General features: G+C 43.1%; 1 protein-coding gene across 1 annotated transcript; it reads right to left on the bottom strand.

The window, feature by feature from the left end:
* Positions 1-1,673: 1,673 nt before the first annotated feature.
* Positions 1,674-86,103, bottom strand: Tpd52 (tumor protein D52). The gene is made up of 6 exons (XM_035439993.1): positions 85,797-86,103; positions 20,836-20,957; positions 19,258-19,406; positions 16,616-16,717; positions 7,025-7,073; positions 1,674-3,249 (listed from the first exon to the last, which is right to left on the bottom strand). Exons 1-6 carry the CDS (start codon positions 85,813-85,815, stop codon positions 3,127-3,129), a joined length of 564 nt encoding a protein of 187 aa, XP_035295884.1. The 5' UTR covers positions 85,816-86,103; the 3' UTR covers positions 1,674-3,126.
* Positions 86,104-121,896: the final 35,793 nt, after the last annotated feature.

Below are 121,896 nucleotides of genomic sequence, written 5' to 3'. Positions count from 1 at the left end.
CTCAGGAGGTAGAGGCCAGAGGCAGAGGCAGGAGGATCTCTGTGAGTTCAAGGCCAGCCTAGTCTACAGAGGGAGTTTCAGGACAGCCTCCAAAGCAATACAGAGAAACCCTTTCTTGGGGAAAAAAAAAAAAAAAAAGGAAGGAAGGAAGGAAGGAAGGAAGGAAGGAAGGAAGAAAATCCAAGAGGATCTGTCTGGAGCTATGGCTGGTCAGTTCATAGTCCATCCTGCTCCTGTAAGAATGTCCAAGTTCAATTCCCAACACTGTCAAGCTGCCTCTAACTCCAGCTCCAGGACCACCTGATGCCTCTGGCCTCCACAGCCACCTGTGCTTGCACACATACCACACAGACATATGCACAAACACATAATGAAATAAATCTTACCAAAAAAACTACTAAAGAATCCAGGATCCTGACGTCACTTCATGCTGTGTCTCCTCCAGGCATACTTGCAGCAATAATCATTTAATGTCTACTAAGTAGCCAGTATGAAGCTTTTCCACTTATGCTGATCGATGGTTCAATACAGCTGCTGGTTTTTTGTTTATTTGGTTTCTTGTTTTGTTTTGCTGTTTTCCATGACAGACTCTGAAGAGTTTGAGAGAAGTTACATAGATGACTCACCCCTTTACTGAAGGTGGGGAAATTTATAAAAAAAGAATCCATACCCAAATTATAGTTTTTATTGCTTTCAAATCCTTCACAGAAAATAGTGTATACTTTAATTAAAAGATCCAGAAATAGTTCAAATTAAACCTTTTCCTGTATTCCAATAATTATTTCAAGTTATTAATATCATAACCCAGTTAATGAGTTCTCTCTTCCATTAATTTCTTGGGGTTCTAAACCATAAGAATTCTTTAAAAAAAAATCTTGCTAAATTTCCCACAGACCCAGTGAGTTAGGAAAACTGCTTTTGTTAGGCCTCAGAGATATTTTCTTCCATTACATTTATGACCTTAAATATCTGAGATTTCACAAATATTTGAGGTTTCTCTTTTTGCTTTTTTCTTAACCTAAAACACCATTCCCAGTAAAGTGGCCCCAACCTTTTTGGAATATTTCTGCTAATTGCTGTGTTTCAAATTTCTTCGTATCTGTGAATTCATTATGAATCTCACACAAATATTTTGAATATTTCTGAATATTCTAAAATCCAAGTTTAACTTTCTGAGTTAGTCCTTAACCACCATTTTCATGGCCTCTTTGATGAGGCAGGGTTCCTACAGTAGATTAACTTTTTAGGTTAAGTGTAGGAAGATGTCCAGAAACATGATTCTCTAATTTTTTTCTTTGCTACTCATCCCCCAAATTTACCTATAAACATTCTCCTCCTTACCAACACTACTATCGTTTTCCTCATGTGAGAAATCTCTTTATGAAATTCGAAGATGTCTTAGAAAGAAGCTAGCATCTTACTCTATTTTTGGCTGGTTACAAAAACAGAGTGGGACACCCAGAAACAATCTGTTGAAAGACGTTGGAATGAAAAAAAAAAAAAAAGACCAATTGGTAGGAAAGTAGTTATATTGAATAATCACAGTATTTCTCTAAAGAGACAAATTTCCACAGGTCCAGTCCTCCAAGAAAATGCTTCTAGGATACCAGTTGATTTTAGAATACAAGCTTTATCCAGACCACTGTCCTGTTAATAAACATCGAAACCTTGACTACTGATACACAGACTTTATTAAGATTTGTCACATATAATAGAGCATAGTTTCCATTGCATCCAAGTAGCAATCAAGAACGACAGCATGTCACTTTGTAACAACTGACACTTGTGGCTTTTTGAATTTGGTTTGCAGAAACTTTAACCTCAATTAAATCTAGTCATGCTTTTAAAAAATGCTTTAGGTCACTCCAAGCTTGGCAATTAACATTTGGCATGGACAATAATAAACAACCACAACAGATAAATAACAGACACAACCTCCTGGGCCATAAACACATACAGCAAAAGGAAATAAAATGGTAGTGAGTCAGTAGTTACCACAGTTAATAGAGAAGCTCAGTGGAGACATCTGGAAGCTTTGATTCACAAGCCCTGAGAGTTCTCAAAGCAAGGGCAATGCCTACAGTACAGCTTACATCACTAACACACAGAAAACAACTACAGCATGATCAGCTCATTTATATGAATGCCTTACATCCTTCCGAGCTAGCAACGATACCTTAGTATAAAAAAATATTCAAGTTGTATTTCCCATAGAACTTTCTGTGCTTCCTAACGAGTGCTAAATGGATTTAGTGGTGGAGGCAGCAATTCCCCTAAGTGATCTATTTTAGCATTTTTTTTACAGCTATCTAGACCTAAAGACTTTTAGACTTTTGGAATTATCAGTGACAAGTGTGGCCACATTTCAACTTACAGTAATATCATATGCTTGACTCATAATGTTATTTTGTCAATTTACCTGAAATTTTAATCTTATAAAAATGTGCAGGGGTAGCATAATAAATAACCAATATGTTAAAATGATAGTTGCTAATTACCAGGAATATGGAGGGGAGCCTATGCTAATGCCACTGGTAGTTTGGGTTTCTGTATGCTTTTAACTTACAGAACTACTGACACACATACACACCTGTCTACTTTAGTCTGGTGTGTTCAGAAACCCGAGATATGGTCCTCATACAAAAACTGTTTATCCAAGAAAAAAAAAGTAGCTGGTGGTTTCTCCTTTTTAAACAAAATGATTCCAAAACTTTTAATAACCAGAATTTAGAAGAGAACAATTTTAGTTAGAAATCAAGTATACAGACAGTCAAAACCGAAAAGATGACTCCTAAAAAAAGATCAAACTAGAATCCCAGATGTAGAGTGATTTTGTAAAGTAGAAACACAGTGGTCACCTGCAACTTCCTGTCACTCCGGTGAGTGCCTTGGGACTACCAGAGGCTCTGTGATGCATTCGATGAACACTAAAGGGTGTTTCCCTGGAGTGAAGGTGAAGGTGCTTTCACAAACTTAATTTTTATTCACAAACTATTTGGTCAAAGAAATAAGTAAAGCTAAGTAAAAGCACATCTGGTAGAAATCTGCGGCCATGAGCGTTGACAAGATGTGCTTGGATCTCACTTGCAGCACCTGGCAGTGGGCAGCAGAACGTAGGTCAGCAACTCAGGGACTCTGCTCCATCTGTTCTGGAGGTGGCTCCAAGGTTGTGGCACAGGTAGCATTTGCTGTGGAATTCAGGACTTCTCCAAAATCACCACCAGTAGGCTTGGTTCCCCCTACTTTAGACTTTTTAAAAAGTGGGGGGGGGAGAGAAAGACATCATGAAATAAAATTAACTGCCTCTGCAGAAAGGAACTCTACATTTACATTGAAGAACAAATTGGGCCTCTCAGGACTCAGCAATCACTATGGATGTTAAGTGCTGCTGTGGTGCTCAGGGTGGCTTAACAGTGAAACACATGTTCTCTTCCTTGCAGAAATGCTCTCCTTCCTCCCCTTCCTCTGCCTCCCCCATCAGCTAATTGCTCTTCACTAGAAAATTTACTTAGAGAACTTGGTGCTCTATTATCCCAAAGTATCTACTGACCTCTGTAGATACTTGAGAAACATTTTGTAGCCATCTATTTCATTCAGCAACATTCTTTCAGAGATATTACTGAGTACAACAAACGGAAGAAATAAAAGTCCTTTTCCAGGTGCACTTTAAGCTTCTCAGTCCTTTCCTACATAAAAGTCTGGTTTACAGACTCAGCAGGTTGTCAGAATTCAAATGGTAATGCCAGAGGGACCCTGAGTGACCTTGTGTCCACCGGAAACTTGTACCACTCTACTCCAACCTCCCAGGCCTGAAACTGTCAATCAGTATTGGTTTGAATGTTTCATATGCCTGACATTTATATTTCATGATTTTTTTTTCAAAATTCCTAGATGGATGTGGTGGCTCACGTCTATAATGTCAACACTTGGAAGACTAAGGCAGGAGGATTGCCATGAGTTTCTTCTCTGGCCTGGGCTATATTGTATATTCCTGTGAACACAAGACCAAAACCACATTTCTATTAGTATGTCACTTCATGCTTCTCAGTGCTCGCTGTCTGTTCCATGTAATGACTGAACAACATGACAGCTAACACTAGGACACCAGCCAGTGACCAAGAATGCATGCTCAGTGGATTCAAACTTGACTTTCCTGTTGCCCCAGTCTTAACTCACTGGGCAGAGTCTTAATAACTGGAATCTAATTGAAATTTTCCCTTTTCTTTTTTATCTCCCATCCAAACTTTGAATTGTTGGATAAATATGCATAACTTGTATCCATTATCAAATCCACTGAAATATGTCTTTAACTATAAGAAACTGGGACAACTCCTTGCAGTTCAGCATCTGTAAAGGAGAACTCCCCACAAGTGGAGCCCTCTTCATCTTTCTCCTTCAGGAGAGCCAATGTCAAGCAAGAAAATAATCTTTACATTATTTCATTTCACTGTTTGTTCCATAAAATTCTAAGTAAAGGGGATTAAAATGTTATGTATCTGAATATTAAATATAAAGATGTAAAAAGAAAATGTTGTAAGCAACAGAACCTCCACAGTTGACTGTCCCATCACACAGAGCTGTGAGTGTGCTATCCCTTTAGTTCCACAGCATATTGCTTTAATCCTAGCCTAATTCCTACATTATTCCCATTATCCTACCTGAATTCTTCACTATCCTTTTTATCTAGATCACACTCCTACCTCTCAACAGCTCTTCCTCTTCGAGATCTGCACCCTCCCTCATTTGTGAGAGGCTGCCAATGATGCTTCTTCGTAAAATGAACAAAAGGAGGTGTTCTTTAAGTTGACTAATACCCTTCAATGGCTTCCCATTTCCAGAACACCCGATGATCATGCCTCAAAAAAGGCCCTAAGGCCTTATGCATGTCTCCAATTAAATTACTGAGAGGCTTTGCTGACTTTCCCTTCTTGTCAAGCTAGGTGAGGTCTTCCTCCAGGTTGGCATGGTACCCTCAGCTTTCCCTGCCATAGCCACATACTCAAAAACTATAGAAAACTGAATCCATCCAAAATCTCAGTGCACAGACATGTTGATCCAAAGCTTAAATGAATGTAAGCATAATTTGGCAAAATTATCCCAAGCATGTAACTACAAATTTCTGTAGCAATAGCTGTTCAATATGCTTTGTAAATTTACCTTTTTTAAAAGATTTATTACATAAATGGTGTTCTGCCTGCATGCCTGCACACCAGAAGGGGGCACCAGATCATTATAGATGGTTGTGAGCCACCATGTGGTTGTGGGAATTGAACTCAGGACCTTTGGAAGAGCACCTGGTGCTCTTAACCTCTAAGTCATCTCTCCAGCCCATAAATTTACCTTTTACATTTTCATCTGTGCTGGATAATTTTATGTCAACTTGACACAAGCTATAGTCATACAAGAGGAAGGAATCTCGATTGAGAAAATGTTTCCATAAGACCAGATTGTAGGCAGGTTGTAGGCAAGTCCATAGAGCATCTTCTTAATTAGTGATTGATGAGAGAGGGCCCAGCCCATTGTGGGTGTGGCCACCCCTGGGCTGGTGGTCCTGTTCTTTAAGAAAGCAGGCTGAGCAAGTCATGGGGAGCAAGCTATGTTTAAGCTCCTTTAATGATGGACAATGATGTGGAATTGTAAACCCTTTCCTTCCCAACTCAATTTTGGTCATGGTGTTTCATCACAGCAATATTAACCCTAACTAAAACATCATCTGAATGACACTAAGTTGGATTTGACAAATGGACTATACTAGACTCTATAATAGATTGTTAATATAGCACGTGAATCATCTCTGGGATCAAATGAACATGAGTTGCTGATTTCTGACTAGCTATTTCAAGATGTGAGAGAGGCAAGCAGAGTTCAAACAATCTTGAAAACCAAGTTGCAGCCTGTCCTGGAACTCCCTCTGTAGACCAAGCTAACCTCAAAACTCAGAGATCCACCTGCTTCTGCCTCCTGAGTGCTGTGATTAAAGGCCTGCATCACCACCGCCTGGCTATGTAAGATACTTTTCAGAATAAGTGACCCTTCTGATGTTCTGAAAGAATAAACTTTTATTTTTTATTAAAATAAAAGTGTTTTTAACTTATTTTCTTGAATAAGACCAGCCAAGGCTCGTCTTGAACTCACAATCCTCTTTTTCTACCTCTCAAGTGATAAAATTACAGTTGTGTATCAGCTCCAAACTATATCCAGTACAATGAACAGGATTGAATAAAGAAACCACCAAACAGGCTACACACAAACACAGTAGAACAGAGCATCAGGAGTTTGACTAGGCACAAATGGGTGACATTTGTGATTCTGAGAGTTCACAGGTTTGTCTTTGCTTGTTTTCAGCTTTGGTGTTTTTGTGACAGGGTATCACTCTATAGCCTGAGCCAGTATCAAACTCTAGGCAATGCTCGTGCTTTGGCCTTCAATTGCTGGGATTACATGTGTAAGCCACTATGCCCACTTCTCAGAGTTGAGGATTTTGTAATAATTTTGTAATAATTTTGGAAATAATGCAATTTATAAAGCTAATCATTGTGGAAGAATGTGCACCTCCAACAGGGGGATCAAAGGAGGTAGATACGATCAAGATATAATTTATAAATGTGTGAAATTGCTAAGCAAAAAGAAAATAGCCTTTAAAATAATATAAAAGACAGTGACTACTTTTTAATATTTTAACATTAATCATCAATATTAAAATAGGAATACTAATATTTATATTAACTCTTTAATATTATGTGCTTTCCAGGTTAAAAAACTTAGAGCAAATTTTGCTCAATTATAAGAATATCTGAAATAAAGCAAATGTCTGAAGAACAGCAGTTTTATGTTATCCATTCCCTGTGTAGCATACGATAGCACATTCATAAAAGCACCACACACACACAAAAAAAAGACTACAAAACCATGCAGTGTCCATTAGTGACACAAAGGGTACAAGTCTTAAAGTTCTCTATAGCTGTATGTGAATGACATAAGGCAGCAAGCGTGTGACATGAAGATAGCTCACCTCTTTGCTTACCTTTAAGTTTTCAACCTTTTCTTCAAATGACTTGAAAGTTGTAGAGTTTCTAAGAAGATAGAAAAAAAGTAAAATTACAACCACTGTGAAAAAAAAGTCAGAAGTCTCTGAAACATCAGAAATGAGTGCATTTCTCTTTGCTGCTATTCACAATTAGCAAAGGAACAGGTATTTATCTGCTTGTATGTGCACAGGTATCCACATGTATGTACACTTACTATGTAAGGCCAGCTTCTGAGCTAGTATTTCTACAAGTTTGCTTTTAAGTTGATGAGGACTGTCACTCTGAGATATAAGTGATATTGTCATATGAACATGTACAGAAAAAGAAGAAGGCAGATGACATCGGCTCTGTTGCCTCCCCAACAGAATGCAAGACAACGCCACCGTGAGATCCCCTGAACTCAGGCACTATGCTTTAGAACTCTGGTTTAGTGTCTCATCTTGCAGGGTAGGATTCCCATATGAGTACACAACACACTACACCATTGAGACAAACTGTGAGGGTCCCTTACAGGGACCCTAATTCCAAAAGAATGGTGTCAGATAGAGAAGGAAGAGACCAAAAGAAATTGAGAGCTCAGAAGCTTATCTTTCCTCTACTTTGGGCTTTTGTCTCTCACACATGGGTTCCTATCCATAGGACCTTAAATATCCACCCTGTTATACAGTTAAAAGGGCACAGAGGGGAACAAAGCCAATGGGTTTTGGCCTGTGACACCTCCCCCACACCAGGCTAGCTGGATCAGCAGCTCTCAAGAACAAGGTAGGAAAATGAACTCTTTAGGGGTGGGTCCAGCATGCAGCATAGTAACTACCCTTCTAGGTGATTCCTACTCAGACTGAAGTTTAAGCCAGGGCTTTCTCCTGTTAAGCTTCTGCCTCCCTAGACAGATGTTGATTACAAGTGCCCACTGAAGAAAGCTGGCTCCAAAGGCCACTCTTCAATGGAGTAGGAAGGTGGAAGCAAGGGGGCTATAACCAAAGCTAACAGAGAAGGAACAAAATAACCCTGAACTACTAGGAAAGCTTCTTTCTACACTGGCACGTGTTTTCTAATTCAACTGGTCTCCGATAAGGATTTTATAAAGCGAAATTGAAATAATATAAAAAACAAAAAAAATCAAAATTTTACATAAATCCATCCCAACATTGTAAGAAAAGTAACTGTAAACTGTAACAGTGTTAAATACACCTTGTTTAGAGATGGAATTCTAGTTTTCTACTCAGTGGTTTGGGTTTAACATCCAAACAAAGGGCAGGAAGCATCTTGTGAAGATATACTTTACCTCATTGCGGGCATGCTAATCGAGTGCTGAATGGAGCGTATACTGAGGCAGCATTAAGAGAGACAGAAACAAGTTAGTATGTAGTGACCCAACATAAGAAGCTGACCACACTATCTGATATGCAAGGCTTTCTGACAGGTCATTCTTTTCCCACTGTGAACAATGATCTCCTTTTTGAGGTGGGAGGGAGATGTCAAAGCTATTCCAACAGAATTTCCTTCCATTCGTAAGCCAATTTCAACTGAATCATTATTGGCGCTAGTAAGACAAGCATGTCCTCCCCTTGAGCCATGAAAGCTGTCACCTGCTTCTACCTGGATCTGGAAGGCTCAAGGCTCAGAAAGGAAAAGGTAACCCAAGGTGACAGCAGAAAACTGAGAATGGAACTTGGATCTTTAGGAGTTCTCATTCAGTGTTCACGACCTCCCCTCAAAAGTGAAGCATGCGTCACACACACACACACAGGAGCAAACACACACAGGAGCACACACAAGCCTCTGATGGGCCACAGTGGACATCTTTCTCTTAAGTATTTGTTTCTAGGCTGGAACAGGGCAATTTCTAAATCTATCACCTGTTTGATAACTAAGTTATTACAAATCCCACAGCACTCCTTAGCAGTAACAGCCTCTGACCCTCACTTAGAGACGCTCAAACTTTATCTCAAGACTCCCTAGATTGTTCATGTACCATTCAGCTCCCTACATTCTGGGGTTCAGCTTCTACCCCATAACAGTACAGCCCACTGGTTGGCAAAGCTTTTGAGCCTGCTCTGAGCTACCTTCCCTAGACACCAGCTCACCCGCTGACAATGTCTTCATTCTTAGGCTCCTAAAAAAACAAAAACCAAAAAACACACCTATGTGTTTTGCTCTGGCTCACACTGCTATTTTGCCCATAATATTTTGGCCACTACCACAAGTTTTTGGTAAGTAATCTTTCTTTTCGGTAAAGCAAACCATTCCAATATTAATCCTTAATGACATTTAAAAGTGTTTGTGTGCTTATGACTAAGTTTCTTCAAAGACTGTTGTTATAGAGGGCAACGTGTTATTGGATATCAAGTCTAGCTTGGTATTACTATGTAATTATATATATGATCTGGATGTACAGCTGAAAATGAAAACTCTGTAATAGAGAATTGGGACACCACTGTGTTGTTCTATTTGTCACACAGCAAGGTCTCCACCCTATAGAGGAGGCCTGTGCTGTGGCTGCATCTTGGGCATGAATTACACTGGAGGGGGAAGGTACAGTTCTTCTATTTGATCCTTTCAAGTGTACTGTTCCCATCGTTGTAGGGCACAGATTAATGAAAACAATCCTTCTGAATTCTTAACAGCAGAACCTGAATCATCACATGAACTTCTAAAGAAAGAGTCTGGAAGAGCCACACACCCACAAACACATTTGACCCTAACTCTGTGATACATCAGGGGAGCACCCCCCAATACTGCTAAACTCCTGTCAGTCTGCAGACTGTCAGCACTGAATGGGGTGTGGGAGCTCTGACAACAGCCTGGCCCTGAAATCAGACAGGAAGCTGCTGTCTCAGGCAGGTGGTGATTTCTTAGCAGGAATGCCACACCAACGAAAAGGCTGTGGAGGAACCTTCAGGCAATGGAAGAGCCACAAGAACTCAGAGAAAGCCTGTTTCTCAAGAAAAGAGAAATGGAAGCACAGTCAGGGGTTACAAGGAGGGAAAGACAGCCATGCAGGTACAAGGGCAGGAGAGGGGTGGACTTTCAGATGTCCTAGGATTCCAGACGCATCCTCAATTCCCAGCGCTATTCAAGTAGTCAGGCTGGTTTGAGTGGGGCTGGGCTTCTCTTTCCCCACTCCTTGGTATACAAAACAGTTTTGCGTTTGTGCAAAGCACTCCCTTTTGCACTGAAAATACACATGCCATTTTCTGTTCCTCAACGAAAAACTCTTCATTAGATCATTCACTTTAGGAGAAGCTAATAAATTATGTCCACAGAAGATGAGTAGTAGCCAAATATGATAAATTGATTGTTCACAGAATTCACACACATTTTGACAATATTAACAAAAGGAGGAAATATGTGCATAAAGTTTAAGTTTTTAAAAGGCACATACAAATCTAGGACCTGTTTCCACTGTTATGTAAAAAGCTTTTAAACTGGATTTTCTTGCCACTACACAAGCTAATACATATTAAATATGCCTCAGAAACAATATGTAAGAAAAGACAAGGACCTGTTTATAATAAGGCTTATTTTGTGAAAAATCATTGGGCTGAATTTGATATTTTTCTGTAGCTCGATTTCACAATAAAAAACAACAACAACAACAACAAACCCTCCTAAAACAGAGAAAGAAGTCGATTGCTAGAGAAGGCTTTGGAGGCAGAGTCTCTGCTTCTGAGAGCCATCTTAGTGGGAAGAATGAGGTGTAGACATTAATCCATCCCATTAGCTAATCCCCTCGACAGCCACATCCAGATGGCATTTCACTTGGTGGGCAGCTAGGCCGCACTGAGTATAGTGGGCAGCTGGTCTTTCATTCCTGCCTCCTCCTACACAAAGTTAAACAAAGCTTCCTCAACTGACATATCATTTCCAATTTCATCCAAAGTTGAACACAATATGGAACCTTCTAGAGCAAAAGCCAGAGTCATGGCTTGACAAGCTATGGGGACCCATCACATTTAGGAAGCAAAATCTGTTAAAACAAAACAAAACAAAACAAACAAAAACTCCCACCTTGATTTGTGAACCTCAAAGCGGCACACAGAAATAGGCATCTCCAAACATGATGAGACACACAGCACAGGGAGGGCTGCTTCTCAGTACGACCTTCTCCATCTCAGATTCACTCTTACTCATTCTTTTAAAAAGCTGAACTAGTTATTTATTTTTTTCTAGTTTATGACACTGTTATTTAATCCTTCCATCTCTAATAATGAGGGTGGACAGAGCAAGGAAGAGAAAGAAGGACCATGCAGAGAAAAGCAAAAGCTAATGCCTGCCTGCCATGTGGCAGGCAGGCTTCTAAATGCAGTGCTACATTGTTCTCACATAAGCAATACAAGAGCAAGAGTGCTGGCCAATGCCCAGGGCTCAGGACTCACTCTCAAACTCACTGCTCTGGGGAGAGAGTCAGCTCTGCGACCAGGGCGCTGGGTTCAAATCCTAACCATCAGCCACTCACACTGGCTTTGTAACCTTGAGGTCATTTAGTCTCCCTCTAGCTCAGTGTTCTCCCAAATATAATATCAAAATAATAACCACGCCTACTTTGGAAGTGCTCACATCATCTTACCCAGCATATAACCATTAGCCATTATTATGACATCATTTTCATGGTAGATTACCTCTCTTAAAAGTTTCTAGTATCCACAGTTCTTAGAACAGAGTCTGACACATAATTAACATTTAACAACTACATCAGAATGAATGAACATTTTTGCTAACTAAAATTGGGAAATGTGAATGTGAAAGGTGGAGAAAGTTATTACAGTGGTTCAGCTCCCAATCAAAAGATACTGTTTCATAGAGAAGAGATATTTCTTTTCCCACAAACAGCAGATGTTTCTAGCAAAAAAGAACTGTCTAGAATGACCTTGATAAACCCCAAAACAAATTATATATATAAGAAATATATATATTAAAGAAATACTCATTTGAAATGAAAACTCCTGGTGAAATAAACACAAAATGAATTGGCATTTCTTCCTAAATATATAAGAAGTCAAACAATGCAGCCACTGAATTATTCCAGGATGCTGTAAGACCATCACTTGTGTTTAAAGGCAGCAGTGGTTAAAGTGAGAAGGGACTTTTAAAGGAATTCTCCACATTATAAAAGCATGACTCAGTATGTTGCCTGTATTATAGAAAACAAAAAAAAAGTGGAAGTGGAAACGTATGCACTACTTTCAGGGGTGGTCAGTGATTGTCCCCAGGGGCCTCAGGGGTCAGTTTTCATTACCTTGTCCCACCAGGAACCCAGCCAGGCTGAGCTCTCATTTTCAAAACATCAGAGTGCCTATTCTCATACATTCTCTCCCTGACCTCACCTCTCCCCTCTTTACCTCTCTCCTGTCCTTTCTCTCCTTCATCCCTCCCCTAACAGAGCCAACATCATTACAGATATCTAAATCTCAAATGTTAACTGATCGTGTTTTTAAAAAAGAAAACACAAATGCTGAAGTCTTTGAATTAGCAAAAACAGTACATTTCTCTTTCTACATCCAAAACAACATCAGCATGAAGTCACTAGTCTGGGGTTGGCCACACGAGGGGGCCTCAGGACAAACAGTTAATGGGATTCACCATCTGTTTCAGAGCAGTTGGCAAACCGATCTCAGGTGTCCATCCTCTTAGCTCCCACCAGAACCCCCAGATGGGGTTATGCTGGGAAACAGCCTATCTCCTTGGATGGTTCCTGGAGGAATGTGGCCAGAATTTGCCTCTCCAACCCTCATGATTGGAAAGATGTTATATGTTTTCCTTATATGTCTGAAAACATGAAACAGATTAAGTGACATAAACTAATCTCTGATCTATAAGACCTTCAGAGTTTAGAAACTTTCCTCTGTTTTCAAGTTTTCATCAAAAGACTTGATTTCTACATGGCAATACACACTAGTTATTTGTCAGTAAAAACAAGACAAACATTTACACCACTCCCTTAAAGTTCAAGGAACATTGTGGAAGAGAGGGCAAAAAGAATACAAGGGCTGCCCCGGCAGTGGTGGTGCACACCTTTAATCTCAGCACTTGGGAGGCAGAAGCAGGCAGATCTCTGAGTTTGAGGTTAGCCTGGTCTACAGAGGGAGTTCCAGGGCAGGCTCCAAAGCTACACAGAGAAACCCTGCTAAGGAAAGGAAGGGAGAGGAGATGGGAGGGGAGAGGAAAAGGAACAGAAAGGGCAAGGGAAAGGGAAAGGGAAAAGGAAAGAATACAAGGGCTGGAAGGTAAGGAGAAGGCTATGAAATGTCACCTTGTAAGCCTGATAGAGTGGTGGCAACCATTTAATTCAAAGGAACTATGCCTAGAAGAAAGGACCCATGGGTCTCACTGCTGAACTGCTAATAGATTCTCGGAGATGGGGAGGCATAATATTCAGTTGTATGCACACTGGTGAGCCTACAATGCCATAATGGTTAATTCCAAACCCAGGGTAACACAGACGGCCCTAGATAAACTCAGTAGGGCACTAAAGTAAACAAAACTAAAGAATATGGGAAGGACATCTATAAAGAAGAAGGGGGAGCTGGCAGTGGTGGGAATGAAGTAAGAGTGGGTTGGGGAATGTATTTTATACATGCATGAAATTCTCAAGAATAAAATTTATTAATTTAAAAATAGTGCAGTATAATCGATATTTCTAAGTGAAATAAGGTAACCTAAAAATACTTACAAGAGTAAAACTCTGTTTCTGATGTAATAAGATGGTACACATTGAACTCTACTTATACACACCAGCTTTAATCTTGCTAACAGTGTGGGAAAAGAATGGTCTGTAAATGAAGCATGTCATTCTCCACAGGCCTTACACAGTACTGTATTTGTATTTGTGTTAGTGCCACACATGACAGTTTGAAGACCAAATACTTGCAAGCTCCTCTATTCTTAAGGCATCCCAAGGCCCTGGCTCCTTCTCCCATACCACTCAAGGACACCTACTCTAACAAAAGCTGTGTCGGTTCTGTGGTTATGGCCTTTGCATCTGGCCACACCAAGCACTCTTGTGCTAGGATGGCTTACATGACTAAATTCTTAGTCATTTGCCTCCAACACTTAAGCTACTTTTCCACAGGTGCTTATCATTAGTTACTTGATTTTTAAAAAAATCATAATCTGGGGCTGGAGAGATAGCTCAGAGGTTAAGAATGCTGACCGCTCTTCCAGAGGTCCTGAGTTCAATTCTCAGCAACCACATGGTGGCTCATAACCATCCATTATGAGTTCTGGTGCCCTCTTCTGGTGTGCAGATATGCATGGAAGCAGAATGTTGTATACATAATAAATAAATAAAATCTTTAAAAAAAATCATAATCTTAACCTTAAATAGTTCAACAATGAGAGTTTATGCATCTCTATGATTTACCCTGATTTCCAGAACTAGGTGTCACCAAAACTGGAGCTTCATGTATCCATTGGCTTATCCAAAAGAAGGGGAGGGAGTAGAAAGGAGAGCATGAGAAAGAGGAGATCTTAAGAGAGGGAGGAAAGAAAGAAACACCAGGGGATAACAGAATTCGTGTAACACAAAAGAACAGAGGACCGCTGGTGAGGAGAAAGAGACCAGTGAGAGGAGAAGATGGCGGCAGTGGGGGAGGGGGGCCATAATGAATAACATGAATATATAATGACATATATATTCAAATGTTATAATGAAACTCATCACTTTGTAATCAGACTTTAAAAATTAATAACCAGAAAAGGGAGACAGGATGGGAGAAAAAAACAGTAGCAGCTAAGTCATATCAAGGGTCCCTTAAGGCAAGGATGTACACCAGTCAGAAGAGAGATGGAGACCGAGGTACCCTTTCTGCTTACTGTCTAAGGATCTCCCACTTAGCTCCTCCAAAACCTACATACATAATCATATAATCAGGGTCATCACAGGGACTCCTACAGGGCACAACGTGTACTTTCTAACACCCCCTTTCCACTGAACTACCCTGTATGCTTAAAGAACAGCTAGTGGAGAAATAATGAAACAGTAAAGTCTATAGGCTAATAAGACAAATACTGAAAAGTGCATTGTGGGTAAGATCTGATGTCTGCATACTGAAACCTTTGTAAGATGGAAGAGTTACTACCACGAGACAGTACATATGCAGTCCATTATAATTACATAATAGGACCCACATGAAGAAGAATTCCAACATCCTTACAAAAGCACCAAAGAAACAAAAGCATAAAAAAACAAAGTCAGACATTAATAGGGAGGAATTCTGTATGCCATGGTAAAAATAATAATAATTGAAACTTCAAAAATCATTTCCATATCCCTTGTGCCACAGTGTCAAATTCTTCTTTCAATTGGCCCATTACACATGGTATACGAGGAAACCTCCATTGGAATTAGAAATGCACTCAAGCAGAAGCTACTGTGACTGCAGGAGAACCACACGGTGGACACACACACATCTGCAAGGCATCAACATCTCATCTCAAACACACATCTCACACAGCTGCTAGCCAGCAGCAGGCGTTCAGCTCTCCTTACCTAAAGGAATGTGAAAAGGCTTGCAGTCTGTAAGAAGCCAGAGGAAGCATTAAAACAGACAGGAAGTTCTGACCAATCCATCACAGTCACATAACCCACTTGTATAAAGTCGAGTGTGTTCCATAGCCCCTAAAACACTAAAGAGTCAGTCAGCATCCAAAGGAGTGAGAGCATCTGGCAAGTGCTCCAGACACGGTTGTCGGAGGGTTCAGAAATCTATCCTTAAGATATTATGCTTAGAACAACAGTGCTCTCAAATATGATGGATGAGGAAATGGATTCTAATACACAGCATAAAATATTGATTGACCAGATCAATCCAACTAACAAAATTCTGGTTGTAAAACCTATCGTTCCCACACATAAAACACACAAAGTCATGCAATCTAGGCTTAGAAAAAGACCAACAGAAAGTGTGCACACCAACAGAAGTACAGCCCATGTAAGCCATGTTGTCCATGTTCAGCACTATTCTAATCGTGGTGGTAGATGGAAGCACAAATGCACCATGAAGTGATCTTTGCAAAATGACAAGAAAAAAATCTGAAAACTAAATCTCAAATACAAATGCACAGTTTTAAAAAAGAAAGTCAGAAGTCAAGACCTGGGCCTGATTGTGAATATATGTAAAGCTCTTGGGTTAGTACAAACCAGTGCACACATAAGTACCTTGGAACCACATTATGACATACAAATGTCACACACAAACAGGGAAGCCCTCAGGCCAAGCAAGCGTGCAATTCACTTGTACTCATCCCTAGAAAGACACCAGGCTCTGCCCACCATCACACATTTGTAAATACCAGAGACATGCTTACACTGCAGGACTGAGAAAGGCTGAGATGTAAAAGTTTGCAACCAGAATTTTTCAACAGCCCTTAAAGGGACTCAACAAGATGCTCATTTGGAGGTTAGAATACTAGGCCTAGAAGAATTCAGGCAACAACTCCAAGCTTTGGTGTGAAGGAGAACACTTCCTTACTCTAACAGAAGGGAACATGACAGCACCCTGACCCACAGGCAGGAACCAACAATGATCACAGCACCAGTTCAGTTTGCCAACTGCTGGGTGAGCAAGGGAAAAATGTATACATACTTTACATCTTCCAGCTTTTTGGTGATGACTGAACCAACGGATAAAAATGCAGCTGAAGCCTTCTGTCCAGCCTGAGATAAGGTTTCAGACGTCTTCTTATATCTACAGATAAACAAGGGGGGAAATGTCAGCTAGGCTTTTCTATAAATTCTAGTGCAGTGTCATCACCTGTTGAAAAACTCAAGTTTAGAACAGTTTTAAGAACTTCTAATGTTTTCCATCAGGGCAGCAATAATCCCTCCACCATGATCTTCTACAGTGCCCTGGACAGGGGCTTAGAAAGAAATGAACCAAGTAGTTAGGGTGGGGCTCACAAAGTCGTGTCCCCTCCCAAAAGAAAGATGCACATGTATTCAAAGTCTACAAGGCCAGGCCCTGGGCAGGTAACTCAGTCAACAAAGTGCTTGCCTTCTAAGGATCTGAGTCTGGGCCACAAACCCATGTAAGAAAAGTAGTATGGTAGTTCTGGTGTGTAGTCCAAGTGCTGAAGAAGTAGACAAAAGGGTCTGGCCAGCTGACCTAGCCTTCTTAATGAGTTCCAGAATAGTGAGAGACCCTGCCTCAAAAAAATAAAAAATAATAAAATTTAAATTTTTTAAAAAAATGGCTGGCACCTGAGAAACAACAGTGAAGTTGCTTTAACCCCCACACTTAGACACACATACACACCAAGATTCTACAAGGCAAAAAATACTGAACTTTGTGATTATAGACAAAAAATATTGCAGGATAGAGCCAAATTATCTTGAGATATTTTCATCTATTTGAAAGAAGTTCCCCTGTATAGTTCATGTAAATTGTAGAATCCAAATAAATTTAATAGGCATACAAAAAAGGTTTTTTTAGTTTGCTGGAGCTACCACATAAGAACTTGTCTGACTTTCATATAAAAGATACCAATACACAAAATTATTATAGTGTGTGTGGTGGTTTGAATGAAAATAGCCCCCCAAAGGGGGGCACCACTAGGAGGTGTGGCTTTGTTGGAGTAGTTGTGGTCTTGTTGGAGGAAGTGTGTCACTGTGGAGGCAGGCTTTGAGGTCTTATATACTCAAGCCACACCCCGTGTCTCAGTTCACTTCTTGTTGCCTGCCAGATGTAGAACTCTCAGCTCCTTCTCCAGCACCATGTCTGCCTGCAGAGGGCCATGAAATAATGGACTGAACCTCTGAAACTGTAAGACATCCAATTAAATGTTTTCCTTTGCAAGAGTTGCCATGGTCACGGTGTCTCTTCCCTGCAATAGAAGCCCTAACTAAGACATTACATTTGCTGTAACATAAAAATAGAAATGATACTCCTCTTTGTAACTATCAACCAAATGAAAACATGGAATCTACCAAAAGGGTCAAGCTTCCGCACTGCAGAAATTAATGGTGGGTATTTTTTTTTCTTACAACATCAAGATCAAATACTAGTAACAAACATGGTTTATGGTTAGTATAGTCAAAGATTAGTTCCTTACATGTTTTCCTCTGGCAACTAATATGGGAAAAAAAAATCAAACAAAAGAGTTGTGTATTGGTCTAGTGATGTAGATCAGTGGTAGAGCATTGCCCAGATGAGCAAGGCCACAGGTTCAATTCCAAGCACAGGGAGGGAGAGGGAGGAAGACACAGTCAGGGTCCGCTCAGACACTGTCAAGTGAGGAATGGATGGCCTCACGGCAACTGTTGTCAGTGGCTCCTAATCTTGGTAACTCACAAGCTAAAATCAAACACAAAAGGTAGATCTACTGCTAGAAGCCTATTCCTCCCACACCAGGAATAAAAGCTGCACCTGCATGGTAATAATGCTGTATCATAATCTGTGTGATCACAAAACCAGAATTCTAAGGAATTGGCCTCTGATATTAGCATCCATGAGAGACTATGATGGGAAAAATCTTAGGCTATTAGAGCAAAGTAAAAAATGACCAGCTATACAGATGGACAAACCTGAGTTCAAATCCTGATTCCACCACTTTGAGTGATTTGTAACCTCCAAATGTCACTTGTCTGAGCCTATTCCTTATTGGGGGTTATCTTATCACCTAATCTACTCGGTTATTCTGAGAACTAAATATCACTGTGTGCATACTGGAAAATCCAATATCCAGTAGTCCCCTCCCTAAACTGATGGCAGTATGTTCTAAGGTCACTAGAGGATGCCAATAATTGTAGCTTACAATGAACCCTATCTATAACTCATCTTCTCTTAAATAGCCACTAAATAAATAAGGATTGGGTGATATATACAAGGGATACAATGGAAAAGAGGATGAGTCAGGTTCAAAGCTATACAAAAGTTAGTCATGTTACACAGAATGCCATGCAATTTAAAAAGTCATGAGTCTTATGTCTAGCATTTTCCATTTAATATTAAATATTATCTGATTGTGAGGAATTAAAACCTTGGGAAGACAAAAAAAAAAAAAACAGGAAGGGAGGAATACCACCCAACAGTTTTGAAACTTGAATATGATTCCCTTAACCTGTACATGAGTGTTTTGCTCTCTATTCTTTAGACTGTTCAGAAAAGGCTGTGTGGTTCAAAGAAAAGTGGTGGAAACATCCTCACCCCCTCCTCTCCTTCTCCCCAAAGAAAAGGTGCAAAAGCATCCTTCACATTGTCATGAAATGTGTACAATCAAGGGAACATACGCAGAGGTTGCTGTCACATCTTGCCACCCCTTGGCGATGTTCTGCTTGAATTCCTGAAGTGAATTGATCCCAAGTTTCCGCTTAATCTCTGCGAGATGTTTCTCTTTTGCTGCCAACACTTGAGACAGAGTCTGGATTTCTTCTTCCACCTATGAAGAACAGGGTTGAGGAGAAAATACAGCAAAAGCTGCACTGTAGTTATTGAACATCAACGCAAGCCATGCTCAGATGCTATCATTACTTTCAGGAAGGTGGTATGTTTGTTTGATCGTTCAAGACAAGAATCTCACTATGCATTGTCGGCTGGCTGGCACTCTCTAAATAGACCAGGTTGGCCTCAAATTCACAGAGATCTTGCCAGGTGGTGGTGGCACATGTCTTTAATCCTAGCACTTGGGAGGCAAAGGCAGGTGGATCTCTGAGTTCCAGGCTAGCCTGGTCTACATAAGGAGTTCCGGGACAGCCAGGGCTACATGGAGAAATCCTGTCTCAAAACAAACAAACAAACAAACAAAGAAAAAAATTCTGCAGAGATCCACCTGCTTCTATCTCTCAAGTGCTAGTAGTATTAAAGGTGTGCACGATCATGCATGGCTACACTTAATTTTTTTTATTAACTTTTATCTGTGTATTAAAAACAACATTGTTTAGTAAGCAGGGTACACCGTGCTTTCTCTGGCAGAGCCATTCTCTATGTTGTCAGTTATCCTGCTCAGTTATCTCAGAAGCTTTGGGGCTTCAACCTTTTACAGGAGTAATACTCAAGTCATTCTAACATCCACTGTACTGAAGTCACATGTTATATGTGAAATATCCAGAAAACAGTTAAATCCACAGAGGGGGGAAAAAAAAACAGCTGAGAGGTGGAGGCTAAGTGGCTCCTCAGAGAATACAAGGGGCGGGGCTCCTTGGAACAGGGGAAAATAACTTCAGAACTTGAAAGTGTTGACAGTTACAAGTCACAAAATGTGCTAAATGTCGAGAACTGTACACTGAAACAGACCATTTTAAGAACTTTATAGGCCAGGCAGTGGTGGCACACACCTTAAATCCCAGGACTCAGGAGGCAGGAGGCAGGAGGCAGGGGGCAGGAGGCAGAGGCAGGCAGATCTCTGAGTCTGAGGTCAGCCTAGTCTACAGAGCAAGTTCCAGTACAGCCAGAGCTGCACAGAGAAACCCTGTCATAACGAAACAAAACAAAACAAAAAACAGCAACAACAGAATTTTATAAAAGGAAGCTATAGAAAGAGGGAGCTGGGACTCTGTCTGGAAGTTGGGCTGAAGTCTGAAGCAAAGAAAAAGGAGAGGGAGGAAGCTGGCCTATATCCACAATGCAACAGCAAGGATGAGTGGTATGCACTTGCTTCTAGGGTCTGACGTTGTACCTCTCCCCCACTTCCCACTGCATCTGACTCCCAGATCCACCTGAAGAACAACTAGAGTCACTCTCTCCTCTGCCCTGTGGAGACTCTAGGCTGCACAAGCTCCTTGAGCCTTTTACCGTACACCATTACCAGTGGCTTTGGAAACCACAAGGCTGAACACTGAAGGCAAAGGTCAAGGAAGAATGGCCCTCACCTTGGCAAGTTCCTGTCTCAGCTCATTTTGCTCCTCCTCTGACAGGTTTCCCGGGGTGCTGAGCATGGCGGCAGCATCCTCTCCTTCCTCGGCCACTGGCTCTGTCTTCAGCAGACCTGGGGCTTAAGGAAAAAAAAAAAAAAACAAAAAAACATCATGTCAAATGTGAAAGCTAAGCTAAATCCTCCTAGAGCTGCTCCACTGTCCCAACTAGAACAAAGTCTTTGAGGTTACAGCCATATACTTTCTTTCTGTATGTTGACGTGATATGGCTATCTTGGGAAAAAACGAAAGAGAACTCTGGGATTGCCAATAAAAACCACCGAATTAGAATGCCAAAACATGTACTGAGAAATGTGCCCATCTCTCAGCTTCCATCTCCTACTCTCCATCTCCGTCTCCAAACAATTAAGACAGAGCAGAAGAATGGGGTCCCACCATCATCTACCTTTATACTAAACACAAGCATGCCTACAATCCCAGCACTTAGGAGGAAACAGGACAGTCGCTAGTCAAGGCCATCTTCAGCTAAGACCAAGTTTAAGCCCAGCCTGGGCAACAGGAGATCTTGTCTCAACAAAACAAAAACCTATCTTTAAAATGCAGCACAGATAAGTCAGCAGAAGGTAGATGAAGGATTTTAAGCGCTGCACACCAGCCCACAGGAGAGACTGTGTGTTCCTTAGCTCCCTTTGCAGATAATCCATACAGGAGCAAATCAAATGCCCTAATGAAAGTCGATTCTTCCTCCTTCCAGGTGGTAGCCAAGGCAGGAAACTCGGTGCAGCTTTTTCTAACCCTGTACTCACTGACATGAGCTTTAAGCACCCAGTGTCATGGGGTAGGGCAGTATACTGCCTTCGATCCCAGACCTCAGGAGGCTGAGACAAGGGGGCTGGGAGTTCCAAGCCAGCCTGGGTTCTACAGTCTCCAGGACAAACAGCTCTGTTTCTATGTGGAGACCTAACCAACAACAACACAGAGACTTCCAAACCCACTATGTTCCTTCCCTGAAACAGAGCCCCCTGTTAAGAAGACCAAATTCCTAGAGAGAGGCAACCATCTTCAGTGCTCACCTTTCCCTGCCCATGCCCCATCTAAAGGCCAGCTCAGAGAAAACATAAGAGGAGAAAATCAAAGAAGCCACTCAAAACTGCCGTTGTATTTGATTAAGGTTTGAATGTCAAATAGCTCACATAAGCCTGCTTTTACATTCCAGCCATAGGCCCTACCTGGTGGCTCTGTCTTTGAAAGGTTGTGGAACCCTTAGGAGATGGGGCCTCAAGAGAGGAGGTGTGTCAGCAGGGCAGGCCCTGGGGTCCTAGAGCCCTGTCCTGCTTCCTGACTTCCCGACTATGGATACAGTATGACCCGTCACCTCAAGCTCCTAACACCAAGTCCAAGGTGCATCCTCTCCACTAGTGAGCTAAAATAAGCCCTTCTCTTCTCAAGCTGCTTTTCTCAGGCATTTTCTCACAAGAAGACAAACTAATACATAATTCAATCTAATTTGTAAAATCAAAGGGAATTAAAAAAAAATTTTTTTTGAGGCAAGGTCTCAATATATAGCTCTGGCTGTCCTGGAGCTCACTATGCAAACCAGATTGGTCTCAAACTCACAAAGACCCACTTGCCTCTGCCTCCAGAGTGCTGGGATTAAGGTGTACACCACCACGACACCCAGCCCAAAACAGTAAACTTGAGACTAGAAAGGTTCCAGAGTTGCTCTGCATGGGTAATTCAGCCACTGAACTTGCCTTGTTTAACTTTTGGTACTGTTATCATAGGTTGTATTTGCATTGATTCTGACCTTTTCAAAACGTTGTATTGACAGATGATTTGATTAGTGAGTTTTCTGGTGCCCTCTCTCTTAAACTGTACACCTGACTCACCCCAGCCACAGTATACCCACCCATTCCCAGTGTCACAGATTCTGATGCACTGAGGACTGGGGAAGGCTTCCTCCTCTTCCTGTAAGTAAATGCCATTCCCCTCATCCTGTCCCGGTGCCCCTCCTAGCATGACGCCAGCCAGCAGATGAAGGGCACATGGACAGGCAGGAAGAAAAAATGCACACTGCTGAACACGTAGTCAGTACCACAATACATGTAAGAAAAGCTCATGCAGCAATGAGATCCATGTGTAGCTACATGCACATTACAGAGGCACTTGACACGGGGTTTGCTGTATACTAACTTTTAAAGGTAATTAACAATTATAAGCCGGTTATAAGCCGGGCATTGGTGGAGCTTGCCTTTAATCCCAGCCTTCGGGAGGCAGAGGCGGTCAAATCTCTGTGAGTTCGAGACCAGCCTGGTCTTGAAGAGCTAGTTCCAGGACAGCCTCCAAAGCCACAGAGAAACCCTGTCTTGGGGGGGGGGTGGACAATTATAATAATCATTAGCATGGCAGTACCAAAACAGTGGCCCACACAAAGAACTATTAAAGGAGCAAAAGTAATACAAATAAGCCTGTTCAGAAACTACACTTTGGACCGACAAGCAGAATTCAAGTAGGTTTCTGGAAGCAGAGATTGCCCTTGATACACTCAAGGGGTGGAAAAGCTCACTGAGCAATAGCTTTGGTACCTTAAGAAAAGCCAAAGAGCAAGGTATGTGGCAGGGGAGTCCCAGCATGAGGTCCGAAAAGACCACTGGGTAAAGCTTGCAGGTGAAGCCTGGATTGCCTTGGATACGCCAAGATATTGGCGATATCAGAAATGCGGGATACTTGCCAAGGAGAGCTGTGTACAGGGTGTGGAGCCAGCCCGAAATCAAGAAGTGTGCTGTAGTCAACAAAGCTGGAAGGGGAGAGCCATCTAATAACCTTCCAACATCAGGCATAGCGTTGTGTGACTTAGATCGTCCTGCTGGGTTTGGATCTTGCTTTGGTCCAGTGTTTCCTCACTACGGTCCCCTTTCCCTCTTTTGGAACGGTAATGTATATTCAGTCCCATTGTATGTTCAAAGTATTTGATCTGCTTTTTGATTTTGATTTTATGGGGGTTAGAGTTGAGAGTTTGCCTTCAGTCCTTAGAAGAGACTGAACTTTGAACTTTTAAACAGTGTTGAGACTGTGATAGACTACGGGGACTTTTGAAGTTGGACTAAATGCATTTTACATTGTGTTATGGCTTCCATGGGGGCAGGAAGTGGAATGTGGTAGTTTGAATAAAGATGCCCACCCCCCATAGGCTCATAGGCCTGAATGTTTGGTCCCCCATTGGTTGGAACTGTTTGGAAAAGATTAGGAAGTGTGGCCTTGTTGAAGGAAGTTGAAGTGTGTCACTGGGGTGAGCTTTCAGGTTTCAAAAGCCCACACCAGGCCCAGTATCTGTGTTTTTCTGCCTGCTGCCTGTGGATCAGGATGTAAAGCTCTCAGATACTGCTCTAGCAACATGCCTGTCTGCTTCTGGACACAGTGGTTATGGACTAAGCCTCTGAAACTGTAAGGAAACCCCCAATTAAACATTTTCTTTTATGAGTTGCCTTGGTCATGATGTCTCTTCGCAGCAACAGGATAGTATCCGAGATGAGTCCTCTCTAAGACATCTTGGAAGGATTGTCCAAGTACTATTTCTATAGTAGACATCTGATCTCCAGTTTTAAATCTTTCCATACTTCAAGTCAGCATCCCACCATGGGGGCAGCTCCTGTATTTTGTAATGGCACCCACACTCCAACACCAGCCCAATCACTGTGAAGCAGGCCGCTACGATGCCATGTATTGTTGGGAACAGAACCTGTGTGTGCTCCTGTATGACAAAAGGAGCAAGGGACTGAGGATAGAGACCAAGCATGTGAGCCACGATCAGCCAGTGCAACATAAAACTAAAATAGTAGTCTATAGTCTATAACGTTTCGCTCAGGACAGTTATTGATAACACAGGACTCAAAGAGTATGTGCAGAATTCAAGTACTAAACTTTGTCTCCTGGAGAAAAAGCTCTTCCATGCTTTTAAATAAACATTATTTTGCAAGTCTAAATAGGCAAGGAGATAAACACAGTATCAAACTGCTAATGTATGGGGCAATCTTCAATTCCAAAAAAGAACCTAAGAGGATGCTGGCACAGGGTGGGAATATTTAATATGAAAAACATTACAATTTTTCAGTTTTGGATTTTCAAAACAGGCATTTTCAATCAGTAAAGTCTACACACATATTCCCTAATCCAAACAATGACAAAAATAAAAAATATTAAGTACATGTAGCCCAAAAATTTCAGATAAGGTATCTTAGGGTTTTTATTGCTGTGAAGAGACAACACGACCATGGCAACTTTCATAAAGAAAACATTTGATTGAGGAGGCTTGCTTACAGTTTCAGAGGTTCAGTCCATTATCATCAGATAATGTGGTACTGGCTACATCTTGACCACAAGGCAACAGGAAGTTGACTGATTATATCACATGGAAGGATGCTTGAGCAAAAGAGACCTCAAAGCCCACCCCCACAGTGACATACTTCCTCCAACAAGGTTACGCCTCCTAATAGTACTACTCTCTTTGGGGGCTATTTTCTTTCAAACCACCACATAAAGGATATTCAAATATTTTAACTTTATTTATTTATGTATGAGTGCTCATTTACATGTATGCCTCCATGCCAGAAGAGGACATCAGATCCCATTATAGAGGGTTGTGAACTGCCATGTGGTTGCTGGGAAATGAACTAAGGATCCCTGGAAGCGCAGCCGGTGCTCTTAACCGCTGAGCCATCTCTCCAGCTCTGATATTCAAATATTTTATTAGGTTATCTACAAAAATAAACATATCAGAAAAAAAAGACTTTGGCAATGCCCATACTTGGCTTCAGGAACATTGAGATGACCTGGTTATCAATTAAGTATCTAGCAAAGTCAGCCAGCAATAATTCAGTCTGCTTTTCTCACATTAACCTGCAGGGGGCAGAAAATCATGGGCATTAAAATTTAAAGGTGCAGGTTTTTAAAATACTCATCTGGGAATAAAAACATAAAGTTACTGAGTCTACCACAAGATCCAGCAATTCTACTCCTAGGCATATACCCAAAAGAAGCACATTCATATAACAAGGACATATGTTCAACCATGTTCATAGCAGCATTATTTGTAATAGTCAGAAACTGGAAGCAGCCTAGATGCCCCTCAACCGAAGAATGGATACAGAAAATGTGGTACATTTACACAATGGAGTACTACTCAGCAGAAAAAAACAATGGAATCTTGAAATTTGCAGGAAAATGGATGGAACACAAAGAAACCATTCTGAGCGAGGTAACCCAATCACAAAAAGACAAAAATGGTATGTACTCACTCATATGTAGACCTGCTTTATGATACACGGTAGTGACCATGCTTTATCAGAGCTGTTTTTAATGATGTTGCTCAGAATGGTTTCCTTCCAGATGATGACTGAGAAACTAATTTAAAAAAAAAAAATGGTGCCAAGTACCACAAGAGTAACAAAACTGTGCTGTCTTCTGGGATTTTGTTTTTTACTTTTTTGTTGTTGTTTGTTTGTTTGTTTGTTTGTTTGTTTTTGTTTGCTTTTTGTTTTTTATAAAAATGGAGTGTGCTGGATGTCTCTACAATTTTGTTCAAAGGACTACAGAACCTGGAAAAGCTGTTGCTGCTATTGATGCATAACATATTGCCATTATTGCTCTTTTTATGTAAATATAAATATATACATATATATATAAGCTAAAAAATAAAAAAAAACCTTAAGTACACACAATAAGGAAATATATGGGAACTTAATAGAACAGGTGTTTATACGAAGTAAGAATATTTTAATGTGATTTTGTGTAACTAATGATTTACATTAATGTCACAGAGGCACTGACTGACTGCTTTTATATCTAATTATTATGTTGCACACTGAACACATTTGTTTTTTTTTCATTTACTAACCTCATTATAAAATCAACCAGCTTATTTTCATGATGCAGATGCAGTAATGCAGTAATTCAACAGTCAGTTGTTTATTACATATTTGGTTGATGGCTTAAGCTTATTTTCATTATTAGATCAAATCTTAATGCTGGTATGTTTTAGAAATAAATCTTTTCTATATGTTTTTAATAAAAAAAAGTAAAAAAAAAGCCATAAAGTTATGACAGAAGAACCAAGTGGGAGATGCTCGAATCACAGGCAAACTACGAAGTCATCGCACATCTCTTGGAAAATTACTAACCACAGACACTCCACATGGGCTTCAATTTACATCCAAATCTGAGCTAAGAGGTCCAGAAACAGTCATTTACACACAGACATCTGTAACATGGAGATTGCTATCACCACTTACAGATGATGAGAGAGGCTTACAGAAGCTGAGCAGCCACCAGAATCACACATCGTTCAGGTGACACAGTTGAGGTTTTTGAAAACAGACAAAGGAGGTGCTCCAAGTCACAGACCTGGAAACAGAGGCAAGACCTGGACCACGTGCCGTGGCAATACATAAGACTATGAAACTGGAACAACCCAGAGACCAGAGACAAGGTCAAAAGCAATGCCACCTTATTTCTCCATCCCTGAACATTCATTTTGCTTTAATTAAATTTCTAGGTATTATCTTGTTTCCTATATGTTTGTAAATAGTATTTACTATGGAGAGAAAGTATAGCTTAGGGGCGAAAATATATCATTTTCACATTCAAATCATAAAAGATGAGAAAAGAGACTACTACAAACAATCCAATAAACACTTGTTCTTCAATTTTAATGCTCTTTCCTAGAATCCAATGGAAAGCTATTTTAAACAACAAAGGTGCAGAATATGACTAATGCCTACTGAAGTCTTTTATGCCAGCCACCATGAGGGGAAATTTGTCTTGACAGAAATTCTCTGCTTGACCAAATGTTAGTCAGGCCTCTAAATGTTCTCTCAGATCACCTATGTTCTTGTTTGTAGAAATCCAGTTTAAGCAAACAAACCTCCTAAGTCAGTTTAACCAGAGTCCCCATTCCTAATATCTGATGTCCCCATACCTAATCAGGCCCCTCAATGCCCCACCCCAGGTAATGTCTCATCTTCCTGGACTAAAGCCTTCATCAAGGCTCCCATGCTTGGTCCCATCAATGCACCTGATTGCTCCACTCTTCCTTGACACTTGCCAATGCCTTATTAGGGGTTGACCCCGGTCTCTACAACAATCCAAAACAGCAGTCACCATACCTACCCCAAAAGTACTTAGTAAAGTTCCCTCACCATGCTTTAACAAGAAATCTGATTTTTTAACCAGAATGTTTCTTCCCATTAGGAACATGTTCCATAGAAGCAAACAAACAAACAAAATTATCAACATCCAATGAGAAGAGTGATTTCTACCAGAAAACTGAGGTCCTCCGAGATTACATAATTCACCCAGAGTCAGAGACAAGACTAACCCTTGAGGGTCTTTCTGATTTGACACTCTGGTCTGCTCACATACAGCTTTCCTTAGAGAAATACCAACGAACAGGGCAGGACAGAGAACCAGGCTAATTCTTTCTTCACAGCCTTTCAAGTCTCTAGCTGGAAAAGTCAGCATCAGCAGGATTGAATAGAGGTGACCAGACATTGGGGATCACTTCCCCCTCAGTTACTGATAGTTAATTTTCTAACAAAGCAGATCATCCTTCCATCTTAAATACCAACCAGGGGATCCCTGGTATGCCTTATTAAGTGAGGGCATAGTGTGTGTGTGTGTGTGTGTGTGTGTGTGTGTGTGTGTGTGTGTGTGTGTGTGTGTGTGTGTGTGTGATCTAGAAGGTCTCTCCAGCAGAATGCTCAAGTAGCACCCCTGGTGTGCCTTATTAAGTGAGGGCATAGCAGTGTGTGTGTGTGTGTGTGTGTGTGTGTGTGTGTGTGTGTGTGTGATCTAGAAGGTCTCTCCAGCAGAATGCTCAAGTAGCACAGGCAGGAGAGAACCTGGAAGCTACATAGTGGGCCACAGCCACCTCAAGGCACAGATGACAGCTGAGCCATCACGAGAGAGAGGATAAAGCCGAGAGACCACATGGTGTCATTGTACACAGATTTGTGTGCATTGTCGTTAAGCTGGAGACCATGCAATTGCAAGGCTAGGTAATCTGGACACTGGACATCAGTGGCTTAGACCATGTCAGATCTTTTTACAGATCCCTCATTTAAACAAGGCACAACACAGACATTGTGTGGGAGAATACACAGAGCAGGTTTACAGTGTTCCTCAATGAAAGTGGTTCAGGCCAGACAAGACATGAGCGAGTGCTTTAGGAACACATCAACTTTCTTTAAAAAATATGTCCAAGAGAATTACAGTCATCAAACACAACTGAATAAATCTTCAATAAGCACAAAATCAAAGATCTAAGTGGCAAGAAAGCACTGATTTTTTATTTAAGTCAAAACATTTTACAGCCCTATAAAATACTTTTTAAAAAACATATTATGATCTGAAGTGTCTCAGACTCACTGGAATGCCTTGATGGTGAACTTGTGAGGGAGACAGGATTGGTTGGTTCTGGCATGGTAGGAAAGTGTGGAAGCAAGCATTAAGGTGTTGGGAGGAAGGGAAGGCAGGCTGCTTGCCGACAGGAGAAGAACAGAGAAGTCAGCCCTGACCACGGCTCCACTTCCGGGCTATAAGCCCTGGTATCACTTCCTTATCACTCAGACCTCAGGGTGCCTACATCAGAACAAATGTTAATATTTTATTTAACCTCATGTATTAGGCTAAAGGTTTAGTTAAAGCAGGTTTCTCTCTTTTCCCACTTACCCACCACACACTCCATTAATTTCAGTCAAGAACACTGTCTTACTTGATATAACCCATGCTGGCCTCAGACTCCTACGTCTCCTGCCTTAGCTTCCTGAGTGCTATCACTACAAGCTTGCACCACTAAGCCTGACTCTAGTCTTTCAATTTATAAGATTCTAGACTCTACAATCCAGTCACAAGTGAGTGTGGTATGGGTCATGAAGAGTATGGATAGGTTCAGCCTTGTGACCCAACCTGGATCTCCACCTGAACAGACCTCTACCCTTTAATTCTGACTAAGACTGCTTCCCATCAAGATTTCCTATGGTGAGTGACTATGACTAAAGCTTTAGCCATTTTCATACAATCCTACATCTGGAAAAGAATTCCAAAGTCAGGCATGGTGGTACACTCCTTTAGTCCCAGCACTTGGGAGGCAGAAGTCACTGCTGGAAAAACACAAGTTCCAGGCCACCTATGGATATACAGGAAGTCCCTGTCTCAACAAATAAATGAGTAAATAAATATAAAATAAATTTAGCCAGGTATGATGATACACTCTGTTAATCCCAGCAGTTAGGCAAGTGGATGTCTGTGAGCTCAAGGCCAACCTGGGCTACCTAGTGAGTTCTAGGCCGGTCAGGGCTACATAGTGATGCCCTGTCTAAAACAATAGATTTGGAAACATTTCATTTTAGCATTTCACTATACACAGATAAAAGTGGAGGAGGGATGACTTAATAAAGAAAAAAGCAATGAGACATGAAATAAGATGCTGTGGCAACATGTGACAAAGCCTGTACCTTTGGGCCAGCAGTCTCTGAGACACGGGACCTAGTACACTGTAGCTGTTCAGTAATTCCAGTTCACTGTGAGTTCTACCTAAAGACTGCTACTATTTCCAAAAGTGTGTGCATCATATAGGCGTGTAACTATCCTGGCAAGCACAAAGGTATCCTACAGAGAGACGCTTCTGCCCCTCCCTCTAGCTATCAGACTACCAAAATAATGCACACCAAGGAATTGGATTTGCTGCAGGAATCTCGTGTTGGGAAAAGGGAAAGTGCAGTGGAGTCTTGGGTCCTCAAAGGCTGTCATTTCCCTGTGATTAGCTCATATGAGAAGAATACAACCTTGGGGCAAAATGAACTGGGTGACTGTGGTTGAGGTGGCCAGAAACAAAGGAAAACTAAAGAAATGACCCATTTCATCTGGCAGAAGCAGGAACCTCAAAAGCGTAATTGAATGATGTCAGGTTTACTGAGGAGGAAAGGAGACAAAGCAGGAAGCAAAATGATGACAAGGCACAGAAAGTGAGAGGAGTGGGTGCCACACAGCAGTGAAGAGTATTCTCAGGGCTCAAGGCAAGGACAGAAGTGAATGTCTCAATCAGGAATGAGGTGACTTTGAAAAACTTCCCAGACTGGAAGACATAGCAAGATTCCCCCAGGGAGAACACAGTCGTGTTTTCTTCTGGCAAACTGACCTCATTAAATCTTTCATCTTTAAAAGGGAAAGGGTGAAGAAAGTCTCCAGTTACATCAGAGCATGTCCACTCTTTCCCATCCTCACTCAAAACTCCAAACACAAAACTGCTAGCCAAGACCATGTACTGAAGAGGCACAGGTCAGCCATGGAAAAACTTGAGGACGCTATCATGAAATTTCCTCTCTGTGGACAGAGTTCTCCTCTGGTTTTAAGCAAGTTTGCCCTTTAAGACCTCTGGAAAAAAAAAAAAAACCCTAAAAGATGCAGTTACCACATCCCTAAAGGAGAAGCAGGGTGACACCAGGAAATCAGACAGAGTAAGTGGGGTGGGGTGACACAGGAGAAATCAGACAGTAAGTGGGGGTGACATGGAAGAAATCAGAGTAAGGGAGAATTAAAAATAAACTCTGAGCTAAGGAATTTCAGCTTGACTTTTCACAATTTTCATCCTTGACAGCACGAAGAACAAGATCGTTACTGTTTCCCTTCCAGTCCCGGATTGAACCTAGGCCTTTAAGCATGCTAGGCAAGACTCTACCACGAAGGCACAACCCCAGTCCAGATGGTAGATTATTTTCTCTACACATCATTTCTCAAGTCCCTAGAAGAGCCAAAGAAGTTAAAGACCTGTGTCTTCTGACTTTCTTGGATAATTCCTAAGAGGAAGAAACTCTGCGTAAATGGTGTCTATCCCCACAAGCACTTCTAGCACGAAAGAGAACAAGTTAGATGGTGTTGACAGGCACCCACAAAAAAAAAAAAAATAGAATGCAATGTTCATGACCCAGTGGCACAGGAAAAGAAAGCAACAAGCCCCTCACAGCAAAATCCTTGACCAGAAAAGATGCTTGAATGATCAGCCTGGTCTGTAAGATCCATCACCAGAGGTGTGAAGGTGTGATCCCCTAAACAACTGAGGCTGGGGGTCCAGCTTTGTAGTAGAGCAAATAGGTCACGTATACGAGGTCCCGTGTGATCCCAGCACAGCAAAGAGCAAACCACTGGCTTCAGAAGTGAAAGATGAATGCTTAATACCAGCTAGGCTAACTAGACTTGGGAACACCAAATATCATTCTTACATCAATACTCACATCTGTAATATGAACCAGGATGTGTCCTAGTCTGTGACAATTCCACTCATTCATTTATTCAACAAACATTTGCTTTGTTTTATTTGTATTTATTGTTGTTGTTGCCTATTGTTTTTCATTATTTTTTTCTTTTATTGTTTGTTATAAAGTCTATGTAGACAATGTTAGTATTCATGCACTTGTACTGGCCTGCCCTTGGGGTTCTGACAAGATATGCCCTCAACTGTAGCCACTAAGAGCACCACCTGTGCATATTCACTATGCACCCTTTAAAAAGGGCCTTGCCCACCTCCCACCCTTCTCTTTTTCTTTTGCTCCCTCTCTCTGTTCCCCCACCTTCCTCTCTTCTGCTGCTCCCATCTCCAGAGGCCAGTCTCCCCCTTCCCTTTTTATGATCCCTTTTCCTAATAAAAACCCCTCTGCTTGAACCCTGTCACATGGTGTCTTTCTCTCAAGAACCACTTTTCTTAAATTACAACAGCCAAGGCTGGTCTCAAAATCACAACCTTTCTACCTCAGCATCCCAAGTGCTAGGCTTGTATTTCAGACTCTAACATGTATCTCAAATTCTTGTTTTCAAACTATAGGCTGTGAAAGCCACTTAGCAGGAGTATTGCTGAGCACTATAGGAAAATGGAATAGAGCAGTACACCAAATGGTATACAAGCACACTGCAAGGTGCTTTATCCCTGATAAAAATCCCCTTTTCTTTCTAGCCACTGGCTCTCCTCCCACTCTTCACTCAAACTGATTGAGAGCCTCTGGCCACTGACTGAGCCTCATCACTTTCAACTTTGCCTCATGATGGCGTATGGATACAAATCTAAGGATGCATTCTTGTTTAGATAACTGCTCCCAACCTTTCTTACATCTGTCCTTTCTGTCTGCACAACCTACCTGCTTTTTAAGAAAGTACATACTGGCCAAAGCCACACAAACTTTAAAGTCCCTCCCTCTTTTCAATCAATGTAAACTCAACTTATTTGGTTTTGTTTTTATATACGTCATTATTCCCACCACCTGAAACGTTTCAGACTGCTTCTAGGAACTTCAGAGATGGTGTTTAGAAATTGGCAGGGGCACACCCATTCACACCTGCTGCTGCTTTGACAGAATATTGAAAGGTGGCCACACCTATAACCAGGAAAGCAAGTGGAGGTAAAGAGCAGCAGGCAAGAAGGCAAAGATTCAGGGCAAGTTCCTGCAGGGAACTGAGAAACCCTGAAGTTGCTCACCTGCCACTCTGGCCTAGGCAGGTTCTCACAGCTTCATTGACAGCTCTGACTTCCCCACTGTGGGCCCTGCTCTGATCCATAGAAGTCCACAAGTTAGAACAAGAGCTGTGTAACAGGGAACCCCAGTGGTCCCACGTGGGGTCACAGACAAGGGAAATGAGAAAATGAAGGGAAAAAAAAGCTTCCGATGACCTATCTTCCTACAAAAAATACTAACAGCTGCTAACTACTAGTGGCCAGTGTTAGCCTGTAACCTTTTAATCCAAACTGTATCTCAGGTGGCTAGCAACTGTGGCCAGGAGTTAAAGCATGTTGTATTAGCACACACCTGGACCTGCAAATATTCAAAATCCTAGTCAAGCTTGCATAAGAGGTTCCACACTGTATCCTTTACTATCTGTTTTCAAGTTTGCCGAGTTCCACTGCTTAAAAAGAACAGAATGTAACCAACTCTTCACAGTAAGGAAATGATTAACTTCTTCTGGGAAGACCTAGCTGCTTCCTTGACCATTACAGAGGACCTCCTTTCCCTAGCCGACAGGCTCCTTCCTGTAAGGTGGTAATGGCTGAGGCTGCCCCCTATTTAAGCCCCTATTTACAGCTGTGACCAGGTTCTGGCCTTGTGAACGGTTCCATGCCACCATGTGTGAAGGGACAACTGCTTCCAAAGGTATGGTGATTCTTAATTTTTCCTTTCTGGAAACTCTGTTGTCTAGGTACTGCTCCTGGTCTTCCAAAACAAAATCCAGGACAACTACCACCAACTCCTGGATGTGGCTGAGCATTTTGGATGCCTATGCATCCTTTACCAAGACAAATGAGACAGGTTTTAAAACTGATCAGACTATTGGAACGAAAGGTCTTCAGACACCTCCATGTGTCACTTGCCATCACTACATGCATCCACAGACCCCTAAAGAACACAGAAATGGTGCCAACTTTAAAATTCAATACCCCGCTCTAAATAGTTAACAACCAATTCCTCTCCGTGTTGAACTAAAACAGTGTGGCTAGTCAGAGCACCGCAGCACCTTGGCACACCTTCCCACTATTTAGCACCTTGGCACACCTTCACATTAATCTGAAAGCCAGATGAACCCCAAGTTTCATGTGGGCTTGATTACAGTAAACAGAACCATACAGAGTCAATAGTTACCAAAGTTCTGCATAGGTGAACCAGGCGGCGACATGTTCCCACTAGGAGACAAGTAGAGGTAGTTTTTGTTCACTCCGGAATCAAAATCAAACGGGGACTGGTAATCCTCATACAACTCCATATCACTAGAATCCATTCCAGATGAAGACAGAGAGCATGGTGCTTCGGCTGCCTGGAATTACTCCTCAGGCTTCGGACTCCGCTGCTACCAGTCCCTCTGCACAGTGTAGTCCCAATGAGGGAAAAGAACTGGTGTTTGGAGTCCTGCCCAACTCTGGGGCCCAGGTGTGGCTTCACACCAGCAGATCTTTTAATGGCTCCTCCCAGCACCATTAGGAGGGCCCTAGTCACCACCTGTTGCTAATTTCAGTGGACAAACAACGCCCTGGGGGAGAGAGTGGCGCTCTCCTCTGTACACAAAGGAGGGCCCCTGCTCTGCAACCCCACTCAGATATACAAACACTAGATACTGGCAGGATTATTTTTTAAAAATACATTTTTTAGACTGGTCAGCTGACCACATCCTTACCGTACAGACTTAATCTTCTAGGACAAGGGAGGATTATCTGTCAGTAATCTCCCACAAATGCCAGCTGGGTGATACTTTTCTTGCACCCTATATTACCACAGGATTCTGAATGCCTGGCATCCTGGGTTAGCAACCAGCTTTCTAAGCATAACATGATACAAATAAAGCTAAATTCCCATCACCACTTTTTCTAAAGCAGAATCTGAATAATAGCCAGACAAAATTTTAATCTGACTTTTTTTGGAAGAATGGAGTTTTCAAGACATGAGGCAGCTCTGAAGGTGTGCTCCCCCTGCATTCCACTGTGCTCCCCTGCATTCCCACTGTGGTCTCCCGTGTCCCCCACCCCCATCTTCCTCCTTCATTCCCACTGTGCTTCCCCTACCCTCCCCCTGCAGTCCCATTGTGCTCCCACTATGCTCCCCCTGCATTCCCACTGTGCTCTGCTATACTCCCACTGTGCTCCTCCTGCATTCCCAACCTTCTCTGCTGTGATTCCCCTGCTCTTGCCCTGTGCTCCAGCACCTTCTTTGTTTATACAAGGTCATGCCCTGTGGGTTCAATCAAAAAAAAAAAAAAAATCTGTTTCCTTTGGCACACCCAGTGGGCAGAGAAGGAGCCATTGTGAACTTGTAAAACTTTTCAAACACCAAACTCATTTCCTCCATCATAGGCCTCTAGGTAGAACTTTCCCATGCTCACAATGGCCTTTGCTGTGGCCCCAACAGCATTTTGCAAGCCTTTGCTGGAACTAATGTCAAAAAACGGGAAATATACTGGGTGGTGGTGGTGCATGCCTTTAATCCTAGCACTTGGGAGACAGAGGCAGGTGTACCTCCAAGTTCAAGGTCAGCCTGGTCTACAGAGTGAGTTCCAGGGCTACAGAGTGAGTTCCTGGACAACCAGGATACACTGAGAAACCCTGTCTGGTGGGGGGGGGGGAGGGAGAGAAGGGAGAGAGAGAGGGAGGGAGAGAAGGACGGAAGGAAGGAAGGAAGGAAGGAAGGAAGGAAGGAAGGAAGGAAGGAAGGAAAGAGGGAAGGAAGTGAAGGAACCGGCTTCCCTTTTGGCAGCCATAACAGCCGAACACGTGCTTGCCATAAACCTGCCTTGGTCACTTAGAGGTCAGATGCCTGTCTTGTGACAAGGAACCTTAGTCACTTAGAGGTCAGATGCCTGTCTTGTGACAAGGAACCAATCAGAAGTTAGCTGGTGGCGCTATGCTTTACGACCCTGGGTGTGCTTTACGGACAAGCGCACGACAATGACGTAGAGAGCATAGCAACCACCCTGGGAGGGCCTATGGGCCATAACAACCAGTTGACCAATCAACACAGGGCAAGCCCTCCAAGCCTGGAAGCACACCAATCGTGAGCCTGTGTGTAAGCCTGTGCATACCCCTAGACACTCCCCTTACGCTGCCCTATAAGATCTTTTGGGAGACCCAAGGAGCCGTCTTTTCTAGCTGTCCGCCATGGCGGGTGGGTGAAAGACCCGAGCTAACATAGGGTTAGCTCGTTAAATTACAATAAAGCCTCGTGCAGTTTGCAGCAAGCTCTCGAATCCGCCTGGTGATTGGGGTGACCTCGAACCTGGCCTGAGACCCTGGATACTTGAGTTTTTGGGGGTCTAACAGAAGGAAGGAAGGAAGGAAGGAAGGAAGGAAGGAAGGAAGGAAGGAAGGAAGGAAGGAAGGAAGGAAGGAAAGAAAGAAAGAAAAAATAAGAAAACAAGAAGGAGGCTATGTCAAGCCAGGCACAGTAGCTCATGCCATGATCACAATACTCAGGAACTGGAGACAAGAGGATTGCCATGAAGCTAGCTTGAACTATAGTAGAGACCCTGCCTCAAAAAAACAAAATAACTAAACATTAACAAACAAACAAACAATAGTGTCCCACCTTTTCAAATTTCAATACATAATCTCTGAAATATATTTATAGTCACTGAAATATAACCAGAGAACCTAAAGTTTGCATTGTATTGTATGTGTGTGGGCTTGAGTGCAAATATCAGTACCACATGCATGCCGGAATGCTTGGGAGTCAGAACAGGTTGACAGAATCCCCTAGAACTGGAGTAACAGGCAGTATGAATCACCATGTGCATTCTGGGAACTGAACCTGGGTCTCTGAAACAGCAGTACACAATCTTAACCCCTGGGCCATCCCTCCAACCCCCAACCCAAAATGCTTTAACTATTAGCAAAAAATTTAGTGTATGCCTAGTGTACAAAATCTCTAAGTCTGTCTATATTCATCTCAATTTATGATTTATTTTCTTTTCTGTTCTTTTTGGTTAGTCTCATGTACTCTATGAAACAACTTTGTCTTGTTTAAAGTTTTTAAGAGTTTATTTTTATGTTATGTTTGTTTGTTTGTTTGTAGACAGGGTTTCTCTGTATTGTTCTGGAGCCTGTCCTGGAACTTGCTTGGTAGATCAAGCTGGCCTTGAATTCACAGAGATCCACCTGCCTCTGCCTCTGGAGTGCTGAGATTAAAGGCATGCGCCACCAACACCCAGCTAAGAGTTTATTTTTAACAAAAAATATCTGCAGTTTCTTTCTTAAAGATACCAAAATTTTGGCACCTACAAATGCTGTTTGTTTTATATTTGAAACTAGATTAAATTTTTTAACATTAATTGAAATAATGAACTCTCACAAACAGGCACAATAGCTCATACTTGTAATCCTTGAATCCAAGAGGCTGATGCAGGAGGATTCCCACAAATTAAAGACTAGCATTGAACTAAATAATGAGTTCCAGGCGAGGTTAGGCTATGTGGTGAGATACTGTACAAAAATAATAATTCTTTTTCTCTTTAAAAATTCAAGTTACCTGGGGCTGGAGAGATGGTTCAGAGGTTAAGAGCACTGACTGCTCTTCCAGAGATCCTGAGTTCAATTCCTAGCACCCACATGGTGGCTCACAATCATTTATAGTGATATCTGGTGCCTTCTTCTGGTCTGCAGGGATACAGACAGGCAGAACACTGTACATATAATAAATAAGTCTTAAAAAAGAAAAAAAACTTTTAAAAATTCATATTTCCTGCAGTCCATGATGCCATTCACTCTGACAGGACACGGTCAGAGTTGTGTCCCTAGAATAGACACTGGCGGGAAAGTGTCTGCCATTGCCTCTCTGGCTGGCCCTCTAGGAGCCACAGCTGTTAAAAAGTTAACTCACACTGCCACCTCTGCAATACAAACCTCTGCCTCACCTCTCACCATCCCATTGAGGGCCATGCCCCACCATCTCTGGTGACAGCCAAGCTGAATCCAGTACCGAAAGTGCTGCACTTTAGCTGCAGGCTGACATCATGAAACTATCAAGACTCAGCCACCTCTTCTCAGAAGTTCTTCCAGTGCCTCCCATCCTTTGCCAGTAACAGCACACATGTGTGAAGCAATCATCCGCCAGCCAGACCTCATCTCTACAGCCACCCTGCTGTAGAGAGTAGATCACTCTCTGCTGGCCCTGCCCTAGATATGGGGCTTCTCATCAGTGAGAAAAAAAAAAACAAACTTATTTTCAAATGTGAGGGCTGAGAACTTAAGTAACTGTCTGAAAGGCTGACTTCTCTACCTGCTAGGTCCATTTTTTTTAGGTCTGGGCTGTGAATCCCAGCTCAGGGAAACAGCTCTCCTTCCTATTACTCTGGAGACTTAGTCCAGACATTTCAGCCTTGAGAATGGTGAAAACAGTCAAGCAGCCCCAGAAGCAGGGGTGGGTTCCTCCAATGGCCATCTCAGGGTCTACATAACAGAGTGGCGGATGTTAAAAAAAAATAACAGAAATGTGGCTTGGGAATCAACCAATAAAAGAGCTGAATGATAAACCTTTACATTTACTATATACTTCCCCCCCCCAAACTCAAGGGTTTTTAAGTAGCAAAAGCAAGTAATAGGAAAAGGGGTGTGGCTGAGTAGAAAGCATTTGCCTGGGCTTAATCATTGAATGGGTGGATGGAAATACAGACAGATTAATAAAAGACAGTTTAATGTTCTAAAGGTCACTCTGGAAATGATATGCACAATGCAATAGATATAGACAGTAATGACAGGAAGGGACACTCAGAAAGGACTCTAAGACCATCCAGGCAAGGAACAGGGATGCCTAAGGAAACAGACACAGCAGGCCTTTCCTTTTCCTGTGTGGCTAACTGGCCCAAGGAAGAACTGGCCCTGTACAATGGATATTTCCACAGGGATATCCCAAAACTACTTCAAAATCATCATTTGTAAGGTTATTTTCCCGGTTTCCCACATCTGACCTCACATGGATTATATATAGTCAACATCAAGAGCTGCCTAGGATGAGCCCTGCATTTTCTGCTTCTCTCCCTCTGCCATGCCCTTCTCAGACCTGCCTGAAGTGTTCTTGTGGCCCAGGGTGCCCATCTGCCTTGTTGGTGCCACAATCTCTTTCCCTTGAATAATTCCAGACCAAGTATCGCATGAGAACAGACCACCATAGTTCCTGCCCATTCTCTGCCCTGTTTCACAGATGGCCCAGACATACAGCATTGTTCAAGGTATCCCTAAGAGCAGACACCTGACCCAAGGAGATCGATGGTTGTCCCCGATACTTATTGAGCAGCAGAAGACAGTGACATTCTCCAGAACCTGATCCGCTTGATGCAGTTTTGGGTGGGAGGTGGCCAGAGTTCCTTCCCTCCACATGCCAAGAGAAGAGAAAAGCTGTGATCGGACTGGGAAAGGACAGAGGAAGAAACTGAATTAGGTAGGGGATGGCACCACATTGCGTGAGCCCCTGCGCGGAGCTGCAGTGGGCTTTACAGTGATCCACAAAGCATCTGCTCTTCTCCTGGGGTTGGAACTGATAGGAAGGGCCCTGGAGAACCCACTTTCCAACTCTTCTCTCCACTGTTATGCAACTATGCTTCTACCAACAAGATTTCCCCAGTTTTTGTGTCATTTTGGTTTTGGGGATGATAGGGATCAAACCCCAAGGCTTGCACATACTCGGAACACACCAGTCACTGAGCTACATCCTGCTTTTTTCTTTTCATTTTTTAATTTTTTTATTTCATTTTACATTCTAACCACAGTTCTCCCTCCCACCCCTCCTACTACCTCACCAACTGGAGTTACGGAGGTTTGTGACTTGGGTCCTCTGGAAAAGCAGTCAGTGATTTTACCCACTGACTGAGCCATCTCTTCAGCCCCATCAAAACAGTTCTGAGAGCATGAACCACATCTCCATTGCTAAGGAGAACGTGAGGGGAACCAACCAAAACATGGTGTTTAACCACCTCAGAAAGATGTTCCTACAGAGCAGAACCTGCAGAGGGCGCCCAAGGACAGTGGCAGAGGTCAACTGGGAGCAAGCAAGCAGTGTGTGCTACAGGACCTAACCCATTAGGAGGTCCCATGCAGGAAGGAGAGGGGATACAAAGGACTAGAAAGAACATTACGTTTCTGTCTACCTATTAGTGCATAACTATATTGGATCAGAATACTCTCTAAATTCTGGACACATAAAAGAGAGAGACTTGAAAACTATGTCCAAAATTAGGGATTTTTGTGGCTGGCCCCTGAAAAGGACCTCAAGGACAAGCCCTGTACACTTTCAGGGCTTCCCAAAAGGAAAACAATACCACAGGTATTCATTTAATTCATCCCTTAGAGGGGCACAGAGAGGCATTCTTCAAGGAAAACACCAACCCTATTAAAGATAAACAGAGGCTGTGAAAACAATCTGTATTTAAGACTTAAAAAAAATGCTACTAAATACTAAATACTAAATTTATTTAGTATTTAAGACTAAATACTACACTTATTCATAGAATTTATCCTATAATCAAGGGGGAAAGTTATAAAGGCCACTATGGACACACTTGAAAATAATGCAACTTTGCCCAGGTGTGGTAGCACAGGCCTGTGATCCCTTCACCATGGAGGGAGAGGTAGAAGAAGGACAATAAGTCACAGAGCCTGGGATACAGAGGTCAACGCCAAACTGAAGAACAGCCTCCTTTCTGGGAAATATAAGTCGAAGTCTTAAGAGGCCTGGGGCCATATATATGCAACTTCCTTTCGCATAACTTCAGAAAATAAGAATACTGTGTGTGCAGATACCCGTACACAATGATAAAGCATACAGGACCAGCTTCAGCTAGTAACTGTGAAGTCACCTGAAAGGAACACTTGACCCAACTTCCCCAGTCCTATGCCACTTAAATAGGAGGGCACACTCTGAGAAATGTGCCCTAGGTAATTTCATGTATGTGCACTCACACAAAGTAAGAAAATGATCTCAGTAGGTAAGGGCCTCTTACAAATGCGCTGTCTGTGTGTGGTTCCATTGTTATATTAGGGAACTGTGGCTATGACAAAGTGCCTGAGATATTCAATTCTAGAGGAAAGGGTTTTGGCTCATAGACTTAGAGGGCTCTGGGCCTGTGTCAACACAGAACATCCTGCAGTGAGACAGTGATTAAGCAAGGCTGTTCAACTTATGGCCGAAAGCCAGAAAACAGAGAGAAAGCGCTGAGGTCCTCATATCCCCATGAAGGGCACACTCCCAGTGACCTACACTGTCCCAACGCAGTGTTCAATACATGAAGTCTCAGGGGGGTATTCCAGAGCTGAACCACTGCTATTGTTAACTGACATGTTATTTGGCCTAGGCCAGTGTGTACTCTACACGCTCAGCATCTTTTAAACAGACATGATTGGAAATAAGGGGCTCTGTTGCCAAAGGAGTTTTGTTTGGGGGTGTGTTTGTTTTCCTCCTACAATAATGACTCACAAATTGTTGTGTGAACACCTATCTGCCTACCTTCCACTAACTAAAAATTGGGAGTCTAGAATTATAAAAAATAAAGAGCCTGGAACAACAGCTCAGTGCAAACAAGGGATGAAAGCTAGTCTAAGGATATTAATGATGTATTTGAGAGCATGGTGTCCATGGTGAGATTATCAGCAGATAAAAAGGGTTTGTCTGAGCTGAATGTTTCCAATATGATGACTGAATTTAAAGAGAGTTCAGCAGGGATACAAAAACTCCAGCTGTCAGGCTTGAGAAGAACAAATGAACCCCTGGACTTAACTGTCATTGAGAAAACTCTCATGGCACTTATACAGCTATTCCCACCAGCTGGACCTCAGATGATCTGTCCCTCCTTGAGAGAGTAAGAGTTCCTCAGAACAGTGAGAACTTACTTAAAATTAATGTTGACCACAAACTTCAGTCACCAGCAAGCTGAAACATAACAAAATGCTCCAAATACCAGCAAGTCCTACAGATAGGCCAACCTGACCAGTTGTATCCAGAGGCTCAACCAGTAAGAAGATCCACCAAACAGCCTGGTGAAGCCGCATATACCTGGAATCCCAGTACTCAGTAAGTAAAGGCAGAAGGGTCAGGAATTCAAGGCTAGCCTGGGCTACACCATGAGCTTGAGGCCCACCTGAGTCACATCAGCAGACCATCTCAAATAAAGAAATGAATGAAAACTACACAAGACAAGCTGCCACTTTATTCCTGAATTTTATTTTTAAGACGGTTCACCCTTGAATTTTATAGCATCGCTCTCTGAACTTGTTACTCTGGTGAAGAAATGCCCACATTTCACATCCTTTCCTTCTTAAAAGGAAAGATGAGTAGACTATCAAAGCCACAAGCGACGATTACCTTCAAACCAACAACTAGGAAGCATGAGGGCCTGACATAATAAAAATATATGACTACCATAACTGTGTTAATTATTGTTAAGACATTTGATGGCCTCCTCTCAGTTTAACAGAGTGTCTTTATTGAGTGAATATTTATCCAACAATAAAAATGAAAGAAAGAACTATGTGGTATTTTGAATGTAACTAGCTCCCATAAGCTCATAGGGAGTTGCACTATTAGGAGGAGTGGTCTTGTTGGAGGAAGTGTGTCACTGTAGACGTGGGCTGTCAGGTTTCATATATGCTCAAACCATGCCCAGTATCTCAGACCAATTACTATTGCCTATTGGTCAAGATGTAGGACTCCCAGGTCCTTCTCCAGCACCATGTCTGCCTCCATGATGTCATGTCCCACCATGACAATAACTGACTAAACCTTTGAAAATGTAAGCCACCCCCATTAAATGTTTTCCTTTATAAGAGTTCCCATGGTCATGGTGTCTCTTCACAGCAATAGAAACACACACACACAAAAAAAAAAACTGGTAGACCTAATTTATTATAGAAATATCTCTCAGCATTAAAGAGTAAGTTTGGGTAAGGAGGCAGCATGATAAAAATGTTTCCATGGGCCTAGCAAGATGGCTCAACAGGGAAAGTGCTTGCCTTGAAAGCTTCATGACCTGTATTTGAACCCCAGAACACACATAAAGGTGGAAAGAGAGAGCAATTTCTGAAAGTTGTTCTCTGACCTACACACACACAAACACACACACACACACACACACACACACGCACGCACGCACGCACGCACGCACGCACGCACGCACGGTAATAGGAATTTTTTTTTTTTAGGAAAAAAAAAATCACTTTCCCCAAAAGCATCAAGAACTAAGAACCTGATAATGGCAGTCATGTCGTGTGGTTAATTTGGGGCTCAAGGGTGGGAGGACCTGCGGGGCCCAAGAATCTTCCGTTACAATGTTACCCATCAAAGACAACCCTTTGTATGGCAATAATCTTAGTTACTAAGACTAAGAACACTACTCAAGAACCAAGCCAATATCCTTTCATTCCTATGCACACAGTCAGACTACACTCACTGTTCTTTCCCTTGCAGCTAGATATGGCCATGTGACTACAAATAAAAGGCTGATACTGGAGTTCAAGCTGTAGATGAGAGAAGCAAAGCAGCCGGCTACAAGTTCCTACTCAACCTCAGCTCAGAGCAAAGGGGTGACCCTCAGACTGCTTCTGACTTCACTGCCCCTCAGATTCACTCAGACTGCTATGCTCTCCTTAATGTGGTCAGAGACTAGCTTTCAGACTGAATGTCTCTACCTTTAATACCTCTCAAATCCTGGGATTAAAGTGGTGAGCTCTGATTCAGTCTCCCACAGGCCAGGGTGGTCTTGAACTCAGAGATCCAGCTGCCTTTCTCCTGAGTCCTGAGATTAAAGGTGTGTGCCACCACTGCCTGTTCTCTATAGCTTGAGGCTGGCTTTGCTTTCTGAATCATCAGGCAAGCTTTAATAAATCATTAATAATAAATCACCACACACAGGTACTGTTTTCTTGAGTCTTCAAAGAGCCTAACTTATGGTAGCAAAGAATGCTGTTGACAGCATGACCTGATGCCAATCCAGAGACCAGAAACAAATGAGTCTGCTCACCTCAAAATATGAAAACTTTTGTATGGCAAAGCCACCCAACTATGTCAAAAGGAACTAAAAGCCCTATTTATATTAACAGCTGTGCTAGCTAGTTTTATGTCAACTAGCTAAAGTCATCTGAGAGAAAGGAAACTGGGTTAAGAAAAATGCATCCATGAAGATGGGCTGTAGACAAGTCTGTAGGGCATTTTCTTAATTAGTGATTGATGGGGAGGGCCCAGCCCATTGTGGGCTGGTAGACCTGGGTTCTTTAAGAAAGCAAGCTGATCAAGCCATATGAGCAGCACCCCTCCAAGGCCTCTGCATCAGCTCCTGACTCCTGATCCCTGCCCAGCTTGAGTTCCTGTCCTGACTTCCTTTGATGATGAACAGTGATACAGAAGCACCCGCCAAAATTAAACTGCCTCACTTGCCTCCTTAGCTCAGTAGGCAGCATGTCAGTCTCAAAAACTGTTCCTTCCCCCAATTTGTTCTACAGATGAATTAAGTAGTCTTAACTTAATTCCCTTAACAGATGAATGACAGAAGACTATATGATCTTTAAGGAAGAGTTAGAGTTGGGCTGTGGTGGTACACGCCTTCAATTCCAGCACTCAGGATGCAGAGTCAGGCCAATCTGTGAGTTCCAGGCCAGCCTCGTCTACAGATTGAGTTCCGGAGCAGCCAGTGCCATACAAAGAAACCCTGTCTCAGGAAGGAAGAAAAAAAAAATGAGTTAGAGACAGGTGGAACATACCTGTTACCTCAGCACAGGGAATGCTGAGTAAGTAGGAACAAAAGGTTGCGCTACATAGTAAGATCCTGTCTCAAGGACACAAACAGAAAGAGGAGTTGGACCTTTAGGCAAAGATCTCTAAAGGAAAAAGGCTTTCATAATGTATTTTATTTTTAATAATGTGTACATGGGAAGGTGCACACGAGTGCATATGCCAATGGAGGCCTGAAGAATGTATCAGGCCCCCTGGAGCTGGAGTTATAGGTAGTTGTGAGCTGCCAACAACTGGGAACTGAATTCAAGTCCTCTGGAAGAGCAGGAGGCATTCTTAACTGCTGAGCCAACTCAGATCCTTAAAGTAAAAGAGCTTCTAAGGCAAGTAACCCAACATCTGAAGGAAAAAAGCAGTCGTTATTACCAGCCATCAAGAATTAAAAGGATTATAAAGAAATAGTGTGATAGTGTGTATAACTGTATGCCAACAAATTAGAGAGCTTAAATGAAATGAACCAACACCCAGAAAAACACCAAATCTTTAAGATATCTGGAGAATAATCAGAAAACATTTTTAACAAGATTTTAAAACCACCCTCAAGGAAAAGCCCAGCCCCAGATGGCTTTACTGATGAAAGAGGAATAAATGCCAATTTTTCATGGATGCTTAAAAAAAAAAATCAAAGATCAGGCAACATTAACCAGAACTCAGTCTGAGAGGCCATTATTACTCTGCCACAAGAACTAAAGATAACACACACACACACACACACACACACACACACACACACGGGGGGGGGGGGTGTGAGTGAATGCCATATCTGGCTAACCTCAAACTTGCTATGTAGACCAGGCTGGCCTTGAACCACAGAGATCCACTTGCCTCTGCCTCCTGAGTGCATAGCTTTCAGTATTCCTGTTCAACATGGCAGTGAAGGTTTGAGCCAGAATACTTAGGTAAGAAAATGAAACAAAGGGCAAAGGAAAACCATCTCTATTTATAGATAACATGGTTTTGTATATAGAACAACTAAAGAATTCGCTAGAAAATTATTAGGCCTTATAAACAAGTTCAGCATGTTTACAGGATATAAGACTAACACTCAAATAACTTATTACATAGCTATTCACTGGCAGTAAATTAATTGGGAAACCAGATAAAAACACAATACGGCAAATAATTGAAAAATGCATTTAACAAAAGAAAACCAGAACTTAATCCCCCAAAACTATAAATATGAAAAAAACTAAAGACAACCTAACAAAAAGGAAAGTGTCCCCTGTTTATAGACCTGAAAACCTATAATTATTAAAATAACAATCCTGCAAACCCATTTTTAAAATCAATGTGATCCCTATGGAAATATCAGCTGATTTTTTGGGGGGGTTGAGGGAAGTTCTTAGTATATAGCCCAGGCTAACTCTGAATTTTAAATTCTCCTGCCTCAGCCTCCTGAGAGTAGTCCTACCACACCAGGAGCCTGCTAATTATTTTGTAACAATTGAAAGGTGATTCGAAAATGTATATGAAAATTCAAGGGACCCCACATAGCCATAACAAGCTTTAAAAATATTGTTAGAAAATACAAGCTTCTGTATTTGTGTTTTGTTTTGTTTTTCCTGCACATGAAACAACACCTAACAAAGCAAGGCCTTTTGTGTTTCTTTTCTGAGACAGCGTTTCCCTGTGAAGTTCTGGCTGTCTTGAAACTCACTATGTAGCCCAGCCTGACCTCAAACTCAGAGATCCAGCTGCCTCAGCCTTCAAAGCACTGGGATTGAAGGCAAGAGCCACCACCTCCACAAGGCTTTATTTTGGCTCTCAGGTCAAAGGTATAGTCATCACAGCAGAGAAGTCACATGGAAAGAACATAAAACAACCAGTCACATTGTATTCACTGGCGGGTGGTGGGGGCAGGGGGTGCTTAGCTTGTCTTTTAATTCTGTCCAATAGTCAAGTGTACAGAATAGCCTCCCCACAGTTAAGGTAAATCTTGTCTCCTCAGTTAAACTTAATCTAGATAATCCCTCACAGGTGTGCCCAGAGGCTTACATCATGCATGATTCTAGATCCTATCAAGGTGACAATATTAACCATCACACTTCCAAATTTTAAGACTTAATACTACAGTAATCAAGACTAGGGAGTGTGAATATAAAATAAACATACAGGTCGATGCAACAGAACTGAGTACAAAGATAAACCTGTGGTCATTTGATATTTGACATGGTGCTAAAATAATCCAGTGAGGAAAAATTGTTTTCCCATATAATGGTGCTGGGAAAAGGGTTATCCACTTGCAAAAGGACAAAGCTGGATGCATCCCTCAAAGATATAAATATGGAGCTTAAACTAGAAAATGCTAAAGAAAACATAGACACATACTGGAGTAAGCAATGGATGCACAAACCCCAAACAGGTAAACTAGATAACATGGACATTAAAAACACACTTCAAGAACACCAGAAAAGAAAGAAAGAAAAAAAAAGAAACAACGCAGGCATGGTGGTACATGCCTTTAATCCTAGCTCTAGGGAGCCAGGGGAATCTGGGTGTTCAGGGCCAGTCTGGCCCATATAGCCAACTCCAAGCCTGCCAGGGCTACATAGTGAGGCCCTATCTCCTTCACTGCACACCTCCCCCCTCAAAAGAAAGTGAAGAGACAACAGAGGATGGCCTTTAGCATCTGGAAATAAAGAAAGGCAAAGGACTGCCTGGAGACAAGTTGGCAGAGCCCTCGTGTTCTTTCTGACTACATCCTTTGTGTACAGTTCTCAGATTATAGCAGTTGACCAGCCATAGCACCTTACATGAAGATATGAGAAAATTCATTGACTCGGAAGGACTAAGTGTAGAGTTCAAATCTTAGCTTCAGCACCTGCTAAGCTTGTGAACTTGGACAGGTCACCTGATCGGTCACTCTGGCCCTTTTTTCCTGTATTTGTAAAACCAGAGTAGCTATGCATACTTTATACAGTGCCACTAAGATTAAATATGATATTTAAAATCACTAGTCCTCAGTGTTCAGCAATGTTTGGTTGCTCCCTTTATTTCCTGTGATGGCTGTCTTGGTTGCAACTTGTCTACATGTGGAGTTAACTCAAACCCAAGCAGCTGGGTACAACTGTGATGGATTTTTCCTCAACTAACTCATTTAAAGTAGGAAGACCCACTTTTAATCCAGATCTTTCCAGGAGGGAAGATACCCTTGTTCCAGATATTTTGAGGTGGGAAGATCAACTTGAAATCTGGGTCACACCTGGTGGCAGCCTATATAAAGGACAGGGAAGAAGGAAGCTCTCTCCCTGCAGGCTTGCCCTCACACTGAACAGCAAGTCCATTCCTTCACTGGCATTACAGCCTACTTCTTCAGGATTCAGGCATATACTGAAGACCTGCTGAGACATCCAGCTTTGTGGACTGAACAACTACTGGATTATTGGACCTTACATTGGCATTACAGACATTGCATTACTGTAATGGCTGTAAGCTATTCTAATAAGTCCCTTTTATTTCTAGATGATAGACAGACAGACAGACAGACAGACAGACAGACGCAGTCAGATCCATTCTATATAAGTTCTGTTCCTCTAACAAACTGAACAAAATGTACAGGTCCCTCTTCCACTCAGCGTGTTGTCTACATGAACTTTACATCCTCTGCTGACCCTCAAGAGGTTTCAAAGACGGCAGCAAGGAGCACTATGGCCACCTAAGGGTGGTATCCTACGTAGAACATCTATGTTCCTTCTGCTTTCTTTTTTAATATTTAGAATAGGCATGCATGTGTGTCTACATTCCTTGGCTTACAAATGGAGATCAGAGGGCAATCAGGAATTACTTCTCTCCTCCCACCCAGTGGGTTCCTGAGATCAAACCAGGGTGTCCGGTTTGACAATCTTTACCCACTGAGCCATCTCTATAGTCTGCTCTCCTATTAACAGTCACCATGTTCCATGTTTGCACTTCCACACATCACTAATTCAGAAAGCATTACCAATCCCTTGCTCTGCCCTCACCAGACTTCTTTCCACTCCCACCGAACCTCAGGCTAAATCACCTCTTCAATTCCCATGGGCACTGCAGAAACTATCCCAGGAATTGATGGTGCCAGCCAACACTGCAAACAAAAGTATTAAAAGAATAGTGGAAACATTTTTAAGAAGTTGGGCATGAAGAAAAAGAGCAGTCAGGATACAGCAAAGAATAATAGCCACTTAAAAAAGATTTAAGTTTCTATTATGTCATGTCATCACAAGATAAAGAATGGCAGAATCTCAGACTGAGGAAGTCATCCAAGCATAGGAAATAAATAATAACTGTTTCCCTATAAACTATACCGCATGTAATCAATGATATGGCAGACAATGTAAGCTCTACCTCCTGGCTTACGATCAGTGGCTCTTCTGGGACTGGGGCAATGACTCAGTGGTCAAAAGACACGATACACAAGATGAGTACATGAATTCAGGTTCCCAGAACCCACATAAAAAGCTAGGCAAAGCAGTATGTGTCAGTAACCTCAGTGCTGAGGTGAGGTGCAGAGAAAGGCAGATGTGGGGGTTTGCTAGCCAGCCAACCTAGTCGAAATGGCAAGCTGCAGGTTCAATGAGAGACTTTGAACTCTCATTGGGTGGGGGGGGGGGAGTCTCTTCAGTGATAGAGTGACAGTGATGGGGGGAGTCTCTATCTCTTCAGTGATAGAGAAAGACACCTAATGTCAACATCTGGCCTCCACAACCAAGTGCATCCCACACATATGTACACCCACATATCACGGGGGGGGGGGGGGAGAGCTATCAGTGGCTATTTTGCTGATCACTTAATTTTATATCATGTCTGTTGTATCTACTTAGAAACAATGACAGCACCTATAAACTGCATGTAAACCACAGGCCAGGTATGAACTCTGTGATCTTCATGAGTTTATATTCCTATGAAGGGTGTTGCAACCATATAAATACAGTCATGTGTCGTGTATCAGCCAACAGCAGAAGTTTCTCAACATCATATGAAGTGGCACTGTAGCTGTCTGAGTTTATACACAGCACAATTCATATAGCCGTGAATTCACTTGACACATTTATCAGAACTCATCCTACTGGTGAGTGATGCCCGACTATAACAGAGCTGTACGTAAAGGGCTGGAGGAGAGGGACCCCAGAGCTAAGCTTTCCAAGTGGTAAATGTCTTGCCTCCAAGATGAGAGTGTTTACAGTCTCCAGCATCATTAATGTTCATCAACTTATTAGCATCATATGATAACCCGGGGGGGGGGGGGGTAAGCCTGAAAGCAAATGCTACCTCAGGCACAACAGCTGAGGAAAACTCCCTCAAGATGTGTAGGCACTATCCTTCCTGATGTTCAACATCGACAGAAAGATTTTTGGGTTTGTTTGTTTTTTGTTTTTTGTTTTGTTTTGTTTTGTTTTAAATTTATTATGTTTACAGTGTTCTGCCTGCATGTATCTCTGCCGACCAGAAGAGGGTGCCAGATCTCATTACTGATGGTTGTGACCCATCATGTAGTAGCTAGGAATTGAACTCAGGACCTCTGGAAGAGCAGCCAGTGCTCTTAACCTCAGAGCCAAAATCTCCAGCCCCCAAAAATTTTATGTAGAGCAGGTAGCAAAGGGCTGTGCCTGGGCCCACCTGTCAGTATCCCTCCCTGCACCCTGTCCTTCACCAACCCCTAGAACTTTTTCCTAGTCCTGCATATTCACAGCAAATGACTTAAGCTTTCCAGGTGAGACAAATGTAGAAAACTGTAGAAACAAATAAAAAGATGAGCGTCAGCCCGAGTAGGTGGCACTCTGATGGAAGATGTCAGAGAGTGGCGAAGCACCTCTCTTGTCATAGGTACAGCAAATGCAGTTCCTCCCAAACACCAGAGGCTCCTGGAACCACCTGCAAAGCTTGCTGACTGATGGCTGGGTACCAACTAGAAACAAGGCAGTAAGTGCAACGAGGCCTAAGAACAGCATGCCCAATGCATTTCAGGCTGAGGTGCAAGCCGGATGAATTACCTTTGATCATTTCTTTCCCACAATTGGGAAAAGACGTGCTACTTTATCCGTTTCTTTATAAACCACAGAGCAATTTTCCTAGCCATGTTTTGATAAGTAGGAAACCTGAGGGCTTACTATACCTATGGTGGTTGGAATGAGAATGGCCCCCATAGGCTCATAGGTTTGAATATTTGGTCCTAGGTGGGTGGAACTATTGGAAAGGGGGTGTGGCCTTGGAGATCACACCATTCCCAGTTAGCTATTGCTACAGAACCATGCCTGCCTTCAAGCCTGCCTGCCTGTTGCCACACTCCCTGCAGTGATGGTCACAGACACTAACCCTCTGGAACCGTATGCCCCCAAATTGCTTTCTTTTATACGTTGCCTTGATCATGGTGTTTTTCACAGCAATGGAAAAGTAACTAAGACAGCACCTTCTCTACTAGCTACATTAAAAGCTACCTTAGGAGGGCAGTGGAGAGACACTGATTTGTAGAAGCCTAGAAGGCTATAGTTTGGGAGCCACCTTGGTCCCTCTATGGTCATTTTAACCTGTATGTTGCCTAACATGCTTATGACTATTATATAAAAGCAGAGTTCCAGGTCCCACTAACCCAGAGGCCAAGAATGTCATCGAAACCATCTAAAATGTATGCAGAGACTTCCTTGCTTTACTGTAACCCACCTACCTGCTGCTCCCATCAATGTATTTCAGTTTCAAAATACTATTGCCATGTTCAAACATGAAATTTGGGGCAACTTGCATCTGTGTTCATAGGCCACAGTCACTGCTTTCGAGCTGACAATACTAATAGTTCCCCCTATCTAGAGAACTGAGATATATGGAGCCTACCGTCTCCAACACTGAAGAGGATGGAAAACTGGAATGAGAGGGTTCGTACATTCTCCCACAGGACATGTAGTCAGGTACACATTAGAGGTAGGACAGGAGGGACACACACGGGATGGAACTAGCACTGTACAACCTTTCCTGTTACTTCAACCTGCAAAATGCTAGGACTTTAATTTTTCTAAAGCCTCCCCAGTTGAAACATATGCTGTATTGTCAAAAATATTCAAAGCAGTTATAGGGAGATGGCTCAGGGAATAAAGGCCTGCCACACTAGGATAAGGACCAGAGTTCTGGTCTCTGGAACCCATTTAAATGCTGGGAAGATGTGAAACTAGCCAGCTACCTGTATTCCCAACACTTGGGAGGCAGAGACAGGGATTGATCCCAAGTCAAGCTGGCTAGCTAGTCTAACCAGGATCAGCAAGTTCCAGGTACGGTTTCAGATACCCCATGTCAACTTTAGGCTTCAATACAGAATCCCAAAAACATACATGTGAACATGCACACACATGTAGAAACAACAGTTTAGCAGTATTAGTGAACATTCTCCCAAAGAAGCCTCCTGCCTAAAACATTCTAAATAATTCATTATTTTGACAGAGAAAAGAAGCCACAGAGGTTTCATTTTCCTTTCTCACTTCCCTAGACCAACCGGCTCACCACCAGCAACCAGCCCCAGTAAATTTTTATCTCAATGAACTACTGTGTGCCAGCCTCTTCTCTCTACTTGCCCCAAACAGAGGTCAGAAGAGGAAACAGGAGCACAGCCTATTACATCCTTTGATTGATTGAAACTGCTGTCACGTTCACACAATACATCTATATGTACAAATAAAAGTTTCTGAAAACATGCTCACCATGCAAGGCATGCTACTATTATACTGTTTTAATTTGATTGGGGGGGAGGATCTTTTCAAGTCAGGGTTTCTCTGTGTATCTTTGTAGACCAGGCTGACCTCGAATTCACAGAGATTTGCCTGCCTCGGCCTCTGCTTCTGCCTCCCGAGTGCTGGGATTAAGGGTTTGCACCACCACTACCCAGATTAATTTGCTTCTTAAAAAATTTATCTGGACATGGCAGCACACCCTTAATCCCATCACTAGGGATCTTTGAGGTGGATCATAGTTGAAGGCCAGCCTGGGCCACATAACAAGTTGCAGGGTAGCCAGGGCTACAGAGCAAGACCCTATTTCAAAATACAAACTAAAGTTGGTCATCCATGTAGTAGAACGTGCTACAATCCCAGAATTTAGGAGGTAGAGGCAAGAACATCTGGCATTCAGAGCCATCATCAGATACATAGCAGGTTCAAGGCCAGCCTGACTTCATGAAACCTACCTCAAAACTCAAGACAAAACAAAAACAGCTGGTTTACATTTATTTACAATCCAAAAACATGTCCCAACACAGTTTGGAAAGGCATACCCCTCAAAATAAGACAGCTTCTGAAATCCTCCAGGCTAGAGATAAAAGAAAACCTGAAATAATGAATTCCCCCTGGCCCCAATCATGTGTAAATATTTAGTTTCACTTCACCCACACTCATAAAACACACACTAAATGCTTGCATTTCTACCTCATCAAGGACAACCTCAGGCAGTTCCCACTCAAATGGATATAATTACCCCAGCCCAAGTTCTTCTCCTGTCCTACACTAATGAGTGGAAAATCCACAGCCACTCAGCTAAAATTTCCCTCTCACTCAGCAAGTATGGCCCAAAGGCATGACTTCAATCTTGTCAAATTTTCTTAAGAGGAAGGAAGTAGGAAGGGAGAGAAATAAAACATCAGCAAAACCTACATTTGCTTGGAAAGAGTGTGGTTAAATATGCTTTTGTACTCCCTAAAATGGACCGCTGCTCACTGACAGAAAGGGAAAAGTCAGCCCAGAGTGACAGAGCAGATCCGCATTAGCTTCAGGGTAGGACTGTAGAGGGCTGCAAACAGGCACAGGGGGCAAACTGGGGTCACAGGTGCACAGCTCTAAGTTTATCAGAAATCTATTAATTACACTTAAAGCAAGTGAACAGGGAGGTAAATTATATAGTAATAATTTATAGGAAATCACATCAGGTGAATTATTGAAAAAAAAAAGATCTCTATGTGCCAGATACAAGTTTAAGACACAAATGAGGGGCAGGAGATATAACTCAGTGGGCAGAGTACTTGCCTAACATGCCCAAGGCCTGGGGCCTTTCCCCAGCACCATATAAAAACCAGGAGTGGCACTCACACTATAATTCCAGAACTCAGAAAGCAGAGACAGGAGGATCCAATGATCCAGATAGCCCTGGGCTACATACTGAACTTGAAGCCAACCTGGTCTAAAAAGGTATTTGTTGTTCAAACTAGCAATGGCTATGCCCAGTTTCTAGGTGGACTTCTGAGATGGTGCCATGCACTTCCTGCCTTGACATTTCTGGAAAAACATTCAAAAGGCTGACTGCAGCCAGAAATGAGTCAAGGAAATGCAGCTGGCTTTTAATTGCTTGCATGCCTCCCTCTTCTGCAGTCTGAATTCATCAGCTCTGAACCTCAACTGTTCTCCATGAAGACACAAGGAACCTGCAAAAAGCACTCATGGGTTCCCAGGGTGTGAGGCACCTCTGTGCCTTGAGGGAAGGGACTGGTCAGTCCTTCAGAATTTAAGTATTTTTCAGTAGAAGACTAGAGGTAAAGGGCTGGCTTTGACAATAAAACTTTAAGTAACATAATCTTCTGTCTGAAACTGTATCGTGTGAATTGAGACAGGAAGAGGATTTGTATGCCCTCTAAGGAGGAAAATGTGGCTTCAGAAGATTCTGTCATCCACTTCTGCAGGTGTTCCCAAAGGGCTCAGTTTGAGCTCTGTAGTAAAAATTCTGCAAAGGCACTGAATACAGGAGACACCAGTGCAAGGGCTCTGTGCAGCCAGGGAAACAAGTGTGGACTGTGCATACCTGTAATCCCACTCAGGAAGTGGAGTCAGGAATGATAGCACGCCCCTGAAACCTCTGCTTCTCTCTCCATCTATTTATGCACTGGGATTATTTTAACTAGTTACTTGTTGTGGTCTGACTATGTCTCCTAAAACTCATGTATTGGAAACCAACTCCAAGGCAACAATGCTTGGAAGTACGGCCCACGAAGAAGCTGTGAGATTATGAGGGAGTTAGTGCAATGAATGGACTACCATTATCACAAGAGTAAGCAGGTGGCTACAGCATGGCATGGTAGGTCATGGTAGGTCCTCTCTTGCCCTTACACCTTCCACTGTGGGATGATGCAGCACAAAGGCCCTCATCACAGGCCGGCACCTTCTTAGACGTCCCACCCTTCCCCTCTGTTATGTACTCTCAGTGATGTTGAGTGATGCTGTCAATGCCTAAGAAAATGGACTACAATATCCTTCAACATTCACTAACCTGTAAGTACCAAATGCCAACCATGACTAGGGCAAAGAGCCTGGGAAGAGATAAGGGAATTGTTACAGTAACACTTAGGATAATGTTTTGTTTCTTAGTAACAGCCTTACCTGCGCAAAAGTCTAATGGTATGCTATTAACCCTTTATAAAGAGCACAGTTTGCCAGGTATGGTAGCTCACTCCTGTAAATCCCAGCACTCATGAAGGTGAGGCAGGGGATTGCTGTGAGTCTGTCTCTAAATAAATAAATAAATAAATAAATAAATAAATAAATAAATAACTGCAGTACAATTTCTGTTATCTTCAGGGTTGTGCAGCTGTGACCACAATCTAACTCTCTGAAATCTAACCTGCACCCACCTGCAGTCTAGAACAGTGTTTTTACAAAAGGATTTTTTTTCTTGTTTCAGATTAGCACACTTTTAGAACTTTGAAAATTATAAACAGCCTATTAGCTAAAAGCCATCTGGTATATGATGTAGATTAAGTTAGTAATCCCCCGCTGTAGAGCAGATGCAAATTAAAGGGCAGAGTAAACTTTTGCCTGGACTAAATCTCAGTGTAACTCTATTAAAATAACAATGATAGGGGAGCAGTGTCCTAGGACAGCTTCTCTCAGCTTGCAAAATGCACCCAGGGCCTGAGGATAAACTCAGTCAGTGAAGGGCCTGAGTTTTATGCCCAGAACTCAAGTAAAAAGAAAGCCAGTATGGTGGTTTGTGTCTCTAATCCAAGAGCAGGGGAACAGAGAGAGGCAGATCCGTGGGATTCACTCGGCAGTCACTTATCCTATTTAGCAAGCTCCCTAACAAGTGAGAGACTGCCTCAAAAATCAAGGTGGGGCTGCAGAGATGGTTCCAAAATTAAGATCACTGACTGTTCTTCCAGAGGCATTGGGTTCAATTCCTGGCACCTACAACCTTCTGTAACTCCCCCCACCTGGAGAGGATCAGATGCTCTCTTCTGGCCTTCTTAGGTACATGCAGGCAAAACACCCATACACACAAAATAGTTTTGTTGTTGCTGTGTTTTAAATCAGGTTGTTTATAGCTGGGGGTGATTCCAGCACTCAGGAGGCAGAGGCAGATCTCTGAGTTTACATAGGGCAGGGGGTCCCAACCTTCCTAATGCTGCAACCCTTTAATACAGTTCCTCGTGTTGTGGTGAACCCAACCATAAAATTATTTTGTTGCTACTTGGTAACTATAATTTTGCTACTGTTATGAACCATAATGTAAATATCTGATATGCAGAATATCTGATATGTGACCCCTGTGAAAGAGTCACTCAACCCCCCCAAAGGGACTGCAAACCATAAGCTGAGAACCACTGACATAAGGAGTTCCAGGCCAACCAAAGCAACAGAGTGAGACCACCTCTCAAAAAAGGAAAAAAGAAAAAAAAAAAAAAAGCAAGGTGGACAATGCCTAAGGAACACTCAAGGCTATCTTCTGACCCCCACACACATGCACAAACATATATAACACACAAAAATGCATCTGCACGCGTGCATGAACACACACACAATACACACAGACACACACACACACCAAAATTGTATTTAAATACTAATTGCTAATAAAACCATAAGATACAGTGAAAATTTTTTAAAGGTAGATCTCACAGAAGCAGTTTGATCACAAAATAAAAATGTTAAACACAGTGGCCTTTTCAGTGCTCACCACCATCCTGGCAGGTACATTCACAAGTGGGAAGCTTGGTGTTCGTTCAAAGGAGAGGCCTGATCCCAGCTGCCCAGGCAGAACTGCCGGCCTTGTTCCTCCTGGGCAGGAAAAGTGAACCAACCAGCGCAATGAGCAGGCTCAGAATTCCAACTACACAATTCCAATGTCTCATCTGAGAAAACGGAAAAGAAAAACAGGCCACGAATGGTCTCAACACAGCAAAGCACACCTTTGTTTCATGCAGAGCCCTAGAGATCATCTCAGCTCTTGGGCTGTGGCACACAAGGCCCCGACCTCGTGTCCTCTATCAATATTTTCTCCTCGTTCTGTGGTAAAGATGACTCCTCCACCAGAAGCCAAGCCACCTTGAAAGTCAAGAGCAAAACCTCTTAGGGTACCTGAGCCTCACCCAGATGGGAAAGCACTCGTTACTTAGAACCCTTTAATCAAAATGGAACCAGATTTTAATTACAACTGTCCCTGGAATAAGACACCTCCTGACTCATCACGTCTCACCAGAGCTCGGCCCACTGGGAACAAGGATCCACTTTGTTAAGAAAAGAAAACATCTCAGGTCTTCCAGGAACACTGACACCTTTTTTTTTTTTTTTTCAGGTATAAAGTAGTATTTAGAGGGTTTGCTTATTAGTTTCTAAGCCGTTAATGACCTAAAGGCGATTAACTGGCTACAGAACAGTAATCCATCCTAAGTAACAATGGCTAAGGTGTCCCAGCAAACAGGAAATGTGTCTCAGAATTAGCACGGGCTCAGATACACACAAGCAAACGCCTACATGAAATCTATTTTTGTATGAATCGATTACATCTGGTTGTAAATTCTAAACAGTATAATGTAAGTAGAAGACATAGCTGTACTGAACTCTAGAAAATGATAAATTCCTGCCAGCTCTGATGCCAGCACCACTCCAAAACAGGGGTAAAATGTTCTTGAAGGGGTCAACACCATGAAACCCACCAGCAGGGTCGCTGAAGATTCCACCTCACCAACCTAGGCCCTCTGCATCTGGGTGACACTTGTGTAGCTTGGTCTGTTTGTGGGGCCCCTAGCAGTGGGACCAGGACCTGTCCCTGACAAATGAGCTGGCTTCTTGGGGCCCATTCCCTATGGCGGGGTGCCTCGCTCAGCCTTGATGCAAGGGGGAGGAGCTTGGTCGGGCTTCAGCTTGATAAGCCATGCTGTGTGGAAGAGGTGTGGGGGAGGGTATAAGGGACATGGGAGGAAGGAATGGGAGGAGTAGAGGGAGGGGAAACTGTGCGTGGTATGTACAAATTGATTCATTAATTAATAATATTCCACCTTAAATGAATCATAGTCTGTTCCATTCTGTTCTATTCTGTTCTGTTCTAGCCTAGCCTAGTCTGTTCTGTTCTCCTGACATAAAGGATAGGTCAGCAGACATTTTCAGGAGGGTGCATGTCCATCAGTCCACAGCACTGCAAAACCTGATGAGCCACACACCCTCAATGTCTGCAAAACTTGGTTCATTTCCTTCAAACACACCATGCCCACAAACCTGGCTCTGCTCCCCCAACTCCTGATGACCTCTGAACATTCACACTAGCAATCCGAACCCTGTGAAGGAAGACACAGCTTTCCTCCTTGGATCACAGTTAAATACAATATGTATCGCCCGTACCAGACTAAGCTGCCTGGAGGTTAATTCCATGACACGTTAATGCCAACACATCATTACTAAAGACATTATCAGCTCCAGTTTCATCTCACAGACATAGCTCCTGGTCACTTAAAATTCCTTCTCCCTTAACATCACAGCCAGAGGAACAACAATCCCCAGAGACCACTGGAAGGCAAACCTGATAGGCTCCTCCCAAGGAGTACTACAGTGAACACTAACAACCCCACATAGGGTCCTGCAAACTAAATGTATGAACCAAAGGTTTCTGAATGCACAACTATTTACTGCTCTAGTGGTGAGATCTGGGATAATGGAGCTGATAAATGAGGCAGATCAAAGTCTCATGAAACAGCCAACTTTATTCAGAGCATCAGACAATTTATACTCTGAGGGTTAAAGAGAGTCACATGACTAAAGTACACAATTACAAAGACATGCCTCACACATGGTAGAGAAGCCACACACAGCAAACCCATGTTTTTCCACAGAGGCACATAAACTAATAATAATGGCCAGTTGTAATGAATAATCTGAAATAAACTCACTTCTATCCGATACACCTGGAAAGGGCACAAAAGCATAATTCAAGATCAATTCAATGTTTTTGAAGAAACTGAGGTCATGGGACTCTTGTCTTGTTTTCTTCGAGTTTTCTCATACTCACTCAGAAGTCTCCATTCCTGGACATGTTCTTACACACAAGAACCAATATGAATTCCAAACCAAGCATGTAATGAACCCGAGGAAGTTTCTGGAACGGCTCATCCACCTTACATCTCATGACTTCACTGCAGCCTTGGTTCTGAACACATAGTGTACACTTTGCACTGTGCATCTGTCACACCACACAAAGCCCACAAACACTGAAACATCTAGGCTCAGCTTAGACATGAATGTTATGAATGGCAGTATCTGTGCTCCATACACAAGTCTTCTACTCTTCTAGGAAAATAATGGCTTAATTCCTGAAAACAAAGACTATTTAACAGCATCTTACCAGCATTGCTCGGCATTTAGTTACAAAGTTAGTATACTATTGGGTTGTATGTGTTAGACAAACAAACACACCCATCTCATTAGTATGCAATTTTTCTTTAATGATGAACTATGTACATCATTAAAGAAGTTTTCTTTTCTTTTTTTCTTTATGACTTACCATCAGTAAGTGTTTAGTTTGTATACTTATTTTATGTATCCAGATCAAACAGCCCTGATCTGTGTCCAAAAGCACTCCTGGATTCTCTCTCTACAGATCCTGACCATGAGAAAAGCCTTGCTTGAAAGCTTCAGTAAAGACCCACAGGGCAAGGAACTGACCCTCAAGCAACAAGCATCCAGCCTCCAGCCCCAGGGCCTCGTGCCTGCTGTGCCTGCTGGGGCCTTGTTGAAGGAGGTGTGCCACCAGTGGTGGGCTTTGGGTTTCCCAGTGTGCTCTCTGTCTCCGGCTTCTGGATTGTGAAGTGGTTCTCACTGTTTCGCTGTCACTGCCTTTGTCCCACCTGACTCTGATCTTCTAGAATTGTAAATCCCATTAAAGGGTTTTTTTGTTTGTTTTTGGTTTTTTTTAATATGTTGCCTTAGTGTCTTATTTACTTTTCTATTGCTGTGTTTGGATACCATGACCAAAGAAACTAATAGGAAAGAGTTTCCTGAAGACTTGCTTACAGTTTTAGAGGGTTGGAGTCTATGACCACCGATGGCAGGGGGCATGGCCACAGGCAGGGAGGCAGGCAGGCATGGCGCTGAGGCAGCAGCTGAGAGCTCACATCTGAGACAACAGCTGTGGGGCAGAGGGAGACTGAGGATGGTGTGGGTCTTTGAATAACACCAACAGTGACACCACTCTTCCAACAAGGCCATACCTCCTAATCCATCCCAAACAGCCTCACAAACTGGACCTCAAGTATTCAAACAAATGTGCTTATGGGGCCATTCTCACTCAAACTATCATACTTTCTGTGGTGTTTTATCACAGCAATATAAAAATAACTAATACAATCACATGGCTCTGCTCAGGAAACCAAGGAGGAAGAAATCACTCAAAAGCCTCCAAGGGTTAGACAGTTCCATTTTCAACGTGACCCATGTTTGTTAAATGCTAAGATTCGAATACACACTCCATTGAATTGGCACCAAAGCAGACAAAAAGAAGCAAAACGCTTTTCAGAAAGATGTTGTTTATGTTAGGTGTAGAGCACAAACCTGTGGCCCTAGCTATTTGGTAGGCAGGCATGAGAGGATGGTATACTGGTTGGGTTTGTCAACTTACACAATCCTAGACATATCTAGGAAGAAGGAATCTTAATTGAGGAAATACCTCCATCCGATTGGACTGTAGGCAAGTCTGTAGGTCATTTTCTTGATTAATGATTGATGTGGGAGGGCAAGCCCACTGTGGGTGGTAGCACCCCTGGGTGGTGGACTTGAGTTGAATAAGGAAGCCGGCTGGGCAAGCCACGAGGAACAAGCTAAGCAGCACCCTTCCACAGCCTCGGCTTCAGTCCCTGTCCTGATTTCCCTCAATGATGGAGTATGGCCTGAGAGTTGTGAGCCGAAATAAACCCTCTCCTCTCCAAGTTGCATTTGTCAGTGTTAAATCAGAGTAATAAAAGCCTAACTAAGATAGATGGCTCAAGCCCAGTGGTTTGTGATAAGTCTGGACAACAAGGCCCTTTCTCCAACATTTTCTAATTAAAAAACACATTTATGATACACTCCTGAAATATTCATGAAACAGAAAGATCAAAACTTTAAATCATCATGAAAGTCGAATTCATTTATTGGTTGATCTTTCAAGTGAGTCACATGTGCGATAATTCCAAGTTTAAATTACACATGACAAACGTTGAAACCAGATTTAAAAATTGACCGAGTGGTGGTCAGAATCAGGAAAAACATTCATGCTTCTTCAAATTAAAGCAACATAGTCAGGCAAGGTTGTCATAATGTCCCGTGTCCTTTGGAGAGAGTAACAGCTCATTCTTTCACCTAGCAGGGAGAGTTTCACAATAATACTAGAAACATCCCTTAACTTCCATCTTCAGTGTATCAATGTCTACAGCTGTGATTTTACAGGTAGAGCTGAAATTAAAGCTGGTAAAATAAAACAGCACTTCATCAGGAACTGTCAAAATGTTCCACGTGGCGTACAGAAGCTCTTCAAGCCTCACCAGAACCAAGAAGTCACCGCCAGCTGAGGCTGAGTGACCTTTCCCTCTGACCCCTGTCACTGAAAGCCTGTCTTTGTCACCTCTCCATAGCAACGCAGCAAGCTCAGCAGAGGCCTCCTTATGTTAAATATTTATTAGGTCTTGGAGCAGGAGGCATCTGGGGGAAGGCGAGGAGAAGCACATACAACTTGCCAATCCTTCCTTATAGAAACACCTCAGAACAAGGATGTCCACAACTGGTTCTGTGGCATGGACATGCGTTGGACTGTCCCTTTGTTTTTTGGTTTTTTTGTTTGGTTTTTTTGTTTTGTTTTGTTTTGTTTTTCAAGACAAGGTTTCTCTGTGTAACAGCTCTGGCTGTCCTGGAGCTCACTCTGTAGACCAGGCTGACCTCAAACATACAGAGATCCATCTGCCTCTGATTCCAGGGTCCTGGGATTAAAGGCATGCGCCACCACCGCCCAGCTTGGACTGTCCCTTTTATATGGCTTTTATGTCCACTTGTTACAAGGAGCTCTGTGTCCATTTTGACCAAACTTAAAAATTATCAAATGTTTAGTGCACTTAAACTTCCTCAGCACCTGATCCCAGTACGTTAAAACAACAGAAACCTAATACAGCAAGGCTTTTTTTTTAAGATTATTTATTTTGTGTATATGAGTGTTTTGTCTGCATTTATATCTGAGTACCACAAGTGTGCCTGGTGCCTGTGGAGTCAGAAGAGGGCATGAGATTCCCTGGAGCTGGAGTTACAAATGGTTGTGAGCCATGATGTGAGTGCTAGGTACTGAACCCTGGCCCTCGGCAATAACAAGTGCTCTTAACCAGTGAGCCATCTTCCCAGCCCCTTTCTTATTTCTTTGAGACAGGGTCTCCTGTATCACAGACCAGCCTGGAACTCCCTTCAAAGCATCACTTTACATCATGGTTCTTTGGAAAGGATTAAAACGAAAATGCATCATTCTGTGGGTTACCCTTTCATCTGTTTCCACAAACTATGTGAGCCTGAAATTGGGCCACTCAAGCTCAGCTGAGGCCTCCTGAGGGACTGTTCCAGTTTGGAAAGCCTGGGTGCTACAACTGGAGCAAATACTGTTGTAGTGTGTTACAGTTTTCCCATACCCTGAAGCATTCAGCAAAGTCACTAAAAGATTAGAACGGTTCCCGGTGTGAGAAGGCCTGCACTGCTTCACCCACCTCTGCCTCAACAGCTAAGCAAAAACCAGACTTGCCAAGAAGCTGGAAGATAAAACCGCCATCATGCTGAAGGCCAGCTGTTGGCCAAACAGGGTGACCCTCTGCTAAGATCCTAAAGGCAAGGAAATGATCTTTAAAAGCTGCGGCATTTGTCACCACAGTTGGTGGGACATGTTTGCATGGGAAGGTCATCTATCTGGGTGCTATAGGACAGTTTAGGAAGCTTCTGATGTGTGTGGACACTTTGCAACAGGTGCTCCAAGAACACAAAGAGCCCCAAGAATTGCAGCAATGTTTCTTCCGGAGGAGAGCTGCAGAGTCCAAGCCCACGGGCATTAAGCAGGAACACAGTAGACAAAAGAGGAATGCCTCCATGGACACCACACTGTGTGTGGCAAGAAATGACTGACTCTGGAGCCGGCCAGTTAGTTATACACTAAACATCTTCACTGAGGCAAAAGGGGAAAAAAATTTCCTCAAACTAAACTTAAAAGCAATGCCTTTTTAATATGGAATAATTCCCCCTTGGCTAGTTTGTTTGCTTTGTTTTGTTGGGAAGAGACTCTTATTTTTAAAATGGAAGCTTTCGAAGTTGGTTTTAATGACTTGGGCAAAAGGGGGTGACAACCCTGAATGAATATACATTCATACTCTCTTTCTCTCTCCCTCCCCCTCCCTCTCTATCCCTTCCTAGTTTCAGTTTACCATTCCATGAAATCTAAAAATTTAGAACTGGTTAGTGGTAGAATTAAAAGCCCACAGGACCAGTCACCTACAACAATAGGCCTGCCTGTTGTAGCACAGTATTGCCAGGGCAAAAAGAGAAACCAGAACTGGTTCAGGAGGGTAGCATCATCAGTGTCACACCTGGTTATGCACATCAGAGTCTGCCATGAGGTAAAAAGATCCTAGCAGGAAAAGTCTAGCACTGACTCCACATTTGAAAAACATCCAACTGAAGATCCTGGTGTTCATCAGTATTCCAGCTCTTAGGGGTGGAGGGAAAAGTTCCAGGACAGCCTTAGCTGTCTCAAAGTGTCCCTTGCCCAGTACAACTGGAAACCACCTGATAGGGTGGTACATGCCTACAATCCCAGAAGTAAGGAGACTGAAGCAGGGGGATCACTAATTGGAAGCCAACCTGGGCTATAGACCAAAACCCAACACACACACACACACACACACACACACACACACACACACACGAAGAGAAAAACAAAAACCACTTGGATAGTTCTTATCCATCTGGTGTTATTAATAAATGGAAAAAAACATTGGCTATTAGTGTTTTTGAAATATATAAGAAAAAGTTTAGAAAGGCTGGCCAGTAATCCGAAGCCACTAGAGACTATTTTAAAGGGTCCAGCCAGGACATTGTTTTAATTTCATATCACTGAATTAGCTCCAAACTGGAAGGTAACTAAGACAAACTACCTATGATTGGGCATTGCCGTGTGAGTACCAAGAAGCCAATGTCTAAACCAAAATTTCATATGATCAGCAATTTCACTTCTGCATTTTATCCTTGACAAGCACGCCTTCATACAGGAGACTATACAAAGATGTTTGATAAAGCACTTGCTTATAATAACTAACAAAAAACAACACTGGAAAGAACCAAAATATCCACAACTGACATTAAATCTCAACACAAATACGCTGGCACGTCAGGCAGCAGCCGGGAAGGATGAAGTGGCCAGCAGGTCCTTGCACAGAACTCTGTGTGACTCAGAGCAGATGAAAAATACACCACTGCACATATAGCACATTAACATTTGCTTTTCTAAAAAGGCACACAAGGGGGCTGGAAAGATGGCTCAGTGGTGAGGCTCAGTAGCTGCTCTTCCAGAGGACCTGGGTTCAATTCCCAGCACCCACATGGCAGCTCACAACTGTCTGTAACTCTAGTGAGACCTAGGGAAACTGACTCCCTCTTCTGGCCCCCAAGGGCACTACAAGCAATGATGCACAGAAAGACATGCTGGCAAGACACCCATACTAGTAAAATAATTTTAAAAGAAATTAAAAAGGCACACAAGAACTGGGGGTGTGACCCAGTGGTTGAATACTTGCAGAACATAAGTGAAGCCATGGGTTTGATCGCCATTCACACATATCCATGGCACACACCAGCTAAACAAGGTGGTTCACATCTGTAATCCCAAGAACTTGGGAGCAGAGGCTGTATGAGCCCTGCAAGTTCAAGTACAGGTCAAAACACATACCAAGTTCCAGGTCAGCCAAAGCTACACAGAGACTGTCTCTTAGATAGCAAGAAAAAAACAAACAAACAACACCCTCCTCCCCACCAAAACAAGTTTGCAAAAGTCAATTCTATAGACAAAATGTGGTCTCTGAACAGTCACACATGGAAACCTGCTAAAAAATATACATCACCAGGCCTGACCTGTGACCTGCTGAGTCAAACTCTGTGGATGACATCCCATCTGTCCTTCAGATGTCCCTTATGCTTGGGGAAGCCTGGTTCACATTGGCAGGCAGAGATGCAACAGAACACTATTATCTGAGGTCCCTGAGCTTCAGCTATATTTATGTCCACCCCCTTTTAATAAGCAGTCTATGCATGAGTCCTATAAGTTAGAAGTGCCTTCCCTGTGACGTGGCAGATGGCAGGGAGGGACAGGCAAATGGCTAGCTGTATCTTCGGTACATGTAAAGCTCAGATGGAAGGTCAAGGTTCCCCAGGGGCTGCTGAGCAATGGGGGCCATGAACCACACATCCAGTGAGGGTTTCCTCTCCTAACTGGTCTTACTGGTGTCTTGTGACAGACAAATGGATGAGTGTCATAGGAAGAGCTAGCAGCGTGGAGAGGAAGGTCCGAACAATGCAGGCCTAGTTTAAGGCATGCTCTTATACAGTCGTTTGTTGTCCTATTTGTTGAGGCTTCTACATTACAGCCAGCAGCTGGCCTCCTAGACCCTGTTGCCATCCTTGCACTGGCTGGAGCTGTCTAATGGGGCAGCAGGGCAAAGGACACATGAGCAGGAGCCTCGAGGGAGAAGCAGCAAGCCTTATGGAGGACTGGCTGGCCAAGGCACCTGTAGGGCCAAGGTACCTGTAAGTCCTGATCAAGCTGGTTCACCACGGTGAAGCCTGGAACCACACACACACACACACACACACACACACACACACACACACACACACACACACACACACTATTAACTTCACAGTCAGAAGTGTGGGTGGGAAAGCTTTACTGACAACATTTCTGAAGGCAAAAATAAACTCTACAAGATTTACAAAGACCTAAAAATAGGAGATTCATGATACTTATTATTTGCTCAAGGCCACAGAGGCAGCCTATTAGTTTTCCTACCTATGCTATATATTATGGTCTAAAGCAAGGTGTAAAACTGAGTGATTTTTTAAAAGAACCATTAATTTCCAGCAAGGTGTGGTACCACCTTCCTGTAATCCCAGCATTTGGCAGGCATTGTCAAGAGAACTGGGAGCTTCAGTGCAGCCTGGGCAACACAGCAAGACCCTTGTCTCCAAAAATAAAAAACAAGACAGATTTAAAATGATCCACTTCTAAAATATCTCCATGGGCGCGTGCGCGCGCGCATGCGCGCGCGCCCGTGTGTGTGTGTGTGTGTGTGTGTGTGTGTGTGTGTGAGTGTGTGTGTGTGTGTGTGTGTGTGTGTGTGTGTGAGTGTGTGTGTGTGTGGTGTGTGTGTGTGTGTGTGTGTGTGTGTGTGTGTGTGTAATGTGAATGGGTTTAAGTGTGTGTAGTTGCCAAGTATACAGGCACACCATGTGCAGGCCTGAGGTTGACCTTTCATGACTTTCTTAATCTCTGTTTACTAAGGCAAGGCCCCTCACTGAATCTGGACCTCGCCAATTACTGCTAGTGTAGACACACTGCTCACACTACAGGGAACTCCCTCCCCATCTCCCAGTGCTGGGATTACAGGAGACTATCACGTCAGCCTGGCTTCTACATAGGTACTGAGGATCTGAACTTCACTGTTCATGACTGTGCAGCAAACACTTTATCCACTGAGCCATCTCCCAGAACGATACATACTGAGTCAACTCTCAGACTTGAGTCAGTCTCCTTCAAACTCACTGTGCAGCCAAAGATAACTGTGCACATCTGTTGCTCCTGTTGCATATGCCACTGGGCCAGGTTTATATGGTGCCAGGGACCACACTCAGGTCCTCATGCACCTTAGGAAAGCACCCTACATTCCCCAGCCCTGAAGTATTTTAAAATGAGAGCCTAACTTAGCTAACACAGAAGTGCACGGCATTACCACTGACACAGCAGGCAAGACGTTTTCTTTGTGTTGTTGTTGCAGTTTTGGTTTGGTTGTTAGTGTTTCAAGACAGGGTTTCTCTTCGTAGCCCTGGCTGTCCTGGAACTCACTCCGTAGACCAGGCTGGCCTCGAACTCACAAAGATCCACCTGCTCTTGTGCCACAAGCCTTTAATCCCAGCAGGCAAGAATTTTAAAAACCCATTTCTAGAACAACCAAGATTATCCTTCACTTTCTGATAAAGAACAAGCAGAAGTTCTGCCCAACAAGAGCTCTTCAGATTTCACTGGGGAGAAGCTGTGTGTCATTCAACTTTCTGGGCCTTGATTCTTCACTATACACAGAAAATATATATAATTCTTTTTTAACCTGAAAGCAAACACAGGTCTTATCCCTCACTATTCAATCAACTCATTGCTTCCTTTATCTAGGCCAGATTTTTGGCTGAATCCATTTAAGAAGTTTATGTTCTTTTCCCAGAGAATCGGCAAAGAGCAATGTAATTATAGCTTCCTATAACGTGAATAAAAAAATTGTAAAAGATCCACCACTGTGTGGCAGGAATAACTGTAGTAAAAAGATTATACTTTGTCTCCAAAGACTAGATTTAAAACTTTGGGGAAAAAAAAAAACCCAGGAATGCCAAACAAAAATGCTGGAAATCTTTGTTTTAGATCCAGTCCCTGTACTAGACCCCAACAGATAAGATAGAACCAAAATGGAGTCACTGGCCCTAGTCAAACTGGGCCATAAAACCAGGGGCCTTCCTTTGTTCCACCTTACAAGCCACACTGTTTCCACAGTGCCCACTGGAAGGCTTTACTTATCACTTCGTTTATCTGAAATCAAAATCAATTAGAGCCATATGTTTGCTGGTTACTTTGCCTTCTGGAAGGTGTAAGGCACACCAAAAGATTACTGTGCAATGTATTCATTCCTACACGAGTTAAGCGGCAAAACAAAAGCAGGACACCAGAAGTGACAACCTTCGCCTCGGTGCTTCAGCAGAGGCCCATGCATCACCAGGCAAGTGGATTTCTATATAAACAAGATCTCTGTATCTCTCTGTTACTTCAAAGCAGGATACTGTCACGCTGGGGTTTGGAGGCACCTTCTGAAATGTAGTTTGAAAAAAGAACAAACTTGCTTTATATTCCATGTCACCTGACACAAACCAGGGCATATCTTCATATCTTGGAAGACATGACAGATTGTCATTTGAGGAGTTACTTCCATCAAATTTGCCTACAGGAAAGTCTGTGGGGCATTTTCTTGATTGATTGATGATGAATGTGAGAGGGTTCAACCCACTGTGGGCAGTGCCATCCCTGGGCAGGTGGTTTTGAGTGGTATAAAGAAGCAGGCTGAGCAAGCCAGTAAGCAGCACCCCTCCCTGGCCTCTACTTCACTTCCTGCCTCCTGGTTTCTGCCTTGACTTCTCTCCAGAAAAGACATGACATGGAAATATAAAATGAAATAAACTGCCAGGTGTGGTGGCGTACATCTTTAATCCCAACACTCAGTAGGCAGACGCTGAGGCGGATATCTGTGAGTTTGAGGCCAGCCTGGTCTACATAGTTTCAGGACAGCCCAGACAATGTAGAAACCCTACCTCAAAAAATAAATATATAAGTAACAAACAACAACAACAAAAAAAGAAACCCTTTCTTCCCCAAGTTTGCTTTTGGTCAGTGTTTTACCACATCAATAGAAACCCTGACTAGGTCTCTTTCCCTTGTGGGTCTGTATCTCAGAAGCAGCTGGGTCCTTCCCTTCTTATGTGACAGGAGGGGCTAGCAAGACCCGCCTCTAACGTGACTAACAGGGGCCTGTAGGAGTGAGACCCGCCCCTAATGTAACTGACAGGGTCACGTGAGCAGAAGCAAAGCCCAGAAGCAGGCGTAGGACAGGTATATGAGGCTGTGATAGAATAGCCTTCCTCCTCAACACCCATCCTTCAAAAGAACACTCACTACACTGAAGACCCTAAACTGAGACTCCAGCTCCAGCCCTGGAGGCGTCTTATAAGAAAAAAGGCAAGCACAAGCAGGCCCTGGGCTCCCTTTGAACACAGGAAACCTGATATCTTGAAGGGCTGCCAAAGAAAGCAGCCTGTGTCTCAGGAAAAGGCCTGTGATTAAGAACTTGAACATTGACCTGACAGGGTGTGTGCAGGGGAGGGAGAGGAATGTAGTGAATAAAGAAAATGACTTTTAGTAGAATGTGCTTCAACTTCTGTTAGCATATTTGTCCCGTGATGTACATGGATGGCCAAACCTAGAATGGCTCCTGGGCACTAACAAATAAGTGTAGTAGAAAAGTGTTTAAGTATACTGAGGTGTCAATAAGTAACTTAATGTTACGGTTTGAATTTGAAATGTCTCCCGCCAGCTTGATCCCCAGCACTGATGTAAAAAGCTGGGCTTGGTGGTACATACCCACAATTCCATCCCTGGGGAGGTGACAGCAGGCAGATCGTGAGACCTGCTGGCCAGCCAGCCTAGCCTGTTTGGTGAGCTCTAGGCCAGTGAAAGGCATCTCAAAATACAAAGTGGACAGTGCTGAAGCAACAAAACCTTAGGTCGTCCTCTGGCCTCCACATGTACACATACACACCTGCATTCATACTTATGTGCTGGTCCACACAGGAGCACACATATACATAATTTTTTGTTTGTTTGTTTATGGTTTTTCGAGACAGTTTCTCTGTAGCTTTGGAGCCTATCCGGGAACTTGCTCTGTAGACAAGGCTGGCCTTGAACTCACAGAGATCCACCTGCCTCTGCCTCCCAAGTGCCGGGATTAAAGACGTGAGCCACCACCGCCTGGCCACAATTGTTTTAAAGTAAACCAATTCCATTTTGGCAAAACTCATTTAGACTAAGGGCTCCTACGCTGGTAGCAGATGATAAGATACTGCAGATTTATTGTGATGTTAGAGAGTCCCTTATGCCAGTTAAACTTTGAACTCACCAGTAAACAGGAAAAGACCACACGGCAGGCAGCAGTTAGACTTTGAAAGCACTTGATAAAAGTTAGCATCCTCAGCAACTAAATGCCCTCTGTTCCACACAGTACTGACCGAAAAGAATCAAAAACTTCAAATTTACCCAAGCTCCAAAGTCCCAAGCTGTCCCCTCTGTCTACAGTCTCCTAGTCACTGCCAACCACTGGCCAACAATGCACAGAACTCCATCACTTTGAAGGCTTAGCGATATTGGTCTTATTCTGACCACAGTATCAGGGTATGAGGCAGTAGTGTGAATGGGAAAATGAACACCTTGAAACATTAAAAACAAATATATACTGTTACTGCCAAATGGAAAAGGGCCTGGGGGCCAGTGGAGGGAACAACAAGATAGACTGTGAAACAGGACAGCCTTGGCCTCTCCTGCCCTCTAGGCCAGAAAAGGTTGTAAGAGCTGGGGTTAATAGCAGGTAGCATCCATGGTAGATGTGTGACATCCTAGGAGGGACCAAATTCCAGTCATAACTGGACTGACTCACAACTCTTGCAATCCCATTAGGAAAGATAAATCTAAACTTTCTTATATAACTTCTAATCAGTTTTTTATTCGTTTTGGGTTTTTTAAAATCATGATACCCTTAAGTCAGAAAGAAAAATGACGTCATACTCCCTTATTTCTCTATTGGCCCAGAGCATGGTAGCTTTTAAATTCCTAACTAAGAGTTTGAAATGTTTCTTCTATATTTAGAAGCATCACATGTGTATATATATGCAAATAAATTGGCCTTGAATTAGCAAGGAAATTAATAATAAATAAGCAACGTGAACAAAATAAGTTTCTGGGGAAATTCTTATTATTCCTGAAAAAAAAAAGTAATATTTCATATAAGGCATATTATTAAATAAATGCATGAAATCGTTTTTACAAGTGGAGAAGGTTTGAAAGAGAAGAGGGAAAATGTAGAAATGGCAGGAAAGGGGAAGCTGGGAGAAGCCTGCAAAAGACACACACTGAGAGTAGCAGGGTCATGTGACCAGGGTTGTGAGAGAATACAGTTGTCTAGAAATTTTCAGAAGCTGAATTTGGCTGTCTGTCCATCTCAAATCCTTCATCTACAGTAAGCTTTCAAGGAGATGATAACCCAAAGCTGCTAAACCCAGAGAAATCTGCCAGGCTGTCTTCACTCTGAATGGACATGTTCAATTTTATTGAACCCCTGAAGCAATGGGCAGGCCAATTCATTTAAGGCCATCGGGGCATGGAGGCTTCCCAGTGAGCTAAATGACCTGAAGAAAGGAGCTGACCAACTCCCAAGTCAGGAAGCTGAATGAAGAAAGTTTCTGAGCGAGACTAACAAATCTAGACTTGGCACAACCGGTCCCATCACGTGCACACAAGTTCTTGCAGCTTCAGCCTCAACCACTGGCTGAGTCTGCAAAGGCACCGCATCTCCAATTTTGCTCAAATGCCACCACCAGGTTAAATTGCTTCTCTGGCGACAAGACCACCCAGGGGATGGATAATACTTCCCGGGGACCAATGTTTAATAAGTGCCTCTCCTCTGCAACGCTCTCACACATAAAAATGAATTACTGCTTATAGACTTGGCTGCCTGAAGGTCAAACTCTATAATATCACCATGAAAATGCACTTTGCATGAAAAGCCATCTTAACTAAAATCCAGGCATCTACTGGATAGCAAATCCCCTCTGCCTCTGTTTTCTACTCATTTCACAAACTCTTGCAAAGGCCAAACTTCTCATCCTCTCCACTTTGCCAGTTAAAAACCGCACTCAATGCAGGACAGCAAGGCACTATCACTTAATGCAAAAGTTCTGTTCAAACACCCCTGGACTCTTCCAAAAAGATCATTCCCCTACCCCCATTTCCACAGACTCAGCTATATCTTCCCTCCCAACTCTCCTCAGCCTCATCCCCAATATCCTGGGAATCTCTCCTCACTGTCTACCACAAGTACTCATCATTGAGGCGAGTCTCTACTTGTCCACCTCGCCCTACCTGCGTCTCCACAGATTTCGGAAGCCTACTTATTTCTTAACTCACACCTGGAAGGGTCACAGCCCCGACCTGCTTCTCTCTTTTACTTTAGTTTCTCCATGGTCTTCAGACAAAGTTCAGGTGCCCTGAACATTGACATTCTTTGGCCCACCTTTGTCTTAGGAATGTCTTACCTCTGAACACATTAACACAATGTCACTCAAAGATGAGGCAGTCTTAAAAAGACATGTACGCTCATTGACACGTTTCCCATCCAAAGATAAAGTCTGCCTTCTCACTCCTTGAGCCCAGGTTGGACTTGGTGACACAGTTCTAACTACTGAAATGAGGTAAAAATAACACTGTATGACTTACAAAGCAAGACTATAAAAAGCCACATATAGCTGTGCCTGCCCCTCCCAGGACTCCTTCTGGGAAGCCCTGCATAAGCATGTTAGACATCTAGGCACCCAAGGGCCACATGTGAGAGACATGGCCGACAGGTATCCAAGGAACCCATCTGAGAGGTAGGGCTCTAGAGAACCCCTCCTCAGTGTCTCTTCTCACAAGGATGAACACGGCTGAGAGCAGCAGGCCTGTGGCCACCCTGTTAGTGCTTCAGGTATGTGTGAGGGTGAGTTGGCTACACAGCCCTGGCAATGGGAACAGACCTCAAACATGAACTGCTCTCAATAAATTCATTATGTCCTTCCTGATGTCTAGTCCTTTGTGGATAGTCTACGTCCTATGACATGCTTTCTCTTCTTTTTCCTCAGATTCCCACCTCAGTCTCTAGACACCTGATTAATTCTTCCATAGGAACCCAACACACCTGTGCTCCACAGCCTCTTAACTCTGGCCTGGAACACAGAGTCACACCCTATCTGGTTTTCATACCTTCTACTCAAAGGCCAAGTGACAAATGACATTTCTATTTCTTTTTGTTGTTGTTGTTTGTTTTGTTTTGTTATTCAAGACAGGGTTACTCTGTGTAACAGTCCTGGATGTTCTGGAACATGCTTTATAGACCACCTGTTCTAGAACTCACAGAGATTTACCTGCCTCTCCCGAGTGCTGTGATTAAAAGTGTGTGTGACCACCACCCAACAAATCTTTTTTTTAATTTAGTTTTATTTTATGTGCATTGATGTTTTGCCTGCATGGATGTCTGTGTGAGGGTGTCAGATCTTGGAGTTAGGGACAGTTGTGAGCTGCCTTGTGGATGCTAGAAAAGCAGTCAGTGCTCCTAACCACTGAACCATCTCTCCAGTCCCAAGTGACATTTCTTAACCCCAATTCCTTAACCCCAATACACCCTAGTATCACCTTTACCTCCAGGCACAGGTCATTTCTGAGGCTTCCAAATACCCTCTTTGTGTTCTGAGTCTTCATTACAAATTTTCTTCCTCCCTTCCTTCTCTCTCTCACCACTTAACTCCTACCATACTTGGTCCTCATCAGCTCAAACCATTCAAGAGTGGCTTCAAAGACACTGACTTCTCACAGCTCTTGACTAAAGCCCAAAATGGAGGTGGCAGCCTGCTTAAAGCCCAGTGAAAGCTGTTATTTCTGGCTCACTGATTGGTTCTGCTCTATCTTCATGAGGTAGACAGAGAGATAATCTGCTGGGGAGGTGCCTCAGACTGTCAAGTACTTAAGTGCAAGCATAAGGGCCTGAGTTCAATATTCAGAACCCATGGGTTTTAGGTTGTTGTCATTGTTGTAAAAGGAAAAAATAGTCAAGGTGGCTTGTGTTTGTAATCCCAGCTAGGGAGGCAGAGACAGGCAGATCACTAGGGCTCACTGGCAGGCAGCCAGCCTATTCTATTTGGAGAATTCACACCAATTAGAGACCCTGTCTCAAAAAAACAAGGTAGAGTATGGCACCTGATAAACACCTGAAGAACACATTGAAGGTTGGTTTCTAGCCACCACATACATATACATACACACACAAACACACACACACACACACACACACACACAGAGAGAGAGAGAGAGAGAGAGAGAGAGAGAGAGAAGAGAGAGACAGAGAGAGAGAGAGAGAGAGAGGCATTAACCCTACTCATGAGTTCATCCTTCATGACTAAATTACCTCCCCAAGTCCTCACCTCCAAATACCACCACACTGGACCAAAAACCTATGGATGGAGAGTATACAAACATCCAGTCCTCTGTAGCCTTTGAGTCTGAGTTCAGAGGCTGTCCGCTTTGAGTTCTCTTCTGTGAACCAGACCCACAGTTGCTGGCTTCCTCCCTGGAACGGTTGGATGACTTTTCACATCATCTGCTTCCCTTGTCGGTTAGTCCACACTGCCCCTACGCATTGAGGTGGTCACCCTATAGAAGCACCCCCAAATAAATGTCATTTGATCTGCACTGGGCTCCACTGAGTTCAAGTTATCCAGATTCATCTAACTTTCAGCTTCAGTACCAGTAACACCTGTAGCTACATAGATATTCACTTCATTTCCACAAATCCTTGGGGCATTATCAATGTCAGAGAGGTGAGCTGATTTACCCAATGTCACAGAACCAGAAAAGGTCACGTGAAATCTGGAATCCAGATGTGATTTCATACCCAGCATGCTTTGCCCTCAACATTTACAATTAGCTATGAAGCAAGAGGACAAACAGACAGACATACAGGCCACCATTTCTTAGTGCTATCTATTTTCTACACTCTACAATAGCTATGCTACTGCCCTTGAAGGGAAAAGTGACACTGAGTGACTTCTAGATGATGCTAAGTCTAGACAATGACATGTACATCTTAGCCTGACACCAGATAGATCTGTCAGTACCAAGCACTGTGCTCTGAAGAATTCATTTTATTTATTTATTTATTTATTTTATGTATATAGGTGTTTTGACTGCAAGTATACTGTATGCGGGAATCAGATCCTCTGGAACAGAAGTTACAGACAGCTGTAAGCTGTCATGTGGGTGATGGGAATTGAACCCAGGTCATCTGGAAGAGCAGCAGGTGCTCTTAACCCATGAGCCATCTCACCAGCCCCAAGAAGTCATTTTATTTATATGTTATTTTTTATGTTTTTGGTTTTTTGAGATAGGGTTTCTCTGTGTAGCTATGGAGCCTGTCCTGGAACTCACTCTGTAGACCAGGCTGGCTTTGAACTCAGAGAGATCCACCTGCCTTTGTCTCTGGAGTACTAAGACTAAAGACATGTACCACCACCACCCAGTGTATTGGGGGCAGAGGGGAAAAGGGGAGGTGGGGGGTGAGGTCACTAGCACCTGCTTTCAGGGCTTGTCACAAAAAAAAGGAACCTGGAACATTTAGAATGAAGCCTGGTCCAGAACACTCCAAAAATGTCGTCACACTAAAAGGACTCCAGAAAACCTAAGCAACTGGGATCAGGCATGACACTGTATTCCTTTGTCCCTTCAGATTTCAATTTTGTTTTAATTAACTGTGAGGAAAACATTTCTAAAAAGTGTGCTGTGTCCTGCTCAGCAATCATAAAAAAAAAAAAAAAACTGGCTTTGTACCCAATATCATTTTCTTAGAAACAATAGGTTTGATTGGGGTAATGGTTTTGTACTGCTCTTTATACCCAGCAGAGGAAATCTGGGAAAGCTGTGGCCACTGGGACTATGCCCCATAAGCAAATGAAAAAGGCAGTAGTGCTGAGAGACTCAAGAGAAAGCAACAAGCAGAACTCTTAGGAATGACTGACACTCCTATGGACATCACACTTGTGTTCCGATGCTACTTGTGGGCTTGTCTTCCATGGTCTTAGAAACTAAAGAACAACCATGCTCTGATCCCAGCACTTGGGAGAGTGAGCCTGAGGACTGCTGTAGGTTCTAGACCAGCCTGGGCTACAGAGTGAGTTCCCAGCCATCCTGGGTATATACGCAGACCCTGTCTCAAAACAACAGACAAAACCCCCAGATATAAGCACTTCATAAGTTTCAAATACCCTTAAATATGGTTTGTTGTTATAATTGCTCTGTATAATTAATGTATTTATAAATTAAACACGATCATAACAATGTACAAAGTGCTAGCTAAAGGTCTGGGCATGGACTAGGTGGATGGTGTGGTGGTTTGAAAGAAAATGGCCCCCATATGCTCACAGGGAGTGGCACTTAGGAGGTGTGGCCTTGTTGGAGTAGGTGTGGCTTTGTTGAAGGAAGTTTGTCACTGGGGGCGGGCTTTGAGGTCTCAGAAGCTCAAGCCAGGTTTAGTGACTCACAGTTACTTCCTGCTGCCTATGGATCCAGATGTAGAACTCTCAGCTACCTCTCCAGCACCATGTCTTCCTGCATGCCACACTCCTGCCATGATGATATTGGACTAATCTCTAAAACTGTAAACCAGCCCCAATTAAATGTTTCTCCTTTATAAGAGTTTCCATGGTCATGGTGTCCCTTCACCTTTAATCCCAGCACTGGAAAGGAATATAAGGCAGGAGGAGACAGAAGCTGAGAGCATCGGTGGAGACAGATGCAGTCTGAGGACAGGATCGTCCTTTCGGTCTGAGCTTTGCCAGAAGTGAGAGCTCTCTTAGTGGCTGGCTGCTTTGCTTCTCTGATCTTCAGCTTTAACCCCAATATCTGTCTCTGGGTTTTTATTACTAATACCAATTAGAATTCGTGTTGTTACACCCCTGCTGAATAAAAACTTAACCAGCACCATCTGCTTTATGTACACATGACATTTTTACAAACAGACTGCAGAAGGAAAGGGCCCGTCTCTTGTATTTACAAAGCACATTTGCTGTGGTTTATAGAAAGCTAGAAGCATATTTGAACATATATTCCTGTCTCCTGGCTGAGCCAGTTTCTCTCCCTGATTCTTAGCTTTTACTGTCTACTCGAGTCCGACTCCATTCACAGTAGTGCTCTCTCGAGTCAGCACGTATGTGATGTGGCCTGTGCTTATGGACTGCCTCCTGCAAACACCCACACTGAGTATGGCTAACTGTTCCGGGGCATCTTATTTCTAGCTCAGGATCAACTCTAGCAGGCTGGATAAACCACTTTCTTTCCTTTTCCCACCCTACTGACTAAGCCATACTTTCCATACTCATCTACACTGGCTCCACAACCTGAGGATGCAACGGGGACACATAAGCCATTTGAGTTCTTAGTCCAAAACTTTTTATATATCCAGTTTTTAAAACTGAATTATCTGCAACATGAAGCGATGTTTGTGAGCTAAGGTATCTAAATGAATAGCTGAACCCACTGTGTTAATACTGATTATTAAAACATTTAAAGTCAGAAGACAGACAGACTCCAAGAAAGAAGTACCAAAGGTCACTCAGAGACATACAATATGCCTAAAATGTCACCTAAAGGCATTTACATTAATACTATATTTTGTTAGTTAAGTTGGCAACTTCTCTTACAGCATTATTTACAACAAAAATGGAATACAACCCATGAACAGCAAAGACATCAATGCCAGCATACCAATGATAGTGTCACCAGCAATTTCTGGGAGTCCCTTCATGTTCACTACATAACACCAAGGATATCAGAGTCATCTCTTGGAGTTCTTAATCTCGGCAATAGAAGAATTTAAGACAGTTCTTTTACTGGAGCTTCAAAGAAAACTTGCCCAGGGCAGACAAGCTGTCAATCTCAGCAGCAGCCATGAAGGAAGACAAAGCAAAGCAAGAGAGAAAGCCATGGTGTCTTGGTTAAGCCATCACAGAGGTCAGCCACATTGGCAGAGGAGCAACCACACGACAGAGAAGGGAGCATTAAAGAAAGAGCGAAAAGGCCCAAAGTAACATAAAAACTAAATATATATTTAGGTTCTAACCAGTGCTCCAAAGAAAGAGGGAGAAGAGAAGAGAAGGGCAAGTTTGCCTTTCTCTGCTGGGACTCTGGCAGGGACCTAAGGGAGCAATGGATGGGACCAGGGACAACAGCAGAAAAGCCTGGAATTGGGGAAGCAGATCACCTCATTCAGGGGTAAATTACTCCTCCTACCTCTTTAGATAGCTTAAGGTGAAACTACCTTGGTGAGGAATGGTCCCTTGGCCAGGAGCTAGACCAACCCAACTGGATTAACTCTTAAAGGAGGAGACAATGGTACATAGCCACCTAAAGGAGGATTCCATTCCTACCTATACCACTAGAACCGTGAAGACGTAAAAAAAAAAAATCATTTTTTTCAAAACTGTGGTTTCTCATGATCAAATAGCATTCAAAACAAATTATACACATTTTATGATTCTGACAAACATTCAAGGTATTCAATTAGAAAAAAAAAAATAGACTAAGCTGTGTATGCTACGGCACACCTGTAATCCTAGTACTTTCCTGAGCTGCATAGTAAGACAAACAGAAAAAGAGATGGGGAGAGGAAGGGGGAGGAAGGGAGAAAGGGAGGGAGGAAAAAAGCAAGTAAAGAGAATGAGGAGAAAGCAAACCAGTTTCTACAGTTCAGAAAAAAGAATAAACGGTCAGCATTTCTGTTCAATTCACTGGGCAGGTTAACAGTAACATTCATTTGGAAATAAAATCTGGCAAGAATAGTAAGGGAAAATCTGACAGCAAAGGAAACAAAGTGAAACGGGGAGGGAGGTGTGGCTCTCATAGCCTGTGTGCATCTTGTGAAGTTAGTCGCTGTCAGTGAACATGCAAACCAAAGAGGAAAACAAGACAAAGGTTTAGTGTCTGACAACAGCAGTGTTTGGACTGGATTGGGGAAACCCACTGGACAAGCACTGGTGTTGGGTGGCTGGGCAGCCAACTGGGGGGAGGGGTTGAGGTGCTGAAATTCTAACCTCACGTCTCCGATTAAACTATACTCCAGATGGATGGAAGATTTAAATGTAAAAAATAAAACCATCAAACCATAAAGTCCAAGTGAAGAAGGCATTTCTAGGAATGATTCATAAGCTAGAAGCTATAAATGAAAAGGATCATTGCTTAGTATTTCTGCTTGGGAAAAAAAAAAAGAAAAAAAAATCAGCATGAAGTCCAACAAGGGCCTGCAAACTAGAAAAAGCAAACACCACCTCATACCATGGACAGAAGGCCACAACTCACAAAACAAGGCAGGAAAACGCAAAGAACACAACAGAAAAACTGGCATGATTATAGCTGAACGTTTTGCAGAAAATGAAATGTTAAACACATTCAAAGAACTGGATACACTTCCTATCACAAAAGGACATCAGCCAGGTGTGGTTCCTGTCTGAGGTTGAAGCAGCAGGCTTACCACAAATGAGGCCAATTGCTAAGACTTTGTCTCCAAATGAAGACGGGGGAGATGATGGAGAAGGAGAAGAAAAGGGCTGGGGATAAAGACAGGGTGGCGGTGAGGAAAAAGGAGGGGAGAAGAGGAGAAGGTGAGTCATCGTTCTTTTGTGAGATAATTAAAGCTGAAAATGTGCAAGAATACCCTGGCCACACTATGTGGGGAAGCAGCCATTCACACGTGTCAGTGCAATAACTGGTACCATTTCCATGGAGTAGGGCTTGGCACAATCAAGAGTGAACAGTCATACCCTTCTAAGACTTCTTCCTATAGGCATGATGCACACACATGTAGTTGCTTCAGTTTGCTCCAGTAGGCAAATCCCAGCTCAGGACAAAGCATGCCAAAGCAGGCTACCTCTGGCTGTCTCAGTTACCGTTCTACTGCTGTGAACAGACACCATAGCCAAGGCAGCTTATAAGGAAAGCATTAGGGGCTTGATTACAGTTTCAGACGGTTAGTCCATTATCATCATGGTGGTGAACAGGGACGCAGGTGGCAGGCATGGTGTGGGAACAGTAGATCCTGATCCACAAGCAAGATCAAGAGCCAAGAGAGGGGGAAAGGGAGAGAAAGGAAGAAAGAAAGGGGGAGGTGAGGGAGAGAGAGATTGGGTACAGCATGGACCTTTGAAACCTCAAAGCCCACTCCAGTGCTATACCTCTTCCAAAAAGGCCACACCTCCTCCAAAAATGCCACACCTCCTCCAAAAGGCCACACCTCCTAACCCACCCACCCACGCCAAACAGTATAGGGACTAAGGGACTAGGTATTCAATATATGAGCCTACGGGAGCGAATCTCATTCGAAACAACTTATTGTTTTGAGCTAAATAAACTGAGCAGCAGTAGGTGCAAGAGGGCATTCTGGCCCCATCTCATCCTTCTGAAATAAGATGATGCTCCCATGAAAGATGTCCTCTCGATACCAATGCAAAGAAACAGATGCAAAGGGAAGTCTAAATGCTAACAATGCCCTTGTTACTTCCCAGCCATATCACATGCCTTTAACCCCAGCACTCATGAAACAAATGCAGGAGGATCTCCTTGAGTTCAAGGACATTCTGGTAATTCTGGCAATTGCCAATCCTGGCAATTCTTCTATACACAACATTTAAATGTCTATCAAGGAGAGACAAGTTAAATATTGACTATCTTAGACATAAAATAGTATATCAATAAGCATGCATGTCCACATGGCCTTAAAAATAAAAATATGGCCAGGCTTGGTGGTATTTGGGAGGCACAGGCAAGAGGATCAGGAGTTTAAGGTCAGCCTAGGGCTGGAAGAGACTTCTTTCCAAAAAAGACAAATAGCTAAGGAAATGGCTTCGTAGGCAAATGCTTGTTCTGCATGAGGACCTGAATTCAAAACCTACTGGGTAGCAGTGACATAGGCCCTCAATCCCAGCACTAAGAAGCAGAGGCAGGAAGATCACTGATGTGGTCTACAGAGCAAGTTCCAGATAGCCAGGCTACATGGAGAAACCTTGTCTCAAAAAACAAAACCAAACAAACAACAACAACAACAAATACAGCACCCATGTAAAAAGCAAGGTCACTACCAATGCCTGTGACCTCAACACTGGGGACAGAGACAGGCAAATTCCAGGAGCTCACCAGCCTGGCTAAAAAGTTGAGCTTCGGGCTCTAAAGAAGTAAGATAGAGATAAAAACACCTGTCTTTTCTGGCCTCTGAACACACACACATACAACAAACAATAAAGCTGCTGGGTACATGGCTCACTGTCAGAGCCCTTACCTGGGTTCAATTCCCAAACCTGAGTTCATCCAGCAGCCCCAGCAAAAGAAAAACAAACCTGGGTTCGATTCCCAAACCTGAGTTCATCCAGCAGCCCCAGCAAAAGAAAAACAAAGAGTTTTGCTTTCTTTTTCTTCCTCCATGTTTCTAATTTTTCTAAAAATAAGCATTTTAGTACCAAAAAATATATTTTTAGATCTTAACATTCTTTTCAGTTTTCATTAACAACTTAAGTACCCTGAGTCAACAGGCACAGTGACACCTATGACCCTAGCTCACAGACAGAAAGACTGCAAGTTCAAGGCCAGCCTGAGCTACCTAACAGGACCCTGTCTAGATGGATCAACCATTCAACCAACAAATCCTTTAATCTCTTTTTTAAATTAAAAAAGTAAAGCTTGAGGGGGACCTTGGTGGATTCCATGACAGGCGAGAGTGACCAAGGCAGAGGGACAAACATGCCAGGCAGACAGAGCTTAAGTGAGAAGTTTTATTAGAAAGGGGAGGGAGGGGAAAGGAAAGAGAAGAGAGTTAAAGAGACACTGAGACAGAGACAGAGAGACGAGACAGAAGATAAGAGGGAGATAGGAAAAGTCCTCTCTGCCCCACGGGAACAGCAGGAAAGAGAAGAGTCTGAAAGAGATCGTAGGTGAGCAGGGGTCTTTCTTTTAAAGGGGTTCTTTCCACCTGCGTGCACAGTACACAATCACGGAACCCTGGGCTGACCAGGGTACTGCCTGAGCGCACTAAGCCAGGTGATGGGGCAGGCCAGCATAATGCCTGAGTCCTTACAATCTGTACAGCTGGTAGTCCGCCAGTTTAAATAAAGTTTGGGGGAGTCTCAAAAGAGAGATTTTACAACAGTCAACAATGAAAGCAGCGAATTAACCCCAAGAGGGTATAAAATGAGCTTAGCCTGCAGCAACCCGCTCTTGGAAGGGATTGGGGGGGGGGCGGTTGCTTTGTTCTTTGCTTTGTTCTGCTTTGAACTATGAGTGTGTAATATCTTTTTTTTATTACACACATAGATTATTCTGTTTAGAGAATCTGTTAAGAGACCACAGCCACTCCTACTACTCAGCTTTTCCTCTTGGGACCAGGCAGGCTGTCACACACAAAAAAATAACAATAACAAAAGCAGGCAGTGGAGGAAAACTAACAAAGATATCCATGCACACCATATGGGAATGGAGGGTGCTGAACAACAACCTGGGCAGGTCACCCCCAGTGTCACGTGAGCAGACCGTTTGGGTTACCCATTCTTCTCTACACCCGCTTTACTTTTAACTAAATGACATCCCAGACTTAGGCTATCTCTAAGGCTAAATGGTTAAATAATGACAATACATCAGTCCATTGTTCTTTCCCTACTGCCTCTTCTCTCCTCAGGTTCCTGGCCCTGGAAACTGGTCCTCTTTCTCTTCAAAATACTGTTTTGTTGATACTAACACCATGCTCCGGAGATGGGTTACCACTGCTGCTGTACTACAGTGCTGAGGTTCTTACTGACATAGTGCTGGCATATAAATATTTATTCAGCCCCATAAAAGGAGACAGGAGGGCTTTGTTTTCACACAAGGCATGCTCCAGTTAGCAAGTGGCACAGTGGTGCAAAGTAGGAAACACCATACACATTAAGTTTCCTGTGCCCAGCTTAATGCCTAGCTAGGAACGCTGGAAAGGCAGTATGCAACTAAAGGTCTTTTTGAGATCTCTTGCAACAGAAGGAAAGCATGGCACCCAAAGTCTAAAGAGAAAGTAGAAGAATAGTAGAACCCACATACTACAAAGTGTCAATGAACATGATAGAAATGTGTTTGTTAGCTTATACGTCTGTTAAGAAAACCAGTAGTGTAAGCCAGGAGTTGGTGGTGCACGCCTTTAGTACCAGCACATGGGAGGCAGAGGCAAAGGCAGGCGGCTTTCTGTGAATTCAAGGGCCAGCCTTGGTCTACAGAGTGAGTTCCAGGACAAGCTCCAAAGCTACACAGAGAAACCCTGTCTCAAAAAACAAATAAAAACAGGAAAAAAAAAAAAAAGATAGATTTGGGGCACCAACATCATACAAGGAAACTTAAGACCTTTTCAAGAGAATTCATGTAAGACCTGAAAGGGCCATTTAACTTTGCAGCTAAACTTCTGTTGCTGATGTTCTAAAGGACAAATGTTAAGAAAACTCCAAGCATATAAAATGTAAATCCAGCTGCTGCTACTGCTGGTGGTGACACATGCCTTTATTCCCAGCACTCAGGAGGCAGAGGCAGGTGGATCTCTGTGAGTTCAAGGCCAGCCTGGTCTTCGAGTGAATTCCAGGACAGCCAGGGCAACACAGAGAAACCCTGTCAAAAAAAAAAAAAAAAAAAAAAAAAGAAAGAAAGAAAAGAAAAAAAAAACAAAAAAATAAAGTAAATCCTAACAGTTTCTGATCTAGATTGAAATAATTTTTGGGAAAAAGACCTCCCAATTAAGGACACAATCACAGCTTGCTACCCTCCATCCCAGCCAGCACAGTTTGCTAGTGAAAATCGGATTTAAAACTGCACATCTCACTCCCAGCCCTTCACAAGAAGCCAGAAGTCCCACCACAGACTCCTTAGATGCAGACCCACTCGCACTACCAGTTCAAATGCGCTTTACAGGTAAAGTCCTCTGCCCCACCCAACACAGCCTTATCACAGAGAAAAGGAAGTAGGAAAGAAAAAGAAAAAAGAAGCAAGAAGTCAAAAAAGGAACTAGAGAGAGCGAGGTTGGCAGCTGGAAGCAGCCACACAGGCACTTTCCAACTTAGGCATCAACAAGCCTAAGTACCAACATCCTCTGGAGTCTGGTTGATGAGACAGGTAGGCAGCCTGTCCTAAAAGTATAAGGAAATCCCAGCAAGAATAAATGTAAATCCAGCTGCCCTTCCCAAGGATCTGGGGATACCATACTCTCCAAGAGGACAGGCTGCCCAACTGAAAACTATGATAGCATGACAAGTGAATATCTCACACACAGGAAACACCTGAACATTGTAAAGACTCACTTTAAAGTCCTAGCATTAGGAACTTTAAAGAGCACGCCCTATGAAACCACACAGAGTACATTAGCCTGGAATGCTGCAGTGGCACCAGGGGCTGAGACAGCTGCTGTGAGAAACCATAGTCCATTACAACAGTCACCCAGACACCTAAGCCAAAGAGCACCATAGCACACTTGAAAGTAACAAGCTGTTACCTAAAAACATCAGTATGGTAAACATGGCAATGCAAAAACAGATTCATACACAAACACATATGTACCCAGACAGTCTTCAGGAAAAGTCATATGAAACAATGCCGGTTTATAAAGGTATCCCAGGGTTTTCTAATACAAACTTTCTAACTCACTGACCTACAAAGGACAAGCTACCTTGTTAACTCAGCTAATCATACAGGCTCAAAGAGGGAACACAAATCTAGACAGTATGTGTGCATGTGTATAGGTACATGAGTAACAAGCTTATGAACATATACCATATTGTACATAGGTTTATAAGCATACACAAAATGAGTAGTGAAATTAAAAGAAAGGTTGGGTTATTAGGTCTAAAAATTCTCACAAATTAATCCTAAGTAAAATACAGTAAGGTAAAATATGGCTTTATTTACATTTTTAAAAACTCATGCTTGAAACTCATATCAAAGGCAAACACCAGCGGCAAATAAGCAAAAAAGGAAGTGTTCTACCGGGGCATACAACAGGAATGATTCCTAACCCCTCCTTCCTAAACGTTGGCTATTTTTTTTAGCATTTGTATATCCTCTCACCCATACCAGTTTCATTGCAGAGCTCTTCAGTGTAGGCAAGATTTCAATTGAAAACTATAACCTACTCTGGCCACATCTCCATTATGATTCTATTCCGGTCAATTTCACTTGAGTTGCTGTCTTATGAAGAAAAAAAAGGAGACCGACCCATGGTGCATGAAACCAAGGGTTCCATGCTATGCGATCCACCTAGCTAGTAACTAAGACCCAGACCATGAACGCTCCCTTCCCCCAATCAAACCCACAGGCAGCACTACAGTTTGAGGACTCATAGTGTGACGAATATCTACATCCAAACACTGTGGCCATGGGCTCAAGGGCCACCTAGAATGCTAACTCGCAGGCAGGAAGTCTTCCTCAAGTCATGGTCCCATCTGAACGCCATCACTTCCAGGATCTGGCGGTGACCCTGAGGCCAGCGCGCTGCGTGAGTGATCCCCTGCGCTCATCCTAGCACCTCCGCGGGCTCTCGCTCCTCTTCTCCTCCCCGGCACACCCGCGACACTCGCAAGCGATCGCGCACACTAGCTCGAGCACGCCGGAGCACACTAGCTCACACTCACGCTCCAGCAACGCGGCCCCTTTGCCCGCTCCACGCTCGTGAGTAGCTCCCAAGCTCGGCCACCGAAGCGTGTCGGGTCGGGGTCGCCCAGACTCCACTCCGAGGCTCTGCGCGGTCGCCGGGAGCCTGCCACCGCCTACCTTCCTCGCCGCGGTCCATGTCTGTGCCACCTCGCTCCCGGCGCTCCGCCCGCAGCGCTCCTCCGCGCCGCTCCGCGCTCCGCCCGCGGCCGCCCGCGCAGTCCCCACCCCGGGCGTTGGCACCGCCCTCCCGGGATCCGGTCCCGGGCGTCACCGACCACCTGACCGCGACCTGTGCGCTCCGCCACGTCGACGCGGGCGGCGGCGCTGGCCGGGAGTGCAGGAGGTCGGAAAAGGCCGGGGAGGGGCTGGGAAGAGAAGGGGACTCCGCCGAGGCTGTGCGAGCAGCTGCGAGCCGAGCCGGCGTTTGCACTTCGCCCGCAAGTTTGCGAAGCTGAAAGTTTCCTCCCAGGCTTCTGGCCTCGCGACTGCCCCTGTCTCCGCCCTTGTGCACCTGCTCGAGCGGAAAATACTGTTTGCAAGTCATTTGGGTGACTTAAATTAGTGTTCTTGAGCCATAGCCAATCATACTTGACTAATAATAAATTATTATTTTTGAAGTGATGTTTATACATATACATATATACATTAAGGTAAATTTGGCAAGGAAGGAAATTATATACTATGAAAAACAATTTGAACTGTATGTGTCTGGGAGTGCAGATTAGTGTTAAAAGTGTAGGCGTAGCATGTGCGAAGATGGTACATTTGAGACCAGCATGGACTATATAACAAAATGCAAGACCCTGTCTCAAATTTTTAAAAGAATGTATGCCTTATCACTCATCCCTAGAAGAGTTTACATACTCATTCACGTGTGTAATTTTTCTTGCTTCCCTTCCTGCTTGGGAACCCCGTGTCGCGCAGCTGAAATACTGCCCAGCGAAGCCCTTGTAGTAGGAGATAGCTCCCCAGGCATGAGTAAGGTTTGCTAGTTGGGGATTTGTGTCTCAACTTGACACAAGCTAGAGTCATCAGAAAGGAAGGAGCCTCCGCTGAGGAAATGCTTCCTTGAGATCCAGCTGTAAGCATTTTTTCATTCAGTGATCAAGGAGGTAGGTCGCAGTCCATGGTGGGTGGCATCATCTCTGGGCTGCTGGTCCTGGGTTCTATAAGAAAGCAAGCCAGTAACCAGCTCCCCTTTAATGGCCTCTGCATTGCTCCTGCCACTGAGATCCTGCCCTGTTTGAGTTCCTGTCCTGACGTCCTTCAGTGTTGAACAGCAATGCTGAAGTGTAAGCCAAATAAACTCTTTCTTCCCCATCTTGCTTTTTGGTCATGGTGTTTCACAGCAATAGAAACCCTAACTAAGACAGGCTCAAAAAAAAAAAAAACTATTTAGAAAGAGAGAGACAGAGAGAGAGAGAGAGAGAGAGAGAGAGAGAGAGAGAGACAGACAGACAGACAGACGACAGAGACAGAGAGACAGAGAGACAGAGAGACAGAGAGACAGAGAGACAGAGAGAGAGAGATTGATTCTTGGCTGCATGTAAAAGAAAAACAGAAATTTCAGTATTAGGGAAACAGAAGAAGGGACACAGGAGCTGACTGGAGCCAGTCTGGACTACATAGGGCTACCATGTCTCAGAGAGGGGGTGTGGTGTCTGTTATTTTCCCCTGTACCTAGAGGAACAATGGACATGGTGCAAATACAAGGATGTAGGTACTTCTATAAACTAAGCCATTGCTGAAATTTCTACCAAAAAAAAACAGATTTTTTCCAAAATATTAACAAACAAACATAAGAATTTAAGAGAATAGAAAAGAAGTTAAAGACTGCAGGTATGGATGGCTCACTTTCACAGGGCGGGTTTTAGCATGCACAGGATCCTAGGTTTGTTCCCTGGCCCTGTCATCGAAAAATAAATAAAAATAAACAGTATGCAAGTGAAAATTTGAAAATCTGAAAGCCATCAGAAATCAGACAAAATATAGAGACACCTGGATGCATTCTGCAGTGACAACCCTGTAGTTTGGGGCAAGGGTCTTAGGGTTTCTATTGCTATGAAGAGACACCATGACCACAGCAACTCTTATAAAGGGAAACATTTAATAGGGGCCGGCTTGCAGTTCAGAGGTTTAGTCCATTGTCATCATGATGGGAAGCATGGCAGCACGCAGGAAGACATGGTCCTGGAGACGGAGCTAAGAGTTCTACATGATTTATAGGTAGCAGAAGTGAACTGCCACACTAGGTGTGGCTTAGCATCTGAGACCCCCAAAACCCTTGGCTAGCCACCATTTCCTCCAACACCTACTCCAACAAGGCCCCACCTCCTAATAGTGATGCTCCCTGTGAGCCTATAAAGGCCATTTTTATTCAAATTACCACGGTTACCAATAGAGGCCCTGGCTTTCTCTGTTCCCTTTTTATACCTGCATTAGACCCTCAGCTGCCTCTTGACCACACTTCCAGCCCAGAGTGACCATCAAAAACCTTATCCTGAAAATGAGGCCAAAAGCCCTGACAATATATACAGGCCTTCCAAGGCAGGGGATTTAAGAGATGCATTCCTGTGGAGGGGTCTATAGAGAAGGAACAAGTATGAATAGGGGCATCTGTTTGGTAATAAGGCCTTCCCCCAAAGAGACATCAGCAGTCATTTTCTAAAGCTAGGGCCCAGTGCTGTGTCCTCCCAGTAGCCTAAACCTAGAGTTTCCAGATAAAGGGCATCAATTTCAACTTGAATTTCAAGTAAATAATAAGTTTGTTTGTTCATTGGTTTAAGTGTTAGTGTATCAGCTACAGTATTTGTGATATGTTTTACTGAAAATATTTGTTCATTATTCACCCATCATTTTTAGGCATCCTATATTTTTATTTGCTGAGTGTGACAACCCTAGGGCAGTTCTGACTTGCTGACTGGTCAAACAAGGAGCACATCAGAGCACCATTTTGGAAGTCATCATCATGCAGGAGAAAGACTGGCCTCCCTTGCTTGGACTATGAGAGTTCAAGGAGCTGAGAGGTTAAGAGGTCCAAGAAATCAAGATGAGCTTCGGGGAGAAATCTATTTAATGTCACATAATTAGCATTGAATTGCTTAAGACAATATCATAGCTCTCTTATTTTCCTCAAAGGTGTGTAAAAGACTATGAAGATGAAATGAAGAAGTTGAAAATGTGCAGAAATGGGTATTGGCAGGAAAGAGTACTTAACACTAATGGAAGTCTGACATGCAATCCCTAAGTAGTAACAGGAAACGATCTCACAGCATTGATCTGGGCTATGTTAAGAAAAGCCATAGACCACTTAACCCCCTTGCATATTTTTAAGCCCCTCTGAATTCTGGGTATTTATCAGGCTACATTATGAGAGCTGAGAGGGGAAGGAAGCCCAGGAGAGACACAGCCAGTTTTCTCCTGAGGATTTACCCACCATTCCTGTTATCAAGGGTTCTCGTTTTCCCATCCATCCTGAAGGTGACCCAAGGGTATAAATATCATCGGCTATTTTAGAATCAACAATAATACAATTCACAATGTTTCTTTCTTCTTTTGTTTCAGTGCTTGGAAAAGAACCCAGGATGTTGCTCATGCTAGGCAAGGGATACCTCGAGTGAGCTACATGCCCAGACCTGGCTTTGAGTCAGTGTCTTATAGACCATTTCATTGTTTCAGGGATAAAGATTAGCTTTCATAAGTATCAGTGTTCCTCCTGCACAAATAGGGTAGGAGGACCTCAAGTGCAGGGTCAGGGCTGAAGAGCCCAACCTATGCCACTGCTCAAAAGCAATGCTTTGAGGCCAGATGCATACCTGAATCACCACTAAAGGCCATGACTTAAACCATCACTATCCTGGACTTCTCACTGGAACTTCCCTGGTTCATTCTCCTCATCTCTAAAATCTATAGTTATGCTTTTTCATAAAAACACCAAGTACCAAATGTATTCTATTGACATAAAAGTTATGTACCATTAAATTCACTCTTCAGAAATCTCAGTGGTTTTAAGTATCTTCCCAACATGTATCTATGCTTAATCCTCCCCAGCACTACTAAAATTACAGTAAGGTGATAAAACCACAAGGACAAAGAGAGTGCATAAAACCCAGCTTAAATCAGCTTCTGCCAACATCCTTAATAAGCAAGAAGCTGGGTTTTCACAAGAGTATCCAGGAAGCATGTAGCCCTCCCAGTCAGTGTCTTGTTTTGTGTGTGGCAGCCTGCTGATCTTAGAGCTATAAGATGATACATGTGTTTCAACCTACAATATAAAGTAAATTTCCAAGAAAGGAGACAAAAAATAGAACTGAAAAATAGAGATGAAAATGACAAAACTGATCCAAGAGTTAGCTCCAAGAATGAGAGAGAGAGAGAGAGAGAGAGAGAGAGAGAGAGAGAGAGAGATTAAGGAGGAGAGATGAAGGAGGCACACAGAGAAAAATCTTTGGTAAGATCATTCAGTGAAATTTCCCCACTAGAGGACAGAATGTCCAGATGGAGAGCATTCACCGAGGACCCAAATGTATGGACCTATGAAACTCAGATCAATGGGGACAAAGATCCTTCAGGGTTAGAGATGAGGGAGTAGTCACACAGACAGTAAAAGAAATACAGTTTAGTTATGCATGCATGCCGACCCAGCTCTTGAAAAAGTGGAGACAAAAGATAAAGAGTTCAAAGTCATCTTCAGCTACACAGTGAGTTCGAGCCAGCCTGGGGTACATGAGACCCAAAATAAAGAGGTGAGGGAGGAATAAGACATAGCAATGCACATCTATATTCCCAACTCTTGAGAACTTAGGCCAAAGAATTGCCTCAAGTTCAAGGACAGCCTGGGCTACATAGCAAGACCTCATCTCAAAACACCAGGAAAAAACAAAAATAGAATAACAATAATTCTAGATTTCTAAACAAGAAGCTTCACCTCAATATACTACAGAAAAGTGAGGCCCCGTGTTTTCTCCCATGAGAAAGATGTCAAAGTTGGGTGATGGTAAACAATTACATCAAGGAGGAGTTTTCCTCGTTCATAGTGAAACTGAAGGCACCTCCTGCGATGCTAGGGGAGGTACCATAGCACATGCTTCTTACCAGAAGGATGTCAAAGGAGAAGCTATATGGAAAGAAGTAAACCACGGTAAAGAGAGAAGGGGAACGAAAGAAAGTGATGGGCAATGAGTATGACCAAAATTCTTTACATGGGTGTGTATGAAAAATGTTACAATAAAACCCGTTATTATATATATATATATATTATATATATATATATATATATATAGTAAAGCAACCAAAAGCACTTTTCACACTGTTCATTTTTATAAAGCAATTTTAGGTCAGTCATAGTGCTGCACACCTTTAATACCCAGCAGAGGAGGCAGGAGGATCTCTGTGAGTTCAAGGCCAGCCTCATCTACATAGAAAATTTCAGGACAGCCAGGAATAAATACAGAGACCCTATCTCAAACAAACAAAACAAGCTGCTTTAGTTAAGTAAAACTAAGGAAACAATGGGTGAAATATCTGAATTAACTCTCTTAATTCCACAGGTGTCTTGGGACCATTCTGGGAAATCCTAATTCGTAACAGCTAGTTTCCTAGCACCTCTCCATATCCTTTACCTTTAGAAATCATTATTTTGCACAATGGTGAGTCCTAAGTACTGGGTTCTGTCCATTCTCTTTACTCCCAGCTCTCCTTTCCCAGAATGAGATATGCAAGGTTAAACTGATGCATCAAAAGTTATCCATATTTCCCATTTGGGTGAAAGCCACAGGCCCTCCTGGGTCCTCATGACCTTGGGCAGGCTGGAGACATCCAGAGGCCCACCTGGTACCACAAGGTAAACATCATTATGATGAGCAAATACATGGTGGAAAGATGGGAGAGAAACAGAAGTGGACTGGTTTTTGTGGAAAGAGGCACAACTGAAGAAGCAAAGACAGTGGGAAACAGACAGATGTGGGTAGCCTGCTTGCCATCCAGGTCCATAGTGACATCCAGGCCTGGGCTGCTGCCGAGAGCCATGTCTGGGCCCATGGTCTGAACCCAGCCAGGGTCTGTGTTGACATCCATGGCCCATGTTCTCACTGAAGACCACATGGATGCCCTGGGTCTGGATCTGGGTCAATACCTGGGTCCTTGTTGATGGCTGGGGGTCATGCTGCTGACAGGGCCATACTGAGCTGAGTGACCTGTGCTGCCACACAGAGCTATGATGTTTTTGAGCCTTAGCTGCTGCTGGGGGCCATGTCTGGGTCAGTAGCCCTACAGAAGCCAGGGTCTGATTTAATGTCTGTGGCTCCTGTTACCACCAAAAACCATTTAGATACCTAGGGTCAGTTCAGCCACCTGAGGCTATGTTGGTGTTCTAGGGCCATGCTGCTGCCGGTGTCGTACTGATCTGGGTGGCCTGTGCCATCACAGAAGCCATGGCAATGTCTGGGTCCAAGCTGCTGTCAAGGGCCAAGTCTGGGTCCGTGATCCTGCTGAAGCTAGGGTCTATGCTAATCTCTGTGGCACAAAATACCACAGGAGACCATAGAAATCGTGTGTGTTGAAATCCAAGGGACATGCTAAGCCAGCACTGCTCTATGCTGGTCCTGAGAGAGCTGGACTGCCCCTTGCTGGCCCCTGAAGCTACAGAAGAGCTGGCCCCATACTCTGGAGAGAGGTCACACTCCTCACCACATTGTGGGACAGCTGGCCCAGGTGGCTTAGGTGTAAAGGAGCTGGCTCTGCCCCTTGCATAAGGGGGGAGGCTCCAACAGCCTAGACTGACTAAATCCTCTACCACCTAGACCCACAGCCAGGGCTTTGAACTGGCCAACCCCAACATCTACCCCATCTGTGGCCTGCCAGAGTATGTGAAAAGAACCACAGCTGAAGGATCTCCATGACTTGGGGTGATGGCAGGAAATCCTGGAGGAGTTTCAGCGAGGGCCCAGTGTACCAGAAGACAGAGGCCTTGAACAAGACCAACAACTCATTACAATGAACATTTGCAAGTAAAGCTGAGTAGACAAAAGGATATACTGCATGACACACAGTATATCCAATGCCACTAAAACAAATGAAGAGATGATGGAGAGGCAGGGAGAATAGAGGAGAGAAGTGGGGAGTTTTTGTTTGTTTTGTTTTTAATTAATAGTTTTTTCATTTTCTTTTGGGGAGGACCCTCTGGGAGTGAGGAGAGGATATGGAGGTGACTTGGAAATAAGTGGGGTTTGGGAATCATGATGTGAAATGCCCAAAGGATCTATCTATTAGAAGTGCTATTGATATTTGTACCAGAAGCCGGCTTTCAGGAAGGATGGTGAGAAAGTTCTGGAGGTGATACTGGTGATGAGTGGACTGTGGCTTCCTCATGCTATTGAACTGTATGTGTACATGTCCCAGGGTTGTGGGTATCACTTAGTTAATAGATTCTTGTCCAGCATGCTTAAGGCCTTGCCTGGGTTTGATCCCCAATTCCAACAAACCAGGTATGGTAGTATTCCCAGCACTCAGGTGACAGAGTTAGTACAATCTTAAACTCAAGGTTATCCTTGTCTACATAGCAAACCAGAAAACATCCTGGGATTCATGAGACCTTTACTAAAAAATAAAATAAAAATAAATAAAAATAAAATAAAAAAATTAAAGATTTATTTATTTATTTATCATGTTATACAGTGCGTGCCAGAAGAGGGCACCAGATCACATTACAGATGGTTGTGAGCCACTCTGTGGTTGCTGGGAATTGAACTCAGAACCTCTGGAAGAACAGTCAGTGATAGTGCTCTTAACCCCTGAGCCATCTCTCCAGCCCCCCAAAAATTTTTTAAATAAGAAAAGAAAAATGACCCAGATGAGTTGAGCATAGCGGCACATGCCTATCATCTCAAAATTCATGAGGTTGAGACTGGAGAATTGCTGTGAGTTTGAGGATAACGAGGTCTATCTAGTGAGTTCCAGCCCAGTATGTGCTAAAGGAGAAGATACCTTGTTTACAGAGAAAAATAAACTGATTCAAGTGGTAAAATGTTGTCTTATGCATATTATACCATAAAAGTGTTCTCTGATATTTACCCTTTATTCACTTTTAGTTCATCTTTTTTATTTGGTTTGGTTTGGTTTTTGGTTTTTGGTTTTCCAGACAGAGTTTCTCTGTGTAGTCCTGGCTGTCCTGGAACTCACTCGATAGACTAGGCTGCCCTAGAACTCACAGAGATTTGCCTGCCTCTGCTTCCCAAGTGCTGGGATTAAAGTGTGTACTACCACTGTCCCACTTAATTCATCATTATAATTAGTACTTGACTATTTCAAAGGGAGAGAAAAAATGTTGGAAACATTTGAAAAGATGTTAAATGCTGTGAAGTCTCATAGTTATCCATGTATTCTGCAGGCACCTTTTGCTGTGAGTAAGGGAATTTCAAAGGTGTGTGTGTGTGTGTGTGTGTGTGTGTGTGTGTGTGTGTGTGTGTTGCTGTTGTTGTTTTTCCATAATGAAAATAATTTGAGAAATATGAGAACTTTGACTTGACAAATGTTATGAGAAAGTTAGCATAATATGGTTCTCACTTGCAAAGCTGTGTGGCCCCTGAGATGGGCAGGTTCTCTAGAAATCACTTGTAAAATGCACATATTTGTGTCGACTACTGTCATGTGTGATAGAGGTCTAGCCTGAGTAGAGAGGTCATTAGGATCAGACAGAGGGAGGAATAACTGTGATAGGCAGTAGAGGCCTCCTGCCCTCCTTCCAGGAGCTGGGGAGCTAAAGTGCCCCTTCAGGGTTATTCCACACTGAAGCAAGAGTCCACACTTGCACCCCAGTATTGACTCACCCTAGGAAGTAAGGTCCCCTCAGGAAGCGATCTTGGGTAAGGTGGTTCTCTGTGGTTGAGAAAAGATCTCAAAGCGGAACTCCGCTGAGGACCATTAGCTGTTAACCTTCCCAGGCCTGGAGGAGGAAGGAAGGCCCTGGTGACATGACTGGACTCTCTGAGATCATAATGTCAATATAAGCCAGAAGAGGACTAAGAAGTGTTAAAGAGGGAAATAAAACTTAAACCTGTCTTACAGAGAAATTGGAGTTGAGAACATGCAGAAGGGGCTAGAGATGTGGCTCAATGCTGGAGCACATTTTCCTAGCAATGCCTAGAAAGAGGCTCCCCTTAGAAAGGAGGAGGAGGGGGAAGGGGAGAGGGAGTGGGAAGATGGGTGGGCTATTGTGTCATATTAGTTGAAGATGTGTTACATTTGTTTGTGCTGTGGAACATTTGTTTAATAATGCAAAGATGTGTTGCATTCTTTTATGTTGCATTTAACTCTGAGAAACTGTGTCTAAAACACCTGATTGGCCTAATAAAGAGCTGAATGGCCAATAGCAAGAGAGGAGAAAGAATAGGCAAGGTTGGCAGACAGAATTTTAAAAAAGGTAAAATCTGGGAAGAGAGGAATCAAGGAACGAGAAAAGGAGGAGAGGAGGACACAAAGGGCCAGGCACCCAGCTACACAGCCAGCCACAGAGTAAGAAGAAAGGTATACAGGAATAGAAAAAGATAAAAGCCCCAAGGCAAAAGATAGACGAGATAATTTATGAAAATCTGGCTAGAAACAAGCCAAACTAAGGCCAGACATTCATAAGAAAGAATAAGTCTCCATGTGTTTTTCTGGGGGGAGCCCCAAAAAGAGTGGGAAAAAAAACCTATAGGCTGTTCCCATAGGCAGATATTATGAAGTGAACCCAGAACCAACTCAGAGAGTTTTTGTGGTTTGGAAATGACATAGTTATACCATTGCTATGACCTTTCCAGACTTTTTTGCCCAGTTTCCCTTCTCAAGAGAAGAAAATAGCTAAGCCTCTGGACTTTGTCCTAAAGTAGCAGACACCCACTAGAAGCCATATCCTTCCTCCACACATGCATCAAACAAAATAAAAGCAAAGGCTCCTTAATGAGTGTCTCTTCCCCTCACTTAGGTTTCTTCCCCAGGGAATCAACCCCCACAGCAAGCTTTCAAAGAAATCGATTTTAGACATGAGCTTGTCTTGAAAGTACTGATCCTGGGCCAGGAAAAACTCCCCCCACTCTCTCCAATAAACCATTTGAGAGGCCTCTGTTTTAGCCAAGGGACACAGGTAATGTCACTTATTACCCTATAGAAGAACTTCCTGGAAAACATTTCCTATGGTTTTCAGTGTTTTTAAAATTCTGTGCTAAATAACCATGAATCCATACTTCCTCATATTCAATACCAAAATGCTCACACTGTCAAAAATCAGTGCAAATGTACATACTAAAACCTTGACTCTCACACAGCCCTCGGGAGCCAGCCTGTTACCTTGCAAATAAGGACATTGAAACACAAAGACTTTTTTGTTGTTGTTTTCTTTTGTTCTTGTTTTTGTTTTGTTTGTTTTTCAAGACAGGCTTTCTCTGTGTAGCCCTGGCTGTCTTGAAACTCTGTCTATACCAGGTTGGCCTCAAACTCAAAGATCCACTTGCCTCTACCTCCCAAGTGCTGGGATTAAAGTCATGTTCCACCATCACTTTTTCATTTTTTAGATTAATTTATTTTACATCCCTGAGGTTTTTTCCTGCCTTTATGTCTGTGTACCACATGTATGCCTGGTGCCTGAGGTCAGAAGAGGGCATCAGATCCCCTAGGAACTGGAGTTCTGGATGGTTGTGAGCCACCATATGGATTCTGGGAATTGAACCTGGGTCCTCTGACAGAGGACCATCACTGAGCCATCTCCCCAGACCCAGCAAACAAATTCTTAAAGAAAATTACTGAAAATCACATACTGTGGTGGTTTGAATAAGAATGCCCCCAACGACTCACGTATTTGAACACTCGGTCATCAGGGAGAGGCATTATGTGGGAGGGGTTGGGAGGTGTGGCCTTGCTGGAGGAAGTGTATCATTGGGGGTGGGCTTTGAAGTGTCAAAAGCCCAAGTCCGGTCCAGTGTATCTCTCTGTCTTCCTACTTCCAGCAGATCCACATGTAGAGGTCCTATCAGCTTCTCCTCCGGCACCATGTCTGCCCTTGTACCACTATCCTTGCTGTCTGCCATGCTGAAAATGAGCTTAACCTCTGAAACTGTAAGCAAGCCCTAGTTAAATGCTTTGTTTTATAAGAGTTGCCATGGTCATGGTGTCTCTTCACAACAATAGAATACTGACTAAGACACCAACTTCTCAAATGTCAGGACTCCAGCTCTACAGAAACTTCCTGTCAAGTACAGCATTGTGTGCTATACCATAGCAGAGCAGCCTTTAGGACAACGAACCAACCACACATGTGCATGTCCCGTTTGCCCCTCGCCCATTGGACAGACCTAGAATGGAAAGACTGGAGAGGTAGTTCAGCAATTGGAAGCACTTGCTGTTCATTCAGAGGACCTGCGCTCAATTTTGAGCATTCACAAGGTGGCCCATGACCATCTGTAATCCCAGGGGATCTGACACTCCATGCCAGCATCAGGCATGCTTGTGGTGCACATACATATATGCAGGCAAAAACACTGATGCACATGCAAAAAATAGATAACCCAAAAGAAAAAAATGTAATCTTGTGACCTGAGGCTAGAAACTATTCTAAATGGACTTGGTCTTTCATCTCAGAACAAGTATCTTTATTGTTATGTCCATTTTATTGTATAGTACTTGGGTCCCAAAGATCTCTTGCTTCTCCAACTCAGAGCCAACCATAGAAAGCTGAATCTGCACACAACTTCCTGTCTCCAGCTGCCAATGGCACCAAGCCATGTATACCAGAAACCCGATTTCATTTCACCTGGCATTGTTCAAATCTTCCACCCACCATTGACTCTCTGCCAACACAAAGAACAGGACAGAAGGACAGTAACTTACCCTGCCTAGAACAAGCACTGAGTAAATAGGTGCACGTTGCTTTCACTTGGGTGCTCTTCCTTTATTTCCAGTTTTCCTACAAGCTCCACACTGCATAGTCTGTATCGACTGCTCGATTAAACCAGTGCAGTATTGTAGAGTCCCTTTGGGGTCCTACTGTGTAGAGCTTTTGAGTCCGTGATAACATGGACTCCCATTCTTTGTGGACCAGATCACATAATCTTTGCTGCTGTGTTTGTTGTGTAGCTATTTTCTCAGAATTGAAACACTCCCTCACAGACAAAGAAGGAAGACTCATTAGGGCAAGAACTGACAAAACTGTCCAGAACTCACAGCAAGCTGTGCTCAAACTCCAGCGAAGCACTGCTTGAGTCATCATCATGCTGATGTTAGATTTTTCTGAGGTACAGCAGCCTTGCAGTCACCCATACTCCTGAAAATGACCTCAAAAAGCTCATTGGTTCACCAAGTTGAAGGGAATCATTCCATCAGTCTTGTCAGTACACTATCTGGGATAAGTAGATGCTTGCTGCTGTCTCCCCAGGGAAGAGTCATAAACCAGTAATACCCTATCTAAAAGTGTTCTTAGTCATGGAAGAAGAAATAGCAGGTAAAAAGTATGCGTACACTCTGTCAGCCTATTTGTGTGTGTGTGTGTGTGTGTGTGTGTGTGTGTGTGTGTGTGAGAGAGAGAGAGAGAGAGAGAGAGAGAGAGAGAGAGAGAGAGAGAGAGACAGACAGACAGACAGACAGACAGACAGACAGACAGACAGAGGATGTGTGGGCATGTGCATGTCATAGTGTGAGTGTGAAAGTCATAGGACATCTTGGGTGTAGGCATCTGCCTTCCACCTTATTTAAGACAGTTTCTCTTGTTTGCTTCTACGTATGACAGACTGACTGACCTTCCTCCAGATTCTGGGGAATCCTCCTGTCTCCATCTACCATCTCCTGGTTAGAATGCTGGCATTATAGATGTTCTAGCTACATGCTTACCTCTTTTTTGCTGTTGTTATTGTTTGTTTTTCAAAATAGGATTTCTCTGTGTAGCCCTGGCTGTCCTGGAACTTGCTGGGCTCAAACTCAGAGATCCTCTTGACTCTGCCTTCTGAGTGCTGGGATTAAAGTTGTGTACCACCACCACCCCACATATCTGTTGTTGTTAAATTTACTTATGTGACTGTTTTAAAACCTCTTCAGTAATATGTTTAAAGGAGGGGAATGTAAACACTGTGCTGTGCTTGGTGAATCTCAATTACCAGTTCCTTCTTCTGTTGGATCCTCTGCAGGCCACTATTGCTGCCTTCACAGCCATGGCCTCTGAACATGTCCCCTGGCTGTGTCTTCATGATGAGCTAGCAGTTCTTCCCCCCTGACTTCCTGGAAATGGATGAATGGTGAAAGTCCACTGGCTTAACATCAGTGGTTACAACCTGGAAGTAGTTAGGGACGTCATCTCTATAATTTTTCTCCTAAAATTCTTTTGAGATCCATTATTATCCCCATGCTATGCCCTTTTAGTCAGTTTCATGGATTGGTGAGTTAATGTTTCTCAGCTAACCCATAGACAGTCAGACGAACTTTGTTGTGGGTCACCAATACAACCTGGCAAAGTTTGGCCTTTTCTTCTCGTTTTTGTCCTGGGATATTAGACAGCTACTGCCTCTGAATTGAAACAGTTCCTCCAGGATGGCAGAGAAGGCCTCTGAAGACTAGGGAACCTGCTGTACATGTATGGTGGCATGTGCTTTTAATCTCAGCACTTAGAAGGCAGAAGGAGGCAGACCTCTTTGAGTTCCAGGACATCCTGGTCTGCATAGTGAGTTTCAGGACAGCTAGGGCTTAAAAAAAAGAAAGAAAAAGAAAGAAAGAAAGAAAGAAAGAAAGAAAGAAAGAAAGAAAGAAAGAAAAAGACCTTGTCCCAAAACAACAACAAAAGACTCAGGAACCTAGCAACCTGGCCCCCCCCCCACTCCACCTCATGCAAAGTTACACAAAAGTAAATAATCAGGGGGAATGAGACTCAGGTGGGGCTGGCTACAAGCCATGTAGAGATCTCCAGGGATTCAGCTTTCATTAGTCATCACCTATACTGAAACAGGCCTTTTGGTGTTTGTAGTTGAGTTACCCAAGAGCATGATTTTCACCCTTCCTAATGCTGCCACCCTTTCATACAGTTCCTCATGCTGTAGTAACTCCCAGCCATAAAACTATTTTTGTTGCTACTTCCTAACTGTAGTTTTGCCACTGTTACAAAGCATAATGTAAATATCTGGGTTCCCCAACTGTCTTAGGCAACTTGTGAGAAAGGGTTGTTTGGCTCTGAAGGGGTTGTTTGACTCCCCCTAGGGACCTCAACCCACAGGTTGAGAACCTCTGCCCAAGAGTAACTCATGTTCCAATAAGGAGCTGCAATAAGCTTGCTGGTTCATCAAGCCACCAGATAGGAATAGACCTGCTTCTGTGATCTGTACTGGTGCCCTCTGGCATGAATGGGTATTTGCTTGTATCTCGTTGTGTATGTAAAGTCAAACAATATGGAAGCATGGCTTTAATCCAGGGAGAATGTTTTCTCTGCTATGCCTATGAGGGGTACAGAGAGGTCAGGATTTCAAGGTGCTGATTGGTAGGATGAGTCCTGAAACGCAGAGTGTTCAAGCATCATTGTGCACTTATTCTTGCCAGTCCTCACTGGTTCCTCTGAATGTAAACCCTCTTTCTGCTTCCATTAAATGACAAGTTCTTCCTGATCTACCAAATGAGTTCCAAGACAGCCAGGGCTGTTACACAGAAAAACCTTGTCTCAAGGAGAAAGAAAGAAAGAAAGAAAGAAAGAAAGAAAGAAAGAAAGAAAGAAAGAACGAAAGAAAGAAAGAAAGGAAAGAAAAAGAGGGAGAAAGAGAGGGAGAAAGAGAGGGAGAGGGAAGGAGGGGGAGGAAGAAGGAAGGAAGAAAGGAATGAAGGAAGGAAGGAAGAAAGAAAGATGGAAAGAAAAAAAAACAAGTTCTTAAGGCTGCTTTCTGAATGCATTATGTCACCAAGGATCACTGGAGTCACCAGTGGCCACACTGAGAAAACACTTGAGCAGTAGTCACTGAGTGGGCTCTAGGGAAGAAAATGAAGAAGCTTCCTCAGGTCCAGGGGGCAGTAAATTTTTTTGTTTGTATGCAGAGACTTCCAAACAAAATTTCAGTTCAGTAATTGCTTCATTAAAAAACAGTTTAGTGGGCTGGAGAGATGGCTCAGAGGTTATGAGCACTCACTGCTCTTCGAGAGGTCCTGAGTTCAATTCCCAGCAACCACATGGTGGCTCACAACCTTCTGTAATGCAACCTGGTACCCTCTTCTGGCCTGGGCAGAACACTATACAAAATAAATATAAATAAATTATTTATTTATTTAAAAATAAATATTTAATATTTAAAAAGTTGTTTTAAAAAACAGTTTACTTCTGAGGAGTGCATGGGGGGTAGATTGGGAGGAGACACTGTGGTTGGTATGTAAAATGAATAAAAACTATAAACAGTTCAGTCCAAGCTAATTCACAATTTAACAAGCTTTGGCAATAACAAACTATACTCCCTTTTTCAGCCAACCTCTGTGCTTGGCCTCTAGCAACTGTCTTTGTCCAGATCTCCTTCTTGTCCTTCATCCTTCTGCCATCTCTCCTCCTCACACACATACACTGCCTTTGCTGTCACCAAGACCCCTCTTTTCCCAGCAACTCTTGTGTTGCCTGAAGAAATCAATTACTCAGACCAACCCTGTCCTTGCCCCATCCTTAGCCTGGTCACAGAGGCACCATCCCATGTGTCTTAGAGAAATAGATGACACTTTCAAGCTCATCAGCGCTTCTGTTCATCTAGAATTAGACCCTTTCCTTGGCCTCCCACATATGTGGTGCAGGCATTTCTACTAAGAACTCACAACACTTCTGCCCTGCTTGTTAATGTCTTAGGAGATTGTCTCTCCAACTCACTGCAATCCAACATTGCAACACCCTGAACCTGGCCCAGAAAAAAAAGAGGAACCTCATGATTGCCTTATCTCAGTTCCACTCAAAGCAATAGAAATCCCCACAGAGACTGCTGAGCTAAGCATATTTGGTATGTATTAGCTCAAAATTGAGACTGGTGGCTGAAGAAAAGGGCTCTGTAGTCTTCATGCCAAGTCTACTGTGAGCCATTGCACTCCCTCGACCCTGTTGTTTGTGCTTCTGGAGGTCACACAGCACTGGCACTGGTACAACCTCCAGCCTTTGACAGACAAACTACATCAGAATTGTGACCCCTTCCTGGGCCTATCTGATAGACTTTACCACACTGATGTTTTTAAAATTTTATTCTTACTTAGAAAAATCTGTGTTAAGATATTATTAACTTCCAGGCAGTGGTAATGCACCCCTTTAATCCCAGCACTCAAGAGGCAGAGGCTGTGGATCTTGGTGAGGGCCAGTCTCGTCTACAGAGTTCCAGAACACCCATGGATACACAGCCAAACTGTCTCAAAAAACAAAAACAAAAAATAAGTTATTTTAAACTAACTGCTCACAAGTATCTTGAAATTCTGTGATAGATCCAACAAGATCCTGGTTTCTCCACCTTGGACAGACTAAGCTTTGCTTTTCCAAACTCATCTGCGTCATAAATCCTCTCCAGGGCCGGTAGTTCATCCTCCGGGGCTTCCAGAGCTTCTGATGACGTTGAATGTCCTGTTAGTAACAACCAAAAATGGATATTAACATTGCAGTCTGTACTGCAGGTCAGCTTGGAACTTGTGCAAATCCCATTTATTTTCTAGCCAGTGGAGCTGAGACGAGACTAAAGCTGAGTGAGACACCAGGATGTGGGACTCGCATCAGGTATACTACAGAAAGTCTGTTTGGTGTCTTCCAGCTGCCTCCCTGGAAGTTCCAATACACTCCCAGTCCAGGCTTGGAGATATATCTTCCAATTATCCTGATGCTGATCAAACCCCATCACTGACTCCAGTAATACCACTGTAGCACTTGAAATTAATCTGTGTAACTGCCTAGATTATTTGTAGTCTCCTAATGCTGCTACTTGTGACAAAGGCCACTCAACAGCAAGCTGTCAGTACTTAATGACTCTTCCACACGTGTCTACTATCCACAGCCATGTAGAATTGTTAAACATAGAAACAGCCTGTTTATCCCTTTTACCTGGATCAGAAACCTCAGTAATCAGTTTGATCAACCAACATGGCTATTCATATAGATATGTCCTCTCAGCCTTCCTTAAATAATTATCATGACTGAAGGAGCAGGGCACCACTTAGACCTATGCGGAAGACTCATGTACTCCTGGACAGTAGGGAAACGTGTACTGTCTATGTTTACAGATTCTAAGAGGCAGATTGGATTAAAGGAAATCTAGACTACTTAAAGTGTGTTTTAGCCACCTGGATTCTGCTGATGGCTTGTTACATCCCAGAGAGCTACGTCCTACTTTGAATACACTTCTCGCATACATCTCTGTAAGACACACAGACCAAAATACAGAACATAATTGGTCTCTTCTGTAAAAGTAATTGGTCTTTCTTGTACCTGACCCTTCTGGGTCAAGACAACTGGAAACAAGGTGAAGCCGTAGCTCCTGGGATACACTAGCTTTCTTTCTTTTTTTAATTTTATTTATTATGTATACAACATTCTGCTTCCATGTATATCTGCACACCAGAAGAGGGCACCCGATCTCATAACAGATGGTTTGTGAGCCACCATGTGGTTGCTGGGAATTGAACTCAGGACCTCTGGAAGAGCAGCCGGTGCTCTTAACCTCTGAGCCATCTCTCCAGCCCCTACACTAGCTTTCTGACAGTAAAATGGCCTTCCCTTGTGGGACCACATCACAGCCATCCTCACTAAAGCTCTCTTGGATGACTGCAAGTGCCTTCGATTTGAATGTTGAGCCTAACAACACCCTCCAGACATCTCTGCTCATAGCTCACTCAATTTCCCTTTAGGCCCACCAAAATGCCTTTGGGAACTACCAAGGAATGGTCTCTGTATCCATGACTCCCAGGCAATACCTCTGGATGCTTTTGCCACTTCTGTCTATGGTATCAGATAAGCTGGGCATAGTGACACACACTTGAAATCTCAGCAGCCAGGAGACTGAGGTAAGAGGAACATGAATTTGAGACCAGCCTGTACAACATAGGGAGACCCTCTGGAGACAAATGAATGCCTGGATGTTTGGAGGAACAAATAAGACACATTAGGTCAACTACTTTACATAGTCCCTCAAAGAATAAGATCTGGACTTACTCAAACTAAACTAGGGACCCTAAGGCCCACAAACCAGTTGAAAGATCACATTGGATTTATTGTCAGCCTGTGCTCCCTGGTTGGTATTGATTCCACTTGGGGATCTCAAAAATTATAAACACCACAATACTTCCCACGTGGAGGTTGTCTTAGAAGGCTGTAGACATGCCTGCCGATTTCTTCAGAGGACATTTTGTCATCCAAAAACATTCATAATACCATCATCATAGAAAAGACAGTCTAGAACAAAGACTGCCTGGAATGACATTAACTTTCTTCTCTCTCCTAGAGTTGTGTCCACCATAGAAGACCTCCAAGTATTTAAGGCAACACTATGAGGAGTTTTGTCATCTTCAGTGGCAGCAAACTCTCCAAAATAAGATTTACACTCTTTTGGAAATTTCCAGAGGATTTGCAGATGTGTTATCAAAGTGCACCCCAGAGACAGTTTTCCTGATGATGCAATTAATCTAAATGTAATTCAGAAAGTTAGGGAGATGGTTTGGTTGCTAAACCACTTTCTGAACAAGGATGGGGACCTGAGTTTGAACCCGCAGCACCCACAACAGCTGCCTGAACCTGTAAGTCCGGGACTGGGGAGGCAGAGATACAAGAAGCACTGAGGCTTGTTGGCTAGCTATTCTAGCTGACCTGAAGGCCTTGGGATCCATGGGAAAACCTCTCATTTCAAAGCAAGGTGGAGAAAGCTTGAAAAAGGCACCTGGCAAAATGGCCCTCTGACCTTCACATTTCCGTCTAAGTGCACATGCACACAGCTGAGCACACATACATACACACACATGCAGACAAGCACAAAAAGTATTAAAATTTTTCCATTTTAGCTGCACTGACTAGTGACACCACCTTGACTTTTGCATCCATTCAGAACATCTCAGCTGGCTAGCTGGGGTTGTCATGGGCAACTGAAATATTCCAGAAGTCTTCCTTACAGTCTGTACAATCCTAAATACTTAATCCTACCACAAATAGGTTACTTGGACCAACTGGAAAAATCAGAAGAGACACCTTAAATCTCTCTGATACCCTCATAGTGCTCAGTCCAGTGGGTTCAAGATTTCCAGAGACATGGGTGTGCTCAGTGATGCAGTTAGCCTTGTCCTGCTGCACTTGGAGTCCTGTTAATAATATCCTACTTAATCTATGAGAGACAAATGGGTTTCCTCCCAGGAACTGTATGTCAGGTTAATCAGAGTGACAACAGAGTGACACACTCACTGGGAATTCTCCTAGGGTCATGTGCTGTAACAGAATCTCTGATTATTCTCCCTTGGAATATCTCTTCAAGGGTGATTGTATGAACACTTTTGGAAAACAGAGATTGAGTCTTCCTACCAAGAAAAAGACAGTCTTGTTTATACACTTTACAAGATAGTGTTTTTCTCCCAAGGCAAAAGATAGGCAGATTTACTGTCTGTGATAAAAAAAGATTGGGGCCCACAGGACATCAGGTTTCTTTCCCTGTAATGCCACCCAATGAATATGCAGTCCTGTTTACATCATTTAATAGACACTGGGACTCAAGCTACTGTTGGGGGTAAAAAGGCAAAAACACATCAATGTTATGGATATACTTTATCAGTGCTAAATAAAGTTCATGCTCAGTGATCTAAAGGAGCTCTGACAATAAGCTGTGGACCCACAGCGGGTCAGTGTGTTAGCTTACTAGTAAATAGAGTCTCAGGGCCTTCATTTAACTTCATTTATCATCATCATCATCATCATCATTACCGTGTGTGTGTGTGTGTGTGTGTGTGTGTGTGTGTGTGTGTGTGTGTGTGTACTGAGTACAGATGCACATGTACCACAGCATACATGAAGATCTGAGGACAACCTACAGGAGTCAGTTCTCTCCTTCTAGCATGGGTTGAACTCAGGTCATCAAACGTGCATGGCCACCACTTCTACCTGCTGAGCCATTTCACTGATCCATCAGAGCTTTCACAGTTCTTAAAAATATTTTTAAAATTCTGGGTTTCCTTTCCTTGCACTCAATAATGATTGTCAAAGAGAATGCCAAGCACATGTCAAGGAATTTTTTTTTCATGGAACTGGAGGAGTGAGTAGGGCATCCAAGTGGAAATGCAAATAGAAAGCTACATGTAGCAATGTTTGACATATGGATAGTATTTAAAAGATGGGACTCAGCTGAGCGGTAGTGGCGTATACCTTTAATTCCAGCACTAGGGAGGCAGAGGCAGATGAATCTTGGAGTTTGCAGCCAGCCTGGTCTCTAAGTGAGTTCCAGGACAGTTAGGGCTACACAGAGAAAATGACCTTTCTCAAAAAACCAAAGAGGTGGGGATGGCACTCAAGTCAGCTGTTGGAGTCAGCTCCATCTGCAGAAGAGTGGATAAATACATATCTTCCTAACTCTATGTCAAGTCAGTTCTTGGTGGTGGTGAGAGGATTTGCACCAAGGAAATTAGCCAATGGCGCAAGTCAAAGCTGTGTCCTGAGAGTTGGGTGTGAATAACTTGCCACAGAATGTGGTGATGTTGATAAGCCAGGGCAAGTTCCTTAAGCTTTTCTCGTCTCTGAAGAGCAATCTTGGCTAGATATTCCTAGAGGGTTAAAGGAGGGAATCTTTAAATGCATACAACAGTCTTGGTACACACTGTAGCTAATCCAATCTCACTGTGCTTCCAAAGTTAAGATGCTGCGCTACTCGGCAGTGTACTGCCAGGAAGGAAAGAAAAACACTGTTAATTAAAGTATGCTTTCAAAAATCACACTGATTCTGCTGGGCGTTGGTGGTGCACACCTTTAATTCCAGCACTCGGGAGGCAGAGGCAGGTGGATCTCTGTGAGTTTGAGGCCAGCCTGGTCTCCAGAGTGAGTGCCAGGATAGGCTCCAAAGCTACACAGAGAAACCCTGTCTCGAAAAACCAAAAAAAAAAAAAAAAAAAAAATCACACTGATTCTAAGACACCTGGCAATTTCAAGAGTGGTTTTATATGTATATGTTCCAAGATATATGTATATACGTTCCATATATACATTCCATATATACATATATCTTGGAACATATAATGCACAGTGTTATACTTGCTGCATGCGTCTCTAATAGTATATTAACACAATAATGCACTCAAATGCATGTATACAAATGTGAGGCAGAAAGATCAAGAATTTGAGGATAATTTCACATAGAGGGATACTCCCTCAGCCTAGACACATGGGGGAGGGCCTAGGCCCTATCCCAAAGGATATGACAGACTCTGAAGACCACCCCCATGGAAGGCCTCACTCACCCTTAGGAGCAGAAATGGTATGGGATAGGTAGGGTGTTAGTGGGGGGCAGGGGAGGAGGGGAGTGAGAGTGAACTGGGATTGACATGTTAAACAATCTTGTTTCTAATTTAAATTTTTTTAAATGGAAAAAATAGAATTTGAGGATAGCCTGAGCTACATAATCAGTTGGAGGCAAATGAACAAATAAAAAATGCCAAAATACACAAATGGTTTAAAAAAAACAAACAGTATATGGTTTGGATGTTTTTGTTGCTGTTGTTGCTATTGTTCGAGTTAGGGTCTTGCTATGAAGCCCATGCTGTCCTACAGCTCCTGCACTCCTCCTTCAGGCCCCCCAGGTACAGACAGGCTTGTTTCATAGTGCCCAGCTGGTTTGGGTCCCACATGTCTGCTGAAGGCATGGTCTCCAGCCTGTTGCAGCACTGGGAAGTGATGGAACTTGGGAAGTGAGGTCTGGTGGAAGGACACTGGAGCCTGCCCTTGAAGGGCGATACTGGCATCTATCGCTCCTTCCAAAGTTTCTTTGCTGCTGGACAACATGAGGTGATTAGCCTGCTTCTCTATACATCCCATCAAGATAGTCTGCCTCACTGAGAACCAGACAGCATAACCAACCCCCATGCTTGAAGACCTCCGTAGCCGTGAGCTAAAATAAATCAAACCTCTCCTCCTTTAAGTGACTTTCTTGGGTATTCTGTTAGTTGTGGAAGCTGACTAACACAGGCATGTTAACGCACACTCAGCATATGAGGCAAGATGGAATTTGACTGCTTTTTTAAAGTAAAAAAAGACACAATAGTTGTGGATTTTTTATTTTTATTGGTTGATGGAGGAAGTCTTCTGTACATATGTTTCTCTTATTGGTTGATGAATAAAATGCTGTTGGCTAATAGGGAAGAAAGATAGGCGGGACTAGGAGACAAGGAGGATTCTGGGAAGCATAGTAAGAGAGAAGTCGCCATGTGATCCCTGGAGGAGAGGATGCATGAGTCCGGCATTCTCGGTAAGGTAAGACCATGTATAAATACATATATTAGTAGTTATGGGTTAATACTTAAGACAGAGCTAGCCAATAAGAAATCCTAGTCACTGGTCAATAGTACTATAATTAATATGTCTCTGTGTGTTATTTGGGGCTGATGCAGCGGTGGGACCAGGCTGGTGGGAAAGTTTTTTTTTTTTTTTTTTGGTTTTTCAAAACAGGGTTTCTCTGTGTCTCTGTGTAGCTTTGGAGCCTATCCTGGCACTCGCTCTGGAGACCAGGCTGGCCTCGAACTCACAGTGATCCGCCTGCCTCTGCCTCCCAAGTGCTGAGATTAAAGGCGTGCTCCACCAACGCCCCGACTTGTTGTTATTTTTTTTTAAGACAGGGGTCTGTATAGCTTTGGAGCCTGTCCTGGAACTCACTCTGCAGATCAGGCTGACCTTGAACTCAGAGATCCTCCTGCCTCTGCCCCCCAAATGCTGAGATTAAAGGTAGGCACAACCATGCCTAGCTAGTTGTGATTTTTTTAAAAACAAAAAAGATATAAACATACAAGAAATCTTTGTAGGATTTTTAACAATAACATCTAAGTCATAATTAGGTTTTCTCTCCAATGATCCTCATTTTAGAAAAAAAATACATATGAACTTACATATAAATAGAAAGTGAAGGGAGTATAAGATGTATTTATTTCACTATTTATCCTCCCCCACCAAGCAAATGTGCATATAATGACAGCCAGGGGACTGGCTAAAGTCAAACTACCTTGAAAAACTGGAAGTGAATTTATGTTGTGTAAAGGAGAATTCCTGGAAATAAATGAATTCAGGCTCTCAAACTTGGAGAAACCACTGTTTGTATAACAGACCTTCAAAGTACAACAACAAAAAAATAATAAAACAGAAAAGTGTCTCTTCATTGTGTGAAGTTTACAGCTGGCATGGAGTATGCACAATGACCTTCAGAAAAACTTAACTCTGAGGTGCTCAGAAACAGCCTCCAAAATAAATAAATGTTAGAAATAAAAGGTGGGGAAACAAGCCACTGTGTGGGTGTTGGGAATTGAACTCAGGTCCTCTGGAAGAGCAGCCAGTCCTCTTAATTGCTGAGCTATCCCCTTGGTCATAGAGTTTTATCACAGCAATAGTAACCCAAACTAAGACACTATGACAGTGGAATTTATTGTTCTGTTTCCCATTCACTTGATGAGGTGGAAGCATGCACAAGGTACATTAATACCCAGGTTTTGAGTTCTGCAAATCAAAACTCAGTTCTGAGTCTTGATCCAGGTCAAAGCCTCTATCTTTTGATAGAGAAATACTCAATGTACTCTTTCTACAGAACCAGACAGCACTATTTGCTTTGCACAAGCAGTTGTGTTTCTCTGGGATATGGTTAGTGCATTGATTATGCTGACAACATTTGATAAATAAGACTCAGTTACAGATTTAGTTCCTACACTGTCTCAAGCTCCAGTAGCCATATTTATCATCTATTGTGTAGCTAATTATATTTGAGAAAAATTTAATACCTATTTAGCATAATACCAGTTTACAGGAATGCAAACAAAGACCCAATCCTTTATCCCTGGGAATTTTCAAGACAAACAATGTAAGAACATAAGTGCCAGAATAAAGTCCATTGGGTTTGCTGTCCAGGCTGGGAGTGATGGCTAGCACAGTGATTCCTTTTGCTGGGACTTCTTGAAGTGGGGTTGATGACTTATTCCTGTAACCACATGCTGTGTATTACTTCAGTAACAGTGTTGATTGAAGCTCCTTCAAGTTTTTCTTACATGTACTGGTTTGTTAACCGATATTATAAGGACCCAGACGAAAACATGACATGGAGGTACATGTGTGTCAAGAACTCCCACACACTACTTACAGAAGCCTCTCCTTTCAACACGTGTTAAGATCCCTGGGATTTTTTTTTTCTTTTTCTTTCTCCCCCCTCCCGGCCCCCTTTTATTGAAAACAGATTCTTTTCTCATACAGTATGATTGGACTTTACTCTTAATGTGCAAAGTTTGGAGTATAAACTCACAGAAATTCAAGCAACGATGCATCCTCTGCATGGAGGCCCACTCACACAAACAAGTCCAATTTTTCCTCCATAGAAGCCGATGAAATCATGGAGGAACACATACGTAAAGCAAGGCCACAGTGGTGAGCTGACTGACCCTCTATCCATCAACTCCTTTCACAGATGGCTTTGATCAGATTGCAAGTCAGCTGTCTTCCGGGCTAAATGTGCTATTTACATCTAGGGAGGGGTGGGGCTCGGGAGACATGAGAGAACACATGGTGTGGGAATGTGATATATAGCAACTGTGGGGCCATGGGAAAAGGAAATGGAGGAGGGAAAGAAAGGAGAGCAAAGAGACAGAAAATGTGGCTAGAGGGAGGAGAAGCCAATGTCCTGGCAGAGCCAGGTCCACTGGCTGGTATCAGTGGGAATAAGTCCCTATGGATGGAGTACAGGCTGTTGTGAGCCACCTGGCAGGGTGCTGGCAAACTCAGGTCCTCTGTATGAGCAGTATGTGCTTTTAATTTCTGAGTCATCTCTCCGGTTCCCAGAATGAGATATCTTTAAACCATCTAAGATGGATATTTCACACTGTCTTCTCTCCTGCTGGTCTCTGGCTCCTAAAGCTAGCTTGGAATCAAGGAGCCCAAGCTCCCATTTAAAACACAACAAAACAAGAACAAAATAAAATCCATGCTCATATAAGCAACCCTAACTAAACTCATCTTCCCCCCTCCACCCCCACCTCCGCCACTCTCCCCTACAAGAGGGACTACAACTGGTAGATGAAGAGGCTCAGTGGGAGTGAGAGGGGGATGGGTGAGTATGACCAATAAGCATTGTATACATGTATGCAATTGCCAACAAAGCATTTGAAGAAGAGTGACAGAGTAAAAGAAGGAGGAGAAATTGAAGAAGAGAAGGAAGTTCTTAAAGCAAGAGCCATGCCTGAGGGCTGTTGGACTTCCACAGTCAGGAGCTGAGCTGGCTGGTTGGAGAACACCTCAAAGCCCTGTCCCACACTTTGTTCCAGAAGGTTTCAATGACATAGGCAAGTCTGACAGTTCATGAGATATATGCAGATGTGGACTGCAATGTGCCCTTTGGCCCAGTGCTCTAAAACTGCACAGACACTCACAGAACACAGAGGCTGAACCTCCTGCTGGGAAGAGAAGCTGTGACCTAAAGCCCAGAGCATGCTGCTCCAGCTGTCTGGGTAGCAGCACTTCAGAAGGGTGTGACTCTGGAAAACCGCCAGATCAGGGAGGGAGAAGGGAAGAGAGGTACGTGTTAGAAAGAGGTCAATCTGTTGTGAAGCTTATATAACGAAGCCATTATTGTCTTGTCTGCTAGAATTTGTAGCTTTCAGTGTTCTCTGTGGCTTCTCTTAGTTTTCTCCTGCTTAGTTTTCTCCCCTGTTTATGGCCTGAAAAATAATTGATGTCTTGCTTTTAACTGCAGCATGATTTCCTGTTTACAGCTATCTCTCACTGCAAGTCTTATCCCTAACTCGGCTAAGGTGTGTATCATCTGCTATGCCTTTTGTTTGGTTCTCTAACTCATGAGATACAGTATATTATTCCCAGAATGTCAGAAGGGATGCCATGGACACCTTACCTCAGATAGTCACCCATGCATCCGGCCAGATCATGCATGCATCCCTCAGTCCTTTTTATATAAGGCAAGGACAGTGTTCCAGAAGTGCCCGCTAATGGCCCACTGCCTTTACTTAACTTTCTTCAAGGAGATTTATCTCTGGTTCTGCACCAGCAACTGGGAAGCGCACTCACTGGCTTGTGAAACGCTATACACCGGCCATTCAATGAACAATTGCAGAATGATGTCACTTCTCTGACTTTCTTCACAGGTGAAGTGAAATATTTGTTAACTATTTCATCTTTTTTTTCTGACATAAATACTAAGCAATAGAAGTTTCATTAACAACTGAAATCCTACAGGAGAAAACAGAAACCTCTTTTGCTTTTCTCTGCTGCCATATGGTCAGGAAAAAAACAAGAGAGAGCTTTTCAATCTAAATATTGACCTAGTCTTCCCGGCAGGTTAAAGGATGGACCAGCCATTCCAAAGGAATCCTTCAGGGCCTGCTCTGCTGTGAGCTTCACTCACTGAGCCTATGGGCAGGGTCTTAGGGAGTCTCTGTCTTGAGCACCAGACAGGTTTAGAACATTAATCATAGTAAAACAGTGAGAAACTCCTTGCATTTGTTATCAGATTGCCTCCACAAAACAGCTCTCTGAGTTGAATAACACTCAATTTTACTTTGCGAGCGTGTGTGTGTGTGTGTGTGTGTGTGTGTGTGTGTGTGTGTGTGTGTGTGTGTGTGTGCTGCCCTGTATATTACTATCTGGGGCTGTATTATTGAATATTTTAAATATTACAAAAGTGAATTTATTCTTGATTGCATGCCAAGAATTCCCCAATACTTCCATTGTGGATGTTTATGCCAGTTGTCCCAGTATTTCAAATACAAGTTCAAGGTCATCCTTGGATATATAAGGAATTCCAGGCCACTCAAAAACAAAACCAGGGTGGGGGCAGGGGAAATTCAGGAATATCATGGTACAATCCTGTAATTCCATCATTTGGAAGGTTTAGGCTGAACTCCCTAGAGTTCAAGGCCAAGAGGGATAATATAGCAAGATGCTACCTGAAAGAAAGGAAAGAGAGAAAGCAAGCATGAGAGATATCCTGGTTTAAATATGTCTCATTAATCAGGAGTATATCTTTCCATTCTGGGCAGAGTTTTCTACAGGAAAACAAAGGTGTCCTGGATGTGTTTTGCACGGGTACATTTCCATTCCCAGAGGCTGAATGCAAGTAGGAGAGGCTAACATTCATGCTTCTCTGACTCTCTCAAGCCTTCCCTAAAATCAATCAATATTGAATTCACAGATCTAGATACTTCATCGAAACAGTGGGCAGACCCAGTAAAGCAAAGCACTGACAACTTTGGGATAGCTCTCACACACATACACCAAACAGTCATTGTTTAACAACTTCTGGGAAAACTCCCACATACACACTGGGCACACATGGTTTTCTCACTGGGACATCAATATTTCAAGGTGTCCTTGCCATGGAATTGCCATTCTTTGCTTGAAAGCAAATCCAAACTACTGCTCTGGTTCCAGAGGCTCATCCAAGGCCCCCAAAGTGCCAGCGTGAGGTGAGGGTCTTTCAGAGGTGACTGTGCTGTGGGGGCCCCAACCTCTTTAATGGGATTCAGGCCACCAATGGGAAACAGGCATACTATCTCGGATGTTTGAGGAATGTTTAGCTACAAATCTGCTATTTACTAGATACACATTTAGGAGGATCACAGTCAGTTGGGCCTTACATCTAACTAAGCACTGGAAGGGAACAAAAACCAAGAATAGGAAGAGACCAAGAAGAATTAGTGGGTCTGAGAAACTTGGGGATTTCCAGTTAAGAGACAGCCATTGTAAGGAGAACTGAGAGGGAAGCAAGCAATAAATACATACCTGAGTTCTTGTCCTGCAGTGGCATCTCACTGGCCAAAGCCAGGCAAAAATGATAAAGGATTTGGGAACTGGCCACTGTGGTCCACACTAATACTAACTTTGAGGCATAGGACAGGGTTGGAAGACCAGAAACAGGGCATCTTGTGCTAACAGAAGCTATCTGGCAGCTAGAACTGTTTCAGGTGACCAAAGTGAAGACATGTAGCAATGAAGCAGACTGCCACTCTGGCTCCATTCCAATGGTCTCCATATGATATGACACAAGGGCACAAGGAACATTCCATACCTCCTGATCTTGACTTCTAAAATACCTTCAAATGCAGACATCTAATGCTCCCTGGAGGAGTGGCTGCTTTGAGGATGGGGTCAAGGCAAAGAAAGATGAGCCTGTAAAGAGCTCAAAGAGTGAAGGGGTCATGTCAAAGGTCAGCTTCACAGGAAGTCCACTGGAGAGATGGCCAGTTAGCTGCATTAATAATCATTACAGAATGCTCTGCTGCATGAAATCAGATATAAATAAATCATAGCACCAGATACAAATACATAAACAAGGAAGCCTCTGACTTCTATTAACCAGTGAACAGAAAGTACTCGTTAATTAACTGTATAATAAAGAAATTCAGCAAACAACCGTGTGATGAATGGCAGTGTCCACAATGACACAAGTCCTGTCACCCTGATGTGACACAATAAGAAAAACACAGCCTTACCACTACAGTGTTCCTTGCAAAGAATGACAACAAACTTAAATCTCAAAGTGACATCAGACTAGTACAAACCGGAGGGCAATTACATTGTTAATAGCCTGTGCACTTCAAAATAACAGGCTAATACAAGATAAGGACTGTCTGAGGTGTCCCAGATTAAAGGAAACCAAAATTGTGGAGACAGTAGTGACCATTTTATGGAGGCCTGTGGATTAGGTGGTTTTAGCAAGTCACTATTAGCTGTCTGGAGATAAGATTGTGGACAGGATGGTCCCTGCAGTTCAGATTCACACTGAAGTACTAAAGGATCATAATTCGTTATGTTTACACAATTGCTACAAGAGGAAAAGAGAGACTCTGTGTGTCTATGTATGTGTGTATGAGAGAGAGAGAGAGAGAGAGAGAGAGAGAGAGAGAGAGAGAGGGAGGAGGGGGGAGATAAGAGGGGAGAAGAGAGAGAGGGGTGCATATAGTGATATTCTGTTTGTAATCGAACAAATAAAACTTGCTTGAAGATCAGAGTACAGAGCTAAGCCACTGGTTAGCCACACACCTAGTTAAGAGCTACACACACACACACACACACACACACACACACACACACACACACACACACCAAAGCCACTAGCTAGCCACACACCTAATCCACTAGTTACCTTTACCAAAGCCACTAGTTACCTTTAATCCCAGTACTCCGGAGATAGAGGCAGATGGATCTCTGTGAGTTCAAGGCCAACCTGGGCTATGTAAGTATCAGTCTAAAAGAGAAACAGAGCTCACACCTTTGATCCCAGCAGTTGGGATGACACACTTTAATCCTAGTAGTAGAGAGGAATATAAGGCAGGAGCTCAGTTCAGTCTCATGCAGTCTGAGGTTTGGTGGAGAGCACTGCAGTATGCAGTCACTCTGAGAACAGGATCACTCTGTCTTTGGTCTGAGCCTTGGTAGAGGTAAGAGCTCTTTAGTGGCTTGGCTGCTTTGCTTTCCTGGTCTTCAGCTTGAACCCCAATATCTGTCTCTGGGTTTTTATTATTCATGCTATAGGTACAAATAAGACAAATGAATAGCTATGTTAGCAAGTTGTAGAATCCAGGTGAAAGTTATACAGGAGCATTCTATTATTTTTTTCCAATTTCCCTATAACTAAACAGTAATAGATCACTAGTCTGGCATGGTAAAGGCCCTGCAAGGTCCTGCCCTCAGTACCACTAAGAAAAAATATAGTAAAAACATACTTTAAATGTTGAATGTTGTCATCATCTAGGACAAGCTTGATCTGATTCAGTGAGCTAATGTTCAGCCATGGAGAGCTTTAGAAGCTGTACAGGTGACTCACAGACAGCCCGACTTTCTGTAGTGCTGCTGTAAGAACCATGGTGAGAGCCGTGTCATTAATTCTAAATGAAACAGAATGTCCAAGCCAATTGGTTTGGGTTGCTATGGTTGTTTCTGCTGTTTATTCTTATCTTTAGTATTGTTTTGAGATAATCTCACTAGGTAGCCCAGGCTAGCACTGGACACATGTCCGTGCTCCTGCCTCGGCCCCTGGAGTGTCAGAATTGTAGACACATCACTCTTTACTTTGTCTTGCTTTTATAGTGTTTTGGTTTGAGATAGTCTCAGTAGATAGCCCAGGCTTGCATTGAACATGTATCCATGCTCCTGCTTCAGTGTCTGGAGTGTCAGAATTATAGACACATCACTCTTCATTTTGCTTTGCTTTTGTAGTGTTTTGGCTTTTTTGAAATGTTCTGATGGTTAGTTTTGTCAACTTGACAGAAATCTAGACCTGTCTGGAAAAAGAGAATCTCATTGGAGAGATTGCCTCCAAGGGGTTGACCTGTAGACCTGTTTCTGGGGGCATTTTCTTGGTTGATGAAGTGGGAGGGCCCAGCTCACTGGGGGTGGTGCCACCCCTATCAGGTGTTTCTTTCCCTGTGTTGCTTTTGGCTATGGTGTTTATCAAAGCACTAAAAATCAAACTAAGGGTCTCATTTAGAGTAGGTTAACCTTGAACTACTGAGCCTGCCTCAATCTCCCAACTGCTGAGATTCCAGGCATGCATCACCTTCCCCAGCTTACCTGAGGCCATGAGCAGCAATGGGATATCATAGGGAATGGTTGTGCAGACAGGAGTCCATGTCTGAAAGGAGTTAGGATGCGAAGGTTCCAGGAGTCCAGCTGGGGGCATCGAGACTTGGGAAGCACATTGGATATGGGATTCATGGGACATGCTGATAGATGGGATTGGGGGTAGAAGGGCAGTGAGGGAGGAGAGCTAAAGGGTGATGGGAGCCTTCTGGAAGGCTGAACATGTAGGTGGCTGGTGATGACATCAGATAATTTAGAAGAAACTGAGGGAGGCTCAGTTTTAAGAGATGTAAGAAATGCTGACTGAGTGGGGTCCAGGTATGTGACTTCTTAAACATCTAAGTAGAAATGGTAAGCAAGGTGATTATACTTTGAGAGAAGTATCCAGAAGTCATCAGTTTAGATACCATTGAAAGCCATGGGTTGGATGATATCACTGGAAATGAAAGAATATAGTTGTGGAGGAGCTGAGCCTCTGACAGAATGGTGTGGACCTCAGTATCCAGGAGAAAGGGCAGTACCGTGGTGAGTGAAGAAGGAGCGGCTTTCAGAAATAGTGAGACCCTGACTCATACTGGCATATCCGCCAAATCCTTTGACAGGGAGATGAAAATTAGGGAGGACTAAGCATGGCTTTGAGTTTGCCAAAGTGATAGAGAGACAAACTAGAATGTGGCTCAAAAGAAAATGCAAGGCAAGGAGAGTGCAGCAACTAGAGAGACACTAAGTGTGGCCCTGAGCAGAGGGATGGAGCAGCTGGGGATTGTCTAAGTCAGGGGAGAGTTTTGTTTGCCTTTAAATATGGTGACACCACACTTTATACCAATGGGAACAGTTTATTGGGAGAGGAGGAGCTGATGGATGAGGAGAGGATAGCTAGAACAAAGTCCTTGAGAATGTGAGAAGCAACAGGACCCAGAGCACAAGTGACAATGTGAGGCTGAGCAAACAGACTTAGCTGGTGTTCATTACTTATTTGTTGAAGGATTTGGCAGTGTTTGATTTTCCATCTTCAAATACCATACAGCTTTGGGTATCCTTGCCCATTCTTCGATCTACTTAGTATCTTACTGGAGGACAAATTCCAAGAAATGTCTTCTTGGTCAAAAGATCGAAATAGCCAGGCATGATGGCATGCATTTGTAATGTTAACTCACAGGAGGCTGCAATGAAAGGCTCTTAAGTTTGAAGCCAGACTGGGATGGCTGTACAGCAAGACTCTTATCTTAAATTAATTAATTAATTTAATAGATAAATAAATACCAGAATATTTAAAGCATATTAGCTGCTAAAAACAAACAAAAAACATAAACACACACATTCAAATCCCAAAGTTGCCTTCCAATTTATCTGTTTTACTTATAATGACATAAATTTATATATGTATTTAATTTTAGCAGTGGGTATTTGGCCCAGAGCCCCACTCATGCTAAGCTTATGTCTACTTTGAAGTTGTACCCTCAGAACACCTCATTCTTTATTTAAAGCTGATCTGGGGGCAGTGGAGAGATGTCTCAGCAGTTAAGAGCATTGAAGACTCTTCCAGAGGACCTGCATTCAATTCCCAGCACCCACTCCAATGCCAGGAAATCCAACATCGTCTTCTGGCCTATGTAAACACTACATGTTCATGGTATACAGACACACATGCAGGCAGGGTAATGATATACATAAAATAAACATTAAAAATAATAACATTATTATTATAAATGTAATCATAATGACCTGGGAAATATTAGTTCTCTCCATCCTAGTTTACTGTCTTTTAGTCCGCAGTACATCTTATATTACTGGTATTAACTGTTTCATTTCTTTTCTCCCCACCTTCATTTTTCCTTTATTCATTTTTGTTTGTTTGAGATGGGAGTCTCTCTACATAGCTCTGGACGTCCTGGAACTCACTACATAGACTAGGGTGGCCTTGAACCTTTCTTCTTCTTTTTTCCCCCCCAAGACAGGGTTTCTCTGTGTAGCATCTCTGGCTGTTCTGGAACTAGTTCTGTAGTCCAGGCTGGCCTCAAATTCACATTGATCTGCCTTCCTCTGCCTCTTGAGTGCTGGGATTAAAAGTGTGGCCCACCACTGCCTGGCCCCTTATTTGTTTTTTTTGATTCTTTATTTTTATACTTTGGGGCTAGAATCTGGGTCTGGGGGTGTGCTAACTATGACGGGCTTACGTCATAAATAAGAAACTGTTGCTCAATAAATTTAAGACCCAGAGACTGATATTGGGGTTCAAGCTTCAAGCTGAAGATCAGAACAGCAAAGCAGCTGGGCACTAGCTCTCACTCTACCTCAGACTGAAAGGCAATCCTGGCTCCACCAAACCTCAGACTGAAGCCTCTCCTCAGTATGGTTGGAGAATCCTGAGACTTCAATGTCTTCCTAGCCTCAATGTGGCTGGAGATTGAATGCCTGATACTGACTACTGAAGACCCAGCTCCTGTCTTTTATACCCCTCTAGTGCTAGGATTAAAGGTATGTGACCCCAGGTACTGAGATTATCTTTGTGTGAGACGTTTCTCTTTAGGACTGGATCAATCTTGTGTAGATCTGGGTGGCCTTGAACTAACAGAGATTCATCTACCTCTTAATCCTGAGTCCTAGTGTAAAGGTGTGTACCACCACCTCCTAGCCTCTGGCTGCTGGGATTAAAGATGTGTGCCACCACTGCCTGATCTCTATAGCTATGGCTGACTTTGCCTTCTAAATCCTCAGGCAAGCTTTAATAAATCATAAACAATATATCACTACAATAAACCCCACCAGGGTTTCTACAGAGTCAAGTAAGTCTCTGTGAGCTCAATATCAGCTTGGTCTACATAGTGAGCTCCAGGCCACCCAAAGGTAGTGAGAATCTGTCCAGAAATAAAAAAGGAAAGGGAAGGAGGGAAGGGGAAGGGAAGGGAAGGGAAGGGAAGAAACCCCCAGGGTGAAGGTGGGGGTTTAAATGAGTTCACCAGACCCAAGATAAATGATAAATAGGTGTTTATTAGGGAAGGATTTACACAAATAAGAGTAAATAACCTCCATGGTCTTCCTGCTCCAGAAGATTCAGTCTCTGCTCTTCTGATGTTCTCCACAACCTGAGAGCCAGCTCCTCTTCTCTGATGGGTCAAGTCTGCACCAGAAACCACACCCAAAAGGTGTGGTCACTACTACAAGTTCACTGGCAAGGCAAGATGTCACTACACCAGGGGCTGCCTTGTGTACCTGATCACAATTAGCAAGATTCAAAAACATTTCCTCTAGCGGCTGGGCTCAGTGAGGATGCACCCAAACAGCATTTCTGTGAAGGGTCAAAGGTTAAGCCACTTAAGGACAGAAAGCTCCCCTGAGCTGATAACATTACTCTGGCTGGCATTTGGATGTTTTAAATTCTTTATCATAAACCCATAGACTCCAGTTGGATTTTAGAGAGGGTGGTGCTAGTAGGTCACGAGACAAAAGATGGCAACAGCATGTCTGTTGCTCAGACAAGGGACTGGTTTTGACCTGTTTGGGAAGCCTGTGGCTATGCAGAAATCTGGCAGCCACCGTGTCAGCAGCTAATTTGACCTTTAGTGAGTGAGTCATGGGATTCTTAGATCACATGCCAACTCTTTCATCATACCTTAGCATCCACAGAGAAGCTGGCTTACGGAGAGGCTGTCAGAGACTTAGCAGGTCTACCGTTTTTTGACAGTTGAGTCTTTTCTGTTGCTGGATGCTGAATCTGGCTATTTGGAATGGCTGGACAAGGGTGCAGGAAAGAGAGGTGGGGGACCCTCAGCCACGAGCTATCTTAGATACATAGGGACATGGAAGGCTGGTGAAGGGACCAGACCCCTGCTTTAGCAGCCATGACAGGCTGCAGAAAACACTCAACATGTGCTTGCCTGACCTTACCCCTCTTCCCAGTCATTAGGAGATCAAATACCCATGTGGCGAGGAACCAGTCAGAAGTTAGCTGAGGTGATTCACAGCACTTTACATTAAAGTGGTGTTAAAGTGACTTGCAGAACATAGCAACCTCCCTGGGAGAGCCTATAGGCCATAACAATCAGTTGACCAATCAACACAGGACAGGTTACCCAATCCCGGAAGTGCACCAATCCTGAGACTTGCATATCCCTAGACACTCCCCTTACACTTCCCAATAAGCTCCCTGCCTCTCGGTTTCTCCAGGTCCTTCTCAACACCAGCCAACTGTTGAAGGGCCCAAGTAAATGAAGTTAGCTCATTAAACAACAATAAAAGACTCTTTGCTTTTGCATTGGAATGGGTTTCTTGGTGATTTGGGGGTTCAGAATTTAGGCACAACACTGGGACCAGGTTATAGACATTTCCCCTCTTTTGAGGGGTTTTTGTTTTTCTTTGTTATTTGTATACAGTGAGACAGAGTTTCTCTCAGACTGGCCTTAAACTTGTGAGCCTCTTGCCTCAACCTGCACAGTACTGGAATTACAGTTGTGGACTCTGTGTCCGATGTGAATAGAGTTTCTAAAGAAAAAATTCAGACAAATTTTAGGATATAGACTTTACTGAAAATGTCCTTGGTTTTTAAAAATTGTTCTGCCAGGGCCTGGAGAGATGGATCAGCAGTTGGGAGCACTGTCTGGTCTTCCAGAGGACCCTGATTCAGTTCCTAGCACCCACATGGCAGCTTACAAATGCCTATAACTCTACTTCCATGTGATCTGACGCCCACACACAGACACACATGCAGGCAAAAGAGCAATGCACATAAAATACAAATAAATAATTTTTAAAAATTGTTTCACCATAAATGACTTCAGAACTCTCTCACTATGGATGTGCCCTGGGTGGGTTAACTTCATTTCAATACTGAGTCTGTCTGTCTATGATGGATTGATCATACTGTGCTTCCAACATGGTGGTTTCTGGCTATGACTCTTCAGTTTGTTTAAGTATGTTGTGGAGAGTGGGTGGTATATTTGTTCTTGTTCTTTTGGTTGGTTGGTTTTTTGAGACAGGGTTTCTCTGTGTAATAGCCCTGGCTGTCCTAGAACTTGCTCTGTAGACCAGGTTGACCTTGAACTCACAGAGATCCATCTGCCTCTGCCTCTGCCTCTGCCTCTGCCTCTGCCTCTGCCTCTGCCTCTGCCTCTGCCTCTGCCTCTGCCTCTGCCTCCTGAGTGCTAGGATTAAAAGTATGTGCCACCACCATCTGGTTGTTGTTGTCTTGAGACAGAGTCTCATATAGCCAAGGCTAACTTCAAACTTGCTATGTAGCAGAGGATGGCCTTGAACTCCTGATCCTCCTGCCTTTGGCAACAAAGTAATGGGATCACAGGTGTGAATCACCATGCTTGGATATTAATGTGTGCCAAGATGGGAAAATATTTGGAAAGTTGTCCCTTTGAGAGTCTGCTCCTTTATTTCTCTCCATGGTGCACACAGATACCCAAAAGAATTAGTCTTGTATTCCATAAGCACACTTGAATTAGCTTGCCTTCTCAGTGAATTGGATCGCAAGCA

The sequence above is a fragment of the Cricetulus griseus genome, chromosome 2, assembly GCF_003668045.3.
Source record: "Cricetulus griseus strain 17A/GY chromosome 2, alternate assembly CriGri-PICRH-1.0, whole genome shotgun sequence".
Classification (NCBI taxonomy): domain Eukaryota; kingdom Metazoa; phylum Chordata; class Mammalia; order Rodentia; family Cricetidae; genus Cricetulus; species Cricetulus griseus.
This window is presented reverse-complemented; position numbering and strand designations above follow the sequence as displayed.

Coding starts and splice junctions, on each gene's coding strand:
- Tpd52 (XM_035439993.1), bottom strand. Junction 16,718..19,257: donor GATGTGACAGCAACCTCTGC/GTATGTTCCCTT, acceptor GTTTATCTGTAG/ATATAAGAAGACGTCTGAAA. Junction 3,250..7,024: donor AAAAGGTTGAAAACTTAAAG/GTAAGCAAAGAG, acceptor CTTTTTAAAAAG/TCTAAAGTAGGGGGAACCAA.